Source organism: Ahaetulla prasina, chromosome 3, assembly GCF_028640845.1.
Source record: "Ahaetulla prasina isolate Xishuangbanna chromosome 3, ASM2864084v1, whole genome shotgun sequence".
Taxonomy (NCBI): Eukaryota; Metazoa; Chordata; class Lepidosauria; order Squamata; family Colubridae; genus Ahaetulla; species Ahaetulla prasina.
Window position 1 is genome coordinate 135,349,028 of NC_080541.1, and position 135,323 is coordinate 135,484,350.

General features: G+C 39.2%; 1 protein-coding gene across 3 annotated transcripts; it reads left to right on the plus strand.

Moving 5' to 3' along the window:
- The first annotated feature begins 46,610 nt into the window (after positions 1–46,610).
- On the plus strand, positions 46,611–81,116 carry LHX9 (LIM homeobox 9). 3 transcript variants are annotated; one of them, XM_058177061.1, is made up of 6 exons: positions 46,665–46,784; positions 50,063–50,265; positions 54,333–54,703; positions 61,141–61,146; positions 73,123–73,325; positions 74,642–74,899. In XM_058177061.1, exons 1-6 carry the CDS (start codon positions 46,668–46,670, stop codon positions 74,897–74,899), a joined length of 1,158 nt encoding a protein of 385 aa, XP_058033044.1. In that variant the 5' UTR covers positions 46,665–46,667. The 3 variants fall into 3 exon arrangements, with proteins under 3 accessions (XP_058033043.1, XP_058033042.1, XP_058033044.1); XM_058177060.1 differs by lacking the exons at positions 61,141–61,146; positions 74,642–74,899 and adding an exon at positions 81,060–81,116 and having other exon boundaries at positions 46,611–46,784; XM_058177059.1 differs by lacking the exon at positions 61,141–61,146 and having other exon boundaries at positions 46,611–46,784.
- The last annotated feature ends 54,207 nt before the right edge of the window (positions 81,117–135,323 follow it).

Genomic DNA, 135,323 nt, shown 5'->3' on the forward strand with positions numbered 1-135,323 from the left:
AAAAATATTGGATAAACAATGAGGGGGTGAAATTTGAAAGAGTTTAATTATGTACCTGACTGATATCTTGTTCAAAAGATTTGTATGTGGTTTTTTTTTAAAAAAACAACAACACTTTTTTTTTAAAAAAAAGCCAAAACTAAACAAAAAAAATAATGGTATTGTTTTGGGTGGTCCTGGAGAAAAAACAGGCTGAGTGGCTTCTGGGAATTTGAAATATCCATACTGTGGGATTTAGGCCATGGATGTACAGACTGTCCTCATTTAGCAACCACAACTGAGACTGGCAACTTAGTCATTAAGCAAAACTAAGCGAAACGATGACCATGCTTATGATCGTGCTTCAATTTTCCTTCACTTTATTGTACAGACCTCAGAAGGTTGTCAGTGGATGGGTAACAAAAATTGATTTTTCATCACTATTGTAACAGTGAACAGTCACTGAATGAGGCAGTCACTAAAAGAGGAATGCCTGTACAGGTTTCCTTGGATTAGGAACCACAATTCATTTCCCTATGTGCAGGACAGGCACATTTGATATTGGAAAGGTAATAATACCCTTGAAACAGAACAGGCCTCTAGGCAGCAATTACAGATAGTCCTGAGCAAAGCCAGTAGTGGAGGTTGCAAGTCACTCACTTTTTCTCCCCAGAAGCCCAGCTACAGAATACGTTGTCTCACATGTTGGGGTGGTAAAAGAGACATCTATGGAGTAAGTACCCATTAGATTTAATAAGTTTTGTGAGCAAGGTCCAGGTCTCCAATTCATAGGAGAAACTGAATCCCAATGATACCTTCAAAAATATTAATTTATACATATTAAGGAAGAGGGGCATTAAACATTAAATTACCAGCTTTCCCACTCTTCACAAGCACTTACAATTAAGCAGATGTGACTGCATTGAGATTCTGGTACACTAGAGTGGCTTTGTTCTTGCATTATATAATCTCTTCTTGAGTACAGTTGATCATGTTACAATGCCAGCAGGAATCCATCTGTTCTACCGTGATCCTTTTGCCCTGTGGGTAACAACACCAATCCTGGCTATAGATTTCATTTTCGTACCCTCTGTTCTGCCATCACTACATTTAGCCAGTACACAAATCGTATAATACTGTGATACTATTTGAACTTGCTTCATATTGCTTTCAGCTACTAAAAAAAGCTGCAGAAGTAATCAATACATTTGCTCTCCTCTAATTTAATTTATTATATGTATGGATAAAGAGTAAAGGAATGATAAGACCAGATATGGATTGCATAAAGCAAATAACAGTGCATTTTTATAAAAGAAAAAGAAAGAAAAGAAAGTAAAAGTGTAGGAGATTACCAGGCTGATCCTGAGGGAGGAATCAAATATGTCATAAGTCTCAAGTGATGTCCCTTCGCATCCACAAGAGATCTAAGTCTAGCCCAACTTGAATACCACTGACTCTTATCTACCACCAATTTGTTTTGACTGTTATTAGTTCAGATTCTGGTAAAGAGTTTAAACTTGCTATAAACCTTTATATTCATTGGATTTATATTTTATATTCTTTGATGTCTCATTTCTCGTATTTGACAAGAAGTCTATTAAGCTCTGTAAACCAGTATGGAACTACAGATAATTCTGGTCAGATCCAGCACCTATCCTAGCCAATGAATACTGTACACTTCCTCCTGGAAAACACACAGTGAACTGCAGATTGAGTCACAGTTGGACTCTCAACACACACTGTCTTTATGCTGGCTGAGTGTATTTGATGATAGAGCAAATATCACCAGTGACTCTCTTTAAGTGAGCCACCTCCCCCTGGGGAAGGAGGAGATTGAGGTCCACCTGAAGAGATGAGGAGTTTGCGGATTTTCTGGAAGACAAAATTGCTCGACTTCGTTCCCAGTTAGATGCCAGTGTGGTTGCGGTCCGATGGAAGCCCTGGAGGCACGTTCTTTCCCTGTTATCTGGGAATAGTTTGACCCTGTTGCTCCCGAGGAAGTGGACAGTATCCTAGGGAGTATGCGCACAAGCACCTGTGTATTAGACCCATGTCCCTCCTGGCTTGTGAAAGCTTCCCAGGAGGTGACAGGTAGGTGGACTCTGTCGGTGATTAATGTTTCCCTACAGGAGGGGGCAGTGCCCCAGCACTTTAAGGAGGCTGTGCTCCGCCCTGTTCTTAAGAAGCCATTGCTGGACTCCACCCAGCTGGATAATTTCCTACCTGTCTCTAATCTTCCCTTTTTGGGGAAGGTTGTGGAGAAGATGGTTGCGCAACAGTTCCAGAGTTTTTGGATGAAATGGATTATCTCGACCCCTACCAGTCAGGATTCAGGCCTGGATTTGGGACAGAAATGGCATTGGTTGCACTTTTGGATGATCTCTGGTGGGAGTGGGATGGGGGTAGTGCATCCATTCTTGCTCTACTTGACCTCTTGGCAGCTTTTGATACAATCAACCATGGTATTCTCCATGGGTGGCTTCAGGGGATGGGAGTGGGAGGCCTTGTGCTATCCTGGTTCACTTCCTTCCTCTGTGGCCGATCTCAGTCAGTGCAGATAGGAGGGAAGAGATCCAGCTCTCACTCACTGCTATGTGGGGTGCCACAGGGCTCGGTATTCTCTCCACTCCTGTTCAACATTTATATGAAGCCGCTGTGTGAGATCATCCATCACCACAGACTGAGGTATCATCAATATGCTGATGATACTCAGTTGTATGTGTCAGCCCATGTTGAGTTAAGTGATGCCGTGTCCTCCTTCTCGCAGTGCCTGGAGGCTGTTAGGGGTTGGATGGGGAGCAACGGGTTGAAACTAAACCCTGGCAAGACCGAGTAGCTCTGGGTTTGGGGTTCATTGGCTCAGGGAGAATTACCATCTTTGGTCTTGAATGGGGTGGCACTACCCCAAACAGACCCTGTGCGTAATCTGGGGGTTCTCCTGGGCTCACGACTCCTGCTCAAAGAGCAGGTGACAGTCGTGGCCAGGAGGGCCTTTGCACAACTGCAAGTTGTGCACCAGTTATGCCCTTTCCTGGACCGGCAATCCCTATTCACAGTCACTCATGCTTTAGTCACTTCCCGTCTTGACTATAGCAACACGTTTTACATGGGGCTGCCCTTGAAGAGCATCCAGAAGCTCCAGTTGGTGCAAAATGCAGCGGCTCACACAGTTTTGTGCAGACCCCAGTGTGCACATGTATCCCCTCTCCTGTGGGAGCTGCACTGGCTGTCGATTTGCTTCCAGGTGCAATTCAAGGTATTGGTTGTCATCTTTAAAGCCCTTCATGGCTTGGGACCAGGTTATCTGAGGCACCATCTCTTGCCTGTCATGTCTAACCGACCCATTAGAGCGGGGAGACAGGGAATGCTGCGGGTCCCATCCCCGAGGAAGATACACCTGGTGGGACCCAGAAGAAGGGCCTTCTCCATGGTGGCTCCCTCTTTCTGGACCATCATTTCCCCAGAGATTAGAACGGCCTCCACCCTAATTCTCTTCCGGAAGGCACTGAAGACCTGGTTCTGCCAGCGGGCCTGGGGAATCCAGAATGGGATGGAGCCCATTAAATGGCTCGTGTGATCGGCTGTCGCTGGGGCGGGAAGTGGGAGTCGGGTGAATTTATTACATTAATTTATTTGATTTTTATGAGATTTAGTTTTTTAATACAGTTTTTTATATTCTGTAAGCCATCTTGAGTTGCCATGGGCAAATAGGGGGCAATATAAATCAAATAAATATATATAAATATATATGTAGGTCTTTGTTTATTCGGGTTTTCTCCCCCGTAAAATTGGAAGTGTCTTGGCGACGTTTCAACGAAGTCTCATTCGTCATCTTCAGGCTTCAGCTTCGTGCTTTTGGGAGCAATGTGTGATTGCAGCTGTTTCTTCCTTTTTAACTGCTAGTGGGGGTTTGAACTGATTGGGTGGGAGCTTGGCTGTGCTCTGATTGGATGGGGGTTTTTTTGTGCTCTGATTGGATGGGGGTGTGTCCTGTTTGGGTGGGGTCTTGGTTGTGCTCAGATTAGTCTGAGCTGCAGGGGAATTTGAGCTGGTGAGCTGCATTGCTGTTGTTTGGCTTCGTGTTCGTGTTCGTGCTACATCTTCATAGTGGGTGTCAGTCTGCTGCATGTATGGATTGGAGGGGTTTGAAATAGCTAATGTTGCAGTTGCGGTCTGGCTTCAGACCAGGAAGAAACAGGAAGAAACAGCTGCAATCACACATTGCTCCCAGAAGCACGAAGCTGAAGCCTGAAGATGACGAATGAGACTTCGTCGAAACGTCGCCAAGACACTTCCAATTTTACGCAGGAGAAAACCTGAATAACCAAAGACCTACATACAAACACCCGCGAAAATCTCAGAAAACAAATATATACATACATACATACATACATACATACATACATACATACATACATACATACATATATATATATATATATATATATATATATATATATATTCATTCTATCAACGCTGTAGCATCCCCACCAGCACACCCTGCCTACATCGTGCCTAAATAACTTCAGACTATTTTCTCTGCCCCACATACAGCAGTCCTCATTTTAGCAAAGGTAAGGGGTAGGAAGGAGATATAACAACATAAAGTCATGCTACTTTAATGAACAGCAAAGAGGTACTGTGATAACGGAAGGTCTGAAGCAGGGGTGAAATGTAAAATTTGTTACTACCATTCTGTGGGCGTGGCTTGATGGGGGTGGTAATGTGACTGGGGGGCATGGCCAACTTTTTAAAAAAAACTTTTAAAAGCATTTTTTCTACAACCTCTTCAATCGAAGAGATTGTAAAAAAATGCTTTTAAAAGCCTCTGATGATCCCAGCTGAGCCGCGCAATCATCAGAGGCTTTTTTTTCCTTTTAACAATTTTTTCGGCTGAAGAAAAAATGCTTTTAAAAGTAAAAAAAAACCTCTGATGATCGCACGGCGCAGCTGGGCATGTGGGGGGGGGGCAGGGATTTTTGCTACCGGTTCTCCGAACCACCTGCTGCCATCATTACTGGATCGGGCGATCCAGTCCGAACTGGGAGCATTTCACCCCTGGTCTGAAGCATTTCTTCCAAACTTGCACAGCCTTAGAAAATTTCATATCTGCAGTAATTTATATTTACTGTCAAAAAAGCAATTTTAAAGTATGCCTATATTTCTTTCCCCATCTTGATATTCTTCTAATATAAACTCATACTGCTTTATGAATATGTCTTTAAAATACTACCACTTTTTGTAACAGGAAAACTAGGAAGATAAGAATCCTATCACGAATTTTTGTATTAGAAAGATAAACATCATAAGAAATTACAACATAACAGAAAGAAAAAATAGACTTATAAAATGCTCCACCATAATAAAAATCCTCTTTTTTAGATGGATAGAGAAACATGTATATATGTGCACACATTTATGCGCTGTCATTATTAACAATGTGTACCTGACAGCAGACAGCATCCTTTTCTTACAACTCCCTCTCCATGATTAGCACAATAGAGACGCTTTTTAATGAGGTTCTTACACCACAACAACAAATGCATAGGATCTCCCCAAGGACTCTCTGATTAGATTTTCAGACTGCTCCTATTTTTAAACTCTTTTTTGAGTATGTTTAGCATGGGGAGGGGAATTTAAATAGTTGCCAATATTTCCAGCTTTTCTGTGTTTATGATGGGAGATGCAGTATGTTCCCATCTGTTTCTGGAACATCAAAGAGATGTTTTAATTCTATACTTTTCACTGCTAAAGAGTCAGTGTACAAAAATAGAAAGCAAGCCATAGTTTATTTTAACCATGGGTTATTGAACAAGCCAAATGGAAGCTTTTGTAAAGAAAACAGCAATGGTTTGTTTGACTAAGTTCTGGCTTGTTTTCCTTTCCATTTTCTACAGCCCAACTTACCTCACAAGGTAGTTATTGTGGGGAAAATAGATAGAGGAAGGAGTATTAGGTATGTTCGCCTTGAGTTACTTATAAAGTAATAACAGCAGGAGTATATAATCTAAAAACAACATGAACCGCAAATTATTCACACATTACTCTAAATCAGTTATAATCAGTAAGCCAATAACAAACTATAATTTTTATCCCAAAACAGTAAATTGTGTGATCATAAACCCAGATAACAGAAACAAATTAAGAGTTCCAGGTTTCTATTTCCAGAGCTAATTGTATTCACAATGTACTGAACCCAAGATTTTTGCATTGCAATGCTGATACTTTTATCTCTTGTAACTCTCATCATGAAAGGCTACTTTTTGTCCTACAATTCTAAACCATTCTGGGTTCATCTGTTGCACTGAGCCCTAATATGATTTGTTGATTTTGCCTTAGCCTGCTGAAGTGAGCTGCAATGTATAAAAACATATGCCTCATAACATTTCTTGGCTGGAAAAGACTTGGCCTCAGGGGTGGGATCCTACTGGTTGAATAACCGGTTCGCTGAGAGTGTGCCAGACATGCGCTTGCAATTTACATAAAATTAAACTTCCGCATTGCAACAAGGAAAGGAGCAAGGAAAACAGCTGAGGAGGGCCAATTCAACCTGCCGCCCCGATCAGCTGGGCTTCAGAAGCAGAAATAAAGGTCAGTAAAAACCGGGGATGGGCAGGCGGGCCCACTTTCACAGCAACAGAGAACCGGTTCGCTCTCGGCAGGAAGTGGGAACTACCGGTTCAGCTGAACCGATCCGAACCGGTAGAATCCCACCACTACTTGGCCTGATTTTTTGCTACCTAAACTAATATGTTTTTCCTCCTACAATGGAATTTCCTAATTTTAGGGTGGCATCCTAACATACTATACCAATATATAAATCATTCAACAGGTTATACAGCTTCATTTCATCAAAGATATACTCCTATAAAATAAAATATGAGGAATGTTGGCTCTTTTCTCTTGCAAAAAAAAAATAAATAAATAAGAAGAATCAGGATCCACTAATGAAACTCCTTCCTTGGACAATTTATCGTCTCCAAAAGCTTTGAAAAATTCAAGAACTGTTATCTGACTTACATGGCCTTTTGGAACAAAGATGTTTCTACCACTTTGCTCCTGTTCTCATGGTTCCGCTATTCATGTTGTTTCTCTGTTTAGGTAAGAATTTTCTCTGAAATGATTACCCAATGGGACATGGATTGTCTAGTATTATTTAAAATTATAAAACATAAATAAATTAAAGATTAAAAAAAGATTGATAAAAAGCCTAAAATAGGAAAAGTGCCAGGACCAGATGGCTTATCAGCTTCCTATTACCGGTATATGGAGAATTGTTTTTGTACATGGTAAGACTAGCAAGGTTGTTATATGCAGAAAGATGGAAAAATTCTGAAACACCTACAATGGAGGAATGTTTAGTGAAGATGACAGAATTTGCAGATATAGCAAAACTGACATTTAATTAGATAAAAGGCAAAACTACAATTGTCAGTGACTGGAAACCTTCATGGACATTTTGCTGAAAATGGAAAAAATATACTTACAGGTTTGATGTTTAGAAAGAACAGATTGTGGAAAGAATTATAATTATTAGGGAAATACGATGAAAACAGCCAATGCTGATGCCCTGCTGGTGGAGGAGCTGAATAGCTTCTTCACCCACTTTGAGGTTAAAAGACTTGTCTCTGTGGCTCTAGCTCAAAGGCCCTCTAATCTCCAGCCACTCACCCTGCATGAACATCAAGTGAGAGCTGTGCTGAGGCCGTAAATTCCAACAAAGCTGCAGGTCCAGATGGAGTGATGGGGTAAAAACCTGTGCTGACCAATTAACAGGGGTCCTGACAAGGATTTTTAACATCTCCCTGCAATTGTCTACAGTTCCAGCTTGCTTAAAAGCAGCCACTATGATTCCAGTTCCGAAGAAAGCAGCCATAAACAGCCTGAATGACTATAGACTAGTGATGGCTAATCTTTTTGCCATCGCGTGCCAAAAGCGGGGGGAGCACAGGGGGTCACACACATGGGTGCCTACCCATAATTCATTGTGCCTGCCGCCCCCCCCCCCCGTGCATGCGTACATGATCCCCCTGCGCTCCCCCCACTTTTGGCAAGTGATGGCACAGTGGGCCTGGTAGACCCGTTTTTCGCCATCCCCAGGCTCCAGAGGCATTCTTGGAGCCTGTGGAGAGCAAAAATGGCCTTCCCCACCCCCCTGGAGGCCCTCCGGAGGCTGGAAACGGCCTGTTTGCTGACTTCCGGTGGGACTGGAAGGCCTGAAAATCAGCTGGCTGGTGCATGCATGCACACCAGGGCTGAGCTAAGGCAACACTTGCATGCCCACTGATATGGCTCCGCGTGCTACCTGTGGCACGCATGCCATAGGTTCACCATCACGGTAGACCCATTGCACTGATGTCTATAGTGATGAAGTGCTTTGAGAGACTGGTTCTACAACACATCAGGTCCTGTATTCCACTAAATTTTGGTCAACACTAGTTTGCTTATAGAAGCAACAGGTTGACAGAAGACGCCATCGCCACTGCTTTACATACTGCATTAAGACACCTTGAGAAATCTGGAAACTATGTTGGAATGCTTTTTATAGACTATAGCTCGGCCTTTAATACCATCTCACCAGGCATTCTCATTGAAAAGCTGACTGACCTGAATTTCCCTCCCCTCATTTGTGACTGGGTCAAAGACTTCCTGACGGATCCATCCACAAGCAGTAAGGGTTGGGTCTCTGACATCTTCCACCCTGAAGCTCATCACAGGCTCCCCTCAGGGCTGCATTCTCAGCCCCTTCCTGTACTCACTGTACATATATAACTGTATATTTTCGAATCCATCTAACACCGTAGTAAAGTTTGCAGACAACACAACAGTGTTGGGGCTTATAACTGGAGGGGACGAATCAGCATACAGGGAAGAAGTCCAGAAGGTATCTATAAGGTGTTCAAAAAAATAAGTTACATCTAAATACTAGCAAGACAAAGAAGATGGTGCTAGATTTCCAGAAACACAGAGGGGAACCTGCCCCACTGTATATCAAGGGAGGCTTTGTGGAGCGGGTTTCCTCTTTTAAATTCTTGGGAGTGCTCGTTAGTCAAGGTCTCACCTGGAAAAATAACATGTCCCTGGTGATTAGTACTGCTCAACAGAGACTTTATTTCCTTAGAGTCCTGCAGAAAAATCAGGTGGAACAACAGCTGATGATTTCTTTTTATCGGTCTACAATAAACAGTGTCCTCACATACTGTCTTAACAACTGGTCTAACAACTGCGGACAGGAAGGCACTACAGAGAGTGATCAATTTGGCACAAGAAACCATCGGTTGCCCTCTAACACCACTGACATCACCAGGTCTCGCTGTTTCAGCAGAGTAAGGAAGATACTTAGGGATGATTCACACCCTGGCTAGTGTCTCTTTTCACTTCTACCATCGGGCAGAAGACATCGAAGCATAGCTAGCTGGAAAAACAGGCTTAAAAACAGCTTCTACCCATGGGCTGTCAGACTCCTAAACACAATCACAATCACTCCATGCACATACGGAAATGTATGACTAGTCTGTTTTTCCCCCTATTACTTATATAGGGATTATTCCATGGGTGAAATGCTCCCGGTTCGGACCAGCTTGCCCGATCCGGTAGCGATGGCGGTGGAGAACTGGTAGCAAAAATCCCTGGCCCCGCCCCCTGCCTCTACTGAGCTGCACCATCAGCAGAGGTGGGTTTTTTTTTACTTTTAAAAGCAGTTTTTCTTCAGCCGAAAACATGCCTTTAAAAGTAAAAAAAAAAGCCTTTGAGGATCAGCTGAGATTGTCAGAACCCTTTAGAAGTTTTTTTTTTTTTTAACAACCTCTTTCAGCCGAAGAGGTTGTAAAAAAAAAAGATTTTAAAGGGCTCCCCTGGCGATCCCAGATGAGTTCCCCATCACCAGAACCTTAAAAAACATGTTTTCTACAAGCTCTTCAGCCAAAGAGCTTGTAGAAAACCTCCTTTTAAGAGGTTCTGGGCTGCGATAAGGCATTTACCTAATTAACTGCTCCTTTCCGGCTGGGAAAGCCATGCTTTACATCAGTTGCATCAGCTAGCAACTGAAGCTGCCTGCCTGAAATCCATCTGCTCAGACAGCAACTGCTTTGCTGACTGAGGAACTCTGGGAATTGAAGTCCACAAACCTTAAAGTTACTAAGAGACCCTGATCTAAAAAATATAAATAAAATAAAATAATAAAATAAAATATTTGTGCAGCTTTCTGAGATTTGGTGTGTTTCTGTAGTGTTTCACTCTAACTACACAAACATACAAAATCTCACAAAGCTGTATGTGGCATTTTGTGTGTGAGAGTCAGTTGTGTTGTGTTGTGTTGTGTTGTGTTGTGTTGTGTGTGTGTAAAGTGTGAAAGTTGGTTTTTGCGCTTTTTGTGGCTCGGTGAGGTTCCTGCTTGTTGCTGGGACCATTTTGGGTGAAGTGCAGCTGCTTTTACATTGTTTGTGAGTCAGTTGTGTTGTGTTGTATTGTGTTTGTGTAAAGTCTGAAAGTTGATTTTTGAGCTTTTTGTGGCTCTGTGAGGTTCCTGCTTGTTGCAGGAACCATTTTGGGTGAGGTACAGCTGCTTTTACATTGTGTGTGAGTCAGTTGTGTTGTGTTGTGTATGTGTAAAGTTTGAATAATAAATAAATAAATAAATAAATAAATAAATAAATAAATAAATAAAAGGCTATACTAAGAAGGGAGCTATGATGTAAACTTAGAGAGAGAAAAGATAAAATTTGAAAGTATTATAATCAGTGTAAAGATCAAATGTCATTTCTTTATATTGTGTCTTTTGACTTTTCTTTTTTCTATTTTGCTTTTAGCATCTTTTCTTCACTTTTCTTCTCTTTATTGTTTTTCTTTTAAATGTTTTTACTCTGTAAAATTTTTCAATAAAAATTAATTTAAAACAATTATGAGCTCAAATAAAAACATTAAAATCTCATGGCTTTTACTTCATAACATCTTAAGCATTTCTATTTTTTAAAAAAGCTTATTCAATTCTGTTGTCCCACTGATATAGGAAGGTACATCTCCAGTGACTTCCCTACATAATGAATTGTTAATTTTGATTTAAATATTGATTCTCATAAGTTTTTGATGATAGAAGTTATTATGTAAAATTATGTAAAATTATAAAATTGGAACAAATGCCGTAGGCCTTTTTATTTTCATTGATAAGGTATGAGAATTGGGATCGATAAGATGCAATTTTCTAGTACTAATTAGCTATCAGCTATCAAAAAAAATTAAGTTACATTAATCCATGTTCATATCCTCATAACACTAAATCTTAATGTGATGTGTTTATTTTGGGTTTAGTGAAATGCATAAAGCAATCTATTGTATGTAAGCAAGTCAATAAACCTGTTCAATAAATCCTTACTTATCTTCATCAATAAACCATGATTTTATGTGTGAACCAGGCCTATCAATCAATCAATAACTCTTATATTCATCATGCTGTTAAGTATAATTAAAAGATAAAAAAGTGAATCGGGCATGCAATCTTGTCACTGGATATACAAAAATAACATTATAAACCAGTATGATAAAGCTAATTTATAGTTTTTAAAACTTATCTTCCAGAGGCCTAAAAATATGTCAGTAAAATTCATGACTCACAAGCCTGCAGACAATTTCAGAAATAATCAGAAAACTATTACATATTATTTCTGGAGGGAAAGTGTAATCCGCTTCTCACCATAGGAACAGTGTATGAGGGAATGGTTGTGTGCCTAGGAAAAAGAAAAAGAAAAAAACTTCCCTCAAATCTGGACTAAAAATATTTCTCCCTCACCTTGGAATTCTGGAATATACTACACGAATGCTCTGCCACTCGAGAGGGAAAGAGGTCAACACCTGCCTATCTGGAGATTCTTTGAAGTTTCAACTACAGGCAGTCCTCGACTTACGACAATTGAGCCCAAAATTTCTGTTGCTAAGTGAGAAATGTGTTAAATGAGTTTTGCCCAATTTTACGACCTTTCTTGCTACATTTGTTAAGAGAATCATTCAGTTGTTAAATTAATAACATGGTTGTTAAGTGAATCTAGGTTCCCCGTTGGTTTTGCTCAAGAGGTCATAAAAGGGGATCACATGACTCTGGGAGACTGCAACCGTCATAAATATGAACTACTTGTCAAGCATTCTAGTCATGTGATCATGTGAGTGCAGCAATGGTTACAAGTGTGAAAAATGGTATTAAGAGCCATGGTGGCATGGTGGTTAGAATGCAGTATTGCAGACTAATTCTGCTGATTGCCAGGGATTCGATCCTGACTCAGCCTTCCAATTTTCCAAAGTCAGTAAAAGGAGGACCCAAATTGTTGAGGGCAATATGTAAAGTATTATGAAGCAATACATAAGTCTAAATGCTATTGCTAGTTCTATATGTATTCTTTTACAGTAATCAATGTCCAATGAGCATTATTGTCGAGATGGGTGGCTATATAAATTGATCAAATAAATAAGTTTAAATACCAGTATCAAGTGATCCTAAGAAAAAAATAATAGATTCTCAGCTTGAAGAAAAAAAAGGGAAACCATCTCAGCCATAGGTTGCAAAATGCTTTACAATACTTTAGCAAGGACTTAAAAGCTCCCAAAATCTGACATAACTGTACTTTAAAAATTCAATTTGTCCATGTATGAACTCTTAATTTTATTCACTATTCTTAAAGAACAAATCATTATTTATTCCACTTTTGAGAAAAATGTTTTAGGCATTTCCTGGTTTTATAGAATCGATGGAGCATCTGTAATCTAGCACAGCCATGGGAAAATCCAGCTATGGATGAAATCACCAATTCAATTCAATTCCAGTTTATTACAACCACAGACCATAGACCAGAACAAATAAAAACACTCAGTAAATACACAATTAAAAATTCTAGAATTTAATAATAAATAAAGGATCAAATCTATGATAAAATCAAGTCTATAGACACATAGTCTACAGATGAAATCACCAATAACATTTGAAAATCACCATAGGAGCCAAGGTTTGCAGTGCTGGTTAGGCAATAGATTGACTCCGTAAACTTTGCTGCTTTGCTGGCTGAGGAATTCTGGGAGTTGAAGTCCAAAAGTCTTAAAGTTGCCAAGGTTGGAGACCCCTGCTGTAAACCATTTAAGAGTCTTATAAAGGCTTATATAAGGGGCGTGCATAAGCGCACAAAGGTGCCTACTGTTCCTGTCCTATTGTTTTTCTTAATGCTTATACCTCCCAATATTTACTCATATATATGTTTATATACTATAAAATCTTTTTATATGATGTTGTGACAAAATAAATAAATAAAAATAAATAAAATCACTAGAATAGAATAGAATTTTTATTGGCCAAGTGTGATTGGACACATATGGAATTTATCTTGGTGCAAATGATCTCAGTGTACATAAAAGAAAAGATACCTTCATCAAGGTACAACATTTACAACACAAATGATGGTCATAGGGTACAATTTAACACTTAATGATACAACACAATGATAATCATAGGGTACAAATAAGCTATCAGGAACAATCCATATCAATATAAATCATAAGGATTACCAGCAATGAAGTTACAGTCATACAGTCATAAGTGGAAAGAGATTGGTGATGGGAACGAGAAGATTAATAGTAGTGCAGATTCAGTAAACAGTTTGACAGTGTTGAGGGAATTATTTGTTTAGCAGAGTGATGGCCTTCGGGAAAAAACTGTTCTTGTGTCTAGTTGTTCTGGTGTGCAGTGCTCTATAGCGTCGTTTTGAGGGAAAGAGTTGAAACAGTTTATGTGCGGGATGTGAGGCATCTGTAAATACTTTCACAGCCCTCTTTTTGACTACTGCAGTATACAGATCCTCAATGGAAGGCAGGTTGGTAGCACTTGTTTTTTCTGTTTTTTATACTATGAAGCTGTATATAAGTCTAAGTGCTATTGCTATTGCAAAGTCCCTTTTTTTCAGTACCATAGTAACTCTGAACGGTTACTAAACGAATTGTTGTTAAGTTTGAACCCTGCCTCTGAAAACAACCTCTAAGAACATGGAGGAGCGATGTAAATAATTAAACGCTGCAAACGTTTATTAAAAGACTTTAGCCAGCAACGGCCCCGAACCACCCTGCCTTTCCAACCGGCCCAGACACAAAGAAGCAGACGGCGAGCCCAGGCAGGCTTGGCTCGGAAGGGAGCGCGGGCAACGCTGCAGAGGTCAGGCGCTCGTGCCAATCACGTCCTCCACGCTCGGCTTCAAAGAGCTGCCAGGCCGAAGCGCTTTGCAACTGTCGCGACCCGGCAGTTTAGCCTCAAGCGAGAAAAGGCGGGCAGCCGTCGCCGCCGCTATCTCAAAACGGCACGGTAGAGCACTCAGTACCAGGTCAGACGGCGACTCGTAACCGCGGATTAACAAAGGGGCGGACAAGAAGCTCTTGAAAGTCCCAGGCGAAGTGCGCGATTGCGCAGTGGCGTCGTGTATTTTTTGCCCAGCCTGGGCGGGATGTTGCAGGTGGTAAGTACAGCGAAGGAGTCTCTTCCAACAGTAGGGGCTGAATTGCAAACGCTCTGTGATAGCGAAGTGCCCTCTTGGAATGAAGCACAGATTTCTTACAACTTATTACAACTTATTTGTCAGTGTAAACATTGCCCCTTTAGTTGGGATTCATATTTGAATGAGGTAAGGCTGTTTTAAGCCAGTTCCCTGTTTGGAACCCTCACCACATCTCTGACATCAATACAATTGAACGTGTCCAGAAATATTTTACAAGAAGAGTTCTCCATTCCTCTGAAAACAATAAAATACCCTATCCCACCAGACTTGAAATCCTAGGCTTAGAAAACTTGGAACTCCGTCGCCTTCGACAGGACCTAAGCTTAACTCACAGAATCATCTATTGTAATGTCCTTCCTGTTAAAGACTACTTCAGCTTTAATTGCAATAATACTAGAGCAACTAATAGATTTAAACTTAATGTCAACTGCTTTAATCTAGATTGCAGAAAATATGACTTCTGTAACAGAATCATCAGTGCTTGGAATACTTTACCTGACTCTGTGGTCTCTTCCCATAATCCTAAAAGTTTTATCCAAAAACTTTCTACTATTGACCTCACCCCATTCCTAAGAGGACCATAAGGGGCGTGCATAAGCGCACAAACGTGCCTACCGTTCCTGTCCTATTGTTTTTTTTCTTTTCTTCTTCCTATATATATATATGCTTATACCTCCTTATATTTACTCATATATGTGTTTATATACTATATAATCTTTTGTATGATACCTACATATATTGTGACAAAATAAAATAAATAAAATAAATAAATAATCTGAAACATTTATTCTAAACCCCATTTTATACTAGTAGAAACTTTCTGGGGTAAACAATATATGTCCTAATCACATCCTTTAATCCGTTTTGATTTTCATTACAGGAAGTCTCCGACTTACTACCACAATTGGGACCATAATTTCTGTTGCTAAGCAAGGCAGTTGTTAAGTGAGTTGGACCCAATTTTATGACCCTTTTTTTTTGTGTCATGGTTATTACGAAAATCACTGTACTTGTTAAATGAATCATGCCATCTTTGAAGGAATCCGGAAATTTGACTGTGCTTGTCAGAAGCCAGATGGGATGGTTGCAAATGGTAATCACATGAACCTGGGATATTGCAACCATCATAAATACATGCCGTTTGTCAAAACACCCAAATTTTGATCACATGACTGCGATAATGGTAATAAGCGCAAGAACTTGTAAGTCACTTTTTTCAATGCCATTGTAACAGTTGCTAAATAAATGGTTGAGGACTACCTGTATTTCCATTGAATGGAATTTCATAATATTAGACTAATCAATGGTATTATTTTGAGAACAATTTGAGAGCAAAAAAACAGCAACCAAGAAACAAAATTGAGGATCACTGTTTTCATCCCATATTGTAACTATTCAGAAGCATCTGGCTACCCACCCTTGGGACTCAATTGTTGGCTAAATAATTCTAGGATCCAACCAGCACAATACACACATTACTAACTCCTTATATTGTTTGACAGAAAATATTATTGCATATTTTTTTACCAGGGGTAGGGGGGTTGGGTTTAAAACTCTCAAAATTATAATAAAATGCAATAAAATAATATCATAAAAAGATTATATTCAGGAGTAGCATCCTCTCCAGTAGCAACAAGGAAAAAGATATGGTGCAGTGAATGGGTAATTGAAGAGATGCCATTTTTATCCACAACAGTTGTTTATGCAGAACCTTTACATACCAGCTGCTTTAAAAGTTCATGTGGACAGAGACCTCTAGGTGGAATTATTAGAAGTTAGCATATTTTTATTTATTTGTATCTCACCTTTATTTTATTTTTTTACATAGAATAGAATAGAATAGAATAGAATAGAATAGAATAGAATAGAATAGAATAGAATAGAATAGAATAGAATAGAATAGAATTTATTGGCCAAGTGTGATTGGACACACAAGGAATTTGTCTTGGTGCATATGCTCTCAGTGTACATAAAAGAAAAGATACTAGTGGTGAACATATCCAATATACCTTCCTCCTCTTATTTTTCTCATAACAACAACCCTGTGAGGTGGGTTGGGCTAAGAGAATTACCCATCTGGCTTTCTTCATGGCTAAGGTGGAACTTGAAGTCACAGATTCCCACTTTCTACAGTAACCTGGTACTTTAATCACTAAACTGGCTCTTTTTGAGCAATGGGGTTCCTTCAGAAAACTGCTGCTGATTTTGAGACAGACGACATATATATTTTCAAAGCACATCTGGTTTCCTTTCTACCATTTGAAAATGAACTGGACAGAATGTGTATATTGTTTTCGGACAGCAGTGTCTTCTTGTTGAAAAGACTTTCTTATTTAACTGACGGTACTTGCAAATCTGGACAAAACTGCACTATATTTTTCTTTTATTGACCCCAAATTCTTTGAGCAGCTAACAAGTTAATGTAGGCCTGATTTTGACAGATGTTATTATTTCATGTGAGGATTTTATCTCTTCGTTTTTGATAAAATGTTAAGAACAAACCAGAAGCAATAAATAATCTTTTTTGGACTAGGGAGGATACACTTTATTTTTGTTATTATTATTATTATTTGGGCCTCTGAGGGCATACTGGTTGTGTTCACTAATGCCTTCAGGGAGAAAAAGGCCAAAGATTTAACTCCTGTCCTCCCTTGCCTATTTGGGGGGATTTAAAGCTTGAAAATAAGTGTCTTAAGGTCAATCATCTATTTTTAAACTCTAAACAGACAAAAAGGGCAAAAAGCATCATATGCTGATGAAAATATGCGATTGGACTGCTGAATCTTAGCTGTATGCTGTAAGGACCACAGAAATTGAGTCTTGAGCTTGGGCTGAGTTGTCCAACCTAGTATAAATCATAATTAAATCATGAAATGCAATAAATACTGCTTTTCCTCTAAGACAGACTGAAAGCATCCTGGACATACCCTCATTTGTACATATTCTGCAGCATTTCTTCCATTCCACTGTCATCTGTGGTGCTCTGCTATTGTGAGTTTCCTAGGAGTTTCTATTGATATTGCTTGCTGTGCTTGTTATTGTCTCTTGGAATGTTGGGTTGACTCTGAATCCATCAGAAAAATAAAGGATTAAAAGCTGACATGCACAGTTGAGAGAAGAATTTTAGTATCTATCTGCATCATAGACAAAATCCCGTTTTTTCCCTTGTTTGACCCTATCCTCCCACACTGATCCATCTCTGTGAGTAATCATTTGTTTACCAAGAGACTCGGCTAAATGGATAGAAAATAGATAATACAATTTATGGATGCAGCAAACTGAGCCTGCAGGGATTTCTCTCTATGCGTTTCAAAGGCTGGGCAACATGACTATAAGCATCTAATCACAGAATACATAGTGCTCACTAAAGTTGTTTCTCCAGACCTGTGAATATGAAAGTCTCCTGTGATTAAGCATCCCAAACAACATATCACTTTGATTGCGGTTGGACTTTAAGCCCATTGAAGTACACAAACTTTACACAGGTAATAATAAGTCCCACTGAATTCTTTTTGCATCAGCTGGGGGATGTTAAGCAAATGATGCATGATTTGATTTGTAGATATCAGACAGATACTATACACACAGCCTGGAGAAACCTTGCTTGAATTCTAATCTGCTACCAACTAACCCTCAGGTTACTTTAAGCTAGGATACTGGTACAAAGCTGCCAACTCAGCCCACCCATTTCAAAGTAGATCCTAAAAAGCTGTGAGGGAAGGATGGACAACTTAGCCACTGAAAAACAGGCATGATTTCTCACTTTTTTCAGCAGTAGCTTCTGCAGAATCACAAACCTTCATTTAGGCCTAGCACAATAAAACATACCCAGAGATCACAATCCTCAAAATGGAAATTCTTGTCATGACATTCAGAAGTGGCTCTTGTTCCTCTGTATCCATAATAATGTATAGTCCTTGTCTGACAAAAAAGTTGTGTGGTTTATTATAAGCCATTTTTTAAATGAATACAAATACACAGAACAAAACAAAAAAGAGCGAGTCTGTACTTATTTGAAGTAAGTATATTGGGGTTTATTCACAAGTAAGTAAAATTACAGCTTCTTTAATTCTAAATACACCTTATAGTACTCTTTTTAATTATAAGGACCAATGACAATCATAGTCAAATCTTTGAGATGTTCTAATCATATACATAATTGCTAGAAAATAAAATTAGTCTTGAAATTGTTCCTTGGAAACAAAATCAATTTAGTTTAATAAAATGCACATATAATAAATAAATAAATAATAAAACATATATATGATATGTTTTGAAATATTTAAGTGGTAAATGAATGGCAGGTATGTTATTTATATCCTGAATTTTTCTGATCGCTATCTCCAATAAGCTTAGAAATGAACAGCATCCTTGTGTAATGTACCAAATTTTATTTCATTTGCTTTTGAATTGGTATTATTTTATTTTATTTATTTTGTCACATTATATATAAACACATATAATGAAAGAAAAACAATAGGACAGGAACGGTAGGCACTTTTGTGCACTTATGCACGCCCCTTAAAAAAGCCAAAATTGGGAGGAAAATATCCAGGATCTTTTGTATAGGCATATTATCCTAGCCTGATTACAGATTATATTACTCATTTAAAAGAAATGTATACAATAAACTTTTTCTGTCTAGAAAGCGGTTTACAATTCTTGTTAAGTGTCCATGAGACCCCCAAGACAAATCTAAATAATTTTATGGCCAAAATTTTCTGATATTACCACATAAAATGTTAATTTTCTTATATAAAATTCTGTCTTTTGGGGTAAGAATTTTAAATCATGTGAGATTTTAAATAAGAACGTCAACTTTCTATAAAATTTGCCCCATCTTTTTCTTGTTTTCTTTTTGATGCATTCCCTCATGCATTACCCTAGCATACCACACACTGTCCCCAAAGAATGACTGTTGTGTATAGGTGCAGCTTATCTTTTTAATCTCAAAGAAAATGAAAGCCTTCAAGTTTGATCCTACCTATGTTTAGTCAGAGGCCAGCATCAAGTGAATTTACTGGAATTTATTTTCAACGAGTGCTTATAATACTGGTTTTTAAAAAAAATTAAATGAACTTCAAGCATTAAAACTGCTAGTCAGATTTCTTTTGCAATCATAACTCGGAGAAGGGCGGGATATAAATGTAAATTAAAAAAAAAATAACATCAATGATTCAATTCCTTATTATACTAATAATTAAAAAAAAACTTTCCTAAGTTCTTCTATCAGAAACGGATAATAAATTTGTTTTGATTTACCCATTGTTCTGTAGCTTTGAACATACAGGTATATCTTGGGTGTGATTTTCATGAAAATGAACAGGTTTTCTAACTCATCACAGATAAAAGCTTGACTTTTCTAACTTGGTTATATTTTTAATACATTCAGTGACCACTTCAAATATTATTGCCTACACAAATATTTTTGTCTACAATAAAAACTGCTATTAAAAGCAAAAATAAAATTAATAAAATAATGAGTATTTAAGATAGAGCCTTTTTGTTGCCTTTGACCTTCTTTCTAACAGAGTCTTGGCTTAAAGGGGAAGATGCTAATCACTTATTTTTAAAATATCAACAAAATATCCCATCTGTTTCTGTTCTACAATGTTTTAGAATTATTCAGAGAATTCTGTTACATCCATAGCAAACAGTGACAGGCTGAGAAGTTGCCACTCTACCCACCTCAGCCTGGATGTTTGATACTGCTGTCACTACCTGTAATTCCATGTGTAGCTGTTGGGGGAGTGTCCTGGCTACAGGCCTTGGACTTATGCTATAATGTATAGTGACCAGACGTCCCGCTTTTGGCGGGACAGTTCCGCTTTTTAATAATTTGTCCCGCGTCCCGCTGCAATTCCAAAAAGTCCCGATTTTTTTTTGTTTCACTCCCATTCTGAAAATGATAGGTGGCAATGCAAGAGGAGGAGGTGGAGAAGGGGGAGTGGCGGAGCAGGGGGCGCGAGAGGGAGGAGAGACGCCGCTTGACTTCACCCGAGAGGAAGAGAAGAGCGGAGAGGAGAGCCGAGCCTGCCTGGAAGAGCGGAGAAGCAGCAGCTGCTCCTTATCCTTCAGGCAGGTGGCAAGACTCAGCGCGCATGCGCAGCCCTCCCCTGCCCCCCCCCCCGTCAATAGTGTCCCGCTTTGCCATCGCTGAAATCTGGTCACTTTACTATAATGTAAACACGTTGATATCCCTGACAGTTTAGATCCGTGATGGCGAACTATGGCATGCATAGTCCGGCGCACGCCAGCTGATTTTCAGGCCTTCTGGGCCCACCAGAAGTAGGGAAAGAAGGCTGTTTCCTGCCTCCAGAGGGCCTGGATGGTGATGGGGAAGGCCCATTTTTCTCTCTCACCTGGCTCCAGAGCCTCTATGAGTCTGGGGAGGGCAAAAACTGCCTTTCCCACCCACCCCACCCCCAGGGGCCCTCCGGAGGCCAGGAATGGCCCATTTACCAACTTCCAATTGGGCAGGAAGTGATTTTTTTGCTGTCCCCAGCCTCCAGAGCCTCTCTAGGAGTCACTAGAGGCTGGGGACAGCAAAAAATGTCACTTCCTGTCTAACCGGAAGTTGGTAAATGGGCCGTTTCTGGCCTCCGGGGGGGATGGGGAAGACTGTTTTTACCCTCCCCAGACACATAGAGAGGCTCTGGAGCCAGGTGTGAGAGAAAAACGGGCCTACCAGGCCATCACGTGCCAGGAGCGGGGGAGGGGTCACGTGCGTGGGGCAGGGCGCATAGAATTATGGGTGTGGGTACACGCGCACGCAATCCCCCCTGATCCCCTTTCTGGCATGCCATGGCAAAAAGGTTAGCCATCACTGGTTTAGATGATATACAGATGTAATAAATACATACATAAATGTCTAGTCTTCAGTGTACCATAGTTTGTGGAAGCAAATACAATGATACAATTTTTTTCACTTTGGACAGAGCTCAGAGTACAGAACTCTCTGGCAGCATCTAGAGTAAGGGTGCAAGATGTGTATTTGTGTTGGGGCCTATATAACTTAGGGTTCGGAAAGACTTTTTTCCTGTTTATTTGGGTACTGGAGGGAAATTAGGGGGGGCACCCTAAGTTTTATAGGTTACACTATAACTGAAATGGGATACACCCATTTCATCTCTTAAATCCTTCCTAGCTCCTTCCCCTCAAAAACTTTAACCTGTCTCAAGTCTGGAACTCATGTATTCATATTTTAGGGGACTCAATCGAAGAAGAAAAAAAGTTGCTGATTTAATCAGAGACATCATGTTAAACCAATGGAAAGGTTTATAATAAATGTATTACCTTACTAACTATAGCCCTTTCTATTATAGGAAAAGCCAAACATTTATATCTCTCTCTCTCTCAGTGTCAAAAATGCAGATGTGTAATTTTCTGATCATCCTGTTTGCTATCTATTGAAGGTTTTGTATGACATCTGAATAACATTTAAATGTGAATAATTTCACCTTATTTTCTTATCCAAAATAACACATAGTTGCTTATGCCCATAATTCATTTTTGAGACATATATAGTCTCTATGTCTGTTTTATTTGTCACTTAGCAGAGGTCATCCTTGTTTAGCTTGTATGTGTTATGACCAAAGTAATCTATATCCCCTCTTGCTGTGTAGATTTACAACAAAATAAGCTCTATTTTCTGTAACCAATATGCTTCCAAGGAAATATACTTTGAACTGCAAAGAGAATATAGAGAAGAAATTGCTTCATTTACTAGCAAATAGGACCAAACCTAGGTCCTGAATAATAATTAGGAGCAATGTGTCTGGGAAATGGACAGAGTATCATATATGGCTTAATTCCATTTTGCTTTTTTTAATTCCAAAGCCAAAAATAATTTGGAGAACATCATTAACCATTCTTTCCTTAACACCTGGCAATGTTGAAGCTTCATCAACAATGTATTTCATCTTTCTTGTTCTCTAGGGTCCATATGGTTGACTGAATATCAAAGATCCGTCCAAAAAGAAATAGTTCAATTCATTTTTCTGTTCTTGATTGAAGTATTTTGTGTCATGCTATGAAAAGAGGCAGGGTGGAAGGCGGTAGGGGCTGGGGGAAGCCATAATTCCCATCTCTTCCTTTTTATTTTCTGCCTCCTATACTTTCCCTGTTTTGTAACTTGGTGTTCCCCTATTTCTAATCTTGTTTATCCTGAATATTTTCTAGTTTCAATGTTAAAAATTCATATGTGTGCTAGAGATTCTGAACCATTAACAAGGTTTTTTTCTTGACAACAAATGAATTATTGCTTTTCAAAGTAACCAATACCAAGAAAAACAATTTTGGAACTGATTTTGTATTATTATTTTAGGAACACTGGAAGAGCTTAAGAGACTGAATTGTGTTTTGATAAATTAAAAATAACACTTCATGGAATCAAGAGTGATTTCATAGTACTACTGAATGTAAGAGTTGGAAGGGACCTTAGAAATATCTACGGTAGTCCTCAAATCAGAGCAACAATCCTATACTATAGCATTGCCAGATTATATATTTAACTGCCATTGTCTTTACAGGCTTTGTGATAGATTGAATTGCTAACGAAACAAAAAGCCAGCATTTAAAAAAAAGAATCAAAAGAAATTGTGGTCAATAAAAGATCCAGAATTTTAATCTGTAATTATACAATACCACGAATGCACTTAAAAGATGTGCCGTCTCTAACATTGTTTTAATGGAGTTATTAAAATATGCATTTAATGTTGCCTTGTCAGGCTACGATTTGCAATCAGGAGCTACTTAACCTGAGATCAAGCCCTGTTAAGCACAGTCAGGGCTGTTTCAAAACAAAGAAGTACAGGATTACATGACTTGTTTGTTTAACTCCAGAAATCAGGTCACTGTATCAGCTCTTGACACTGTAATTTGACTGAAGTCTTACCAGTGAAGCAGAAGTAGGTGGAATCCTAATTCTGGGTGGGCAGATATGCAATTTAGGCATACCTCTGCTGTGAACAACTGAAATATCTGCCAATTTCAGATTGCTAAATAATTCAGACAAAACCTAAGTTGCCAGGAAAATATTTTCCATCTCAGTTTATTTCTTGATAGGCTACCATGCTCCTTATACCCCAAAAGTATTTGACATTCAGAAATTAGATTCACCCTGTCTGACACATTGCCATCTCTTCTGCTATTTCAATCCTTTCCCATTCTGTTTGTATATTTTATTTATTTATTTATTTATTTATTAATCGTATTTATATACCGCCCTATCTCCCGAAGGACTCAGGGCGGTTCACAGGCATTTAAAAACATATAAATATAAATACAGAATAAAAACAATTAAGAAACTTATTTGAAAGCCCGTTAATTAAAATATACAAATAAAACCCAATTAAAACCCATGAATTTAAAACCTAGCTCAGTCCTGCACAATTAAATAAATATGTTTTAAGCCCGCGGCGGAAGGTCCGAAGGTCCGGAAGCTGGCGGAGTCCGGGGGGAAGTTCGTTCCAAAGGGTGGGAGCCCCCACAGAGAAGGCCCTTGCCCTGGGCGTCGCCAGACGACATTGCCTTACTGACGGCACCCTGAGGAGACCCTCTCTGTGAGAGCGCACGGGTCGGTGAGAGGTATTCGGTAGCAGTAGGCGGTCCCGTAAGTAACCCGGCCCAATGCCATGGAGCGCTTTAAAGGTGGTCACCAAGACCTTGAAGCGCACCCGGAAGGCCACAGGTAGCCAGTGCAGTCTGCGCAGGATGGGTGTTATACGGGAGCCACGAGGGGCTCCATCTATCACCCGCGCAGCCGCGTTCTGGACTAACTGCAGCCTCCGGATGCCCTTCAAGGGGAGCCCCATGTAGAGAGCATTGCAGTAATCCAGGCGAGACGTCACGAGTGCGTGAGTGACCGTGCATAGGGCATCCCGGTCCAGAAAGGGGCGCAACTGGCGTACCAGGCGAACCTGGTAGAACGCTCTCCTGGAGACGGCCGTCAAATGGTCTTCTAGAGATATATATGTTATCCTCATGCATCTGTTTCTAGACTTCATCAGTTTTAAATGTCTGAAGCTTGTAAATATATGCATGTTGATGGGGAGGGAAGAGAGAGAAGTGATAAGAAGAGAAACACATCATTTATGTATGCCTAAAGACCCCAAGAGATTGTATACTGGTCAGACAGGTAATCGAAAGACCTGTTGTTGCATCTGTTGTTTCTTTTATTAACAAATAAATCCAGCATTTTGTCTGTTACATTTTGTCTGTTACATTTTGTCTTATGTTTGGATCATATCAGGACTGGAAGCATCTTTCAGGGTTTTAATTAAACACGACCATCCTTTGCAATTGTTCATCAATCCTAAAATGGACAATAGGAAGACAGAAAGGACAATTTAAATCCCAGATGAGAAGAATCTTGCTGAACTATAAACTCCAGGCATCCTTCCTGATGGTCATGTCAATGGACAGTCATAAGTGTTCAGCAACATCAGAAGGCTATCCTTGATTTAAAGGCCTCTGGTGGCTCAGACTGGTAAGACAGTCTGTTATTAACAGCAGCTGCCTGCAATTGCTGCAGGTTCAAGCCCCACCAGGCCCAAGGTTGACTCAGCCTTCCATCCTTTATAAGGTAGGTAAAATGAGGAGCCAGATTGTTGGGGGCAATAAGTTGACTTTGTATATAATATACAAATGGATGAAGACTATTGCTTGACATAGTGTAAGCCGCCCTGAGTCTTCGGAGAAGGGCGGGATATAAATGCAAATAAAATAATGATAATAATGATAATGATAATGATAATGATAATAATAATAATAATAATAATAATAATAATAATAATAATAATAATAATAATAATAATAATAATAATAAACAATTCCTTCATCAAGCCAGATAAAGGTAGAATATCTTTAGTTTAAAGCCAATTGGCCTCTGCTTGATTCAAAGGCAGGAGAGAGCAGTAAGTTCCATGAGCATGGGAATTATTTCTTAGTTTATGATTGAGGTGCTAGTTCCTTTAAAGTAAGGGAGTGTGGAAGTTAGTTCAAGGGGTTCATACGAGTCTTTAAAAATTTGGGTGAGTTATCATTTCCCCTTCTTTAACAACTTAGTTTGATAAAGTGAATGGTTGTGAGAAAAGATAGAGAGGACTGCTGAGAAAGGACGCAATCATGTTGCCCTGGTCATATATGTAGGGATGAAGAAACTAAGGCAGATGCTACCAGATCTCCATCAAAATTTCCCACAAGGGATACTGGAGGAAAAATATTTGAGGAAGACTCTTGAGAAGATAGGATGGTAACTCTAATCACCCTTGGTTAGTTCTAATAAAAGGGACATTTCAGAAAGAGGACCTCTTTGCTTTTTTCCAGGCCACCAAGTGTAGATTTTTCTTCCCTCCTCCCCCATCACCTGTGACTAGAAAGCTCCCTATTAACAAATCAACAGCATGCCCCTATTTTGAAGCCAGCATCTGAAATGTTAGTGGCACGTATCCTGATATCAGAGTGAATTTATCCAGTCTCTATTTAACTCCATTGGGAGATTTGATAGACAACCAGGAAATTCTGGAAAAGCATACTAAAATGTAGAGGAAAATCTTGAAAGAAGTCAAATGACCAACCATATCTACATTATTGCCACAAAACAACTACATTGTCACCAGAGTTTGATCACATTCAATCTCATTATGAGCCATTCAGTTTTCTCTCTATACATTAAAAATACAATTTTAGGTGACAGTTCTTAGTCCACTTGCTAGACACGACTGAAGGTCCTTCATTTGCCATCAAGCTACTTATATGTCTATTCTTCATAGGGAGTTAACATGCTATTCACCCTCCCTCTTTGAGCCCATAGAAACCAAAGAAGCAATCCCTCTCCTGACACAGCCACTGTTCCAGCAAATGCTTCTGTCCTTATTTACACAGTTCAGTGCACATTAAGGACAGGAATTCCCCCCCCCCGCCAAAAAAATGCCATGAGCTGGTAGAGAAACATCTATCAATCATTTTTCGTACATCAGGGGGAAATGCAGCTGGAGAAGAAAGCAAGTTTTAACAGATGACTAGCTTAGTAGCTCTAGCCATTTATTAAAACTTGTCTTCATTTGGCAGAAATGTTTTGCCCAGGTGCATTCAAATAGCTGATGTATGGACTCCTTTTAGATTCCGGTTTAATGCTATTCCAAAATAGAAATATTCTGGAGTAGTGTTAAACTCATGTTCAAAAAAAACCTGTCCTTTGGTACCCTTGGAAAACACTTTCACCATATCACAGCTGATCATTAGGATTATTTTGGAAATGGGTTAGCGATATTCCAGAAGAGCAGTGACATCCATAGTTGAAAGGGAAAATAGGAGAGTAGCTGATGTCTGCACGCTGTTGCATTGTGTAGCCTCAGCCATTGCCACTCTAGCTAGATAGCAGCTGCCCAGACTGATCTAAAGTTCCCAGCAGGAAATTCATTCCATGACCTATCGGGTAAAAGTGAAGGGGAAAAAATGGACATTCTCACTGCCCAAAACAGAATGGTCCTGGATGGTATGTTCAGGAGCTGAAGGGAAGGATGTGTACCTTCATCAGGTTCATAGCCAATAGTTTGGCCCCTCCTATCCCAGGGGTCATCTGATGTGAGCAGAACTAGACTTTCTGTTTGGTTCTTCACCAGTAGGAGCCATTTACCACTTGTTCCCACACTCAGGACTGGATGTCCTCCTCTCCACTCCCACTTCATTGCAAATGCAGCTGTGTTGTGCTCATATTTTTCAGTTTCATTTCAAAATGGCTGTTTTCTGATCTGGGTTGGTCTACAGTGCTTTGCTCCATTTTAACAACAGCTTCGTTTCCAATAGGCTCCAGCTGATAACTAAACCTGCCACACCATTTCCCCTCCAGCAGTTGGTTACTACCCTCTGCAGTCATTTCACCCTGGACTGCCAGGTTGCTATCTTCTTTGTTGGATGGAAGCTATTGGTGATTTTTAAAAAAAATAATCTTGAGGATCATCCAACATTGGCCTATTAAAAAAAAAAGAACTATCCTCAGCCTAAAAGCTGAGGCTCCATTCAACTTATTCACCTTCCAGTGGGCATCCTTTTGATTTTCTGCCCAGAATGGGCAAAAAAACATGCTTCCTTTCACGGGTAGGTTCTACTTACCTTTACTACCGGTTCACAATGGGGCCGCACACGCTTGCTTTGCTGATTACGTCCGGGTCAGTGGGCGGAGCCTTCCGCTGGTTTTACTACCGGTTCTTGCGAACCAGTCCAAACCGGGGGCAACCCACCACTGCTTCCTTTACTTTCTCTGCCCACAGTATATTACAAAGCTTCTCTTCCGTTCTCTCCTGCTTTTTAAAATATCTTTACATAGCACATAGAAATATTGCTGTTGTGTTTTGTTGAAGTTTCCATTGACCTAGAGAGGAAAAAACAACAATATATCTTTGATTATTGTAGTCTTGATCCAGTGGTGAAATCCAATTTTTTTTACTACCAGTTCTGTGGGCGTGGTGTGGCTTGGCGGGCGTGGCTTGGCGGGCGTGGCAGGGGAAGGATACTGCAAAATCTCCATTCCCACCCCACTCCAGGGGAAGGATACTGCCAAAATCCCCATTCCCTCCCCACTCTGGGACCAGCCAGAGTTGATATTTACCAGTTCTCCAAACTGCTCAAAATTTCAGCTACCCGTTCTCCAGAACCTGCTGGATTTCACCCCTGCATTGTTCCCTTTTCCCTGGCCCCTGGTGCCATTGAGGAAAAAGAACAAAATAAAAAATACATGTTGGTAAAGGCATCCATGTGTTCAAACGTTTTTTTGAAAGCAAAATAAAGGCACAGGAGCCAGGGAAAAGAGAACAGTCCCTAAAGAGAAAAGTAGCTGGTACTGGACCTAGTTAGTGATGCCTTCCTTGCATGGATGGGAAAGCAACAAGCAAAACAACAAACCTCTCAGGTCTTGCAGTACTTAGTGCGCAGCTCCCTGCCAACCCGCAGAAGTCCAGATTGGAATTTCTGAAGTTTCTTTAGGAGCAGCTGGACATAGCATGACAGACAGATAATTTAGAATTGCCTTCAAACACTGACCAAATAGTAAACTAGGATAAGTGCTTGCTGCCTGCTTAAAGTGGCAAATCACGGCTTCCCATTAGGGCACCTAAGGTTGACTTGAAACCACAACAAGTATTGTTCGGGCCAAGGATGAGATGAAGGCAATATCAGGAGAACACAGGAGAAACCAAAAGGGTTTCCAGGGCATGCTCAGGCCATAATAAGGAGTAAGAGAGGAATGACTTTTCTAAGGCTATTCCTTGTGGCTGCATAAATTTGCATTCTTCCAATCTTTGAGTTAGCAGGAAAGGATGCTGACATGAAGTGCGTTGTCCCAACTACTCAGCTCTATTCCTCTTTAATAGCAAGGCTGGGAAATGATGCTGACCTTAGAGTTTTGATGAAAGACAAGTTAAGTGATTGGTGGATTATCTGGCTTCATTTTCCCACCTCCATCCCCTCCCCCTGTCACCTGACAGCAGATAAAACAGCCTCATAATAAACAAAGCAGAGCTAGGGCTGACCCACAAGGGTAGCCATCTGTCTGAATTTGCTATGCTTTTGCTCAGGCATTTGCAGATATTGAAAAGGAGCCCAGTTGAGTTCCTTTTTGACCCAGGTTTAACAGCATCCTGTGATAATTATATTCTGAACAAAGCTGGTATCTTAAAGTCCACTAGGAAGCTTTCCTACTTCACCTCACAACCACCATCTATCTCTTAAACCACTCTGGATTTGACACTGATCAGTGGGGTAAGGAAGAGCTGCCCTGTAAAATCTCTCCATATCATCATATACCTGGTAAGAAAAGAATCCACTAGCTGCCTCTTGCTACCTTCTGCACACACATACACACGCACACTTCTACCTCAAAAATGTTGGGAGTAGTATGTGGCTAGAAAAGCAGGACAAGTGAAAACTGGATGATTTAGCTTTGATCACGTTGGAGGAACTGTTATGAGATTGGTGAGTGGAGCAAGACAGCCCAGTTGGAAAGACGGCTGGATTTTCTTGTTGCAGAAAGCAGAATCGCCCTGGAAAATGTTGCCCAAAGTCTGTTTCCTAAAAATGGGGGAAGGAAGGAAGGAAGGAAGGAAGGAAGGAAGGAAGGAAGGAAGGAAGGAAGGAAGGAAGGAAGGAAGGTCTGTCCTGTACAAAGGAGTTATGGTGATGCAGTGGTTAGAATGCAATATTGCAGGCATTCTCAGCAGACTCAGCTCAAGGTTGACTCGGCCTCCCTTCCTTCCAATGTGGGTAAAATGAGGATCCAGATTATTGAAGGCAATATGCTGACTCTGTAAACCGCTTAGAGAGGGCTGTAAAGCACTCTGACGCGGTATATAAATTTAAGTGCTATTGCTAGCAAGATGCCGAATGAGCCTGCCATCGACTCAGTCATCAGTGAGACAATACAAAACTCTTGTATCCCACAACAAGGACTGCCAGCCAGTGCTTGCTTCCCTCCGCCTGCCATTGTCCCTTCACTACGGTCAAGAACTCGAAGACCTAGCCCCCCCTCCCTCCACAAAACACTGCCGCCACGCGATCCTAATTCAGTTTGACAGACACTAGGCTGCTGCTCTACAATGAGACTTCACCCTAGACCACAATGGGAGATTCCTTTCCCTGCCAGTATACATGAATTGGGCTACTGGGGAGATCCTTGGCATTAATTTGCAGCCTCAGTAGTTGAAATGCCTCTCTCCGCAACGCTTTGCCGCCAGACCTTCTCGCTTCCTTGAGAAGTAGCGGAATTGTTGGAAGGGAAGGTGGCGGAGAGTGGGTCGCTTTCGGGGCCCGATCCTGGGCACGACTAAGTTTGTTGGGATTTATTCTCTTGGGGGGGGGGACCATTTCTGGGGCTGATGCCTTGACCGGGGCAACTTTGCTTCTCGGGCCCGGTTCACGTGGGAAAAAATGCCGGACTTTTGTTAGAGGTGAGCGGTCAGCACTCTGCTCTCGGGAATGTCAACGCAGCCTCCACCCGCTTTCTTGGACCGGTGGAGTGCCTTTTTCTTTCTAGCCTCGTTCTGGTTGCCGGACGGGAGGGAAGGAGCGCAGCACCAAGCTCAGGCCATCAGTTAAGACAAATGCGGATAGGATCCCAATACGGTATACGAAAGCTCCCAGCCCCTTTCTTAAAGCCAAGATCGATCCCAAACCGTGGTTTACTGAACTAATCCAATTTTCCGGGAGTCCTCACGAGTAAGCCAACCAAAAAGATTGAGTACCGGCAGCCCACCGGGCTAAAATGCGATTGGTTGATTTGTACAACGTCCAATGCAAAGTGAGAGAGAGAGCAGAAATTAAGAGCATGCGGCAAAGGGGGATCCCGGAAATTAAACCAAATTTAGCTGGCCTCCCGAAAGGCAAATAGTTCGGTCTAACTGGTCCTCCGGTCACTTAGACATGGAAATTAGCTGAACCAAAGTCTGGAAGGAAGGCGGCGGCTTCCTCGGTTCCAGCCGTGCACGCGGAGCAAAGAGCTTCTGGGCAGTTAAGCACTTTCCACAGAGGCTGAAACGGATTGGAATAAATTGCTACTAAATTTTCCGGAGTACTTCGCAGTGAAATACCGTCTCAGTTCAGTCTTAAGACTTAAATACCGTCTCAGTTCAGTCTTAACACCCTAGATTCATACATTGCATTTAGCCTTGGTTTATTCTAGCTACGGGGTTGCTTAAATAAAGCAAATGGGCATATGCATTCACCCTATAGGGCTAAACTAAGCCAATCCTGAATAGGCTCACACAGAAAGACTAAGCCATAAACCCTTACTTAAAACCAAAATGGCTGGATTCATTCTTTACGCATTAAGTCACACACGAACCTTTAAGTACAAGGAGTGAACCTAGCCATTAATGAGTAAATCTACTAACTGTAAAGTCCTTCCCTTTGAAAAAGCTGTGAATGTATCGCTTTCATCCTATATGTGCCCCAGATCCTGTCATCATTATCAGCTTGATCATTCTGACTGAGAATGAAGGAATTCCAGTCAGATTCATTTGGCTAGCCCAAATGGTAAATTAATACTCATACTATTTATAGCACAGTCTTACATATGTCATCTCATGTTAATAAGACATTTCAGGCAAACGGTAGAAGATTGTGGTGTAGCTGAATTCATACAGCATAGTAAGTCAAATAATATAATACGTTGTGTGGATCTACCACATAAACTAACAATTGAATGGGTTGTGTGAATCCTTCCAAATGGGATCTGCTCTTTTTAAAGCATGGTTAAGTACTTATTGGATCAGGAGAATCTATTTACTATACCAACTGTCTTAGTATGCTGTTTTTTAACTAAGGAGTTTTGTTTTCAATAAGAAAGGCAAGTGTATAAAGTCCAATGAAAAACATCTTGAAATCAGTCTGCAAATATCTGTCAAATTAGTTTCTGTTCTAAAAGCTTGCCTGTGCCCTGGAACAATCCCCAAGATATCAAACTTACTATTAGTAGGGGAGGCTCACCCAGTAAGCCCTATAGGTGTTACTGTCCCATAGGTGTTCCTCAAATTTTGCTGCAAGGACTTTGAACCTGCAGTTAAGCTTTTGCATGTCGGTTATTACTCATTCAGTATTGATTTTTACTCATGTTTCAGCATATACTGAAATCTATGGGCATAGAGCAACCCACTTTCTCTAGATAAGACTCTATTGCATCATTTTCCATTCATAATTGCTATGTAATTGCATAATTACTTATCCTCTCCACATCTGCAAGGCTCTATGTTAATTGTATCATTTGATAAGTGTGGTTGAGAATCAACATTGCCCAGGGTAACTCAGAAAGCTTTGACAAAAGAAAGAAATGATACAGGCTTAGGAATTCTAGCACCACTTTACACACAGTTAAAAACAGTTTTCGATTAAAGCAATTCCCAAGGTTTAAGGTGGCTGAGATTCTCACAAACATACTTAGGAAAATGAAAATACCCACTGAGGTACTGTGGTTTCTGATGAGTAGCAGCATACAGTAGAAAATGTCACCACCAACTCCTTGGATGAGAAGTAAATTTTTCCTGTAGCTGCAAATAGAATTTAGAATTTAAATAAATAAATTACATGTGTCCATAGTATTCTGTAATGACATTCTGAAAGCTGCCATACTAAATCCAAAATGACAACAACTGAACATCGGAGAAAGATTAAAGTCTCCTTGAAGAAATACAAAATACAAAAAGTTAAATTGAAATTTATGTACATATTTTTCTCCTACCTTTATATTATTTTTATAAAGGTTTGTGGGCTCACTATTTCTTAAAAAGCAAATGGAGCTAGAACCATTGGTGGCTCCTAAGGTAAGCTGGCACATGCAGATCTTATGCCTTCCTGACTGTTGGTTTATTAAACATGCAACTTGTCTCTACAGGAAAAGACCAGGTTTTATTAGTTGAAATAATGGGGAAACTCTGGGATGGAGTTTTGGTTGGTATATATATTATTGGATATTGACGGCAGCAAAGACCTGGCCAGAATCATAACTAGATTTTGAAGTATAGGAGTGAAGTTACAAAGCAGGATGTTTCTATGGAGAGTGGACCAATATACTTGCAGTGCCTGTTTTCCTTTTGGAAAAGATGACCAAAATTCTTCATAGTCCAGGCTTTCATCTCAATGTACATGTCAGCAAACTGAATAACTAGCCAACCAACCAGATTTAAGGCTTGTCCATCTGGATCAATTCAGCAGCAAGCCCAAACCAAGTGATCAGTAAGCATGCCATAAAAGCACAGAGGATGTCTTATCCTTCCCATTGGACTGCATTCTTGCCACTTCTTAAAATGGTATTTCCTTGAGGGTATCTGTGATGTTAAAGTGCTTCACTTTGCATCAGTTGGAGGTTTACTGTGTCTCTTCTGCACAGCCCCATCTGGTTGGAGGTGATAGAATTATGGTATGTGTGACATATATTCCATTGCTTGAAATAAGTCATAGAGAAATACATGGAGAAGCACTGTGAGTGTGCTTTCCGTTATCAAATGTAGCATGTTAGAGAATATTTACTACCTTCCAATTAAGTGTGCAAATATTCCAGCCCATGAACCAAGTCCTAAGCATACTTGCAAATGAAGCCCAGAAGATCCAGATCCTAGCAAGTTGTATCCATTTCTCAAAGGAGCAATATCAAAGATCTGTTGGAACAAATTGGCAGATTGAGGTCTGACACATAGATTGCGGCACAAGCTACCCAGAATTGCAGTTTGTGCTACCAGTGGCATTTGGTTCCAGGCATGATCAATTGCATCTAAGCCACAGTTGTCTCTCATTGGAAAAGACCCTGATGTTGGGGGAAATTGAAAGCAAAAGGAGAAGGGGACCGCAGAGGATAAGATGGTCTTTGGTGCAATGAATATCAATGGGACCAAGTTCCAGGAGACAATCAAGGACATGGGGACTTGGCTGTGGTCCATGGAGTCTTAAAGAATCGGGTGTGATTTGGTGACATAACAAGAAACAGTTGCCTTACTCTTCAATTTATTCCAAGAATAAGATAAAGCATGCCTTCCTAATCTGATGCTTCGTAGCAACAACTACATAGCCCTATAAAGCCTCCACATGTGGAAATACTATTGTGGTAATCCACTGCCTTCTACACAAAGCTGCCACGGATTGCTCATAAAGCACCACCAGCAGTGATGGGTTTTCTGCTTCTTTGGCCTGGGCTGACAACTGCAGTGAATGTCCTCAGAAAGTGGAGAGACATGCACAAAGATTTCTCTGTCGGGAGAGTTCCAAGAAGAGATTCTTTCTGGAAGAAAGTTTAAGGTTCTTCTTGGAGCGTAAAAAGCCCAAATGCCCTTGTGATGTTTTTCTTAGCATATTCGAAAGCCCCAAGAGGCACATATCACCTAACCCTGTATGGTTTTCAGCAACTGCTCCACTTATATCTGACAGAGGGCATCTATACTTCCATTGTTCCATTTTCAACGCTTTCCCTATTGCCTTCTCTCTAAGCTCCATCTATTCAGGCTGAGGAAACATAAAATGAGTCCCTAGGGAGATAGGGGCGGTATAAAAATACGAAAAATAAATAAATAAATAAATAAAATCTTGCAGCATGGAATCTGTAACTTCACTCCCTCACTGTCCCAGGCTGCAGTCTCCTTAACAATACCTGCCAGGGAAGAAACAAGAAGAAATAGATTTCAGCTTCCCCTCTAATGCCAACTTTACCTTTAGACATTGATCTCAAGCTATTCGCTTGTTAAATGAAAGCTGGGGACGGACATTTAGTAACAGGAAGGTGGTTTATTATTTCTGTGTGCGCGCGCGCATGTGTGTGTAAAGTAAGACCTCCTTCCCAAAAGGTTTTTTTTATCTATTTAAAAAGCCTATAATAAAGCGTTGCAAATATGGGTATAACAGCATTATAATCTTCCCTTTATTTTTAAAAGCGCTGAGGAACACCTCAGAGAGGGGTGGGGAGCTAGTTCCCACAAAGAAGCGAGAACGGGAGGGGGTGGGTGGGAAGAGAACATAATCGAGGCGTAACCTCCCGTGGGGACTGCTCGGGGCTCCAACGGGAGTTTGAGGACACCATGTGACGGAGGAGCCGAACGAACAGTAGCGGGAAGCGCTAGGTTTGAGATGGTATAATCTGGGGCCGTACCACTTCAGACTGCAGGTGAGGGATTGTGTTTGAGAATGTCCTCTTCACCCCGACACCCCTCTTTTCTATTGGCCCCTCTGTTGTCTAAAACACTTCTGTGAAGAGTAAAGTAATGCACCCTGGAAAGGGGACGATGTTGGGTGGGGCTCTTTATTTTATTTTCTGGTTTTTAAATTTTAGGAACTATTTAAGAGATGGTATTCCCTTGCCCACCTGGGAGCGGGCTGAAGTAGTACAACCCGCCACTCGACTACCTTATTCTGGCTAGTGGGTCGAATTCATTAGGCGTGAGGTGATGGGTGCGCTGCGAGGAGGGGGAGAAAGAATCTAATCTTATTCTTTAGATATTCTGACTAAGGAGAGGAGCAGCAATCTTAAAGTGGCCTTATTTTCTTCGCTGGGTCTCTGGCGGTGTGTGTGTGCATACATTTCTCTGTGGAGCACAAACGCTGGGTGCTTAGAAATGGTACTAGCGTTTGCTCCTTCTTCTCGGTCTGTATAGATTTGCTCTCAGTGACCAAGAGTACAACTAATTTGGGGGCTCGTGGGGAGAAGATAAGAGACTTTGGAGGAATAGCGGGGGTGGGGGACTAAGGTCTTTTCTTGTTTTACTTGGTATACACCAATTCGTTGCCAAAATAATCGGATAGATGTTTTTTAGCATTTATTTGGGTTGAAGAAGCGGGCTTTTTTAGAATTACTACCGTTCCATTTCTTATGTTGCCCCTGGAGGTTCTACGTGTCATCAGATACACAAATGCCAGAAGATTCTGGCAAAGTTAAGACCCCTCAATTCTTTCCCTTTCAGATTTAATGAGACACCACAGTGCTAGGTCAAGGCTACACCTTGCCTTTTGTTTTTGACATTGATGAAGTAGGGTGGCTGCAAACAGCAAAAATATCTAAGATATAGATTTAGGAAGGTTGAAAATAAACAGGTCACTTAATTATATTGACAAGTTTCCCAAGAAATGTGCTTCATCTTTTCTTCTCCAACAAAACAAGAAGAGAGCCCTCTTTCCAACCCCCATGAATACATTCTCTACTTTTTATTTTTATTTTCTGAACAAGCTGCTTGAGGAAAAACCCAAATATAAATGGATTTTTAGAAAACGAAGCTGCAAACATAGAACTCTTTTGAGTGAAATCTCTCTCATATTCACTTGGGAGTTATCTCCCCTCAGTATTAATCATTTATCCACCACCACCCTCCTCCAATCATGTTCGAACAGAAAGCCTGTATTTTTCAAACCAATACCAAATGGGAAGCGTGTTACTTTGACATTTGTACTTATTTCAGGGTTAGTCCTATGCACCCGTGTAGGATCGAAGTTTCAAATTGGTGCCCATGCAGCGCGATCTTTTACAAGGCCTGAGCAGAAAGAAATCATTTGGACTGACTCCTGGGTAACTGTCCAGGATTGTTGCCTTGAAATTAGGATACAGTCGTTGCGAGATTGATAAGGAAGAACGAACTGGGGCTATGACAAACTAATGAATCCATTCACCGGGGTTTTGCGCAGCCGATCTTCTCCAAAGCCCGGCAGAAAGCCTTGGATTTCCACCTGTGTGGTCTTAGGGGTTTCTATCAAGAGGAAAATCCCTTCGCTTTTTTACGGCGTTTTCGCCAGCATTTCATCCCTGATGTTTTGCCACAATCAATTGTGTCTGTAGCCCTAAAGAAAAAGCCATCAGTCACTTCCTCCGCGGGTCTCGGTAGGGACTCGCTGTAAATAGGGAACGTTGTAGGTCTGCTGGGTGTGCATGTGTAGGCGAACGATGATCCATAAATAAGTTGCGCTTTAGTTGGCCTGCGAGGTCTTCTCCGCGCATCAATAGATCAGCTCGTGTTAGACTGACGGCAGCGAGCGAGAGGTGTGGCTCGCTTTAGACATCCCGTAACGCTTTCCCCTAGTTTTCTTATAACGCATGCACGCTTTCGGTCCAAAAAGGCAACAGCCAGGAATCGAAGCTGAGATACTTCCGTCAAGAACCTCAGTCAGATCTCAGTCCTGGCAAACTGAAGGATAGATTCCCCCCCTCCCCAGGAATCCCTCGATCCCACCCTTCGATCCCTCTACTGGAGGGGGAAGCGGGGTGAGGAAGAGCTCGAGCGAGCGAGAGATTTGTCATTTTCATTCATCAGTAGATTCCAATCATGGTCGTGGCTCTACTGTTCCCATTTACCGGCAGGGCTGTTTTAATACCCGATAGCTGACTGCGGACTGATACTTCCAGGTAGGACGCCGCCTTTCTACTGTGGGTTTTATTCCCTTTCTGACAGCTCGGAATATGGTATGATAAGATAATGATAGAACTGTAAACAAGAAAGAAGCTGGAAAGGGATGAAAAATTGGTATTAGTTTAATGTGGAGGAATAGTAACGAAGGGGAGGGAGGGGAAGAGAGGCGAGAAAGGCTCTCTCCTAGTTGCTCTTGCCCCCTATTTTGTACAGCTCCCCGCTTGTTTATTTTAATTAGCACAGGAATCCTTTGCTAGGAGCGAGGACCAACCTCCATCTCCCGGTTACATCACCGCTTCCTGCCCTCCCTTCCCCTCCGCGCCATCCCAAACCCGTCCCCTTTATTCCTCGTTAAGAAAGAACTGGCTTGGGGGTGGGGGGCGGGAGAGTTGGCAAAATCAACACCCCTCTCTAGAATCGCTTCAAGTAAATCTTGGCTGCCGTTCCTGAAACCTAGGTAGAAATCCTAACGAGCACCAACATAGTACAATAACCCAGGCAGGTATCTGTCCGAGAGGGTTAACACGTAGATAATGAAGCTGGGTTCATCTGAGTCTCTCCTTTAGCTGAACCCGACTACGGAACTTCAACAAGGTTACGATTAGGCACCGTCTGCCAGGGAAAAGCCCACCCTCCCTCGCTCCTCCTTAGGGTTTGAGGATTTTGTTCTCCCCCTCCAGTTGGCCAACCGGGCGCCTCTTCGGATTTGACATGGGGCAGCCAAGAGAGGACCATAGTCCATTCGCTTATTAGCCCGGCTGATCCATTTTTGCTCCTCGTGAAGACTCCCTTGAGAGCGCTGCTCATGCTTTCCCGCTCTTCCCTCCCCCACCTTTCTCCTCAAGCCCTTTTCTCTTCTTTCCTTCCCCACTTTTCTCCTCAAACCCCTTTCTCTTCTTTCCTTCCCCATCCTTCTCAAGCTCTTTTCTTTCCCACCTTTCTCCTCGAGCCCTTTTCTCTTCCTTCTCCACTCTTCTCAAACCCCTTTCTCTTCTTTCCTTCCCCACTCTTTTCCACAAGCTCTTTTCTCTTTTCTTTCCCCATCTTTCTCCTTGAACCCTTTTCTCTTCTTTCCTTCCCCACTCTTTTCCACAAGCTCTTTTCGCTTCTTTCCTTCTCCACTTTTCTCAAGCTTCTTTTCTCTTTTCTTTCCCCACCTTTCTCCTCCAGCCCTTTTCTCTTCATTCCTTCTCCGTTTTTCTCCTCAAGCCGTTTTATCTTCTTTCCTTCCCCACTCTTCTCCTCCAGCCCTTTTCTTTTGGCGGGCGGTGCTCTGGAGACGCTCTCCGGGGGCTGCGGGCTTTCGCCTCCGGTTGGCAACAGGCGCTCCTCAGCTCAGGCGCATCCTGCTGCCAAGCGACCGGGAGCGAGGGAGAAAGCGTGGGGGGGACGGGGACAGGGAGACACAGATCCAGACTTGGACGGAGACCACGTTCCTTTCTCTAACCGCGCTTCTGAAGTTGGCAACCACGGAGGGTTCCCTTTCGGCCACTTGGGGTTAGCGCTCCCGAGCGAGCTCCGTTCTACCTTGGGCGAGCTCGCCTCCGCCAAAAGGGCGTTTTTTTGTCAAAGCTGCCGAGGGGAAAGTAAGCGAAAAGTGGGGAGGGGGGGGAGATGGCGGGCTGAATCCCTTAGGATCCCTTCCTCAAGATTTCCTCAGAGGCGGGTGGCGAAAGGGAGACTTGGGCCGCCTCCTGCTCCGCATATAAGCGCACGAGTGTGAAAGGAACCGTGTGAGGTAAAATATTCTCGCCTTTCCTCCGGGGTGAGGTAAAATATTCTCAAACCAGTTCTCTCCTTCAGGACTTCTGGAGCAAAAAGGGTTTAAAAGGGACGGGGCTCTTAAAATAAGTTCTTGGTCAGCCAAACTAGGCCCGTTGGAAGGAAAGCCGTCCCATTCCAGGAAGGAAAACTCTGGGCTCGGGATTGCTTCTTCCTACCTGGGGTGGGTTTCCCGCTTTGGAGTTCAATTGGGCGAGCGCCAGTGGCCAAGGGAGAAGCGGGGACTTCTCAGGGCTGTCTCTCGAGGCCTTAAAGCGGCTTCTCTCTTTAGTCGAGAAGCCAGTAATGCTGAAGCGGGGGTGGGGGGGGGGAAAGAAAGCTTGAATTGGACCCTGCAAGAACAATTGGGAAAGAACCGCTCTGATCCAGCTGAGATGGCTGCGCACCCTTGCCTGCCCGGCTGGCCCGATTTTCTAATAGTCCCCATTTGGGCCCCTTTCAATAAAGATAGAAGGGCCGAAGCCAAGCCCTTCGCTTTCCGCGATTCCCTCAGATGCGGATAGCGAAAGGGAGGCTTGGGCCGGATCCTGCCCCGCGTGTAAAGAGCATGAAGAGAGGAACCGTGTGAGGTAAACCGTGTGAGGTAAAATATTATCTCGCCTTTCCTCTACTTCTGGTTTTGGGTGGTTGTTGTTGTTGTTGTTTTTTTGGCGGCTCTTAATCCGCTCGCGAATATTTTTTCCCCCCCTAGAGCAAAATCAAGCTGCTGGATCCGCCTGCGGCTCAGCCCTTTGTCTTCCCGATAATCTTCCAGATATGTGTGTGCGCGTGCGGGTCGGTCTGTCTTGTCTGTCTGTCCACCCGGAGCAAATTTCTTGCTTCTGCCAAAGCAGTTGCGGTTTCTTTTTTCCCCGGCTCGCTGCCAAGTGTTTTGTTCCGACGCTCGCTGTGAGGCTCACCGTCCGGTGCCCCCGAGCTGTCATCCGTCTAGGGATTTGCCCCTTGGCAAGCTGTTGCGACCTCCTCGTCCCGCCTGGAAAAACAATTTCTCTTTCCCCCCATCCCCCGCCTTTATGTAAAGTCTCTTTCCTGCCGAGCTCAACTCCAGCGACTCCGTGCCAAGTTCTTGGGCAAGGCTATTCTTTCAAGCTGTTCTCCAATCTCTACCGGTTCCTCCTACAACTCTGAGGTTTCGGAGTGGTCTCTGATCCCAAAACTGACCAGTCTGCTAACTTTGGAAGCCCAACAGGGGCAGCTAGGTGCCACCACCAGCTGAGATGCCTGCTGTGCTATAACTGCCCAACTGGGACATTTGAAAGACCCTTGGTCACCCTCTGCTATCTTTCGCCATTTTCATGTGGCCTCTTTGTGGAACCCTTGATCTGGACCTTCTAACGCTGTCCAAACAAAGTCTCCATCCCGCCCCATCGGAGAATAATTGCAACCATCGGCCCCAAGTATGTATGGAGACCAGGGGAAGCCAGGTTTTCTGTAAGAGACTCGTGCTTTTTGCATTCACCTGTCTTTTGCCTCTCTGCACTCCGCCGAAGGGGAGAGAAGGCCTTCTCATCGGTCTTTGGCTTCCCTTTCATGCAACCCTTTCCTGTTTCTTGTCTACACACACACACACACACACACGGGCCATTTGGGCCGCTTTTCTTCAGGGGCGGCTCCTTTGCCTCGTTCTTCTCCCCCTCCTCCTTCCCAAGGAGAGAAAAAGAGATATGGGGTGGGGAGGAGAGGAGAGGAAGAAAGGGTTTAGTTAGAGAAGAGGCAAGATGAGCAATGCAGAGTTGCCTTTAGCCTCCAACAAAGGCAGTTGGAAACTTCGAACCTGAGGCAGGAAAGTTTTGGAGCTGCAGGGGGGGCTAGAAACCAAGCAGCATGGTCCCAAAGGCGCTTTACCTGCCGACAAAGACGCACTAATGGTCCCTTCCCAATCAGCTCCGTGGGTTCAGGCAGCCCTTTGCTCTCTCCCGGGCAAGTTCTGTGCGGGGCAGGCTTCCCGGGGAACCGCTCGCACCCAATATGTCCAAAGTGGAAGTGACTATAAGCATTCCGTCTTATCCTGATGTTCACAACGGCCCTGCCAGGAAGGCTGAATATACCAGACGCCCCAGAAAAAAATTGTGTATTCGCAAAAAAACGGAGTCGTGATTATTCAATATAGCGAAATATGTATATTCAGTTGAATGTGAATAATACATTAAGGGAGAAGCCTGTTCTGTTCTGGGGAAAATAGGAGAGTTGAATGCTTTTGTTCCCCATTCCCGGGCAACGTTTACGGCATCATCCAAACAAAGGGATTCCATAATTCCCTTTAAAACAGACGGTATTTCTTGAAAAGTTTTCCTTCTGCTCTTGCCATTGTATTCCTTTTACATTAACGTGTTTCTTCTTTTTCACAGGAGGGGGGGAAAGAGAAGCAAAGAGGAAACAAGAAAGATATGTTCCCTGTTCCTATTGTGTTCTGGGTGGTGGTGGCGAACAAGGCATCTAGAGAAGGAGTGATGTAGCTTAGTCCATTAGACCGATTTAGAATCTGGGTATTCGCGAAGAACTTTGAAAGACCTATTTACAGGGATGTGGTCCACAGTCACACAAGATGCTTAGTCAGTCCAGTCAAAGACTGAGTTGCTACGCTTGCCTGAGTCATACTTTGTTAGGGCTTCGTGCTTTGGGTGAATTAAGCCCCCTTGCTCTGTGCATGGTTCAATATAGTCAGTACAGCTCATTGTATACAGCTGGGTAACCCTTTATCATTAAATCAGGTAAGCATGTTGTACCGCATATGTTCTTTGCTTGCACAACATGCTTAATCAAGTAAGCATGTTGTGCAAGCAAAGCTACAATGAATGCCCTTTATTTTCTCCCATTTCTCCCAGTCTGTTTCATTAGGGAGCCTCCTACAGCTTTCCCTGGAAAGGGGAGGGGGGCTCACAGTTTTGTCCTAAGGTTTTGCCCTGATGACACTGCCAAGTTTGGATAACTGACAACTGGTATTGATAGGGAACCATCTTCCATTACTGGCGTTTAATTGGCTATACCGAAGGCGAACAGGCTCTGACCACTAATGCTCTCAGTGTGGGGCCTTTTGGCCTTTGTATGAACAGCTAGTGAGGCCTTTCCTCTGATCCTGCACATTCCTTCTTGTGGGTTTTGAGGTCTTTCAGGCCATCCCCTTTCCTGATTATTTGCCTCGCAGGCAGAGACTGCAGGATTCCCTTATGAAGAGAGGTACCCATTGGGCTAAATCTTCCCAAGGGAAAGGAGAGAGAGAGTGGGGGGGGGGGGAAAGATACAAAAAGGATTAGCTGAGAATTGATTAACACAAAGGCAGACAATTAGTTTACTCCAGGTTTCTGGTTGCCCTTCATTCACATAGGCACATTTGCTAGTCGTCAGGACCTGATATTCAAATGGGGTGTTGATTTCAGTAGAAGTTCAGGAATGGGACTGCTTTCTTCTGACTTTTGTAAGCCAGTAAGGTTTAAGCATACAAATAAGTATAGGGTTTGTGTTTCTTGGGCTACTTTCTCTCCATGTTCAGATGGGTAGAGGAACATTACTAGGGGGGGGAAAAAACACTACGCAGCACAGATCCAGTTAAGAATCTGGTTTCCAACGGTGGTCAATCAGGACAGCCCTTGTATGCCCCATACAATTAATATTGATAGAAAAAAATCTTTTAGTGGACAAAAATAATGATAAAAATTAGAAAAAGTGACTGAGCCATTAATTCCACTTCAAAACAAAATTCCTTCAATGCTATATGTTCTTTCGATTTGACTTTTTATTTTGCAAGCAGCGGGGGGGGGGGTGTCTCTAAATAATAGAAATAAAAGATGTGCCTTGTCCAACTCTTTAATTTTGCCTGGCCTAGTTTTATATTTCAGCTAAAAAAAAAAGTCTTTAACTTCTCTTGCATAAGATCTTTATGTTCTGTTCAAACTCTAACCTGGCTTTCCCAACCTGGAGTCTTCCTGCTGGCTTGGTCTACTATTCCATCACCACTGGTCCAGTAGTCACTGACCAGTAGCTCAGAAAAACTGGAGGACAGGATATGACAGAAGGCTGCCAATTTCTCTTTCCCTGCCCCTGCTCTTTATTCTACGGAAGTTTTAGCTGCAAGATGTTGACCCAACTCTTCTCCAAGATCACTAAAAAATTAAGCTGATTTAACGCACTAACACTTACTTGCATGTACAGAATCAGGCATACATAATTGTAGATCACTTCACCCAATTATCTGGGAATGGAAGTCATAAAAATAAGTTGGGTTTACTCCTGAGCAGTTAAGAACAGAACTGCACTCTTAATAAGATAAGATTGCACCTAGCAGCACATTTGCTATATTTATATTGAACCCCATTAATTCTCATTGAGCACATTGGACTTAATAATTAGCATGCACTAAAATTAAACAACTCATTTCTGAGCAGGTATGCCCAAGTTGACAAGGTAAGGTCGCTTTAGTAAGCACATTTATTTGGACACAATTAGAGTCCATTACTGTGTAGACCTGCCAGGGTAGGACGTTGGGGCAGAAGTCCAGAATCCTGCTGAGCAAAATGAACAGGAAGGGGCCAAAATAGAGCAGCCCTGGGTTGTTGCACGTTGAAAACAATTAAGTAATTTCATGCAAGCCAAGCACATTTTTAGCCCAGCCTGTTTATGATTCAGAGTACACAGAGAAGCCTGAACATTGAATTAATTCAGTCACCCATGGTAAAGCTAACTAGGGGTAAGCAAGCCCTACAAACACAACCTCTGACATTTAATTGGGGGGTGGGAGTTAAGATAATTAAGCCCAGTTACCCAACTTTCCTGCAGTGGTGCTCTGCTGGATGACAATTTCTGCTTTATTCAAACCAATGGAAATTCTGTTTTGGAGTTCAAGAGGAGCAGAGTCATGCCCCTTTTACCATTTCATTCTTACAGCTGACTCCTTCTTGATCATTCATTTTTGGGGGCTATTGATGTAGATGGTGGACAAAGGATCAGATCTGTATTCTTAAGTTTCCCCACAGTACTTCCTAGAATATTTGTTTGGGATTCCTTTTTTTTTCTTCAACTCAACATTTATCTCTTGATTGCATAAAGTCAACTCAAGTTTTGTTTGAGATTTTTGGTGACTTCATGGACATGTCCATATAGTTTTTAAAGGAACAATAAGGAAGTTATTTGCTACTGTCTCCCTCTGGGATGCTTTTTCAACTTCTCAGACTAATCTGAGTTAACATCAGGAGACAGTCCTGCTGTCCTGGGCTTTGAGTTCCAATAAAAAGAAAGAAAAAAAGGAAGTGACACAAGTACCTGCACACATGCAGGCTTATTTCACTTGTTTGGATTTCTCTGCCCTGTAAAACTGCCCTGTAGTTCTTCCAGGTTCCCCTTAAATGAAGAAAGAGAGACTTACCCAGACTCAAAGAACACTTTCCCTGACTCTCTGTTGCTCTTGAATTTGGATGTGTGATGGACAGGTACATAAAGGAGTTTCTTTTCCTTCATCTCTAAATCAAAAGTAATGTGTTTTTTTGTTAAGCAATGAAACAAAAGTTCTACCTCCTGTCCCTGGGCAGAAGAAATAGCCATAAAAAATGCCGGTGGCCAATGGTGTGGTTTCCTGGGATGGTGATTTCCAAAAACTGGATTCCATCCAAGAGAATGGTGTGTTGGCCCAAGCTGTCAGGTTCCAGGGCTGGCTGGCACACCAGAGCTGACACAACAACAACAAAAAGAAAAACCCCACCAAAAAACCCAAAACAAAACAGAAGGGGCAGAGAATCTCTTATTTTTTCCCCCCTTTCTACCCCTGCCTGGAGATCAACACTTTGTGATTGTCAAGTTTAGTATAAGAATCATTCATTCAGCTCATCCAATAAGCAGGCCCATCTCAATCTCAAGAGATCATGAGCTGAAGCAAAGCACTTCCTACTAAATCCCGCCTATCTTTGTGGACACCCCAAACTTGATATTCTTCAATCTTTTTCCAAGAGATACAGCACTCTAGTCTCTATCTGTCTTAGCTCTCAGTTAACTTTCTTCAGTTGGTTCCCTCTCCCATCCTCCTAGCATCTTCAAATATTGCATCCGTTTCCTGGGCTCTTTTTGGAGCTGGGTAAAATCAATTAAATGGGGAGATTTTAGAGAATATTTCTCCCTAGAAGGCCATCCTAGTCCATCTGCAAAGGGTTCTGCCAAAATGATAGGAATTGGTGCAACGGCTATTTTCTCTGATTCTTGCGTCTTAGGTGGAATTCTTTGCCATAAAGTTCTTCATGAATATTTGAACTAGAAAAAGAGTTGACACTTTAAAATAAAATATTAATATAAAACAGCATTCACTTTTTCTGAAAAGTAAACTTAACTGAGTTCCTTCAGCAAGTCTAGAATTAAAAGCTTTGCCTATATTTAAGTCTTCTGCTGGAATTTAAGGTATTACATGTCTTACAGCCTCTGAGAAAGTCAGTCTAAAAGTAGTTTACATTTTTCCTGACCTCTTCATATCTGTCCATCTGTCTCCGTTCCACAAAACCTTCTCCTTTCGGCCAGGGACAGCTTTCCAACCAAGTTCCATTCAAAGATCCATCCGCCTTGTCTATTTCTCTCCCCCACCCTTTTTCATTGTTAAAAATTATTTGAACTTGAGGTCTGTATTCCAGGGGGCGGGGGGGGGAAGAAGCTGGAGAATGGGCGGATGGGGCACAGGAGTACAGTCTAGACCCCCCCCCGCCCCCGCATCCACTTCTCTGAAAGATCCCCGGGAGGTGCCTCTTATCCCCTCCCTATCGTTGATAGAAAGAAGGGGTCTAAACCCTCTCCCACCCACTCCTCCGGAATATTTGTCACTGCTTGCCCATCACAGTGGGGGCTGGCGAAGTTTGACAGCTCTTTGTTGTCTGTAGAGCAGGAGGAGGAGGAGGAGCAGGGGGCTGGTGGCAGCTCTTGGGTGAGGACTCCTCCTCCTGAATTATCCAAACTGGGTTGGCTTCTGTCTCCAACAAATTGGACAGAGCTCCAGCAAGCAGCAGTCCCACATCCAAGCAAGAGCAACAGGAACTTTCTAGCAAACGGAGATCTCTGCTTTAACCTGCCCCCACCACACTCATTTCCCTATCTTGTTTGGCTTTTGTCTTTTAACCTCTCCCCCCCCTCCTCCCTCCCTTTTTTTTTTGCGTGAACCATTTTTTTCGTTATTGTTGTCTCTGTTTGCTCAAGCCTCAAACTTCGTGTCTGCGTTCTCTTTCTTTCTCTCCCCCCTCCCCGTTTCCCCTTCTTTCCCTCCCCTTTGGATCCGTCCCGTTCCTTGCCTGCCCTTTCTTCAGGAAGGAACCCAGTCTTTTGCACCGGCCAGGCGGGGGAAAGACCCCCAAGATCATTCCCGCCAGCCGCCGCTCGGCAGCCTCCCCCACAGTTTTCGGCTGCTACCTGCCTTCTCTCCGGAGCCACGAAGCTTCTCCTGCGGGCTCGTCCCGTCGCCCGGCGAATCGGATGCTCTAAACCAAGACTCTGGGGCCTGTATATGGAAATAGTGGGGTGCCGAGCCGAAGGAAACGCGTGTCCCTTCCGTTCCCCAGCCATGCTTTTCCACGGCATCTCCGGAGGCCACATCCAGGGGATCATGGAGGAGATGGAGAGGCGGACCAAGACGGAATCCCGCCTGGCTAAAGCGGGACAGATGAATGGTCGGGAAGCGGTAAGAAGTGGCGGAAAAAGTCGGGGCTTTTCCCAGAAGAGATGAAGGAAGGGTGGATTTTGTGTGTGTGAGAGAGAGAAAGACCCCCCCCTCCCAAAAGTAGAAGTAAGGTAACTGGAACCTCCCAGGGACACTGGAATGTCTTGTGTGTATGTATGCGAGCGCGCGCGTATATGAGAACGCCCAGCAAGACGTTCTTCAAGTCTCACTTCCAGGTATATTTTTCAAAAGAGTAGTTTCCACTTGTCTTTTTAAAAAGATGTTTACCACTTTCCACCGTATTTTTAAAATCACAATTGTTTCTTTGCATCTGGGCTATTTATTTTTTTAAAAGACAATAAACGAGCTCAGAGATAGGCATTATAGCGTGATCATAAAGGTATTTTATTCAGGAGTAAATTCTATTGAGTTTTTAAGGTCAGGCTTTCAAGTTCCAATCTATTTTGCAAAAGTGGGTGTTTTGTGTGTGCGCGCGCAGGCGGGTGAGCAGGACCCAGCGCAATATCTCCAAAAACATTCTCCAGGGAAAGGGAGGCGTTGCTGCCGAATGAAACTGATTAAAGACGATTTGCCATCCTCCCCCCTGATCGCCCGTCTAGTTTTCCCTAGCTAACTTTCCTCTTGAAAAGCGTTTAAGGTGTTTGGATTCTACCCAATTGCTTGAATATCAAGTTTCGGTTCTTTCACAAGCCCTGCCCCTATCAAGATTAGGAAGCAAGTTCAGGAAAGTTTGCCTAGTCGAGGATGTAAGCTGCGGCTTGCCATTTTGAAAACGAGGCATTTGGAACTGTCTTTTTCAAGGCAGTTTCACGAAATGAGAAATGAACTTCGCGAGGCTCAATGTCATTTGCTTTCTGAGTAACTTTGGAAGGAAAGCTTTTAAGGAGCTTTCCTTCCAAAGCTATTGCTCTCAAGGGGCAATAGACTCTAAACCCAACAGGCTTCAGAACGAAATTGTTTAGAAGATTTGAGGGCTACCAAATTTATTCCCAAGTAAGTTCAATACCTTTGGAACGACTCCGATGTCTTTTATATTCCAAATCATTTGTAAAAAAAATAAGTGCAACAGAGGAGAAATATGCATTTTGGTGGCTTTCAAACAGATTAATCTCAGTTATATTATTCGGTTGCTACTGAAGATTCATTCTATCTTCTATATTGGGAAAAAAAACAAACGTTTACCATCGCTTCACTTCTCTAGCTCGCTCTAAAGGCTGCAACTTGTAAAAAGTAGCACTGAGGCTGAGCCAAATCGACAAAACGGAACAAACAATTAGGGCTCAGTCTCCCTCCCACCCTCAGATGTATTTTTCTCTTTTAAAATGCCTAATAATTGGAGTCGTTCTGAGCGTTAAAAGCAGAAAAGCAGAACAGTTTCTTACTAGATTCCAAAGCTCTAAGTCGAGGAACCACAGCGGCAAAAAAAGGGACTTGGTGTGTGTGTGTATTGTGATGGGTAAACAAGGACATTTATTTCCTTTGCTCTGAAATCCTAGGATCCCCAATGCATTCATGAAGAATACAAGTAAGAGTCTACCGAAAGTTATGATTCTTGTCCTCCAAGCACTGCAGAGACCAAATTCATTAAGGCAACAGCTTCGTTATCATTTCAGTTCCTTTATGTTTTATGGGGGGGAGAGAGGAGGAGAAAAATCCAAATAACGAAGAAGACAAGCAGGTGTGGGGGGGGGGGAACCAAAACCATTGGTTTCATTTGTGGTTCTGCCACTATTCCTTGTGCTTGATAGCTTCAACCCTTTATATTTTTAATCTGTGAGAAATTTTTACTTGTTTTCCAAATGGGTTAAGTCTTCCTCTTTCTTCCCTTAAATTCAAAGATAATCTGGAAAAGATTTTTTTTTAAAAAATAATGATTAGTTCCAGAGTCCATATGACAAACTTACAACCTGTTTTAACAGGCCACGAGCTTGAACTCTCTTTCTACCCGTTGACCTTTCTAGTGGACGTTCCCAAAATCCAGGTAGTAAGGACTTTATATGGCTTATATTCCTCCCCACCACCGTTTTTTCCTTAAGTAAACAACACCCTGACGGGAGAAAAAGATGAACCGGTGTTTCCTTCTTACTTCCCTTCAGTAGTCTTGACACTTTTTTCAAAATGTGTTCTGGAGTTGAGCCCAGGTCAGGAAAATGAAAGTGAATGGCTCGGGCAGTAGACCCCCCTGCCCGCTCCCCCGCCCCCAAGCACACTGCTTCAAGCTCACATCTCAATCTGTCCCGGGGTGGTTTTCTCGGATATAAATCCCCAAAGCGCGCTTTGAAGAGGAATCAACTAGAACTCGGCCTTTTGCGCTTCCAGGAAGCGAAGCGGCGGAGCTCGCCCTTGCTAAATTTTCTGCCTTGCTCTCTCCGCCGCATCCCTTGGCTGCACGAAGGCCGGAAAGGGGATTTTGGTCCGGGACGAAGGACCAGGGTTATATCTTCTCTGAGCAGAATGTAAACCCTACAATTGAAACTCCACCCCTAGGATTCAGACCACTATCACCCCTCCAGCAACCAGAATCTTCCGCTTCAAAAAGCCGCAAAAGCGGCTCTATATACAACGTGCGGGGGTGAAAGGCAAGCAAAGAAGCAAGCGGGGAGGTTGCCAGTTCCTGCTTGAGGCAGAGTCTGCTTTAGGCTTGGGAAAAATCCAACAGTTTCTTCCAGCAAAAGTTCTTTCTGGGAAGCCAACCTAAGCCAGAAATTTTGACTTCACCCACCGCATCTTCTAGGCGGTCCTCAGTTTCCTGAGGACTTAGCAGCCTTGTGTGAACCCCAGCCATCGCGCTCTGCCAACGGAGGGCGAAAAGATGAGTGAGCCCGAACAATTGTGGTGCATTCGGTAAGCCAGAGAGCTTAATGTTGGATAAATCCAGTCGATGGAGGGGATCCGAATTTATTGTGCAGTAAAAAAGCTTATACCTAACTATATCGAACTACATATAATAGACTTCAACAGGACTTAATAGCAGATATATGGAACGAAGATAATGCCCGTTAAAATCTAGGAGACAGAAGTAATTCCTAGCCTCCTTAGGTCTCCACAGAAACGAAGTGGCACTAAATACTACACAAACCACGGGAATCCAGTAGGTTTATATCGGAGTAGGTCGCGTTGTAAGCCTTCAGCTAAGGCCCGTTACACATGCCTTCTGATTTTGGTTAGAAATACCTCTGCTACTGTTTTTTTTTTTAAAAAGCTGAAATAGTACACATAATTAGATGTTGAGCTTGTAAGATTTTGCCCGACCCGCTGACGTTTGCTTCCCTCTGCAGAACATGCCTCCGCTGAGCCCCGAGAAGCCTGCCCTGTGCGCAGGATGCGGGGGTAAAATCTCCGATCGCTACTACTTGTTGGCTGTGGACAAGCAGTGGCACCTCCGCTGCCTGAAGTGCTGTGAATGTAAACTGGCTTTGGAGTCAGAACTCACCTGCTTTGCCAAGGACGGCAGCATTTACTGCAAGGAGGATTATTACAGGTAACAGCTCGCAGGTGGATGGGGTGGGTGAATGAGATGGGATGGCTGAGTTGCATGAGCATTTCTAGGCTTCGAACTTTCTTGAGAAAAATCATCTAGGGAGCATTCATTCATATTTGCAGGATATGTTACTTTTCCTCTCTTGGTTACTTAAGGTTAAGTTTATGCAGGTATGAATGTCCTTGGCACTCAACTAGATGCACTGCCCCTTTTTGGGGTGGTAAATTAAACACTTTAAGGGAATATCAGGATCTTATCTCCCACTGAAAACAGAGAAATGACACTCAGCATTGACTCAATTGCCTTGTTGAAAATTATGGTAAAGGCAATTCACAGAGGTGCTGCCCCCTGCCCCCCACCCCCATCTCCAGGACCAAATGTGTGAATTGCCTCTATCAGAAAAACAAATGTTTTGCCTCTATTGGTAGAAAGTGTCATCAAGTGATTTAAAATCGTGTCCCAGATATGTACTAAACCTGTTCCTCCCATCATTTCTCACCACTTCCTCCCAGAGAAGGGGTTAGTGCTTAGTTTATGGAAAACCATTTGAACATGTGTACATTTCCCCTTTGAGTTGGATGCCTTGTGAAAAGACTCTCAGAAGCACAGGTGGAAAAATCCAGAGCAGAGATTCCCTACTGGGAAGCAAGGATGCAAACATTTTACTTACTGCTGGGAAGTAACTGACAAGCAAGGCCTTCTCTGCTCCACCGAGCTTTACAAAATGCCTTCTTCCTATAGGAAGAGCCGGTTGTTTAGAACAGCGACAGGGCAAAAGTCAAGCCACCAGAAAAGCCGCTTGCCAAATACTTTCCCCAAGAATCAGTGCAACATCTCTGCAACACTAGTGACCTCTTACTTGCATTGCACCTGTGAACTCTTACAGATTGTGTGTTCATGCAGTTCGCTTAATCGGGTCAGGAATGCATGAGCAGAGGGATTCGCACAACCTGTTAAACTGGATTAGTGTTAATGTTAGTAAAGGCTGGGTGAATAGCGGACACAAGTGCAGGCCATTTTGAATAGGTTATGTTTCAATGTATTTTGCCTAGTCAGAAAGAAGGGTTAACCAAGTAACCAAGTTAAGAGACCATATCCTCTCTGCAGCTCCTTTCCGCAATGGGTCCCTGCTGTGTTCTTTCCTGAGTTATGGTTGGAGTGCTGTTGATCTACCCATTCCTTAACTAGGGCCTCGAAGGAAAGGCTTGGCACAGAAGCTCTCCCGCTGGGCAGTCTGCTCTACTTTGCTTGTTAATGAGAAACTGCCCTTTGACTAGCCTGGCTATAGGCTATCTGTTAAAGGGATATATTCAAATTTTTACCAGCCTCCCTTCCCAGTGTGCTGAGCGAGTATTTCCCATTTTTATTGTTATGTTCCAACAGAGCCTCAAGCACCCTTGGAACCATTTCCTATTGATTTCACAAAAACTTCTAAGATGTCCACAAAATGGGACATACTCCTTATTTACTCAGCACTAAATACCCTTGAACTCTTGTGAGATCTATTTCCAAGTAAGGGTGGGTTAGAGCTGCCAATTTTATCTTATATCTACTAAAAATAAGAAAGGAGCCAGGATATGCTTTACGTTTAGCTTTATTTCTGATATTTTCAAAAAGATACGTTCTTAAACTTAGAATTAACCTTAAACTTTATTTCCAGTGTTAGCTTTTTTTCAAATAACCAAAGAGCGACTTTGAATTACTTTTCAATTTCATAGGATCCTTAGTACTAAAGAAGGATCATATGCCAGTGTAAAGCATGCTATTTTTGGTTATTTATTTAGATAGATAGATAGATAGATAGATAGATAGATAGATAGATAGATAGATAGATAGATAGATAGATAGATCTAGATAGATAGATATAGATATATATACGCACACACATATATACATACACACACACACACACACACACACACACACACACACACACACACCTTTTTCAAAGATTACCCATTCATTTGAGTGGTGCTCCTCTGCGAATGGATAGAAGATTCCTAACGGTTTATCTGGGGCCAGAGTAGTAGAGCCTGCTTAGGATCCATATTTCATACCCGCAGGCCAAACGCCTTGTTGTGGTAATAAATCCCACACTCGGGGAAGAAGCAAACTCTGTATGCAGCCCCCTTTCGCCGGAGGGGACCAACACTAAGCTGGTGGGTAGAGAGGCCGTCTTTCTTTGCTGTTCTTTGATTTTAAGCTGCAGGAAAGGAGCTTTGCCTCTCTCTGGCTTCTGGGCTTGCCGGGTGAATGCTCTCTCCACCTGAGAAATCCCGAAGGAGCTTAGTTATATTGAGCCAGAAAGAGCATCCCCGAGCACACACAGAGAGCATATGCTGCAGACCTGGACTGCAGCTAATAGGGATATTTTGGGTGGTCAGTTTGGGAGTGGAGAGAAGAATGTGAGGCTGAGCTTCCTCATATGCTTGAATCTCTGGCCTCCTCCCTCATTTATTCTGGGATACTACTTTGGGGAACCCAGCTGACATTTCTGAGCACTGCCTTCCATTATAGAAAAAACCCAGCATCACTGCAAACTTGACTAGGCTGATTGAATAGCTCAGTGGGTTCAATTATTACATATGCTGATTTTTCCAGGGAAAGGTGACCAAAAGATGATTTTCCCCTATCATCACAGGGCACAACGTGTTTTTTTTTAATTTTGGTGGACAGAGGAAACTATGTCTGGCGGGCATAGCCTAAAAATATGAGATCATAACTCCATCCCACCACAGTAAAATGCTAATTTGTGTTCTATTTCTGGAGTGGTTCAGCCTTAAAAATTATGCAATTCATTGATTTCCTTAATAAAATGTCATTGCTTCACAAAATATACTATGCAAACTTAATTACACACAAAAAAAACAGTTTGTGTAGGGGTGGAAGTTGCCATCTTACATTTCTTTTTTGGTAGATGGAAAAGGCAAATACTTATAATATGAAAATATAGTAGGGAATTATCCTGAATTGTAATAGTACAATCCTAATCCTTGTAAATTCAAATGTAGCCCCACTGAGTTCAACAGGTAAGTGGGAATAACTCTGCAAGACCCACTATGGAGTACTCCATTAACCCAATTTTATGGGTTAGTGGAGTACAAACAGGCAGTATTTACAGGACAAACGGAACCATCAATTAACCACGCAGGATGGGTGTACACAATATGCTTGGCCGACTGGTAAATTGAGGCTATGTGATATCCCAAGAAAATAGAACTTCCCCCAGGGGAAATTAATGAGATTTATAGGGTTTATCCCAAGCATATTTCAAAAGTAAGTTTCATAAAATTCAATGGGATCAATTCACAAAGAAGGTGTAGTTGAGCCCAGTTTAATTTTCCTCATACAATGGTGTTTTTCTTCTGCCACCACTTATGTGAAAGTTCTCCTAGTCTTTTTTGTGTACCAGATTGTGAATATAAAAGAAAAGAATTTAACGTTTAAGAAACAGCCGCAGCACTTAAATCCAAGGATCATCTTGTTCTCATCCTCTTATAAATTTTTTTTTGTCCCTTTGAGTCAATTTTGACTGTTCTGGCAGTCTGAACAAGTCCTTGCAGCTTTCTTGGCAAAACATTTGGGAACTGTTTCCTAGGGCCAAGTGAGAGTGACTGGTCAAGGTTACCCAGCTGGCTTTGGGCATAAAGTAGAACTAGAACTCAGGGTTCTTGGTTTCTTGCCTGGGCCCTTAGCCACTACATCAAACTGGATGTCCATCCCCCTTTTAAACAATGCCTATATTCTCCCCTTGTCTGTCCAACTTTAAACAGCCTTCCTTGTTTGATCTGTATGAAACTGGAGTTCAGAGATAGAACTTATCCAGAAGGCCACTTTCTCCTCACTTTTTCTGGATTTAAAGAGTAGTGCAGGCTCAGATGCTTTTTGAGCCAATTATGCCACCCTTGCCCGATCTCTATGATGTTATTTTTCCTTGGCCCAAACTGGTTTGAGCGCAATCAGACTCAACTAAGCTTCACCCTTAGTCAATCAGGCCTGAGGGGCTGAAGTGCCGATGCCCCACTGCTCTTCACCTGTCTCCACTAACTCATGTGCTCTTTCCCCAGAAGGTTCTCCGTGCAGCGCTGTGCCCGCTGCCACCTGGGCATCTCTGCTTCAGAGATGGTGATGCGGGCCCGGGACTCGGTCTATCACCTCAGCTGCTTCACCTGTACCACATGCAACAAGACGTTGACAACAGGCGACCATTTTGGCATGAAGGACAACGTGGTCTATTGCCGGGCACATTTTGAGAGCCTGCTCCAGGGCACCGACCCAGCCTCCTACCCACCGGCATCACTCAGCTACACCGAGCTGGCAGCCAAGGGTGGCGGCCTGGCCCTGCCTTACTTCAATGGCACCGGTACAGTCCAGAAAGGGCGGCCTAGGAAAAGGAAGAGCCCAGCTCTGGGTGTTGATCTGGTCAGCTACAGTTCAGGTGGGTTGTAGGATAATCCTCTTTGGGAGAACCTCTCAAGGGCCCTTCACCAGAGATCTTAAACATATACTGGGAGTCATGCTTGCTTTTTCCCCCTAAAGGATACTGGACACCAGTTCCCCCCCCCCCACTTGCAACCCAGTTTGTGAACTGCAGAGCAGGATTTTTGTTAGATCATTTCAGAGTTTCTCAGCTCTTCCCCAGATAATCTTTTTACTTCAACATTTAACAAATATCTTGGCAGAAATTACTGTCGGCAAGAAGCTACTGAATTAAAGGAAGAAAAAGAACATATTGCCTGTAAAATTGGCCTTCAAGCCAGAAATGAAATATGCTTTTGGAAGAATAGGATCATACATTGCACAGAAGAAAGTTCCCTTGAGGTTAAGGGAAACATAGGTTATGGAGGGAGGGAGGGGGAGAGAGAGGGGGGAGGGGAGAGAGAGAGAGAGAGAGAGAGATTTTCTCAATCAATGAAATTTCCTTTGTTCAGGAACACATGGAAATATAAAATGAGTACAGGGCCAATCTCACTCTGTTTATTAGGTCAAAATGTGGTTGGTTTGTTTTGCCAATCCAATTTTTGCAATTTAGAGGATTATGTGAATCCATCCAGTATGTTTAGGATTGCAGCCTTCCACTGAATTCAAACTATATTTTCGATAAATATTGCCTATACCCGCTGCTTGTCTCAGGAAATTTGGACATGCAAATGTATTTCTTTTCTTTGCTTTCCTTAGCAACATCTTCTTACCTTGCATATAGCGTTTGGTCTATTTTACAATAAACGTATTTCCAGGCATGTAGAATGAAGGCAGAAAATATACTTTTAATATTTTACTTTTAAATATACAAAGTACATCAGTTTATGCCTCTTAAGTGAAGTTAAAACAAGTTAAAGTATGCTGGTAAAGTTAAAACAACTTTGCAAGGTAGGAGAGTCTGATCTGCCTTCTCTACTAATGACAAGTTGCTGAAAAATAAGGTGTTTCTTTAGACTTCAGTGTTTGTGATAGCATGGTATTGGATCTGGGCATTTCTTAGATCAGATTTTTTTTTTTGGCTTAGATTTGCTTAAAATGCAAATCTAACAATGGCTACTTTGAATCCGATTGTTCAATAGAGCAAAATAAAGTTCAATAGGAAAATAAAGCTACATTTGTTTATTTGCCAAAAAGTTTTGTTCAACCAAGTCAGCATATCTGTTTCTGAGAAGAAATATTTTTTAAAAACGTTTTCTGGGAGTGTTTAAAGTTTCTGCTATTGATTTTCCCTGTTAGAAAATACTTGATGTTTTTGAATTATACAATCGATTTATCATACTTACTAAGATACTAATTACTTTAGTACAATCTGAGAACCTTAGTACTACAATGCCATCACTGTGGTGGGATAAAACCATTTTTCATTTATAGTACAGCCCCAGAACGACCACGCTATAGTTTGCTAGTATGCACCCTACAAAAAAGTTGAAATGCTAATTGTGATGAGAATCGTGACCGCACGATTAAGCAGAGTTGTAATTCGTTCAAGTCAGAAACCACCAGCACAATCTGATCCTTAGGTACTCCGCAGTTAGCCCCAGTGAATTTCTTGGCGCTTATGCTCAGGAAAACGTGAGCGGGCTGTTTCCTCGCTATTGTTGCGAAATCACCTTTTTGAGAACTGACGTCCCTGGTTCCGAATCCGAGAGATCCCAAAGACAGCGGAGAACCGAAGGGACTCCGCGGGACCTTCCCTTCGTGAAGCGTCGAAGGCTTTTTCTCCCAAAAGGGCTCTGTTCGGTTCTCTTAACCCACGTGGAACTCGGCCTGCTCCAAAAGGATACAGTGGTTGCATTTACGCTCCGCGCGAATTTGAACTTCTGAAAAGGCGGGAAGGGAGCCCGGGGCGAGAAAGAAAACTGGTTGTTTTGGATCGGACCCTCGTGCAGGAAATAGCCAGAAGCGAGGTTCTTTTTCGAAAAACGGGAAAGTCCGACTACTTCTTCCTCTCTCCGGCGCATCGCTTTAGTACCGGGTTAGGCAGGTCCGAGATGCGCCTTAGAGGAGCTTTCGACCGTCTGGCTAAAAACAAGCTGTTAGCTTGATTCAGGTCGAAGGCCTGGCGGCTGTCTTCCCAGCTGCAAACACGCGAGGCTCGAAGGGGCTGGATTTTCGAGGGCTGCGCAAACCCGCTCTTTGCCCCCTTTTTAAAGCCGGAGGTCCTGCACCAACCCAGAAAAATGGGTTAATCCAGTAACCAGTTGAAGGCTTTGTCTGAAGGACCCCCTCTGTGCTGCGGGACACAGGGCTCTCAGGCTGGGGGGGTGGGAGAAGGGGGGCAGGGCAGAAGGAAGCCGAGCTGTTTTTAATTGTTCGCTGTTAATTGGAGCTGGCACCGGCACCTCTGGCAGCGGAGCCGCTTTGAGGCCAGGCGAACGGCCAAGGGAGCGCTGGGGCGCCTCTTCCCGCCGAGGCAGGCTGGGCCGCATCCAGCGGGGAGGGGCCGCCTCCGGGCGTGTTGTCCCTGGCGGCGGGGGAGGAAAGCTTGCGCCTGGGGCTACTCTTGCTTTGAAGCGGGCAGCAGCCCCCACTTTCTTCTCCGTTAGGAATGCGGATGGGGGAAGGGGGCTGCAAGTTTGAGCCCCCTTCTCTAGGAGGGGGCTAAGGCGGCGGTGACGGGTTGCTCTGGAGGAAAGCGGCCTTTCCTCGCCCCACCGCCCCAGCCTTATTTCAGAGCCAAGGAAAAGGATCCGAAGTCAACCAGCTGCTTCTGAACAGCCTCATCTTACCCCAGGTTTACTCAAAAGTAAGTCACTTAACTCTAACCTTCCCAAAGTGGCCCTTCCCGGTGCAAATGGATTGGTTTGCACTGTTTTCTGCCCTGTTTTAATAAACAGTTTGCACTGTTTTAATAAAGAGTAGAAATGTAAGGAAAATTCGGGAGATATTTCCGAGTACGTTGATTTCACTGGGCTTCAGGGTTGAGTTGCTTAAATTTCAGGGCACAGATATTTTAATTGACTTTAACGACGGACTTGGTTCCTTCGATTTTGTTGCAGATCTTTAATTTCTGCCTCGGAGCGACTCAGTTTTAGGAACCAAATACTCCTCTCGAGTGAAGGCGTTAATACTGCCCTTTCCGAGAAGAGGAAAGCAAAAGGGAGTGCAAGGTAATTTAGAAAACAGGGCGGGGACGCCCCAGACTGGAGAAAAAGTGACGCCTCGCGGCTCCCAACTTTCTTCGAATTGCGTCATAAATCCGCTCCGATTTATTTCTGGGGTGGGGGCGGGGGATTGTGCAGGAGGATTTCCAAGTCGATCGCTCCCAGGATCTGTTCAAGAAGAGCAGTTCGATAGCTGCATGTGTGAACTCTGACTGGAATCGTTCATTCGTTTATAATCGTACTGAAAAATAAAGACAAAACCAAACCGGCTACTTTCCCCAGCTACAAAGCTTTAATCAGGACGACTGAACGAATGCTGTACTGCTGAGAGCAAAAGAATGTGACAATGCAGATAAATGTATTTTAATAAGATGGTGCTAAATAAATTTTAGAAAATTAAATGCTAATCATATAATGATTCCCCACCCAATTTAGCATAGCCTGAGGTCAGTGAGTTTAGAACCAGTAAACGCACTAAATTAGAAAACAGAAGACCATGCATTTTAGTCTCACTTTAGCTATGAAAGCCAACTGGGAGACCTTGGGCCAGTCACTGTCTCTCAGCTCAATCCACCTCAAAGGGTTGTTGTGGGGAAAATAGGAGGAGGAAGGTGTGTTGGATATGTTCACTGCCTTGAATGATTGGTAAAAATAATAAAGGTAGGACATACATACATACATACATACATACATACATACATGGTTCCATTATTCAATTCCTATCGTTTTCTACAAGAGAGTTAAATACTTCTTTAAATCTTTCCTAGTTTCCTAGAACACGATGTAAATAATTCTGAGACTGGCTGGGTTGTGTCCCAAATTGGTTTGGCCCATCTCATTATTTGTGGTTGTAAAAGTAGGCAGATTTTATAATCATCACAAAGAAATGATCAGGCCAATCAGATTATCTACATATGGCCATTTTCTATTCTGTTTCTGATCAAAGTTACTATGGTAGGACCTGGACCTTAGTTGTGATCCAAGAAAGACTGGTACTCAAAGACATAGTGTTATTTTCCTGCTTATTGGAACTCTACACCTTAAGGAAAACAAATGTTTTAATTCATATTCATCCAGTGGTAGTGTAATGCTACACATTTACAGGAAGGGTAAAAAACCCATCTTTTTGTCTGTCCGTCCATCCATCCATCCATCCATCATCATATGTGTATGTAATTTGCTTTCTGTCACCCAAATTTCTAAGAGGTGATTGTCATGATTTGATGTTGAAGAAAGACTGCTTCTTTATTTCTTCTTATCCCAATATACATTAAAGTTTTGGGGGGTAATATTTCTGATAAACAAAAATTTTAATCTGGAATCCTATTGATGCTTGAATAAAGTAGGATTTATTTCTGGGCTATAGATCAGACATACATAGTTCTCATATCACCAAATTTAATGACATATTTCAGACAACTGGATTTATTTTCCCAAATGAAGGTCTTCCACAAACAAAATTAGATAAAAAGAATTTCCAGACAGAAAATCCAGGCATTATATTCAAGTATTCCCTTGGATTAGGGAATACTTGAATATAATGCATCTATTTTGTATTTATCATCATGTTTACACACACATATCCCTACAGCTGCATCCACAGCTACCTTGAGAAGGATATATCTCTGATTTGAAGCTGGCTTTTATTTGATTTTTCCTCTGCATTTGTAGTGCAGACTGTATGGGAAATTGGGTGGCTGGGGGAAGCGTAGCAAATAACTTCCATAATCAAGAAAACTATATAGTTAAGTCCATGAAATAACCAAGAATTAAGCTTGGCTCAAGGGAGAAATGACCATTACTTTGTATGGTAAACAAATTAAAAAATAGTTTTAATTAGTGATAAAACAAGTTAAATCTGACAATCATATAGAAATATAATCTTTCAGGCTATGCAATCTGATTTTACTCTGAAACAAACTTGTCAGTTTCCAGAGAATTTTAGTCTTTCACATGGCCCCAATAGAATCTAATTCTTGCATACAATTCCATAGTACTCCCCACCCCCAATTCCAAGTGTTTAATGGGGGGGGGAATTGAAAGTCCAAAAAGACCAAACATAAGTATGTATAACTATTGTTAATGTATTAACTTCAATAGTTAAATAGTTAAAATACTTTAATAGTTCTGAAAGTATCACTACCTTTTTATGTCCACATTCTGCAGATCTTTGGGGATCTTTCTCAATAGAACATACATGAGTTTTAGAAATGCAAGAGTTAATTCAGATCTACAAAATACTTTCATTTGGCAAAGTGGCTTAAAACATCTTTTTTTCCATGATACATGCTTTGTGCAAGAAAGACAAAGTTTTGGGTATGATGAATTAGAGTGTTTAAGGGAGGGTAGAAAATCAGATACTGGTACATCACAGTAGAAAACAGATTGCAACTGAGAATGGAAATGGATTGTGTTTTCTTCTTTTATAAAGCTGGCCGAATAGAATTTATGTGGCACTTGACTGGCCCCGCCTCTTTGCCCCACTTCCATTTGAGTTCTGCAGCTAAAATAAGAGGCTTCATATTATCCACCAGTAAAAAAACAAAGAAATAATAAAATGTTAGCTCTAATAAAACTGCCAAACAAATGTAGCAGTGACCTCTGGTGGCTTTTGAATGGAGAAGGCCTGCTCATGGAGTGGGGGAGGAGAGTTTTTGTGTACTGTTTAATTTGGATGTGCTCCTGGCTATTGTGTTAGCCTTAAAATGTGACTTAAATTGGGAGAAAAATAAATTTGACATATTTTAGTAGGATTACTTCTCACTTGCCAAGTTTTCTTCTATTTAGATTAAAAGCAGAAGTAAATTGAAACTTATTTTATTTCTCCCACTTCAGGAAATCTTCAAGATTAATACATAACTTGTAGTTATTAACAATACTGACTGAAGGTGGTGGGAAATTGTACTTTGGGAACGCTTTTGCTCTATCGGTTGGGAAGGCTCCAGGATTGGATGTGAATCCTGACAATCTAGAGTCTAGATTAGAAAGAAAGATTTAGCATATGTGTCCTGTTTCATATGTTGCAATAGTAAAGCAAAGTGCTTTTTCTAACTCCTCTTATCCTTTGTTGGATGTAAGGCGTTCTTCCTTTTCCAGCAAATTGAAGCTTGGTTTAGATCTGGTTTCAATATGCATGTTTACAAAGATCTGATGAGGAACTGGCCTGCCAGTGGAAGGTCTGCCAATGGAAAACTCAAGGAGTAGACAGCATATGGCAACTGTGCTAGGATATATAAAGTATACAATTATGTTTCTATGTGACTCTCATTAAAAATCAGTTAATTATCAGCTATCAGTTAAAAATCAGAGGCAGAAATAGGTATAGGGCTTGGGGAAAATATATGTTCCTTCTGACAACATGCCCAATACATTATGTTAAACTACCAGTTATAGATACCAGTTAATCAGGTTTTTTATGAATATGGAATTTGTCTTGCTTTGAGGGTGATTTTTATATCTTCTCTGGATTTTGGGGGGTATTTTCACACTGGATGGTTATGTCTGTCTAGTACCTTGCCTAGGTTTTGTTTTTATCAGAAATGTGGTCTTCAGGAAACAGAAGCTTTCCACGATATGGAAATAAATATTGCCAGGTAGCTGCTATAGATGAAATCTCTTTATGAAGGAAAATCTAAGTGATAGGGTAGTCTAATTCAAACACTGGCAAACCTGCTTAATTCTCATAGAAATTTACTTTGCTTTTACTAATATGTGCATAAACCCACATTACAGTAGCTTTAATGTTCATTTGGATTTTACAAATGATTTTCTTTTGTTTTTTGATTTTTTAACAGGCATATATTTATAATATATTTACACACATTATTACCTAATTCATTCATAAGACTCTGGGTGGCTATTATCTATGAAAGGAAATCATGGGTGCTTTCATAAATGAAAGTGTCATGCCTATGAATAAACCCTCTAATTGCGCTATCCTATCCATCTCTACTCAGAAACAGACCTCACTGTATTGATTGTGACTTTCTTCCAAACGAGTAAGTTTAGGAACTCACTGCCTGCTTGTTAGCAGTAGTTCATGAAAAGTTCATAAATTTCTTGCCACAAAAGGCAAGGGGCAAAAAAGCAGTTCCACTGATACTTTTATAACAAGTAAGCTGACTAGAGTCACCTTATACGGGAGATGGATAGCATAAAAGTAATAAGTTGATAAATGCTGACTCAAGGTACTGACTGAAGATACGATTCTTAAAGATCCTACTTCCCTTTCCATTTTGAAAGATGATGCTGGGGATATCACTGGGAAAATACTGTTTTGCAATAAGCCAGCAGTTTCGGAAGCAGCAATTCTCCATGCTCTATTGCAGCTCTATCACTAGAAGAAAAAACAAATGTTTTCTCTCAGTGTTCATTTGTGTGGGGATAGCAGAAGACCAGACAACAACTTGGGTGGCTGCATGCCAACAATAAGTATCTGCTCTAAGATGTAGCCTTTGGTCTTACTTGCTTAAGATCCATATGGCCCAAGGGATGAAAAAATGATCCTCATTCTTGGTACATAAAATCGTATTTTTGGTTTTTCTTAAAGCAACGAGAACAACTGGGATGAGGGTGGGAAAAGGAATCCTAGATTGTTATAAACCATCTCTAAGAAAACTGTTTATGTAATGGACATGCCAATAAGCAAAATGTGAGCAGCAATGTTGATAACTGATAGAAGGTCTTCTGTGCCTGAATATGTTTTTATCTGATGGCAGAAATTGAGTAAAACAAGTGTCCTTTTACATGGAGTTCACCAAGGATTACCAGTATGGAAAAATTGTACTCTAATTAATCTCAAAACTGAAACAAAAAGAAATTAGGGGCAACATTCTCTTTCTGAAACCAAAGGAATTTGAATGATATTCTCAGCAAGTGAATGCACTCATATGCATTACAGAAAAGAATTAATGAGGCTGAATGCCCCAAAACAGCATGATCATCCTTAGCAAGTATAAGTGTGTTAACTGTTTGGAAGGAAGCAAAATAATATAGTAAAAGAGGAATAGCTGGGTGTTGGAATCTGGTACCCCGAAGAAGAGCATTCAGCACTGTTCATTTTGTTATAGACACACCATGTGGAACTCAATCCCAAGTATATTTTGTTGTGTAGGTGGAAAATGATTAATACAAGTCTAGTTTGTTCTGAATTGTTTTTTTGAATCAACTTATCTTCTAGTGATGGAAAAAATAATTATCTGCTCTATTTGATTATCAACTTGTAACTAAGGAAATATGAAAGGATTTGCATGACCTAGTTCCGGATAAATGTAAACCATGTGTTTTCTTAGATTTCAATCCAATTAAGCCAGTTAGTACTAAAAAAAACATATATGGTTTACGTTAATGATAGTGGGCAGGAAAAGTGTTGAGCACAAAAATCTAGTAATCATGTGAGATTTTTTAAAAAAGAAATTGGTATTTGTGCAATGATGGCAAATATCTAGGATTAAATAAAGGGATATAATATGTGAATTCAGTGGAGAAAGCAGGTAGAATGAAAGAGAAGGCAAGACTATATATAGCCTAAGAACATTTTGAACCCAAACACCTTCCCCAAGAGAAACTTTCATTGATTTTTCTAGTGAATATAAAAGGATTGCAGCAGTAGCTTATAGCATACTGTGTTTTAGAATAAGAACTGAAACAAATGAAAAAGGGATTAAATAACTGATTTTGTGTGGCTTTCTCTAGTAACATACCAGCTTTTTCTGATTTGTTGGTAATCTAGTTGCAGGTGGAAATATACAAAAGCATGAAGAAAATTCAGTCTCCACACAAAATCAATGTGCTTAGTTATAACTGTCCTTGGTTTGTTGTCCACTTCTGTAATCGCAGAGTTCATTTTTATGGTCAGTGCTAATGTTTGATAGAGTAAGGAGAGGTATAGGAGGATGGACTAATATATTTACATATAATCCTGTAGCAGATATTCTGTGTACTATGACTTCAGAAATGATTCAGAAGAAGCTCTTCAGAATACACATGAGCCCAGTTCCTTTCTGGTGTTTGTTAAAGCAGCTCCTTTATTTCAGGTTTGTGTGAAAACCCAAAAAATGACAGGCTGCTTTAGTGAATAGAAGAGAAGTGCTGTGCTCATGTGAGGGCCAAAGTGCTGCTTCTGAATCATTTTTGAAGCATACACAGTCCTACTGTGCACTATATGTAGTATTTACTTTCAAATTATTACTGACAAGTAATTGCCAAGGGCTGAGAAACATCACAAAGACAAATATATGTAAGGATTGCTCCTAAGTCCATGCCAGTTCTTTTCCTGTGAATTTGTTACATTAGAATTACTTTAGAAGTTTATTTTGAACTATACATAGAATAATTCAGTAGCTTAAAACTGAGAAGAAAATGAAATTATTAAAAGAATACATAATGCAGAAATGCTGTAAAATAATTTGGGGGAAGAGAATTCTAACCATCTGGGATAGCAGATATTAAAGATTGTGGGCACTTGGTCCCAAGCTATCTGAGATATTTTCAGGAGAAGTTGGAGAAAAAAATCTTTTGTTAAGGATAGACATCATGGAGGTCAATGGGTCAAGAGCCTGAAGTCTGAGCTGTTAATAGGCAAATTTGTCAACATATTGTCTACATACTGTTTTTAAAATTTGGTTAGTCAGCCATTTTTATCAGAAAAGGTGGTAAAAATCAAATCAGTGATTAAATAAACAAGATAGCAGAATATGGCAATGCCTTGTGAAAAATACTTCCTTTAAAAGCTTATAGAAATTATCTTTCCTTTGGTTGCCTTCAGGGAGCACTGAGGTCATTTCCTATTCTGTAAGCCCTGACAAGTCCTGTGAAATTGTTGTCCGTGATCAATGGACTGTCAGCTGTTTGAGGATTTCAGATAAGCAAAGCATAGTCCTGGGTCATTGAACAGGAATTATATGAGTTAAGCTGTTATTGTTATGTTTTATAGATGGCCAAATCAATGGGGCTGAGAGTCTATTACTACTTGCTTACCTATTCTCTAGAGAAATGTGAGGTATTTTGCCCAGGCAGTTAGATGGTTGGCGGTTACTGGTGGTTACCATGTATAGACAGCACTCCTATTTGTGAGACATGACATTTGTACACCAGGACTGAACATTGTTGGACTGGATTTAGGCAAATCCAAAGAATATTTCGCTTTCTAATGTGGTAGAAGTTAAAATATCTGCAACTTCTTTTGCTTGTTCTGTACGTTAAGCTGATGTGAATGTTCAAGGCCCAAGGGCTCCCACATAAAAAGAAGGGAGGTAACTCTGGGATTAAAGATGAAATGTGCAGTTGATTTCTTACCCATTTGGAAAATTGAAGGATATTCAAACTTTCTTCCATTTTAAAATCCTAATTCTTATACCAAATATTTTTTTCCCATTGCGCTGAAACAATTACAATAGTGCATTGCTGGGGGATGTTGTTCAAGGCCAGTCTCATCATTTGGTAGATTGAGAGAACCATCTCAGAAAGCAGATGGCAGGATCCAAGGTCATGAGCTGTATCATCTGCCATAGGTCTTACACTAGCTTGCCATCCTTAGATAGAGTGAAGAATGGTGTTCCATTGCCACAGGTACAGTAGGACAGAAGGTGCCATCTTGTTATTGTATTCAGGCTGATATCTAATGTCTGTAATAATTATGGCAAATGACTGAAAATATATAGTGTTCTTGTTCTGTTAGATTTTCTCTGCTTTGGAGGCACAGGCAGTCCTCATTTATTCACTTGTCTCATAGAGTGACCTTTCACAGTTATGTGGTGATGAAAAGGTAATTTTGTGACCTTGCATTTATAACCTTTGCAGATCTGTAAAGCAAAGAAAAGCTGAAGTAAGACCATAAGTACAGTCATGGTTTCACTTAGTAAAGTGACCGTTTCATTTAAAGACTGAGGGGCCGATCCCAATTGTGGTTGCTAAATGAGGATTACTTGTACAATGGAGGTGATTTAGAATAAAAGCAAAGGCTTCATTTTTTTCCTTGTTCATCTGCTGCTAATGGAAATATAACCAGCTATTTCTCATTCTCTTGATATGAGTAGCATTGGTATTATAGCAGCTGCTGATCCTCTTGAGAGGCAAAAGGCAATCTTATCTCAGCCTAACTAGCATTTTTGCAAGCCATTGCTGTTATAAAAACAGGGCCTGTCCATTCCTTCCTCTTTTCAAACAACTATATCACTGATGTTCCTTCTCTGGAGAAATACTGTAAAATGATTTGTGTTCTTCCGACTGTATCTTAAAAGTGAAGCTGTAAGGTTTTCTTCCCTTAGCCTTTGCAGTGGATTGTTCTACCGTTTCAAAACAAAACAAGAGCATCATTGGCATCAATGTACTGTATTTGCCAGTAAACCTCCATCAAATTATTGCGCTATGAAATGCATCTGATCAGGCTACAAGTCAGCTAGACAGTTGAGCAGTCCTTTTGATATACTATTCCATTTTCCCTTCCACCTAATTTCCCCCATTTTATTTTCCATATGTCAGTATTCTTTGAACAATCAAGTTTCGTTAGCCTGTTCTGAGACTTGTTGCTTTATATTTGCCCTTTTAGGAAGAGATGTTTTATTCTATAAACCAGCTTGCAAAAATATCCCCACCCACCCCCAGTATCAAAATTTAAAACTTTTCAACAGCAGCAGCAAAAGTGATGCACAAATTAATGATAGGGGGTCAGTAAGATAATATATAGATGATCGGTTTGGAATCACTAAATGAAGAAGTTGCTACAGGTAGTCCTTGATTTACAACAGTTCATTTAGTGAGTATTCAAAGTTACAGTGGTACTGAAAGTGACTTGACTATTTTTCACACTTGCGTCCTTTATAGAATCCCCATGACCATGTGATCAAAATTCAGTTGCTTGGCAACTGACTCATGTCAGTTGCCAAGCTCATATGATGTTTGCTGTGTCCCAAGGTTACATGATAACCTTTTGCAACCTTCTGACAAGCAAAATCAGTGGGGATGCCAGATTCACTTAATAACCATGTAACTAACCTACCAACTGCAGTGATTCATGTAACAACTGTGGCAAAAAAGGTCATAAAATGGGGCCAAACTCACAGAACAGCAGAAATGTTGGCCTCAATTGAGGACTACCTGTACATATTTTTCTGATTGACCTTCATTAGTAATTCTTCCTCATGTAATTAGGAACATCACACCACAACACAATACACATTACGTAAAAGAGAACTTGGGAAGTTTGGTCTAGGTTAAGGTACTGAACTGGGAGTTGGGAAATCTGGTTTCTGGTCCTGCCTTAACCACCGAAATGTCTTTGGGCTAATAACCTCTTCCTAGCCTTGGGAAAAAGGCAATGGCAAGATTTCCAAGAATACTGCATGGATTTCTCCATATACTTGCCAGAAGTCAAGAATGATTTGAAGACCACAAATGCTACCTGAGAACAGATGTTCTGTACAGAGTATAGAAGAACCACATTTGATTCAGGTTCAGAACGAATTGATGCCTAAACCATGGGCATCTTCCAAAAATTAATGAACTAAAACAGGTTTTTTTCATCTTGCACCTTCTTAAATGTAATTGGTATTACAATGTCAATAATTCCCAATAAGCATGAAATTAATGAGCTGCTAGAAATACTAGGAACTGTAGAGTTGTAATCCAAATATATTTGGTGGGTATAACTATTTTTATATTTAGTTTTCTCTTTGAGGACCATGCTTTTGGCCTTCAGATGAGAAAAATATGTCAAATACTAAAAACCCCTCTGCCACTTGGATAGAATTATCTTCTTTTAAAAAATCATTCTCGGTGTGTCTTTAAATATTTCTTTCTGCTGCTGAAAAAAAGGCTACCTTATACAAAAAACATCTTGTTATCTCTGGCTTCCTAGTATTTTTCCAAATTATTTTTATTATGTTCACTAAAAATAAGTTAGGTGGGAGTGGTGAAATAAGTTTAGAAAACCATTAAACTAGCATTTGTTGGATATTCTTTTACAAACTAGTTGAGAAAACATTATTTCAGTTCTGTTTTTTCCTTTTAATAGAAGGCAAATGCAATCATAAATGTGCTGTCTTCTCCTCCCCTCCCCCCACACCCCAATCTATCTCCATGGACCGATGTAATGTGTATAATATAATCTATGTTTTCCATCAATGGGAATAGCTATACTTTATGAAAGAATTCCAGCCACCTGTTGGGAAGTTTATTTTGTTCCTGCATGATGGGTAGTTTTGTTAAATCATTCCTGAAAAGTGATATAATATTTCATGCTTAATAGTTAAAACAAATTCACTTGTATTCTGGTATGGAATGTATTGATAGTTCTGAGTCCTATTGATCTCCACAGGGATTCTTTCCACATAATAGAATCAGGATTTTAGAAAGCTTCTTATTTTTTTAGGTAACTGGCTCATTTTAGTTGTGCAACTAGAGCTGCAATGTTAGTGACGGCTAAAAAGCTAAGAGTCAATGGTCTACAATTTACACTTTTCTCAATGATCTAATCCTGCTGAGGATTCGTGGCAATGATACAGCTAACAGTAGAACATAAATCTATATGAAAGCGAGTTTACACAGAGCTATGTCATATAACGTCTATACTAACTGAAGCATGAAAAAAAAAGAAACCACCACTTGCTGCTAAAGGTGGCTCCTAATATGTAATTATTGGATTTATACATTGTTCTGCCCTTTCTTCCAGCAGGAGCTGCATATGTATATATGTGTTTTCATCATATATTACCTCTTAATTTGCTTGTTCTTAACGCTCTAACAGTTAGAATTTATCACTTTAGCCCCAAGGCCCAGGCTTGGGTCAGAAGGCAGAAAGTATATCTTCTACTTGAGAAAACAAAATCCTAGTGCTCTGTCCAATATGGAGCTGCTGTTCATTATAAACACCTGGGGATTGGTGATAATCCTGGATCAGATCATGCTTTTCCTGAAGGAGGTCTGTGATGCAAAGGTCTTCCTGGACTTGTGGCTATTGCTCAAGCAGCAAATAGAAGTCATGACTAGGGTTCACCTGGTAGGTTCATCCAGGTTCATCTGGTAGGCCAGTTATGATCTATAACTGTTGGTTATGGTCCAGATAATTATGATTCAGGATGTTCTGGCAATGTTAATTTCTGTTTGCCTAGAGACTGGATTACAGGAATGTGGTCTCTGTGGGTTGCTTTTGGAGATGACCCAGAAGCTGTAGCTAGAACAAAATGCTGTAGTTAGACTACTGATGGGACAGCCAGTATGAATTTACACCTAATTTGAAATCACTGCACTGGTTACTTATAGTTTCCATACTCAATTTAAAGTACTAGTCATAACCTCTAGAGTTCTCTTCAGAGAAGCTCTGACAGATATCAGGCTCCTTGCCCAAGTCAAATCTTCACGCCAAGTCTGGCTATTGAGAAGAGCTCTGTTGAATACCCCACCTCCTTGTGTGGTAGATACAGCATGGAACAAAAGGCATGCAATTCCCACTCGATAGAACTTTCTGAGGTGGATCTTCCTCCTTGCTTTATGGAAACAAATTAAGATGATACCATACTATTGTGCCTTTGGTCCAAACTGATTAAAGATGTAGTCTAAATATCTAATAAGAACATGTTTTATTACTTTATTCAGGATGGCATGGGCAACTCTGGATTTGATTTTTCTTCATACATGTAGGTGAAAAGAAAGTGTTAGCACTATCCAGTAATGCACAATTGTGGGTCTAGTATCCTTTCTATGGAGAAATTAGATTGATGACAATTACAGAAGAAAAGTGATGATGAAAAAAAAATATAGAAGTTGATTCCTTTTTTTGGCAAGTTTTTCTTTGCAGCACAGCATCCACACCTATTAATTTGGATAAAGGAAGCAGCTAATAGCCAGTAGCTTTAATAATCTCAGAGTTGGCTGAGCGAAGTGTCAGAAATACAATAAATAAAATTTGAAAGGCTTCCTTATCGTCCTGGAGAAACTTGTCTTAAAAACAAAGTGAAAGGAGTAAAAGTTGGCAGGCACCCTTAGCAGATGGTGCATTAATGTATGTTTTAAGGAAACAGCCATGTGGCTACTTTTGCATTTTTACTGAATCATCACTCATCCCATTATTTGATTTATCATTTAGAGCTAATGCTGAATGAAGCAGTAGATTTCCAGACCATATCACTTCCAATTCAGCATTGTGCTGGTGAAGAATATTTATCCATACCAACTTTAATGCTTCTGCATGTCAAAAAATATTCTATGCTAAATAAATGCATCAGAGCAAAGTTATTATTATTATTATTATTTCTTATTTTTATTAAACATGAAACTCAGTCAACTGATGTGTCACAAATAAGATTGACTGGTACTAATGGTTGATACAGGTTGTTGCCAGTGTCTTAGATATCAACCGAGTGTCTTCTTAAAATATAGAATGTTCCAAGTAGCGCAGTTTTTTGCAGTTCCACTGATGTTATTGCAGGAAGCTGCATCATCATCATCATCATCATCATCATCATCATCATCATCATTATTATTATTATTATTATTATTATTATTATTATTATTATTATTATTATTATTATTCTGATGGCCACCAGTAAGAGGTCAATGGAATTTTAGTCAAAAAGATTTGGAGGGTGCTAGATGGCCTTCTCTTGTATTAATTCAATTTAGAAAGAGATGCTGTGGATTGATGGCTCATGTGTCTGGAATTAGGTAAGTATCATCTTTGGGTGGACTTATGTTCTTCCTGGAGGAGCAGAAGTGTAAATAGTTTTTATATTTTCCTTAATTTGTTTCCATTACTTAAAGATCCAAGTGGCCTTGGCACAAAATTTTCAGGAGCCAATATTATTGGAAACTTGGGAAAAAAATTGGGTTAGAAATGTTAAATTCACGCAGGCACAGAATTTGAGGGAAAATTTTTATAAAATGTTTTATAGATGGCATTTAGATCCTAAGAAATTATCGTGTATGTATCCAGATATGCAAGCAAAATGTTGGAGATGTAATTGTGATGACGCTACATATTTTCATATTTGGTGGACTTGTAAGGATATAAAGGCCTTTTGGATAAAAATTTGGTGGATTTTACAAAATGTTTTGAAAAAGAAGATAAAGTTCCTGCCGCAATTTTTTCTGTTGGGAATTATTACGGACTGTACAGTAATTGAGACTAAATTGATTTTAAATCTAATAACAGCAGCAAGATTACTAATAGGACAGTACTGGAAGAAAAAAGAAGTACCTACAATAGAAGAATGGATATTGAAAGTTGCCAATTTGGCTGAGATGGCGAAGATATCAGCCTTTTTGAAAGACAATACGCAAGAAAGATACTTAAAGGAATGGAAAAAATGGATTGACTATATTCAAAGTAGATATCAGACTAAGATTTATCAGACTGCCTTTGAATGATTATGATGTATTATTTTTTATTGTTTTTGGGGGAAGTTAGGAATTGCTGAGAATTGTAGGGGTATAATTAAGTTGGGACGAAATTTTTTTAGCATATGTTTGTTTTATTTTTAACTATACCTTGTGCTCATTCCAGGAAGTCGGGGGGGGAGGGGGAGGGGGGTTGTGAAGGGAGGGGGGAGGGGAGCGGGGGGAAAGGGGGAAAAAATTTTCTGTAAAACCTTTTGAATTTAAAAAAAAAAAAAAAGATCCAAGTGGCCTTAATGGACCATAATATATTTGGCTGGTTGCAGCTGAATCATTAGCTGACACTTTTCTTTAGTAGAGATGGCGTTGTACCTCTATTGGTAATCCTTGCTTAAGGACAGTCATTGGGATTGGCAATTCTGTTGCTAAATGATACAGTTGTAAAGCACAGTGTCCTGTGGCCTTGTGATTGCTATTTGTGACTTCCTGCTGGTTTCCACATTGGCTTTATTTGTTGGAAGCTGGTAGAGAGGGATACAAATAGTGATCACATGACCACAGGATGCTGTGACCATTGTCATTACAAGCTAGTTGTCAAGCACCCAAATCATGACCATGTGCCTATGGGGACACTGCAACAATGACAAGGAATAGCCATAAATCCCTTTGTTCAGCATTGTCATAACTTTGAATGGTTGCTGAATGAGTAGTTAGTTGCTGGATAAGGACTGCCTGTAATTCATTTTCTGGTAATTTTCTGGCTAGGTGACTGCAGTGTAGGTTTGACCTTGAACTACTTGAACGCTTCAGCGAATACTGAGTAGAGTAGCCAGACTGCTTTAGGAAGCTCTAGTAGCTGCCTGGGCTTCTAAAATGAAGTTTAATAATGACATTCGAAGTATGAAGCCCTGATCCTTGGGCACTGGAATGCCTCTCCTAGTATGTACTTGCCTAACCATGTTTTGTCATAAGAGCTTTACATGGGGACCTGGGCAGGACTTTCTCTGTCACTGCACCTCAGCTCTGAAGACCCTTTTTCTGAGAATCTAGGAAGAAATCAGTTTTGTTTGCTTTACAGTGCCATGTTTAATGGAGAAAATAAATCTAACATACAAAATTGAGATTTCACCCCTTTCTTCACAGTACAAAGGGAAAGCCCATATGAGGAAATTGCAACATAGAGAACCCCCAACATTCCATCCTCCATCCACGATCTCAACAATCCGTCTCCTTCACAAAGGGTTTCCAAACTCTGCTACCTACCTCTAGATCTCATTCCAGATACACTGATCAGGACCTGCCTACTTTCCCCAAACTGGCCAGTAAATCAGATCCTTAGGATTTTCCACCTTGTAACTCTCAATTTTGTATAAAATATTTCCTTTCTTGTATTTGGGGGTCTCTCTGGTAAGGCATGCACCAAAATAAAGTGTGGTTCTTCTCCTCCATGTTGTGCCCCTTCTTCAAACTGTTTCTATGACACATGTAAAGGTTTGCTTTTTATTCTTGCATTTGGGACACAGCAAGTGACTCAGGGTTACTATTATTTTAAAAATCCTATACTTTTCTCTTACTGTATTATGTTCATTTTTGTTTTTTAATTATACTTTATTATTTTATACTAGGATAATTTATAGATTATATTCTATTTTCACATTTTTAGAAATAAATAGCTAGCAGGGATCAACTTAAAAATGGAAGAAGATGAAAATATCCAGTCCTTCCACTTGTCTGGAATATGTCCAGGACTGTACCACCTCATTTCCTTCATATTATGCATATAGAACATTACATGATATTAATGTTGTAATCTTGCAGTGGAAGGAAATAAGTTAATATTATATCTTGGGAGTTTTTTTGTCCATGTACACAGAGGTAGAACGCATTGCTTATTTTCAGCTTTCCAATTTTTTTTGTTGTTGTTTTTTGTTTTCTCAAACAGGTTGTAATGAAAACGAGGCAGACCATCTGGACAGAGACCAGCAGCCTTATCCCCCATCTCAGAAGACTAAGCGCATGCGCACTTCTTTTAAACATCACCAGCTCCGTACCATGAAGTCCTACTTTGCCATTAATCACAATCCAGATGCTAAGGACCTCAAGCAGTTAGCCCAGAAGACTGGACTAACTAAGAGAGTTCTGCAGGTAAGAAGCCGCTGCTATAAATGTCTTCCTTCCATTCCTTTCTATTTAAAAATTGCATTTCCCTTACATTTCCCTTCTGCTATCTTAAATTGGCTGACTCCTCCAATAGATAAATAGGTATTCATTTCCATATTCAGATCTTATCCTCCAAGGGTATTGAAGGTATATTTAAGTGGGCAATTATGCTTCCCTCCAGAGCTACTGCTCTCAGGACTGAAGGGGAATCAATTTTGTTTGCTCTGATTGGGATGGGAAATATGTAAAATATACTGGTATCTTTTGTAATTAAAACAGTAATTGGATATTGAATTTAAGGCATATAATCTATTTTACGGCATTTCTCCATTTTTATTAGCCAGAAGTAACCTCAAGAGTCCTCTGTGTCAACCTGAACTGAGTTTTATTATATACAGTCAACAATCCTATGGGAGTATTTGTTGCTATACTGCATTATATTAGAATACTAAGATGATATGAAGGAAAACATTTTGGCCTAATAGTGTCACGAGCAAGCTGATTTAACACTATACATGGAAGATTTTCTGGAAGACTGCATAGAGAACATTCATAGATTTAATTCTCATTACTGAATTCTGAAGCAGTGCAGTGCAGCAATTAATACATCACATGGGATTTTGTTGAATGTAAAAGTGCTTTAATCTGTTATCTTTGTATTGTTCTGTAAGATGTGATGCTGTCAAATCTGACTTTTTCATAACATAGTTGAAAAAACCCCCAATAATTTTGGAAGAAGTTATAATATTTTTAACAGATATAGGATTCTGGCCATAATATATCATGCTTATAAATGATTTAGATCATTACTTGTGGGCCAATTCCATAGAAGCCAACAAAAATGAGTGGAAGGAATTTAAGTGCGACTCTGTATATGAGAGACCAGTGTTCTAACTAGTTCAGCTTTGAAATAGGACACACAGAAGCCACATAAGAAAAGTGGTGCATGAATTCTTTCATCCTGCAATTAATACTCTCCATGTTTTTAAATGATCATCAGAGTTTTTAGTGGAATATTTATTTTACTAAGATATTACGGCACAAGTGAAAAACAAAAACAACCATAAGTTGTTAAAAGGATTATTTGATAGTCTTGGTGAATTATCATCAACAAGGTCCCCAGATAATATAGTAGCCAGTGTGATCAGTGTATGTGGGGAAGGAGGAGAAATGTAAAATAAGAAGCCCACCATCCTTAAAAATGAAAACAGAAATAGGAAGAAGGAAAAAAGACAGGAAAAAAAGATAGTCAAAAACAAAAGATAACATTGGTAAAGAAATCAATTGGGATTGGTTTGCAGGTTTGGTTCCAAAACGCAAGAGCCAAATTCAGAAGGAATCTTTTGCGACAGGAGAATGGGGGTGTTGATAAAGCTGATGGCACGTCACTTCCGGCACCGCCCTCAGCAGACAGCGGCGCTCTCACTCCACCCGGCACTGCGACCACTTTAACAGACCTGACCAATCCCACTATCACTGTAGTATCATCAGTGACCTCTAACATGGACAGCCACGATTCCGCGAGCCCCTCACAAACTACCTTAACAAACATTTTCTAACATTTGATTTCAAAATTCTTCTTATTCGTTGCTTCTGCTTCCTCTTCTTTCTCCATTATATGATTATAATTACTATTAATATTATTTGCAACATTTTAAAAAAATAAAACACCACCACAATATATTTGGGAAAAACAACTTGGTGTGTAGCACCCACAACCACTTGGCAAATGAGTTTGCAGTAATAGAATTCTATTATAATGCAACGTGAACTTGTCTATAAATTGTTGTTGGATTTTCTTTTAATCATTGCCTAATTAAAGGGAAGGTTTAAGTGCCTCTTAAAATTGTATGTTCCTTATTTCCAGAATTTACTGGGGGCAAAATGGATGATATATTAATCATAAAACTGTATTTCCAAATAAATAGATCAGTGTTTGTTTTCTTCAAATGATTGGCATCTGAATCATAAAAAACATACAGTTGTAAGGAAATCCCGCTGAGCAAGGCTGACCAAACTCTTTTAGTATCTGATGCGGAAAGTCTAAAAATATTTAACACCATAAAATCTGCCACCTGAGGTAACTGAGTTCCTTTTCCATATCACATTACTCTACCCTTGAGTTCAGTGGACTATATTTCTAAATCAAGCTAGACTTATAACTTTAAAAGCAGGTTTTGGCCAATTGCCAAATTTGGATCAGTAAGGGTATTTGTTCTAAGTCAGGTGATCTATGTGACTTGCTTTCTTTATTCTATGGTGGTTCCCTGCAATTTGGAAGCTGTCTTTATGATATGTTTGGCATGTACAAAACCTACTCAATTTGCATTCTACCGTGTCATGATGTGACTTGGGTTGGCATGCCAAGCTAGTGGTAGTTGCTTTTGGCATCAAATTATATGACTGACCTGCCACTTACAAGGAACCAGCATAGCCTGAAGAAAAAAGTTGTAAAGAACACAAAATTCAATTCACATAATATACACATTGGGATATATAGAAGAAACCACTGAGTAGGAAGAGCCTAAAGAATCAAACTATCATGCTCTGAGGTCAGTTCTTATAACGTTATTTCACATCAGTTACAGATGTGTGCTAAGACATATGTTTGTATTCATCCTGAGACATGGCATACTACATGTCCTGTAGAGGAGTCTCGCTCATATACAGGTCACCTAATTAAATCACATATGGGTTGAGTATTAACATAATTATGTCAGAGATATTTGTGGTCTGCCTAGCCCAGCTGTCTGTGACAGTTTCCTCAGTTAATTTTTAGATGCCAACATGCTCTGACCATGTTTAATCAATGTCAGTATTTCATACTGAATGGCTGCCCAGGAATAATTTGCATTTCAGATTTTTAATCCTCAATTTGCATTCAGATACTTACATTTTGTACTTTCTTTTCTATGCATACAAAAAAGTTGTAAAAGTTTTGTTTTGGGATAAGGTTTGCACAGTTTTTATTAGGCTTAATATGGGTGGGGGGAAAAAAGAGAGGGAGTAGTGTGCCCTGGAAATAATAGGTTTCAGCTCCAGAAACATGTGAATTCTTCATTTATCAACTGGCTTCTGTATGATTCTTTATGCTATAAGGTTTAGAAGCCTTTTCAGATATATAAAAACTGATAGCCTAAATGTGAAATTCTATTTTCTTTCTAGGCCATCAATATCCTCGAAAAAGAAAAGGCAATTTAGTTCTGAAAATGTGTTATATACAGGTAGTCCTCGGCTTATGACCACAATTGAGCCCAACATATCTGTTGTTAAGTGAGACATTTGTTAAGTGAGTTTTTTGCCCCACTTTATGACTCTTCTTGCCACTGTTGTTAAGTGAATCACTGCAGTTGATAAGTTAGTAACCTGGTGGCTAAGTGAATCTGGCTTCCTCATTGACTACTTGACAGAGGTAGCAAAATATGATCGCATGACCCTGGAACACAGCAAAAGTCATAAATATGAACCTGCTGCCATAGATCTGAATTTTGATCACATGATCATGGGGATGCTATAAAGGTTGTAACTTTGAAAAATGGTCATAAGTCGCTTTTTTCAGTGCCATTGTAACTTTGAACGATCACTAAACAAACTGTTGTAAGTCAAGGACTACCTGTATAAGAGCTTTAGTGAGCCAGGAATTAACAGGTTTCATGTATCATGCTAAACGTTGCTAAGTGCAGGGGTGTCAAACTCAAGGCCCGCAGGCCAGATCCGGCCTGTGGGACCACCCTGGAAACAGTGAAGGACCGGCCTGCCGTACCTCTGCCAGTGAAAATGAGCTCCCAAGCTCTGTTTTCAGCTGTGACGGCCTCCTTCAACCCTTTGGCAGTGAAAATGGAGCTCAGGAAGGCCGCCCTCCTGAGCACCATTTTTACTGGCATAGGGTTGCAGGAATCCATTGTGGCTGAAAATGGAGCTCGAGAGCCTGTTTTTGCTGGCAGAGTGCTCGGGCCACCATAGGCGCCGACACAAGTGATGTTGAGCTGGCCACACCCACACTGGCCATGCCTACCACAGCCCCCCAGAGGTCAAACAAAGCCCTGATGCCGCCCTCAATGAAATTGAGTTTTGACACCCCTGGTTTAGTGAATAAATTGTTACTTATTGGGTTTAAGTTAGTTAAGTGACAACCTCTTCATTTACAAACTATTGCAAGAAACCTCACATGTCACATTAAGTCCAAATTAAACAGTATAGCTTAATGTAGTATAGGAACCCTATCATCTATTCCATGTTTGAGCTATATTATTTTTCAGGCTGTGTAATATCTGTGTCTACATACATATGATGAATAACATTTAGACTACATTAATTTTTCAGCTAACTTAGGCCATTTATGAATGTCAATCGTTAACTTTCTGTCCTGCAGGCTAGTAAATTGTGCTGGAAAATAGAACAGCCTCAGACAGTATGAATGTTGGTTATATGTATCTAACACAAACTTTTTTCTAAAACACATTGATCCTAGAAACATTTGCTTGGGGCTAATCCCTATTCAACTGAACAAACAAATATAGTTTCCAGCTTCATCTGGTTTACAGTGGGACTGACAACAAAACATTAACATACCCAAGATTAAATTAGATAACAATCCAGTTGATTTAAAGGGAATAATTAAATGTCTATTCAATGTTGTCCCATGAAAATAAAAAGCATTTCAAAGTACATAATTTTTGCTAGATATTATCAGTAGTTTGAGGCTAAATTTTTTGTCCTATTAAAATGGTAATGCTTTCTGCTCTATATTAATTATATCCAAACAAGAGGGTTTACTCTGAGCCGAGCGGCTTGGGGATTGCAGCCGTTACAGTATCTTTCTTGGATATTGTTTTTTCCCTTAATAATTGTAAAATCCAGCATGTGAATATTAAACAATTTTACATTTCAATAGGACAAGGTGAAGTACTATAAGTCTGGAAACATAATCAATCTTTACAAAATTACTAAACTTTGTCTTTAAAACATGAATTTCTATTATTAAAGTAACTGTTCAGATTTTCAATCATTTTCAGAAGAAGATGGAAATAGGCAAAATATAATTTCTTAAAACGTTTGAACAATTACTTAAATATATTTATTCTTGGATGTTTTGAACATACTTGCATTTTTTCTAACATGGGTAAATGCTGGCCATTTTAATGTATTAACTTCAAAAGACAAGTTCAGCAAATATGTGAATAATACTGTGCTTCTGTCATATTGTAAGTCTGCCTGTTTTAACTCACTGGGAGCTTATTTCCAAGTAAATATATATATTGTACTGCGCTAGCTACATGGAACTTCACCTAGGGTTAATTTGTGTGTATGAATTTATAATTAATACACAAAATAACACATACAGAGGTAGACATACTGCCCAGCAGATTCACAGCCTCATTTGGTCATTCTAGCATAATTCAGTGGGGTTTAAAAAATATAGTCTTAATGTGATTAAAAAATCAGCCCCATTGAACCCAATGGAATTAATTTTTGTTTAGACATTATTTGTATTGCCCTGTATACAAGTTGGATGGTGACCGCTCCCCCTGCCCCCATTTTTTTCATTAAAAAGGCAAGCAAAAACTCTCTTCTCTTCCAATATGAGAAAACACTACATTAAAAACAAAATCCTTTTGAAAAATGAAATTCTCGGAAGCTGCCAAACTCAGAAGCCTTGTGGATGTATTGCTGATTGGAAACACCTTTCCTAGTTTACATTTACAAGTGGTTCATTTTTTTTTTTAAATTTAAGCTAAAGTCTGAATGGTCTGGGCAGTGGTGAATGTTCATTTGTATCCTATCTTCTGATAAAACGCTAATTAAACAGGGGAGACTTTCCAAAAACTGTCAAAATCATGTTTTGGATAGATTGTTAAAAATAACTTTTGCACAATGTTTTATATTTTATCCATCTTCTCTTTGTTCTCTTCCCTTTTTCTTTCAATCATACTTCTCTCATTTTATTTTAAATATTTTTTTAATTGATTATTTGAAAGTGGGGGAGCTTGATCTCCAATAATGAGTGGATACATTCTGACAGTTCACTGCCCATATTAAAGTGCATTATTCTAACTTTTGCTCAGGGTTTTTAGAAAATTAGCACAGAAAAGTAGCTTATTTTTTGAAGAAAAACAATGGAAGAGATGTTAACACTGTAATGGAGAAAATGTGTCTTTGTTGTTATATATTTAGCCAGTGTGGTCATGATCTTCTAGAAGGCTTAAGGCTGCTGACCTAAAGCACATTTAGAAGGAAGGAAGTTCAATTGACATGAGTGGAATTTACTTCCAAGTTGATATAGTTAGGATTGAGGTGCCAATCTTGGACTTTTCCTGTTACTATTACCTTATGGGCATTTACCACTAACCAGACCAAACAACCTTGGAAAGGCTGAGATCTTTATTAATACACTTTTACAGGTACAAAAATTGATACATATAAATTTTGTTCTTTGACAGAACAACTATATGGTACTATAGATCTACTTTATTAAGTAGACTTCTTATAACTCAGTTCTACAATGTGCCTTATGCTATAACTTGGGAGTAAGCTTGTGGAAAAAAAATCAGGATATATATGTGTTGTTTGTTAAATTAACTGTTTTAAACCCTTTTGACACCTCACTAGTTTTGTACTGTTTTACCTCTTATTTCTGAAACTCTTTTTATGGTGTAACCTGGTAGAGGGGACAAACATGTCATAGAAAGCAGTTGTGCACTCTTTCGGATATAGTTGATAAATTCAATAATCTTATATATTGAGCTTCGTGTTTATAGTACAGTTAAGTGGTCTAGCAAAGTTGTCCATGTTTTCTTTGTTTTATTGAAAAATGCATTGTATAGAAACTATTTCCCCTAAATATTTATGGACCAAACAATTGTGATATATCCTATTAAATTTGTGTGAATAAACCATTTTGAATCAAAGGAGTTTTATTTACCATCAGCTTTCTTTTTTAAAAATTGGAGTCTCTCCTGACTGTGGCAGTGTGTTGTGTTGCTTTACAGTATGTGTGAATTTGTGTGAAGTACTTAACACATTAATGGGAATCTTACAGCAATTACAAAATAAGATTACTTCTAGTTTTTGTTTAATAACAATATACCTGATGTAATTTAAGCTTTCTATTTTTAAAAATTGAAAATAATGCTCCACTGATTGATATTACAACCCAATCTTAGGTTGCAGTGTTTAACAATATAGCTCTGATCCAATGAGCTCTAGTTGTACTTAAGGCCAATGAAAAGTTGGACAAGTTAATTGTAATTAATTTGAGTCCCATTGAACGCAAATTCAACTAGTTTGAGGTGGCTTGGAATGGGAATTCCCTTCAAGTCATAGCACAATTTAAAAATTTAAACCAAATTAAGTCTCATTAAATGGAATGGGACTTAAATTAATATTGATTCACTGCATTTCATTGCATTTAATGAGACTTAATCACAAACAACAGTTACTGGGTTGCACCTGTTTGTGTTTTAAGAACAGGTTGGCATATTTCTTTTAAAATCATTAAAAAAATAAAACCAATTCCAACCCCAATCAAATAAATCTAAAACCCAAAGCCCAGAGAATATAGGAATGGAAGTAGTAATTGCATGAAAAAAATAATAAATAAGTATGGTGAAATGCATCACAATTTAGTTGTTAGGTTTATTGAACACAATCTAAAAGTACAGACCCCTAAAAGCCAGGTTGCTCTGTAGTTTAATAAATTGTCACTATGATTTCTTTCAGGGAGAACAAATCTTGGGGCATTACAGCCAAACATCCCGACGTTTGAAAATTCCCTAAAGTATTAAAAGAAGGGGAAAGTTTGATCGGAAATCCACTGCAGTGAAGACAAAGACAATATTAGGTTATGATAAACCATACATTTAAAATTTATTGAGCCAAAAATAATTCTTTAAAGACAGACTCAATGTCATTTCCTGAATGTTAACACGACATATGTGATTTGATGGTGTCTAATTAAACACTTGGAGGCTGTGTGTGACATCAGAGCAACCTGGCAGAATTACCCAGTCCAATTTGAGAAGATTTTTCCTTTTTTATGAATCTATTTAAACTCACATTTGTCAAGCAAAAATACCTGTAAAATAAGATCTAAAACCTGAATTCATTCATACTGCTTGCCAATGTGTATTAGTCATATATGTTCGATGGCATTTTTGGTAAATTTAGAGAAGTTTCTCATTTAAGATATTAGGGATCAACATTAGTATTATTTGTTTCTGACTTAAAATTTAAAGCAACCTGCATGCACTTTTCCATCTGTCACCTAGAGTGTACTTTTTCTGTATGATGCATTTCGCTTTGATGTTTCCTGTACAGTAGTTTCATTAATAAATATTTTACTCAACGCAAACTTAGTAAACCCAGACATAACTGCTGAAATAATTATTATTATTATTATTATTATTATTATTATTATTATTATTATTATTATTATTATTATTATTATTACAAAATCCATGCAGTAGATACATTCTGCACTTTCACAAAAGTTTTTGGAGCATATGAAACAAAAGAGGCTGTTCAGCAACATAAAATTACTTCCTTGATATCCTTCTGATTTCTTTTTCCTTTTCTCCCCTGCACAATTAACATAATTCATCTCAGTCACAAGAGCACGATCCAGCAAATTTTCAATTGACATTTCTGTTCCTGACATCAAGTAAACTTTAGAATGTTGAAATTTGATTACAATATATTTCGATTGCTTAAATATTGAAAAAAGGCATTCCTGATCAACAGCTACTAGCTACCTGCACTCCTGTTAAAATATTTGATCCATTATTTGAATAAAACTTGAGCAAATCAATATGTAATACTATGAATCATGTTAATTCTTAATAAGTTTACAAATTCACTATGCAATGAAGAAAATCACTTAAGACTTTTTAAAAAATTAGTCTCCGCAACATTCACCTATGCACCATTCAAATCATTGGTGAATTTCAGCTATCACAGTTGTTATTTCTTTATGAATAAAAGCCTTGTAATCATTAAAAGGCATAATTTCCTGTGAAATAGTAAAAGAACTCTTTCCTGTCAAGCTGTACATCCAAAGCACATGTTAATTTGTTTAATAGGATTGCCAGCATAAGAAAAATAATTCTTTTCATTCAAAGCATTTTTTCATAAGTACAAATGAACCCTATGTAAACAATGTAACTTTTATGAATATGATCTGACATTAAAATATTTCATTTATGTGTGCATGCTGAGCATTTTGAATGTTTTCTTAAACTCCTTCATTTTTATAAATAATGGGAAACAAAACAACACATTACTAAACAAGCCAGAACATAAATTGCACCCATAACACAATGTTATATTTCTGATGGTCATAACATGCAAATTGTTTGCAAACATGTTGTCTATAAAAAACCTCTGGGAATTTAAAACAGACTTTGAAAATAATCGTATGAATACATATACACATTATACTATTTATATTTTTTCTTCTTAGCATCATTAAAAACTTCTGTTGCATAGAATTTGTGTAAACTGTTAGGGTAGGGGGTTTCATATTGTTTATAATATTTTCTAAAATCCTAAGTGTTGCTTTTACAATACTAATTAATTTATTCCCATTGTCATATAACAGAGAGAAAAGGGCTGGTCTTGCTTTCTATTTGATGGGCACTTCAGATGCATATTGCTATAAAGGAAGCATTTTCTGTTTTTAAAAAAATGATATCATGGTGCCACTGTTTCCTCTAAATCAATTAAGTATATAAATAAGGCTCTCTGGATTTTTTTAAAAAAAATCAGTGGTGGGATTCAAATAATTTAACAACTGGTTCTCTGCCCTAATGATTTCTTCCAACAACCAGTTCACCAAACTGCTCAGAAAGTTAACAACCGGTTCTCCTGAAGTGGTGCGAACTGGCTGAATCCCACCACTGAAAAAAATCTAGTATTGGTTATTATATTAGTAAAGTTGAACCTTTTGCTGGTTTAAAGGGTAAACTCTTAAGTTATTTTGTGTAATGGTGAGGTATTCCAGTAATGAACTCCAAAGTAAAGTGGGTTTAGTAGCTACAGTTTTGAAGAGATGCCAATAAAGTGAATTCAGGTGGTTGCTTTTTTCTGCTTCAGGTTTGTCAAATAGCAGCAATAGAATTTTGGATAGCAGTGTGAAAAATGGCAGCAATTATGAATAGCCACCACTGTCAATGCAGTGCTATGTCAATGACATTGTGAAAAGTTAATGTGTTAGCTACACTCGACCATCCAATAATCTGCGGGTCTGGAGTTTTTTTAAAGAGAGGCAGGGCAGATGAGATACTACGTGCGCCTTTTTAAGATTGAAGTGTCCTCATTTTGGTAATCCAAGGATTCTAGATGTGGATAATTTTTCTAGACTGACCACTTACCCCTGGGAGATTGAGCAGAAATTTTAGGCTGTGCTCTATTCCATTACACAGAAGATCTGAGGTAAGTGTTCCTTTGATATGGAGACATGCAAAGCATCACTCTGAAGAACTGAAGTAAAGTCACAATATAATTTTATATTTGGCACAGCAGACTTTCCTATTACCTTAACTGTATTCTTGACTTACTCATATGCTACATAACGCTTCCCGAGTTGATGGTAGATGGCAAAATATTAATTTTCTAAAACATACAACACTGCCCCTTGAGGGCTGAGAAAATATGGTATCTCTGCAACATACATAGTTTAGATAAAACTGCCCCAGATCATCTAAATGTCAATTATGCACAATTTTTTAAATATGGAATAACAAGAATGTATGAGAAATGGAGGTGATATCAATGTGTTTATCATACATTACACAAAGTGATAATTTATCCCTCAGTTGAATAGTACCCAAGGAGAGCAGATCCTCCTACATCAGGGGTGTTAAAACTGGTGGCCCACGGGCCAGATGTGTCACACACAAACCATGCCCACCCCATCTCCGTGAATGGGAAAAACATGAAACATCACATGATGGCAACATGACGCCGTGAATTTGACACCCATGTCCTAGATGGTATCATTATTTAGTGTTGCGTGGTGCAGACATCATAGGTCTTGATTTTATTAGCTTGCACACTCCAAGGACTACTGATCATTTTTCAGACACTACTTTGGAGACTACACGTATTTAACATATTAAAGTCACATAGTGACTTCTTTTAATTAAAAACTGCCCCTTAAGTGTTTTCTTTGTTTTAAAGCAACAACAAAAAGAAAAGGTAAACTAAAAATGACATTGAGTCAAGCACTACTAGATAAATTAGTAGTAGCATTTGGAATTAAATATTTTAAACAATAAATTTATTTATTTAGAGATTTTTATTATATTTACTTTAAATATCAGTCTTCCTTAACCAGACACTTTATTTATTAATGTCTTACTCCCTGTACACATTGCAAAGAAGGAATTTATTTAAATTGGTAAGAATTTAGGTTTGTGTTAGACTGAACAGTAGCCTAAGGATTTTTGTTCTAAACCTCATGACATGGAAACTACTGTAGGTACTTCTGTAGCACTCTCAGAAATTGGGATGATCTAGGAACATAGTGCCTTTGTACAAGAACATCACTCCTCCCAAAATCTGAAGAGTGGTAACTTCTATACATAAGAATGTATAGAAGAATATAAGAACCTATTGGATAAAACAAATACTAGTTAGCCAGATTTGTTTTCTATACTGGTTGAGGGGATATTTCTGGGAATATTATCAGAGAGTGGGAGCAATTATTCTCTCAGATTCTTTGCTTCCATGCAAATACATCCAGTGGAAAGTCAATTTATCAATCACAATAAAAAAAACAAGTATATACTGCAATATTTTTTCTGTCACAATTTATTCATTTATGTTGCTTAATGTTAGTGTTCACTGACATTATAAGACCATAAAAGATAGTGGACATGAAAGATAGCACTATTACAAATCTTTCTTTTAATTGTAGATTAAATAAATAAGGTGCCAACTATTTTCTGGAGACCTAATTTTGATAAGTGATACTCATCACTTATTGCATTCACACATTTTGCTGATCCACAATATATTCTACAGGTATATTTATGAATGCAGCCATTTGATTTAGAAACAGTTTATGACTTAGAGCAATGCCTTGCCAGCCAGTTCTTTACCCTACAATCCTAAATGTATGCATCTGAGAGAAAGTTCTATGAATTCTCTGGGACTCATATTTAAATATCATACGATCATAATGTTAACCTCTTATTTAAGTATTCAAAAGTTACAATATATTAAAAAGTGGAAGTCTCAGTTTTAATTTTAAAGTAAAATTATAAGTCAGAAAATTTTGCCAAGTGCCCTGAAGGTATATTTCTTTCTTTTCTCTGGGAGCTCAATGGAGTATACAAATGTCTTGTTAATTTTTTACCTACAGCAATCCATTAAATGAAGTTGGCTAAGAGATAAATGAGCAGTCCAAACACATCAGGTGGGCTTTGTGTTGACAAATGATTTGTGGGTTTCTTCAATTCTAGTCCAACACTTTTAGCACTACAGTTTACTCACTTTCAGGTCAAGGCAAGCTTTAAAAATCTGTTCTTAAAAAAAATGGCAAAACAATATTTTTAAGAAAACATATTACATGAAAATTATTTTGTCAACTTCAAGTAGGAAACTGGGTGAAAGAACAGGTTGAATGTATCATAAGAATTGTTATTGTTATATTCTCTTCTATCTAAATTTAAATTTACTTGGGTACAGGGAAATAATTGATTCAGAAGCAAACAAGGATAAAATATATGATACAGTGGCTAGAAGCATATTCAAATTTTAGCTCATGGTAGAATCATGAGAAAACAGCCTCATGTTTTAAGGAATTTTACTCCTTGAAATGAAATCATTACTGTGTGTTGCCTTAAAACCATTATTATTGACACTGAATCCAAAATTTCAAGCAAGGGCTTTTTCAGCCTAATTGTAAATGACAAGAATTGAATTTGAAGCTTTTGGTATGCAAAGCACATGTTGTATAATGGAAGCATAACTTTCTGTTTTGGACTGGAACTTCTGGTAATTATGAGGAGTTTTATGAGAGCCAGCCTGATGGCTGATTGAGCTGATTTGGAAACTAGGAGACTGCAAGTTCTCCACTTTAGAAATGAATGCCAGCTGGTTTGGGCCAGTTCTACTCAGCCCAACCTACCTCACAGGGTTCTTGTTGTGTGGAAAATAGGAGGTGCAAGGAGTATTTAGATAAGTTTGCTGCCTTGAGTTACTTATAAAGTGATAAAGGTGGGATAAAAATCTAATAAATTAAGTCCAACATATCTGAAGAAGTATCATGTTGAGAAAAGCTGCCACAACTGACTGTGAAATTATATGCATGCTACCTCTCTCCATTCTTTCATACTATAATCTGATGTGATTGCAATATTCTATTTTTCTACTAGCAGCAAGTCCTAATTATCTATTTTCCAAATCCAGCAAGAGTCACATTACTGAATGATCATAAGATCAATCGGGGTCAACGAATGTTCTTATAATCAAATGTATACTAAAAAATAATGCACCGATTAATTTTCATGTTGCAAAAACAGCATGAATATGCAGAATATTTTCACATTATAGGAATTTTGGGAATGCATTGTCAAAAAGGAGATGTATCACTGGAGAAATATAAGAACAACTGAGGACAGATACTTATTCACAAAAAGTGCATGTAATAATTATTCATACAATTGAAGAAATAAATATTGTAATTCAGATATCATACATTTCACTATAATGAGGAAGTGATCAGGTTCTCTTCCCATTGAAAATAAACTGGGACTGGATCAGTGGTGGGTTTCAAAATTTGTTACTACTGGTTCTGTGGGCGTGGCTTGGTGGGCGTAGCAGGGGAAGAATACTGTAAAATCTCCATTCCTACCCCACTCCAGGGGAAGGTTACTACAAAATCCCCATTTCCTCCTGATCAGCTGGGACCTGGGAGGCAGAGAATAGATGTGGGTGGGGCCAGTCAGAATTTTACTACCGGTTCTCCGAACTACTCAAAATTTCCGCTACCAGTTCTCCAGAACTGGTCAGAACCTGCTGAAACCCACCTCTGGACTGGATTGTTGTTCAATCTGAGGATGCCATTAAGTACATCAAATTTACATTGTAGTAACTAATACTTCAAATGAGCCAAGTAAAAGCCACTGTTTTAATCTACTTCAGTTACTGCAACCTGCTCTCATATAATCTAAAGACTTGGAAAACATTGGTTTGTTTTATTTGTTTGGAAGCTACGGAAACCCTGATTTGGCAATATTTCCTTTTCTTGCTGAGATTGTGCCTTTTTATTTATGAACTGCATCTGAAATTTGGGCTTCTATTTCCTTTTTCTAATGCACTTTCTACTCTTATCTCCAGTTTTCTCAGTCTGTTTATTTCCTTTAACATTTCTAAATATTCAATACTTGGCTGATTGTACATTTCTCTTCCTTTATCAACTCTGTAAAAAAGCCTCTTCTTTCAATATTTTTCAACAGTAACAGTCTCATATGTTTCTCACTGATTCCCTCAAACAGCATGGGCCTCACATTGTTTTCTTAAGGCAGCTTTGTTTGCTTTGCTCTGGAATTTGGCAGTAATTTCTGTTTATAGTATTGTTTTGTCTTCTTTTTTTCTTTGTTAATTATCTTTTATTTATTTCCTTTGTTGTTTTTAAATTTCTTTAGCCCTTTTTAAAGCACTTTCTTCCTCAGATTTTCTTGGTTGCTCTGATTCCTGTCCCATCTTTTTTTCTTCAATTTTTTTTCTGTCAGGGATATTCCTTCTTCTGAAATTCATATTCCATCAGCTAAATTGTGATATTTCTTTTTAGGAATTCCTATCAGCAACAGCAATGTTGAATGTTTAATAAGCAGAAGAAACAAGAAGGAAAGACAAGTATTTTCTATTTTAAATGCCAAGTAAAACCTCAAGTAAAGGAGAATGAAAAAAACATGGATAGGCTCTAAAATGAAGGCTGGATTCACACGTTCCACTAGACCACTGTTCAACACTGCCTTTTTGACTGTGCCACAACTGGAAGGGTGTATACTTCAAGCCAAGCCATAAGCCATGGTTTAAGAACAAAAAAGGTTAACAATAGTATGGCTTAGTATGGATGCATTTGAGTTGGAGCCCTGTGAAATTGGGATTTGGGGTTTTGGGTGAGAGAAAATGTCTATTAGTTCAGACTTCTACTACCACATTTAAAAAAGGGTGGGGTGGGAGCAAATTGGCTAGGATCTTGGCCTTTGTCCATAGCTGTAATCAAGAACATATCATAAAGGAGGATAGGTAATTCTCCTTTCTGGCTGTTCTTGGGGTTATTTTTAGGGTTGGGTCTCACATACAGATGCTTCACTGGATATCTCAGAAAATGATGATTTAACTGAACTGAATTTTGGACTTTGCTTGGTTGAAAAGTACTACATTAGACAATTTATGACCGATTCATCTTACTTAAATCCACAGTGGCCTGTTTCAGGTTTTTTTATCTAGCCACATCATCGAGAACTGCATTACTTCTTTCCAAAGATATGTGTATTAGGGTGAGACGCTGGGAACTGAGGTGATTTACTTTGTTAAAAAACGGAAGTGAGGCAATTGCCCTCAATAACTTTCTTCATATAACATCTGATCTCCACTATAAGAAACCTGTTGGAAATGAAGACAGATTAGGAAATCTCTTTTGTGGGGAAGAGATTACTTTGGCAAACGAATGCAAGAACCATTAGCAGATAAAAAAATTACTTATTTGCTTACAGTAATGTGGCAGTACTGCTTTCAAGGCTTATTGTTTTCAACGAAACAAAACATCCCTGCTCTGAAAATATTTTCTGTTGTGCACTTTTCTTGCTTGTATACTTCCAATGTGGCATAGACTTGTACAGCCATGGAATATTCAGGCCTTTGCCCACAGAGAGCATTCTTCAGCATTTTTGTGTCTCTAACCCTGTGTAGTTTCCATTAAACAGCTAAAGTAAATCAGGGATGGTTCAAGAGGAACTGCAACGGAGTGGAAAGTGCCATGTTTATCATCTCTCTCAAAGAGTCAGAAATGAAACAGGAGCCACAGGTCAGGGGAGATAATAATTATTTTATAGCACCACCACACACCTGCTTATATGAGGCTCTTGACTTTTATTTATTTATTTATTTATTTATTAAATTTTTATACCGCCCTTCTCCCGAAGGACTCAGGGCAGTGTACAGCCAGAGATAAGACACAGAATATATACAATTAAAACCAACAATTAAAACGTAACAAATTGCAAAAGGCTGATAATTTAAGAATTTGAATTTAAAAATTTAAAAATATCAATAAAACCCCAAATTAAAATCAAAACTATTATGCCAGTCCCGCTTGAATAAATAAGTGTGTTTTTAGCTCACGACGGAAGGTCCGAAGATCAGGCACTTGACGTAGGCCAGGGGGAAGTTCATTCCAGAACGTCGATGCTCCCACAGAGAAGGCCCTACTCCTGGGGGCCACCAGCCGACACTGTTTGGCGGACGGCACCCTGAGGAGACCCTCTCTGTGAGAGCGTACGGGTCGGTAGGAGGCATAGGGTAACAGCAGGCGGTCTCGTAAGTACCCCGGTCCACTGGCTGGTGGAATGGCTTCTATCTGGCTGCCCAACAGGTCCTCTGTATTGATGGTGCTTTAGGATGGTCAGAGAGATTGTTTTCAAATTGCTCTGGGTTAAATTATTTTGGAGAGTTAGCAAGATAGTTTGTGTCACACTGAGGATGACCTCAAGGTCTGTGGTGTGACAGGTTGAATGTATTTTGTAATCGAAATAACAATACACCTCAATAGAACTTCTATGCTGTTTTCATATCTTTCTAAGGTTAACAATAAGGAGAACACTTTCAAGTTGATTTTAAACTGTTTCGGTCTCCTTGATTGAATGATGGTAGTATGGAAATGCCTTTCATTAGCAATATCTGACACCATGCTCAATTTTTTGAAAAGTTGATGTGCCCTCAGGATTAGAGTCTGAGGCAGCTGTTCAGGCTGCCAATCAAAAGAATGAACAGGAGAACTCCCAAAAGCAACAAGACCCATTTACTAAATGTTGAAATAAATTAAGTAATACACATTACTATCGTTTAAATCAGCGGTCTCCAACAAAGCTGGCTGAGGAACTCTGGGAGTTGAAGTCCACAAGTCTTAAAGGGACCAAGGTTGGAGACCCCTGGTTTAAATCATCTTTCTTAATCTTTATTGCAGCAACATGAGAAATAAGATATTGATGAGCACCAAGTTGGGGATAGTTGATTTATAGGAAGGGGACCGTTTAAGGTGCATCACTGAAAAATAGTGGTAATGCCCATTCAGAAGACAGTCTTTTTTGTGTCACGTATTTTCTCTTTATTGCCAGGGCTGACTTAAGACATTTTGTTGGCCAAGATGAAAGAAGTAAATAAAAGATGCATCACATTATCATGTATATAGAAAGAAAATAACCAGTAACTGAAATATTTCTTTTTCCACCACTTAAGAAAATAGTACTATAGAGTGTATTATATGTAATGAAGAGGTCTGTCCTCAATTTCCTTACTATGTCCAAATATCTATCTCCAGAAACAAATTCTTTACTCTTTTAATAGTAGGGTTACCCCATTATCTTTTAGTGACTATTTTTTAGTCCTGTTGCAGGAAAAAGAAGGAAGTGGAAGTGAAATGTTGAAATGTAGAGCAATAAAGGCTTTTGTAGGGAAGTAGAATCAAATACTAAATGAAAGCAGCAACAAGAGGCAGAAAATTCATTTAGAAAAGTTATAATTTCACTGAATTATAATTTGAAAGGAGAATTGAAAAACTGGACTTTCTTTCTTGCCCCATATTATAACTGATGGATAGTAATCTTTTGAAAAATTGTTGCTGTTTCAGTTTTAGTTCCTCTTTTAGAATAGCATGAAGGTGACTTTACGGTTTTATTATGTGAAAAGCATAATCTCCTGTTACAGGTAGTCCACACTTGACATTAATTGTGACTGGAATTTCTGTTGCTAAGCAATGTGGTTGTAAAGTGCAATGTCGCATGATCACATCATTTTGTGCTGACAATCTTGACAATTCTCTTGCTGTAATTAAGTGAGAATCATGGATCATTAAGCAAGGAGTTCCTCACAACTTCCTGCCAACTTCCAATAACCAAAGTCAGTGCGGAAACTGGCAGGAAGTTGCAAATCCTAGATCCATGATGGCGAACCTACGGCACGCGTGCCAGAGGTGGCACACAGAGCCCTCTCTGCTGACACACATCACCCCAGTTCAGATCCCCATGGCGTTTCTTTTGTGAGTGTCTGTTTCCCTGCAAATGACGAAAACTCACAAAAGAAAAAGATCTTACCTCTTGCTGCACTGCCTGTGTTGGGATGCTCTATCTCCCGCCGGCCAGCTGGTCTTTGGGTCTCTGCTGCGTATGTCTGCGCATGAGCATGCATGTCTGCACACATCTGTTTCATGCGCATGTCCATGCCCGTTCATGCATGTCCACACATGTGCATGCACGCTCATGTCTGCACATGTCTGTGTATGCACTCGCATGTCCACATTTGCATACGTTCGTGTTCACGCACACTTTGGGCATGCGCACACATGCAGTTTAGGCACTCGGTGTCTAAAAGGTTCACTATCATTGTCCTAGATGGTTCACAAGCAGCCGGAAGGCAGATTAGTGGCTGCTGCTAGGAGGGGGAGAGTGCACAGGTGACTGCAGCAGCATGCACAGGTGATTTGGGGCTTAGGAGTGGCTACTACCTATTGGCTTTGCTTGTGAGAAGCTGTCAGGGAAGGTTGCAAATGGTGATCACATGACTGCAGAGTGTTACAATTGTCATAATTGCAAACTGGTTGTCAAACACCCAGATCCGCAATCAAATGACTGTGGAGATGGTGCAAGGATCAGAAATTTGAGAACCAGTCCATAGTACCAGTAATTCAGTACTGTTGAAACTTTGAACATTCGCCGAATGAGTAGTAGGTAAGCGATGACTACTTATAGTGTATATTATTTTGCACTGGGACCAGTTGTTTAATATGAGGTATAGCTGATGATAAGCAAGTGTTTTAGAAGATATATATTGGAATTGGATGCCAGGCCCTGCCAAATACACCTAGTAGTTAAACCTATGGAAATGTAATAGAAATTCCTATAGCTAAATGCAACATCAGGAAACATGCAGTTCCTTTAAGGTACTGCTAACAGCTATAGCATGCATTCCAATACCAGATCTGAAACACCTTTCCCATTTCAGATGCAAATACCGCACACCTCTAGTTATGTTCAGTGTATCAAACACAGAGCTTAAGGTCATCTTCCTTAAAGCTAGTAAGGAAATTTTCCAGCCATCATGCTGAAGGGGTACATCATGTACAGGCAATGCTCCATTTAGGATTAGCTTTAATTCTATCTTAAAAGTTGCTTATGCTCTTCCCAGAATAATAATTTACTCCTGCTCCTTGCACCATTCAGAAAATACTTTGATGTGTTTTGTTGCTGATAGCATTCTGTGCCGTGCTAACATTTTCTTTGTTGCTTCCTCAAAGCATGTTTTCTCCCAGAGACGAATGACATGTTTTCTAAATGTCATGCCAGCCAAAAGATAGCTGAGCCTCAGAATATGTTAGAAGCGTTTAAAAGAAACAGTACTGTTTGTAGTGGATAAAAGGAATAAGGTGAGGGCCAACTTTCTCCTTGATGAAATTTTATTTAAGGGAACATCCTCAGAATTGACAGAAATATGAGAAATCACATTATGAATAGCCAGAAGCCACACTGTGGATAGTTACAAGTCAGCTTTATATCTCCTCTATGAATCAGAAATAACATCAATATAACTATTTCTGAGACGTGGAGGCATTCATATGTGGCATTTTGTTATATTCTGAGAACAGAATATCAATTATTTTCCATAGGTCAGATCTGAAATGGAAGCACAAAGGTTGCACTTATTTGATAACACATAATCTAACATACGTTTCTTAGCAGACAATGGATAACAATGGAAAACTTGCTAGTGAATACCCAAAGATATGACTAGAAGAATGTATTTCATCAGCTTCCCAAAATCTGATGTTCTCCAGATGAGAATTAAAAATCTGTTAATCGTGAAGAACATGGCACAAATTGACAGTCCCAATTCAGATCAGGCCACAGCTGGAGGAAAAAGCACATACGTGTCAGTATCCCGTCCTGTTTCAGTTTCAGTGTTAGGTCAGTTGGTCTGAGTATTCCTGTCATTTTCTTTCTTTGGGATTTGATGTTATATGATATTAGTAAGGAGTAGAAATTGATTATTAAGTTAGGAGGGTCAGAGAGAGAGAGGAAAAGAAACAGTCTGTTTGATCAAGAACTAGATATAGTAGAAACAGAAACTTTTTCCCATTAATTTTAAAATTTCTTTATTTTCAAAATACCTAGTCAGAATGGAGTTTCACTGCTCAAAGTAGTACCAATGTAGCTACTCCACAAGCTTATGTCAATATTTCCTATGTGCCATTGAATCATGACTGAAAAAAAGGAACTCAGTGTTAAATATTTAAACTGAGATCTATTTTTCCATGCGGCAGGTAGCTGAGTTGTACAAATTTCATAATATTTCTTTAGTTGAAATCACAACTGGACAATCTGTGGCTATAGCACACAGCATGTGGCCGTCATCTTAATTTCAATCCTTCTACACAAGATATAAATTTTAACATCTGATTAGAATTATTTCTACTATCTCTGTAGCCTACTACTTAAATCATAACAATGCTGGAAAGTCAAAAAGTTGAGTTAGAGATAGTATAGGTGAGAGGAAACTATAGGTAGTCCATGCTTAGTGATGATTCAAAGTTACAACAGGTGTTTCCAGAGTTACTTATAATCTGTTTTCAAAGTTCTGACAACCGGATCAGACTTGTGATACATTTTGAGCTCTTGGCAACTAGCTCACATTTTCATCCTGCAGTCATGTGACCATGGTTTTTGGAAATGTTTTTTTGCTGGTTTCCAATGTTTACTTCTGGGTTCCAGCAAAAAATGCCCATTGGTGAAAATAGGTTCACTTAACAACTGACACATTCATTTAGTGACTACTACGTTTGCTTAACAACCATGGCATTTGCTTAACGGCTGCTGCAAGAAAGATTGTAAATTTGGGCATGGACCATGATGACTAGCTTAATGACTGCCATGACTTACAACTTTAATTTGGGCTCAATAATAGTTGTAAGACAAGAACTACTTGTATACTAATTTTGGCATCGATTGATCTAACTCCCTTCTGTGCACCCTCCAAGCAACTATCTCTGAAGTTGCTACCCAGAATAAGAAGAAAAAAATAATGTTTATTTAGAAAAATAGCATGCCATCTTCAAGGGCCTCTGTGGCTCAGACTGGTAAGACAGTCTGTTATTAACACAGCTGCCTGCAATTACTGTAGGTTCTAGTCCCACCAGGCCCAAGGTTGACTCAGCTTTCCATCCTTTATAAGGTAGGTAAAATGAGGATCCAGATTGTTGGGGGCAATAAGTTGACTTTGTAGATAAATATACAAATAGGATGAAGACTATTGCTAACATAGTGTAAGCTGCCCTTAGTCTTAGGAGAAGGGCGGGATATAAATGCAAATTAAAAAAAAAAAGCAAGGAATGAAGATTATTTTTATTGAATCATTTTGTTTTTTAACTTGCTAGAATGTAAATTATCTATTGGATAAAGGTAAAGGTAAAGGTTCCCCTCGCACATACGTGCTAGTCATTGCCGACTCTAGGGGGCGATGCTCATCACTGTTTCAAAGCCGAAGAGCCAGCGCTATCCGAAGACGTCTCCGTGGTCATGTGGCCGGCATGACTCTACGCCAAAGGCACACGGAACGCTGTTACCTTCCCACCCACCAAGGTGGTCCCTATTTTTTCTATTTGCATTTTTACGTGCTTTCAAAACTGCTAGGTTGGCAGAAGCTGGGATAAGTAACGGGAGCTCACCCCGTTACATGGCAGCACTAGGGATTCGAACCGCTGAGCTGCTGACCTTTCAATCGACAAGCTCAACATCCTGGCCCCTGAGCCATCGTGTCCCTGTATCTATTGCATAGTAATTCTCAATTCAAGTAAAACATGGCTAGACAATGTTTCTATTTGTATACCTGTCAGTAACGGCATGGCTGCTTTCTTGTTTGATCTCAGTCCTGATATATGGTAAAAGAATTATTATTGTTTAATCTCAGGGAAATTGGAGTGTAACTCCCAGAGAGCAGTTTAAAAAGCAAAGCAAATCTTGTAGTAACTTTATTCCTACTGTCCTTATCTTTTTCCACATGATCAAGCCATATGGCTATCTCCTGACCTTGCTGAGCAAGTGCTTATTGTCTGCAGTCTAAGCCACTGTTCCTGAAAAAGCTTTTCCAGGAGATTCTTTTTCCAAACCACAAATGCAGAGCTGTGATTCACGAAGTAAAAGCATGGGAAGTGACATTGCATATACAAGTCTTCTAGTTACAGGACATGTTGGAGGAAGCTGTTGGAGACAAAGCACCCTTCTGAGATGAATACTACCACTGTGACATGATGCACTTTGTTGAAGCAAACCAAGGGCTTTGCATAGTCCCTAATAGTGAGTATTCTAAATTTGACACTGAAAGCAACTAACAATCAGTATAGATATTCAGCATGGGGTTGATAGGTACCTCCAACCACTTGCTACTTACTCTGGAACAGTCTTCTTCTTGTGCCATATCCCTCATCGGACGCTGGCAATAATGTTGGTGGTCCTATTTTTATCAACAGCTATACCAGTAGCTTGCTGAAATACAAGTCTATGCTTGTTTGAAAACATAAAATATCCAAGGAGTGCTTCAGGGTAATGAATTGTGGCCTCTGCAGTCCATATTTCATTTCTCACCCTGTGACTGATTAAGGTGACACTCAGTGCAAGCCAAACTCACTTCTAGTCACATTATTTTCAATTGTTAGGTGATGTTAAAACTTCACTAGTAAACTCTATATTCTGCTTGTCTTTGGTCCAGAGGAATTGTTACAGATGGTGCAATTCCTAGGCTGAGAATATAATGCAGGGGTCACCAATCTTTCGGCCCTCAGGGACCACTAAATTCATAATTTTAAATCTCGCGGACCACTAATATGATTTTTTTAAAAAGATAAATAGTATTTAGTGCAATATAAAAAACGGAAATAGTTTTTCTGCGGACCACCAAAATTTTCTTGTGGACCACCAGTGGTCCACGGACCACCAGTTGGTGACCACTGATATAATGTATATTGTTAATTAACTAAAGCTATGTTTTGTTCAGACTAGAGAACAACATACATTGTTCAGACTAGAGAACATACATATGCATAGATTTTACCAGGGAAGTCTCACAATGACAGAGGAAAAGGGTTTTATAAAATGCTCTTATGTTGTGTGAGTCAGTAAAATCAGGTCATAACCAGAATCAACAAAACTGTTCAAAATTAATGTAGGCAGCCAGCATCCTGCCTCTGTTCTGTATTGCCCAATGCTTCATAAAATTGCACCACCAAAATTTAGTGGCAAACTGTTAAATAACAGCAATGCAATTTGCAGCCGATTTTTTTATTTGGAAATAGAATAGGGAGTGTTACGTTGAATTAACGAGTCTATAAAAACATTATTCTGAAAAAACTGGAAAAAAGATGAAAATCCTGACTCTTCTGATGAGGTCACATCATCATCACCATTAACTATTGTAGACCTTAGCAGACAAAATAATAAATTTTAAATTATTAAAAATTTGACTTAAAAAAGGTTACCAATTCTATCCTAAAGGAATGCATTTTAAGGTTAACATTTTTTATTTCTTTCTGTGATGTTTATTTTGCAGTTTTTTTCAGCACCTACCTAAGCAGATGCAGTGTGATACAAATTCCTATGGTTTGCAGCATTCTCTATCCATTTTAGACACAACAGTCTACAAAGCGACAAGCTAAATAAAACTTCAGGTGAAGAGGACTGCTTTGGATAAACAACAATGGCACACATAATATTAACATAAAAGCAACATCAAGATTATCAAAGAATTCTACCCATTTGCAAGAGTACATACTTTGTATCATAAAATTCATATTGTTATGGCACAATGAAAAATAAAATCTGACCATGAAATAAAAAGCATAAACTGTATTATGCTGGACTTTTCTGGGAAGGGTTATGCATGGAAGAACAAAAATAGATGATCTTGTGTGATTGGACACACAAGGAATTTGTCTTGGTGCATATGCTCTCAGTGTACATAAAAGAAAAGATACCTTCATCAAGGTACAACATTTACAACACTTAATGACAGTCATAGGCTACAAATAAGCAATCAGGAAACAATATCAATATAAATCTTAAGGATACAAGCAACAAAGTTACAGTCATAAATGGAAGGAGATGGGTGATGGGAATGATGAGAAGATTGATAGTAGTACAGATTATAGAATATAGCATTGCAGTGTTCAACCCTGCAATCCTTCCCAACTGGTCCAAGATCATTTGAGATAAACTGTTGCCTGGACCCCTTTCTATCACTTGGGCAACTCCAAGTTGTGAAATACTACTGAATTTTCTTATTAAATGATTTTAGACATATGCAAAATGTTCTGCTCTGAGATTGGAACATTTGTCAATCCCAGTTTTTGAGACCGTTTTGAGGATGGTTCAATAATGGAAGTAAATTCTCCCAACCAGGAGTACGTCACATGCTATAGATAACAGTGATAGATTTGGCATACATTAAACAAGCTGCAGTTTAGGGCCTCCCATTACATGGATTCTGACTGAACTTTGTTTTACATAATTGGTTTGAAAAAAATAAAGAAAAGAAAGCAATGTTTTTTCCAGGAACTGTTGAGACACAGTATTATTAATTAATTACTGATTTGAAATAATTTTATAAGAGTTTTTAGATATTAAGAGAATCATGAAAGTGGATATCAGAAGAAAAAGAAAGAAATGGCAGACTGAAGGCAAGTGAAAACAACAATCAAGAGTTGTCAGTGATTTCATTACAACTCTGGATACACAGAAAAATCAGTCAAGCTTATAGCAGCCGCATCTACAATACTTACCTCTCCTTATAGTATAGATTACACAAATACAATTATGTCATAGGAGTGAAATTTCCTTAACAGCATACGTGCATTCCAGTAAGTCTCAAAATGATCTTCACATACCAGCTGAATGAATGTGTAAAATTTATGATAAAAAATATTCTAATGATAATGTTAATTTTGTTGGGAAAATAAAGTGCTTCCCTGTTTACATCAAGCACAATTATTGAAATAAAGTACATCGATTCCACCAGAATCTGCATCAAGTTATTACCAAAGACAAAATTCAATGTATAAATGAAGAAGCCATATTTCAAGCTGTTTTTGAGTCTGATAGCGACATGCTCAGAAGAAAAGGGTCATTTTCATAGCTCAAACTGATCAAGAATAAACTGCAAGCAATTCTAAAAAGAAAGGAAAAGGTTTTCTGCAACAGGCATTATGGGATGTAGAAAGTCATTTTTGCAAAGTACCATAACTGTTTCTGTAACAGCTCCTGGAATGGCATTGTCTGGAAAATGGTTCTGTACAGTCCAAAGAGAAATGGAAGGTTGCCAGTTATCTGGAAGGCTAGATAGATGGGTTTTGTATGGTTCTAAATTTCTGCCTGCAGACAATCAGCAAGGTAGGTAAATAAGCCCCCCCCCAATGGAGTACGTTTCTTGCATTCTAGATCAGGGGTCTCAACCTTGGCAACTTTAAGACTTGTGGACTTCAACTCCCAGAACTTGTGGACTTGTGGACTTCAACTCTGGAAGTTGAAGTCCACAAGTCTTAAAGTTGCCAAGGTTGGAGACCCCTGTTCTAGATGATTCAACCTCTCACTATAAAAAGAGCATTGATCCTACTACCTACTCTTACATGGGTTTACTTTGTGTTTGGCTTGTCTTCCTAATACCTTGTTGCCAACCTTGTTGGCAGATCTTCTTGATTCTGTTTCTCTCTGAAGTCACTGACCTGTAACTTTTTCCATGACTGCTGGCTTTAATTAACCTAGGTTCCTCCTGGTTGGAACAGCCACTCCCTCTGTCCTCTCTCAATAAGGTTTTCCTCATTTAGCAACTGCCTCATACAGCAATTGTTTGCAGTTAGACTATGATGAAAAGGGAATTTAATAATGAATTCTTGCATTTATGACCTTTGCAGATCTGTAGAGGAGAAGGAAGTTGAAGAAGATCATAAGCACAATCATTGCTTCACTCACCAACCACTTCATTTAATGACTAAGTTGCCAATTCCCATTGTGGTCACTAAATGAAGACTACCTGTATTTTTACTGGGTTCCTAGATTCCTTCCCTCCAAAGTACCAAAGTCTCTCATTGGCTGACACACATTCTCACTGCATTCTGGGTAAATAAAGGCTGTTGGAAATTTTTAGTTCAGGTACAGTATAAAGCACATCTGGAGATAGAACTGCATTTAATGTTAGATTAAACTAAGAAGCTATATAATAGTTAAAACAGTAGCATTTTGCATATAATTACAGTATAGCTACATATGTTTAAATCGATATGTAATATATAATTAAAGAATACTTGGTTGATTTTAGTTTGCTTTTAATGTTGCACTTTTTAAACATTTTAAAATTAGGCATGTGAGGTGATGGTGAAAAGGGGATTATATAAACTTTTAATGATAACAACACAATCAGTAATGCCATTAGAACCATAAATCAGCTACTGGTAACTCTTGGATTATATTTGAAAGGCATGTATGACCCAGCCATTCCCTATTCTGGTAAATTACATAATTTCTCTGTGCTAGCAACTCACAATTTCAGATGATTCATTTGACACTATAGGTATAGTTCTCTCAGCTACCAAAAAGAAGGGTTGGAAGCCATCACTTTATTTTTCATTTCTAGTTTATTTAATTTCCCCCCTCTTTGGGATGATTGCTCTGTCCCCTATTTTCTTTCCTTCCACTTTTCACAACAATACGGACTTTTCAAGAGAGATAGATCTTTGCATAATATGTCTAAATTATGATAATTTGAGCCTGAGCTTCAAGTGAAAACTCTGGGTTGATTTGTATGATGATTCATTAGTTTGTTTCCTTTGTTATCTGTGATATCCTCAGGAGTCTTCCCCAACACTAACATTCAAAAGCATTAATCCTTTTTATATCACCTTCTTCAAAGTCTGCTAAAGAAAACCATTGCTTATATGATTCCAGTATTTTGTAAGTATAAGCATATATTTATTTATTTATTTTTCACATTTTTATACCGCCCTTCTCCAAGGACTCAGGGCTCGGAGCATCAGGATACAGCATCTGAATGTATTTTCCAAGGCCTTTGTTGCTACTCTGCCAAGTACTAGTCTATGGCATATTTCTTGACTGCTGGTTCTTTTACTGTATTATTGATAGTCCCAAAAAGTAGAAGTCCTTCTATTTTAATATCTTCATTGTCAGTTGTAAGGCTGGTTGCTGAACCCATTGTCGTTATTGTGGACTTCTTTATATTTAAACTTAGTTCAATTTTTTTTTTCATTCTGCTACTTGACTTTAATTATTAGTGCTTGCAGATAATTTGCATTTTCAGCTGTCAGACTAGTGTCATCAGCATAGCACAAGTTGTTGATATTTCTTGTTCCAATTTTAAAACAACGCTCATTTTCTTCCAGTCCAATTTACCTCAATGTATATTCCTCATGTAGGTTGAATAAATAATCTCTCATTTCTTTGCCAATCTGAAGCCATGCTGCATCGGAACTATGACTTCCAAACCTGTGTATAGGTTATGCATTAAGATAATGACATGTTCTGGCATTCCCATTTTTCTAAGCTCATTTCTCAGCGTGGCATGGTGCAAACAATAAAGCCTTTTTATAATCAATGAAACACATGTATGACTTCTTTTTGATATTCTTTGGCTTTCTCTATTATCCAACATGAATCAGAAAGAACGTGTCTTTCCTAAAACTATCTTCAACGTCTGGTATCTCCATTTCCCAATTTTTGTAGTGCCTCTTTAATACTATTGATCACAGTTATCAGAAGGGGGGGGGATGAACCCCCTGAATAGTGTGTATGTTGTGAGGGAATTTAGTTAAGAATTATAAATAAATTTAGTTAAGAAGAGTTATTTTAGTTTCAGACAAGAGTAGGTCTAAATCTACAATATCTCCCTCTAGGTTAATTGTCTGGGTCAGTTAATTCACTTTTGGAGTATGTTTTACAGGGCTACCCTTTGTGACCCACTTTAACACATTTTATGAAAAGAAACAGAAAAAAAAGCAAAAGGAGCTGTATCTAAATGATGCTTCCAGGCAGTGTCATTTATTATTTACTTTAGAAGGGATCCTCCCTGGTATCTTGGTATATAAAAAGGATGGGGTGCGGGGCGGGAAATACTTTCAGACTTGTAATAATCAGTTAATGTAACTTTACAATGAAGTAGAATTAGCTCCTCTGGTCATGCTTCCTGTCTGGTCTACCTAGTAAGGCTGACAATTTTAAAACGTTACCTTATTTCATTTCACTACTTCCTGTCTGATTCTTCCCAAATCAGTCTTCAGGGCACATCACATTGTAATGCTAGATTCACTTAAGTTACTTCCATGAATAGTTCTGTTTCCTTTCCTTTCATTTATGTCATCGTTAGCTTTATGTCCTGTCTTTCATTCATGAGCAGAAGGGAGCTTACATAACACTCCCTTCTCCTATTTTCATCACAATTACCATTTCTTCACAATAACCACCTTGTGGTATATTGGGCTGAATGGAGCCTGCTGAAAGTCATCTAATTAGCTTACATGGCTGAAAGTGGACTAGAATTCAAATGTCCTTAAGTTCCTTAAATTTTAACTACTATACCATACTGGCTTCCCTAAACAAGCCCAGACATATACATAACATTTATTTTATGTGCCATGTTCTGATACAACTTTAGGCAAGTGATGCTGACAACAGGGCAACCAGTAATATTAGGTGCTGGGTTTATCTATATTCTTCAATAGTCAAATATATAATTTCAATTGTGCAACACACAACAAGTAGTACTTTTTCCTTCTCTTGCTTCCCTTATTCTACAGAACTAACACTTCAGACTCAGAGCAAAACAAAGAAAAGAAAATCAGTGTGGCCATGTGCAACATTGTATCTGCAGTGAAATCCTAGCACAATCATGTCATCAGATGCTAAAATTAAGCAAATGGAAGAAGGCAAAAATAAAGAAATGAGAACTGGTAATCAGTCAGCCATCTTGGCTCTACAGAAAAAGAAAAGTTTAACTGGCAAGCAGTCTTATTCCTCGTGGGCCCTGATGTATTTTATATTGGACCATGTCCTGTGCGAGCCTGGAGCTAGATGGCCTTCAGTTCCATAGGGCAATTTTGCACACATCATAGACTACCCAAAGTGGCATCTATGTGGCAAGCTAAAACATTTAGAATGGCTTATGACCTGCAGATCCACCGATTTGTAGAGAATTACGACTTTCTTGTGTTTTTGACTGTCAAGAAATACAGATCTTGGATACCACTTGTAGGCCAAGTGCAAAATTATAATGAGTTGGCATTTCTTTTGTTAAGAACATGAAAAAGAATTGTCTTGGATGAAAACCAAAGCCAATCTGTCCAATATTGTGTTCTCACAACAGATAACCTGCTGCCACGAAGCTCACAAATAAGGCATGGATATAATTTTCTCTCTTTTCTGATGCTGTATAACAATTAAATTTTGAGACGATAAGAAGTCCAACATTGGAAGTAATCTTTAGGCATTCCGATTACAGTAGTAGCTACTGTAGCGTTACTGAATTTACTTAGTCTTTTTTGAAAGCTGTCCAACCTGGCAACCAATACATGTTGTGAAAGCTGCAGTGTTTCCGCCATCTGGTGGTCTAAAGGGACAATGTTCCACAAGGAAGGTTGGAACCGAGCATGCTCCGTCCTTCAGCTTTCTGATGGGATTTTTTTTTTTTAATTTTGTCACAACAGTATACACAAGCATCAACATAAAATAACTACATATCTTATAAGCATATATATGAGCAAAAGTATGCAATAACTATATTAATTTGATATAATGAATATTCCAAATATTCCAAAATAATAAATATTTATATAATATAAATATATTTTTATATATAATTTATATTTATATAATAAAAATATAATAAATATTCCAAAATGGATGCAAATCTATCAAAAAGGAGTAGAAATCTTACCAGTAATGAATGTGAACGAAGCTCATTTTTTGCTCAGAGACACAGAATCATAATGATAACTTGCCCTTATTTTGTATTTTGTGGTATGGAAAACAAATTAAAGGTATATAAATGAGGAAGTACCCATTTTCCCTTTACAGCAACTAGACAGAAAAAGACATAAATGTAACATTGCTTTAATTTTGTAAGGTTTTTAAAAGAATGCAATAAATGAGCAGTTGAAAAAGTGAGTCTTGGGGTTTAAATTGTAAATAGCAATGTTGTTGTTGTTGTTGTTGTATACTTAGGGTAATTTGCTTCTTGGAGAAAGGACAAAGCCAGCATCATGGGTCAAGGGATAAATTAGGAGTGCCAACTTGTTCTGGTGGTGCTATGATAAGAAGTGATGGACCAAATTCAGTATACCCAGTGATACTTCCTTTTGTCTGTCCTAAAGGTTATATTGTTATGATTCCTTAATCTTTGTTCCTTTCATTAGTTTAGGCTTTCAAAGGGAGAAAACAGCATTCATACAGGTGCAAAATTGCAGTGTTTTTTTTTTTCAAATTGCTGGCAACTGAATTTCTGAACCGAGATCAGAGAAATAATTTATACACTTCCAAAGGTTTATTTTTAGATTGAACCAGATAAAGAACTATCAGTGACTGCATGAATACTGAATACATTTCTTCTTTAATTTTTTTCTTCTTTTTTTAACTCTACATTGAGAACAGTAGACAAGTGATGAAACAGACTGAATGACTTTGCACTTTGATGGGATGGAAATGAGCCCAAACAATAATCTGGTCTAATGATGTATCTATTTAAAAGTTCATATGTGGTTTTCTGACAATGCACTGTTTGGGAATTCCTGCTTTATAAAATGGGCTGCTTTTGTAATCCACTTTTTTTTGACATTGTTCAAATGGTTTCAGACAGCTATGCTATACATCTGAAATTAGCTCATGGTTGGACTTATTATCAGCATAATAATAATTTCGAGATGTTTTTCATTCTTAGATTCAATGCAAAAGCAATATTTTAGAGGAGGTTAATTAAATGGAAGAGAAACGAATAATTCAATATTGCAGACCAGCAACCAGAAGTTTGAGAAGATGTGTTCTTAAATAGAAGGAGAATTGGGAGACTCCTTGTTTGACAGGGACTTCATGAATCACTTTTTGAACAGGTATATGAAGACACCATGAAAGTCTCTTAACTACGTGGAAGAACATGGACAGAATAATATAATCACCATTTTTAACTGCTGGAAGTTGTGCCCTGAATCTGTCAGTAAAAGTTTAATCTGTATATTTCTGATAAACAGTATAGCAAAACAGTTAAACTTATTCTTGTCTAGTTCCCAGCTATTCTCTAGAAGAAATGGCAGATTATTTTATTTTTTAAAAAATCCCATCTCTATTGGGATTAAATGGCAATGGTATAATTTAATAATGGCAATTTTAAAAAACCTTTCAAAACAATGTTGAAAGTGTTCTTTTAAATTGTTAAATTTATTGTTAAATAGAATTGTTAAATTCATTGTTAAATAGAATGATCACTTTTTCATTCATATATTCTCAGTTACATGTAAAGATTGCTGCCACTTGATATCCGCCTTTCCATTCACTCCTATTGCAAACTTGTTCAGAAGAGAAAGAACTACAGTTTCTTATATCAAGCTTATGTATTAACCTATTCCAAATAGAAACAGAGTTTTTGTTTTGTTTTTCCACATTTTGGGACCCTTTACAACAGCTGTATGACAATCCTAATTTAGGAGCCATTGTTGTGGTTTATTCCTTCAACAGTGAGATGGGCAGCATATAAATTTAATAAATAAAATAAAATAATGCAGAAATAAATAAAGCTTTAGTCAATATTATACATTAATAAATACACAACAAGAATTGTACAATTGATGAAATAAACATTGGGTTTGATGAAGGAACATTTAGAGATTTTAATAATTTAATTTAATAATTGCCATTTTTCACATTGGTGGCATTGGACAGAAAATTTGAATATGGAAAAAATTATACAACCTTTAATGTATTACAGTGTGATAGAGTTTTGGAAATATTTCTGTTAACTATATTAAGAATTCTACTTTATGTTCTATTCCAGATCTAATATACCCTTTTTATATACCTTATTTATTTGAGTACCTGAAGGAAGACAATTAATGTGATATCAGACCTGTCATTTAAATTCATGTACACAATTATAATGAAAAACCCTCCAAAATGGAAAGCATACCCCTGTTATGCCCACGTTTTATCATACGATATGAGCAATTCATATTTTTCTTTAGTTCTTGGACTGATGTCCTATACGCCCATCCAATCCCCTCTCTGAAGGAATAATTATTCCGCTCTGAATACAAGTCACCAACCTTCAGTATCTTGATTGGATCAGCATTCATGCTTCTTATGTAAGCAAGACAGAAATCTATTGAGCACCTTTGGAAACTCAGCACCTACTTCAGAATACATCATTGCTATTGACAATAATAGAATATATTATTGTATACAATAATATTAATATTAATAATAATACAATATATTATATACAACAATAATAAAAATATTTGGATAATCTAAAACAGTAGAGGGCATCAATGCAATCTGATTGGAAATGGTTAAATATAACAAATAATTTGCATAACTGTAATTGAGCCTTAATAACGAAACCATCTTCATGGAAGCTGACACAAATAATCTATTTATCCTCTCATCTTGACTTCCGTAATGCACTCTACGTGGGACTGCCTTTGAAAAATATTTGGAAGTTCAAAATGTTGTGGCCACATGGTTTTGTGCAAGTCTATATTTGCATATGTGTCACCTTTCTTGCAAGAGCTGCATTGGCTGCCAGTTTGCTACTGGATCCAATTCAAGGTGCTGGTTGTCACCTTTATAGTCTTACATAGCCTGGGGACAAGTTATTTGAAGGATTGGCTTTTCCCAGTTATATCTATCCAACCCACCAGAGAGGGGACCAGTGGTGGGTTGCCCCCAGTTCGGACCGGTTCTGTAGAACTGGTAGTAAAACTGGCGGGAGGCTCCGCCCACTGACCCAAACATCATTAAAATTGGTTTGCACATGTGGGCACGACGCAAACCGGTAGTAAAGGTAAGTAGAATAGAATAGAATAGAATTTTATTGGCCAAGTGTGATTGGACACACAAGGAATTTGTCTTGGTGCATATGCTCTCAGTGTACATAAAAGAAAAGATATGTTCATCAAGATACAACATTTACAACACAATTGATGATCAATATATCAATATAAATCATAAGGATTGCCAGCAACAAGTTATAGTCATACAGTCATAAGTGGAAAGAGATTGGTGATGGGAACTATGAAACGATTAATAGTAGTGCAGATTCAGTAAATAGTCTGACAGTGTTGAGGGAATTATTTGTTTAGCAGAATGATGGCCTTTGGGAAAAAACTGTTCTTGTGTCTAGTTGTTCTGGTGTGCAGTGCTCTATAGCGTCGTTTTGAGGGTAGGAGTTGAAACAGTTTATGTCCAGGATGCGAGGGATCTGCAAATATTTTCACGGCCCTCTTCTTGATTCGTGCAGTATACAGGTCCTCAATGGAAGGCAGGTTGGTAGCAATTATTTTTTCTGCAGTTCTAATTATCCTCTGAAGTTTGTGTTTTTCTTGTTGGGTTGCAGAACTAACCAGACAGTTATAGAGGTGCAAATGACAGGCTCAATAATTCTTCTGTAGAATTGGATCAGAACCCGACCCTGGAGGGGATGTCCATCTGGTGGAATCCCCCCAAAAAGGTTTTCTCTGGGATGGCTCTCTCCCTGTGGAACATCATTCCTATGGATATAAGAATGACCCCCACTTTGATATTCTTTAGAAAGGCCCTGATTTTGTCATCGGGCCTAGAAATCCTATGGTGATATGGGTCCCATCAAGTTGCTGATTTGATTGGTTGTTGCAGGGATGTAAGGTTTATTGGGTTTTGTATTGGGGTTTTATTTCTATAAGCTGCCCAGAGTCAAAGTGAGTGAGTTCGACAGCTATATGCATTTTTCAAAATAAATAAATATGAGTTTGATATTCAGCCAAGGTGCAGATCTCATCAAACAGCACATGTGAAGCCACGTAGGAAGCATCAGTAGTCACAGCCAAGCAGCGTTTGGGCAGGTTTTGGGTACTATGGTACATAATTTGCATGCCATCTGGAGTCTCCTGCAAATGTCAGGATTTGGCTACAAATAACTGGCAGTGCAGTCTTGCCATATCCTTGCATTGGCATTTCAGTATTTGGAAACGGAGGTGGGTTGAAAAAAACCCCTGCCTTAGGTATACGGTAGCTCTGCTAAGGTTGTGATGAGACACATAGAACCCTTTTCTCAACTTTTTCTTTCTGGGTTGGACTATGACTTTCCTTTAAGTGCTCTTTGGCTTTTGTGAAGGTTTATCCCCTCTGCTGGATTGAAAATTGATGACATGTCCCCTGCAGCTGTTTGTTTTAATGTGTGGATCACACAAATATTTACCTTTTCGGCAGCCCATGTATTGGGGGAACTTGTTCAGTTCCATGCTTTGTGACAAGCTGCCACATGCATTTGTATCTATTTAGGTGCTGTCACACTCTATCTAGAGTGTTAATGGCAAACATTTACCTGCTGCTCTGTAGTGGGACTACTTTAGCTTTGACAAGACTACCACCTGGGTCACTGTTACTCATGGTCATCTACCTTGCTGATATTTTCAGCAGAATACAAACCTGCTTTGACTTCTAAAGCTGTCGTGTCCCACTCCTCCGCTGACAGCCGGGTCAGGGAAATCTGAATCAGGTGTGCCTCTGCAGCTCTGCCAAAGTCCTAGCAAAGTCCTCAAGGCAGGCAGGAGACCAGAAAGTGACTTCAGCAAGATATGTTTAGACTTTGCCTGACTCAGAGACTGCCAGAAAGCAGATCCTTTATATAGGCCATGGGGTGTGGCTCCATGACTCAGCACTTATCCAGGCCTGCCCCTCCCTTCCTTCTGCCGCCGCCGCCTATCAATTCTTCTGAAGCGAGGGTCACTCCAATTGGCAGCTGTTGGTAATAAACCTTCCTCAGGCTCACATGCTGTGGAGGAGGGGGAGGGGTCTAGTTGCTCCATTTGCCTGGGCATGGAGCCAGAGCTGGGGGCTGGAGATACTTGCTCTTCTTCAGCCTGTCTGGGCATGGAGCCAGGGCTGGGGCCGGGAGATGCCCCCTCCTCAGCCTGTCTGGGCATGGAGCCAGGGCTGGGGCCGGGAGGCATGCTAGGACATTCTTCAGCGTTCGGAAGCAGATAAGCAGACCCCGGCTGTGGTGGTGAGATCGGACGAGACACAACAAAAGCAACACCGCATGGTTTACCTGTTATTGACTCTGTGCTGATGGAGCTCAGGGTTGTATGATTTTAATACCCTACTTTGGCATTTGTATTATACAGCTTCACTGCACAGTTCACCTCACTGAAAGATCTGTTTCAGAAAAGCCATGGCCATGAAGCAAGCAAATTTCTGAATTGTTCATGACATATTGAAATTGGCACACTATCCTTTGAGCTCATTACGTTGGTTATACCATATGTATCAAACTCGATCGTGTCATGTGATGGATTGTGATCTCTTTTGCCTTTCAGGAGCCAGGGTGGGTGTGGCCTGCACGTGATGCCTCAGGGCCATGGGCCGCCAGTTTGATACCCCTGGTTTATACATTTGAAAAGGTTCCCCAAGGCATACATAATAAATGGCCCACAGTGCAAAGTTGGTTGGAAAAATTAGGAGTACTTCCACAGGAGGTAGAAGTTTGAAATTTCCAAAGACAATACCCTAGCGAGCATTATTTTAAAATATGTCTTGGAGATATCTATTGGTGTTATTGAAGTTCTGTGACCTTGATAAACAGTGCCTGTGTTTTCATTAGCATGACTACCAGTACACAGGACACATCTGCAGGCAGGTCTGTTATTTTGGATGAAGTCCAGTTGATAGTAAGGGCAAAGGCTGAATGCAAGGTCAAGCTCTCTGTGTTGTTTATTGCTTTCTTTGTTGTGGCACAAAGAAAGATCTTTCTGTCCCGGAGGTCTCATCCCTGATTCCTGTTGTGGTGACAGAAGAGGCTTTGGACAGCCTTTATTAATCGTATTTTGTGTCCCAGCAGGACCACTAATAAAACGCTTGAAGAGACCAGATACTTATTGTACCAGGGACATTATGTATTCTCACTGCATTGTGCTCAGGTTCACAAAAGGTTTTCATAAGTCTGCTGCTCCATTTGGCAGATGATGATAATGATGAAGTCTTTAGTTGTGTGTTTTTGCCCCACCCCTGAGAGGATGTTATCTTGTATTTTCTCTGTTACGACCAATAGAGGAGGATATAGGTAACCTAGTGAAAGGTGCATGTTTATGTAATTCCTTTGCAGGGACTAAACAGGATATGCAGGGTATAGTTCTTGCTTTTTTGAGTATTATATGTGAGGGTCTAATTAGCATGGTGCATAACTTCCATCTGAAATAAGTTACTCTCTTGTCCTGAGACCAGCAGTCCTACCAACTAGAAGCATTTGTAAATTCTCTGGATGAATATTCAAGCCATTAATTGCTACAAATCCCAGTTCAGAAGTTCGACTAACTATCCCTGGAATCTATTAGTTTAGAAAATGGAATTGTACGTTATATGTGAATATAAGTGACAGTCTTCCCTGAGACTATCCTTGTCCCTTGGCTATGCTGACTAGGGCAATGAGAGTTAGAAGACAGTCACGTCTTTAGGGCCACAGTTTCCCATCTTCATCCTAAGGTGATAGCTAAGATTATCAGTCAGGAGTTTTCCAAATCCACATTCTGAAATTTCAGAGGAGCATTTTCTTGCTTAGAATTGATAGGTACTGCAGTGAAGGACTGAATCAAACCTCCTATGACACTAAAGATAAAGGTTTCGCCTGTCCAGTCATGCCTGACTCTAAGAGGCTGTATTCACCTCTCTTTCTTAGCCGAGGGAGCCAGCGTTGTCCGAAGACACTTCTGTGGTCATGTGGCCAGCATGGCTATATGCCAAGGTGTGCAGAATGCTATTACCTTCCCATCGAAATGATACCTATATATCTACTCACATTTGCATGCTTTCAAACTGCTAGGTTTGCAGGAGCTGGGGCAAGAAATGGGAGCTTACTTGGCACTTGGGTCTCGAATCTGGGCTGTTAGCTTTCCAGCTGACAAGTTCAGCATCTTTAAGCTGAACTATTGAGTCATCGTGCCCCTCCTAGGATGATAATCAGGATTTTTTTCTGATTTTGGAAGTTGTCTGTAAGCATGACAGGCACCCTGTCCTTTAATTGAAATATGCCAATTGGTTTCAATTGCTAGTGTGGCTGTATCCTTTAGCAATGCTTGCTGATTCAATGGAGTGGCATGGAAAGACAGAATATTTCATGCTGCTTTAAAATCAAGTTGATGGGGCAATTTTTTAAAGCTTTAATTAAAGCACTGTACAGAGAAGAAAAGGCTCAAATACCTGGTCAAGGCTCTTCAGTTTTTATGTCTGTCATTTGATTGCACTGCAGGCCAAGGGACATACAGTAACCCAAACCTCTGCAATGAAAAATGGAAGGCTAAATTGCCTTGTCTAATCAAGGCACCAATGCTTGCATGTATATTTAATGACAAAACAATCCCACTGAAGCAAAGGTGGGTGATTTCTACAGAAATATTCTTGCTGATGGGCAGCGCTGAATTGTGTTATCCTTAGCTGCCTTGGGCATCAGCAGCTCTGATCTCTCCAGATACCTTGACAGAGAAAACTGAATAATAATTACCAAAACCTTTAATAACACAGCAGTTCCCTGTGAAATCTTGGTTTGGGTTTTCAAGGATTGTCATGCAGCATCTTTTTCAGCAACCCAACAAGAAGACTCTGAGAACTACAACACTGCATGCATCTGAGCAACTGATTGGCTGAACAACTTTTGATTTAGATCTTGTGCTAAGCAAAAGGCCACACCTGTGTTGTTACCCTGGTGTTCATTATAGTTGCACCCGTTAAAAAACCAATCCACTTTCTCGTCATTTTTGTGTTTTCAATGGACATACTTGTCCTATAAATTTAATATAACTCAGTCACATATAGAGTATAGTTAAAGATATTGACAAAAAAAAATTGAGAGCCAGTTTGATGCAGTTAAAATACCAGGCTTGAAACCTGAAGACTATGGGATTCATTCATTCATTCATTCATTCAGCCACCCATCTCACAAACATTGGAGGAGTTCTAGTCCCACCAGAAGTATGAAGCCAGTTGGGTGACTTTAGTAGTCATTCTCAATCAGCTCCAGGAAGAAGGCAATGACAAACCTGGATAAGGGTAGTACCTATCACCGCTTTGTGTTAGGCCAGGCCAGGAACCAATCAATACTAGAACTCAATTGATACAGGCTATAATAATTGACAGTGTTTCCTCTTCTCTCCTCTCTTATTCCAAAAAGACTCAAGGTAGAGCAACTTCAGTTTCTTTCTGATACTGTCTTGTGTTCTCAGACTGAGCTCATGTTTTGGTAACAGCCTCTTCTCTCAGGTCAGCTTGACGGTAAATATACTATATGAATAGTCTGCTTGCAACAGAATACCTTATGTCACCAGGCTTGAAATTTTGGGTTTAGACAACTTAGAACTACGCCGCCTTCGATCTGACCTAAGCATAGTTTACAAAATTATCTGTTATAACATCCTACCTGTCAATGACTACTTCAGCTTCAACCACAACAATACTTTTGCACACAATAGATACAAACTTAAGGTAAACCACTCCAAACTCGAGTGCAGAAAATACGACTTCAGCAAGAGAGTGGTCAATGCCTGCAATGCACTACCTGACTCTGTGGTTTCATCCCCAAACCCCTATAACTTTAACCTTAGACTGTCTATTTTTGACATCACCCCATTCCTAAGAGGTCTGTAAGGGGCATGCATAAGCGCACCAATGTGCCTGCCGTCCCTGTCCTACTGTCTATTTATTTGTATCCATTTCCTGTATTCATAATCATGTTTATACTTATATCTCTTATCTTATACATGCTTGACAAATAAATAAAAATAAAATAAAATAAAATAAATACTGGGTTTGGTGAAAGGTTCTGACTACGTGAAGAAAGTACACAAGAAACAATGGCCTATGTTATTTTATGCTGCCTGGTTCATAGATATTTGCAGAACCATCATACCACTCAGATAAAAGAAAATCCCAAGTCAAAATGTGGACAACTTTTACGGAAACTGATTGTAGATGGAAACTCAAAATGAGTGTCAAATAGCAACATTGTCATCGTGCTAGATAAGGCACTGCTTCAAGGAGGAATTTTAAGTACAAGAAGATGGAAGTGAGTTTCTTTCTTTTATTGGATTAATAAAAGATTTTATATTGATCTCATTAAATTTTAAATCTTCAATATTTGTTAGTGATTGCAACAAAGTTGAGAAATTGATTGAGAAACAGTGTAGCATCATAGAATGTTAATATTTCACTAGTTTATTATTTTAAAAGTTTAGTATTTTATTCAATTAATAATTAATTTAGCAATTTTGTCTCTAAGTATTTTAGATTCCTTTTAGTATTTGCACCAATACTTTATTCTATTTATTTTAATTCGTAGCTTAGTAATATTTATTTTACTTATTTTTGTGCCTTATAATTATTGTCATGAAACCATACAACATTCTGACAAGTTACTGTAATAAAGGAGATTTATTAATTTATTGAATTAGGATAATATATACAATGAATTTTATATATTTATTAAATAACAAAACGATTATATAAACTATTTAAACCCTTAATATGCTTTTCCTAGTCAAATTCTCATTCTCTAGGTGGCTTCAGTATATAAGATATGGATTCACCCATCTCCTATCTTCTGGATGGATTATATTTCATTACAAGTACTTCCACACATTTCTGCTATTTTTCCTCTCCAAACCCTCAGGGGCACTTTGAAGCTGATCTGTGATCTGAAATGCTGAAATTGAGGAGAGAAAAAAATATATAACCCTGCCTTGCCTGAAGCAGTTGCAAATCCTATAGCAACGAAAAGAACCTCCTCACCTTCACTGCACATACAACAGACAGAAAACTAGGAAGGAAGGTAGGTAGGTAGGTAGGAAGGAAGGAAGGAAGGAAGGAAGGAAGAATACATTGGAAGTTTGCAGACTTTCATCACCTACTGAAGACAAGGGAAAACTCTAGTTGATATCATTCCTATTCTTTTGTCTGGACTATGGATAATTGTAAAGTTCTCAACCTACCCTTGTGGCCACAAGACTTTAAACTGAGGAACTGGGAGGAAATGTGAAGCAATAGTTTGTGGGTAAAAATGGCCGCAATACCAGCATGTCAAAACCAAAGGAAGCAAACAGACAAACAAAACCTATTTTTGCAATGATTCTGGATCTACCTTAGCTAAGCTGGGAACACATTAGCTTAGTGGTGAAATCTGAACTGGTTTACTACCGGTTTGCTGGCTGCACATGCGCACTGAGCGCATGCATGTGCAGTGCACCCCGTTCACCAAATGCGAGGTGCGCGCATGCAGTGCAAGCCAAAAGGAGGGATGGGGTAAGTAGAACAGCATGCAAGGTGTGTGTGTGTGATCAGCTGTGGCACGCGATATTTTTTTACTTTTAAAAGCATTTTTTTACAAGATATTCGGATGAATAGGTTGTAAAAAAAAAAGCTCTGACAATTGCGCAACTCAGCTGTGATTGTCAGAGCCTTTTTAAAAATCTTTTTAAAAGCATTTTTTAAAAGAAATGGCAAGCGGGCAACCAGGCGATTGGGTGGGCATGGGCCCGGGGGGGGGGCAGGGATTTTTGCTCCGAACCACCCATTGCCATTGCTACTGGATCAGCTGATCTGGTCCGAACCGGGAGCATTTCACCCCTGCATTAGCTCTTTCCTTTAACATTGCTGATGTAGTGTTGTCTCAAGTCCACCCAAAGCACTTTGACGCTGAATGTGCAATTATCTTCACTTTCTGTCATTTGCACCTCTATAACTGTCTGGTTTGGTTCTGCAACTCAACAAGAAAAACACAGACTTCAGAGGATAATTAGAACTGCAGAAAAAATAATTGCTACCAACCTGCCTTCCATTGAGGACCTGTATACTGCACGAATCAAGAAGAGGGCCATGAAAATATTTACAGACTCCTCGCATCCAGGACATAAACTGTTTCAACTCCTACCCTCAAAACGAAGCTATAGAGCATTGCACACCAGAATAACTAGATACAAAAACAGTTTTTTCCCGAAGGCCATCACTCTGCTAAACAATTAATTCCCTCAACACCATCAAACTGTTTACTAAATCTGCACTACTATTAATCTTCTCATCGTTCCCATCACCAATCTCTTTCCATTTATGACTGTATGACTGTAACTTGTTGCTGGCAATCCTTATGATTTATATTGATATATTGACCATCAATTGTGTTGTAAATGTTGTACCTTGATGAACGTATCTTTTCTTTTATGTACACTGAGAGCATATGCACCAAGACAAATTCCTTGTGTGTCCAATCACACTTGGCCAATAAAAAATTCTATTCTATTCTATTCTATTCTATTCTATTCTATTCTATTCTATTCTATTCTATTCTATTCTATTCTATGCCCTCTCAGACTGCAAGGAGCAGGGAAGAATCAGGGTTCTAAATCCAAGGGACAGAAGACTGCAAATCATAACAGCTGTATCTATGACATTCTCTGTCTTTCTCTTTCTCTTGAACCACAGCCTGGAAAATGGAGCAAAGCAAGGTTTGGTGATAGGAAAAATAAAGGTTTTGTTTCAAGTTTGTTGATAAGGTATCTGTTATATTTACAAGAGAGCTCTGTGTTCAGATAGTGGGAGGTGAAGTAAAGCAAAGTTCCTGGAAATGGGAAAATGGTCCACCCCAGGCCAGCAGAACGCCAGCTTTACAAAAGATAGAATAAAAAATGGGATTGACTGCTGAAAGAGTAATATGGTTATTGGCACATAATGGCATATAGCCAAAGTAGTCCGAAGCATAGGCTGCATGGAGGTTCCTGCCATGGAAACCCAGAGGTCCAAAGTTCTTTCATATGAACTTTGATTGTGAAACTTCATGTGGAGATGCTTTTACTGTGCTGCAGTATCTGTACTGTACTGAAAATGGGGATAACTATAGTTCTTGCTTAATGACCACAATTGGTACTGGAATATTGGGCATTAAGTGAGATGCCTTGCACATGAGCACTTCACCCAATGACCATGGTTCTATGCACTCCTGGTTGTAGTCATTGAGTGATCTCATTGGTTTCTAAGCAAATGTAGGCCCAGGTAATGAGTGTGTGGTTGCAAGCTTGGAGAGGCAGGGAGGGGAGAATTTTAGCTCTGTTTTCTGCTTGGATTTCATCAGGCATGTTGCTAAAACCTTTTCTCCCTGCAGCTCCATGCCTGCAGAGCAGCTCCAGGGAGGAAAGCAGAGAGAAAAGGATAGACCCAAGCAGGCATGGAGCTAAAATACTTTTTTCTCTGCAGCTTTTTGCCTGTGCAGCAGTTCCAGGGAGGGGAGCAAGGAGAAAAAGGTTTTAGGTCTGTGTCTGCTTCTATAAATTCAAGCAAACATGGAGCTAAAATCCTTTTCAGCTTGGATAGTAGGCAATCCTTTTTTCTCTGCAACTTTGTGCCTGCAGCTGCCAAAATCCAAGCAGGAATGAAGCTGAATCCTTCAGCAGGAAGCTCTTTTAGCCAGCCTCCAGAGATGACAGGGAATGCTCTTGGCAGGAGGCAGTAGCTTGCAACCTTTCTTGTCAGCTTCCCCACTGACTTTCTAGGGGAGCGGGTACAAAAAAATTGCAAATGGTGATCCACATGATTGCAGGATACTTGCCACTGGTCACAAGTGTGCCAAGGTTGCCAAGCATCCAGATAATGATCACACGGCTGTGTTCTGTGTGTGTGTGTGCCATTTTGTGATGTAGGAAGTTGCTTTACAGCTTGTAAAGCACACCCTTTTCGAGGCCATCATTAATTTGAACCATCATTAAATGTATGATTATTATGTGAGGGCTACCTGTACTGCTGCTACCAGTTACGGTAGAACATAGAAACTTCCTCATTGTATTCTAAAGGAGACCTAATGGCATGGACAGTTTACCAATGTTCCAGGCAACAGTTTACCAATTTTCTAGTCAGATTAAGATGCTAGGGATTGAACATGATATTTTCAGTATGCAGAGCCTACGTTCTCTCTGATTTATAAGTCCTTTACTAATGAAATCAGTCATATTATACTTATATTTATGTCTTGCCTTTTACTATGTCACTCTAGCAGGTAAAGTCAAATTTCTTTCAATTGGGTTTAACTCCCAAGTGGTTACACGGACATGTCTGGGTAATTTTCTTGACAACAACACATAAATTGTTTGCTACTGGCTTTTGGAATACTTTGTGGCTTCTTCCCCTTGCCTACAGTCCCGGTGTTACTCTCCCATGCAAATACTAACCATAATGAACGAATTATGAATCACTCATTTTTGTTTCCTTCCAGGCTGGAAGTTCTGAAAATAGTATGTAATAATATAACACTTTCCTATCCCAAGAGAAGCCCTGACCTGTTCCTCTGCTATTCCTGTTGTAGTCCTGGACATAGTAAGTTTCATAAAGGGATATAAAGATGGAAATTATTATTATATTTATATGGGACATTGTGCTAAGGTAAAATACAGTATAAGTTTGTTTATGGCTGTTGTAATCATAACTAGCAGACCATATTTTATACTTTCTGTATCTTGCATATTCAGGCAACTTACTGTCCTATCACTATTACTTATTATTCTATCCTACAATACTTGATTATATTGTTTGGGAGACCTGAAGGGCTAGTTGGGGCAGATCATAGTGGAGATTTATGTGATCATTAACAGTTGACACCAATTTGATAAAAAGTAACTTACCAATAATCTTTTTTCTCAGCTTCAGCTTCTGGCAATTTTTAAACTGACTTTATACCTGACCAAGGGGACGAGCTCTTCCAAATCTCATTAAACATTTGTAATATATCTATTGTCATCTCTAGCACTATATAAAGAGGTGCTGGAAATCTGAAAGCAGTCATACATCTTATTTTGGTTCGTTTGCTATAAAATTTTAGTTGTTTTGTTCCCAAATGATAGAATAGTTAGATTATATGAGGTTTTTTTTCATGTAATCATGTACTCATTTTTCCTGTACTCATTAGGTGAGTGCATAAGCTGACCTCCTACAATAAACTAAGACTCAAAATTATAACTCCACATTGGAGATAGAAAAATAAATGAAGTGTCCTTTCTGCATTACGTTTAAAGGAGATAAGCTCCTTACTGTTCTATTTGCTTCATTAGAAGAGATTGTTGGATATGAAATGTGCAATCCTATTTTAGCTACTGGAAGAGCTTTGCCTACCAACAGCTAGCAGCTAAATGAGCAACTAGGAGGAAAGGAACAATGGTTTAAACCCCCACCCCTTGAAAGTAGCCACAATGGAGTTTGAAAAGAGATTACAGGTAGTCCTCAATATATGACCAGAATCGGGACCAAAATTTCCATTACTGAACAAAGCGGCTGCTAAGTGAGTCACATAGATATTAAATGAATCTGGCTTCCCCCATGAACTTTGCTTGTCAGAAGGTTGCAAATGACAATCACATGACTTGTAAAAAGTCATGTGATTGTCATTTGCAAAAAAGAAGAAGAAGCACAAATACAAGTTTAAAAGAATATAAAAAATAGAGGTTACAAGTAATAAAACTCAATGTAGACAGTACAGGTTGATTGCCAAGAAATCTAAAATATTACATGGCTAATATATTTCAATGTATCATTTATGCTTAAAATATTCTAGATGTTTCATATCTAATTTCTAGTCAAAATATGTCTCTGTTAAACTTTTAACATACTTATCCAATACAACTGGAACAAACAGGCGGAAAAGGAGAAATTCCTCATTTAACAGGTAAGACTACAGGTAAGACTTTATTATGCCCATTTTTTCATTGTTCAAGATATATCAGGGTCAATATCTTGGTATATTTATTTCAAATGGTATGTCATGCCACAACACTAAATCACACAGACATTTTGTTGTGACCTAGGCTCAGTTAGGCATAAAAGACACATTTAGTCTTAAAACAACCCTATTTTATTATAATAGCTGGGAATTATTTCATTCCCAGTTTAATCCAAATTAAGTCCAAAACAAATCCTTCAGAAAAAGTCCTTCGGCCTTATCACAAATCTTTGTCTTTTTTGGCACCCTGCCAAAGGCTTTTTTTGGCAAAGCCCCACAAAGTTCAGAACAAGAGACGCTGACTGGAAACCAATGTAGCAATGTTGCTTTCCTACAAAGAGCCCAAGAGCCGGTGCTGCTCTTTTAAGCCTTGTGGGAGGGGCTAATCATCTCCTGGCCTTACTCCCAAGTTGTTCTTTTTGCTTTAGCTGCTCTTGCCTTCTGGTAGCTCTTCGCATGCGTGCACTAAGAACAGGCTCCTCCTGTTCCTCTGCCTCTCTGGTGTCCGCCTTTGGAGGCTCTGGAATCCATGCATCGCTCCCAGATGGCCCTGTCCTCCTCTCTGCCTCCGACGCAGAGCCCTCGTTCAGGCCTTCCCCAATGTCCAGGATTGGCCCATGGTCCTCCACAGCCTCCTCACTGTCCGACTCTGCTGCTAGCTCCGTGGGCAGCTGGTGAACTACAACACATTTAATGTAATAGATGTTTCTGGTGATTCCATTTTTCCTGTGCTATGGTTTCCCCACAAATAGCTTCTATTAAAGCATTAGTCTCCATAATGGCAGTATGATACCATCTATCTTCCCAATTTGTTGTTTGCTATAGTTTATCACTCCTCTCAACTGTTTCATTGTGAGGTACTAGCTTCAGAGCCAGATGGAACGTTTTCAGATATTGCTTCAAAAATTTGCCATTACTGACTTTGTGTAGAGAAAAATGCATAGATCCTCTGAATGATATTTTTTTAAAAAACCTCATCAGCCTCACTAGAAGCTAATGCAATATAACCCATCACCAAATTCAGTGAATGAAAGCTCCATGGGATAAAAGTGCTTGAGGGTTTAACTCTCTGATCTGGGCCTGCACTTCTTTGTTTCTTTTCATGTTGGCATCATTAGTGTAACCTCATCTCTCAGGTCAGTGATTGCAATTCCCAAACCTTTTAACTTTTTAAGAAGTACAATTTTTATACCAGTTCCTGTTGTATCAGCAGTTCTAATAAATTCTAGATTAATGCAGGAACTTTCTTTTACTGCGGTAGTTTCTGTTGTTAAAAATCGATTCTGAAGAAAGGAGGTGATCCAGCACGACACATTGCAGAATATAAAAATTAGTTGTTCCATATGGCTAATAATAGTCCAGAATCATAAATAAATAAATTAACATCTTGTTGACTTCAGATTTGTCACAATCTCGACTTTAAATTTTGCTGCCAGTTAACAATATGATCATATTTTGAATTGCTATTGAAAAGTAATGGAGTGTGATTCTTGAGTAGTGAGTCCTCTGAGAAACTTCTAGAGTACAGCTCAGACTCAGCCATTCAAAGTCAAGTACATTTGTGTTATTTCCCACCAACACCACTGACGTGTCATGCAATGTCAGATTTGGGTAACAAGCATTACAGAAGAACTGGGTACAGTCAGTACGTTTTGCCAGTAAAGGAACTGATGTTATTGTGTCTTGATATTGTTAATCTAGGATGGCTTTCTTCCATTTACAGCTCTTTGCTGCCTCCTCATGGCAGCCCATATAATACAGCTAGATTTTTTCCAGTTCGTTTCTTCAAAATACCATGTGACTATAACCTTAGACTGGAAGCGCGTGCAGTAGAACTGATATTCGTCTGAGATATTGAGTACATAATTAACAGTCTCTCCACTTTGTCACCGTTGGGGATTTCAGATCAATAATGTGGTCTGGATGAATACGTTTAATTGCTGAGGGGGAACAAAACCTTTTTCACTTGCTATGGCCCAGGCAATAGAAAGAAGTCCCTTGGGCTATTATTTAAACCTACCCATAGTTTGGGATCATTGGAGTCAAGGAACTATAGTTAATAGAAGCTATTTCTTATGCCTTTACCCCATTCTTTCTTTCCTGAGAGACTTTCCTCTGGGAACATTGTAGAAATATCCCCTTGAGAGGGAGATATGGACACTGCAGGTGCTGCTAAGGTATCTGCTCTCTGATTAATGGGAAGACCACATATCTTTTTACCACTTGAATTCTTAGTGGAATCAGATTTCTTACTGCAAACATACAGTATATGCTTACATATCTCAGGAAAATCTTTCCTTTCCTTTCCTTTCCTTTCCTTTCCTTTCCTTTCCTTTCCTTTCCTTTCCTTTCCTTTCTTTGTCCTATCCCTTCCCTTCCCTTCTCTTCCCTTCCCTTCCCTTCTCTTCCCCTGCTCTCCTCCCCTCCCCGCCCCTCCTCCTGCCTCAGAGGGGCATTTCCTTCTTTTGATCATGCTTGCTTTGCTGTTGCCAGCTGTTCTCAGAATCAGTGGGTCAAATAAGCAATGGGCCCTGAAAGAGAGAGGACACCATCTTAACTGTCTAACAAGCTGTCACTTCTAGCTCTCACTCCCTTTTTAACTCAGGAAAGGAAGCAGGAAACTAGAAACAGCCCAAGAGGCTGATGTTAAATGAATTGAGGCTTCTGGGCATACTAGAAAGGTACATTAGAGGCTCTTTCTTTGCTTTAATCACTAGAGATCTTACTCCTTTTTTCACCTTGCCTCCTGCCTTCCTGCTATGTCTTGTTTCCAGAGTCTACCACCATTCTCTCATAGAGAGCAGCGAAAGCATATGCACCAGCAGCAATTTCCTACATTCTGGCACCTAGTTTAAATTTGTGTTGGTTGTTTCAATTTTCTTCATAGGTATAATAATACAGTACAGGACCTCTAAGATAGACCAGGGTTGTTGTTGTTTTAAAAAATTGGGGGCTGGGGAAACTGTCAAAGAAAAATCCTAGAAACTAATCTGCAAAATGGAGGCCATTGACAGAGAACATCCCCAATTATTGCTTTTGTATCTTAGAAATATTGCTCCGGATCCCCTCACTTCATTTAAGTGAGATTTTCTTCCCTTAGTCTGTCATGGAACTCTGTTAAATTTTCACAAAAAAAACTAGAGTTCTCTGGAATACAGTTTGAAAAACCCTGTGATAGACTAGTGGGCAGACCTGAGGTAAATAGGGGTATAAAGCTTGTAGAAAGAAGGTTGAATTCTTCAGCTCTGTTGCACAGGGAATGTGGAAGGAAAATGTAAAATATAAGCCATTGCCTCAGGGTCGGTCTTAGAAGCAATACATTGCCAGAGTCACTTGGAATCAACATAAATGGGAAAACAACAATAAATATGGAGCAATAAAAAAGTTAGGAACGTTTCAGGCAAGGCTAAATTCTATAAACATGTAGCTACTTTTTCCTGTCCAGGCACTTTTACTTACCTGAACAGCAGCCTGAGTGTCACATGAGGAGACAACATTTTTGAGAGACTTCCAATAGCTAAATTGTAATAGAAACCAACTGGGTGACTTTGGGCCAGTGGTGAAATCTGAATTTTTTTACTAGAATTTTTTTATGGGCATGGCTTGGTGGATGTGGCAGGGGAAGGATACTGCAAAATCCCCATTCCCTCCCCACTCCTGGGGGAAGGATATTGCAAAATCTCCATTCCCACTCCACTCTGGGGCCAGCCAGAGGTGGTATTTGCCGGTTCTCCAAACTATTCAAAATTTCCTCTATTGACTCTCCAGAACCTGTTAGAACCTGCTGTATTTCACCCTGCTTCAGGCCAATCACTTCCTCTCAGTCCTAAGAAGGAGAAAATGGCAAACCGCTTCTGAAAAATCTTGCCAAGAAAACTGCAGGGACTAGCAGAATATACCCGCCCTCCCAAATATGACTTAAAAATTCCTAGGGAAATGTCTAAATCCTTGGATATATAATATATGTATGATATGATATGATTTCCTTAAAATTCTTAAGTTTATAATGTAAATCTTGACAGAATACTGTATCTAGGAATATGCCAAAAAGAAAATAGATGCATAGACAATGACAGAAAAGACTCCAAAATCCATAGAGGCAATTTACAAAATACTTGCCAGCTTCTAAATTTTCAGGAAGGCTTTTTCAGGCAAAATGGTTTGAAGCCAGAAAAAATAGGTGGGAGGGAAGAATGTATCTGATCATTAAGCCATATTTGCATTCAGTTATTTTATTTTTTTGTAGCAGAGCATATCCAGATGAACTTCTATCTGTTATAGATAGATAGATAGATAGATAGATAGATAGATAGATAGATAGATAGATAGATAGATAGATGAATGTTTGCTTGCACTACAGATTCTTAAAATCTGCTAGGGAGAAGAAATAAACAGGTGTTATAATATTGTTACTGTATATGGATTCCATCTCATGAGAATTATTCAGATCCCTTCTCAAAAGAAATCAGGCAGACCCCCAACAAAATTGGAGATTATTTAATGTAACAAAACAAAGTTAATCTTGTAAAATTGGATGTTTAAGTTAACACGTTAAATCAAAGACAATTCTAGAACATTGGATATTTAAGTTAACATAATCAAAGCCAATTCTAGTGATCTTAGGGAATGTCCCCTCAATCAACAGAGTCTCACAATGTGATTTAAAGTGTTCCTCCTCCTCCCATGTATGATCTTGGTTCTCAGTACCTTCATCTGTAATTTCTGAAGTTGTGTAACAACAATTCAAATTGTGCTGCCCATGAGAAAATAAATTCCAAATCTACAGAGGCTGACTGAAATGTTATAAAATAGCCATCAATCATTTGAGGTTCTACAGATTCTTCATTAGGCATGATGGTTAAAGAAGATACTGAGAACTGCTTATCAGAGATAGCAAGATTAGGGCAGTCTGAAAAGAATGTAGATAATTTGCTGCCCTTTCATGACATGTAGAATCAAGTCCCTAGGTCTAATTTATGTTAAGAATAGCTATCTTTGTGAGGAAAAAAGAGAGTCACACAAAAGTTCTTGAGCTCCTTGTAAATGAATGAATGAATGAATGATGCAGTGATGTTTAAACAAAAACCCAGCTGTAAATGAAGCAATTTGGATTTATATTTTCTAGGCGGAATATAAATATAAGCAACTCTATAAAGGAAGATCTTTTGAGAGCTTTGAAGTTGTAGACAGAGGTTGGTTTCAGCAGGTTCTGACCAGTTCTGGAGAAACGTAGTGGAAATTTTGAGTAGTTCGGAGAACCGGTAGTAAAAATTCTGACTGGCCCCACCCCCATCTATTCTCTACTTCCCAATTTCCAGCTGATTGGGAGGAAATGGGGATTTTGCAGTAACCTTCACCTGGAGTGGGGTGGGAATGGAGATTTTATGGTATCCTTCCCCTGCCATGCCCACCAAGCCATGCCACACTCACCAAGCCACACCCACAGAACTGGTAGTAAAATTTTTTTGAAACCCACCACTTGTTGTAGGTCTCATTTTCCCTCAGGCCATATAAGTGTAATTAGGCAAAGAAATCTCTGAACTTTACCCCATACTTGTGGCAGTTACTCTTACAATCAAATTATTCAAGAAATTCAAGGTTTGCTTTCCAGAAGCTGTTAGAATACAGCACATACACTTAATAAACTTTAGATGAATGTCTATGGAGATTCTCAGTCATCCAGGTTATGGTTGTCCCAAAGGTGCTTTTTCAAGAGGCAACTGGACTTCCTTGTTTTTCTTTGAAGACGTTTTGCTTTTCATCCAAGAAACTTTTTCAGTCTGACTGGATGGTGGTGAACAGATCTCACCATATAGTATCTTTAATACTGTAGTTGGATAAAAACAAGAGGTTAAAAATGGCTGATCTGATTGAGATTTAAATATTTTTTTTGATTTGGCTGGATGCTGATATCAATAAAATCAATAACCACCTAACATTATTTCAGATGTGAAATTTTGGATGCTTAACCCTACCTTTATCCTCCTGCCTATATAAATGTTCTACCTGGACAGTTATAAATCAATAATGATGATGACGACAGAGGCAGGTGACCTGATAGCTTTCTTACATTTGGGACTCCAATCGCTATCAGCATTCAACATGATCAATAGCCAGGGATTATGCAACATATGGTCCAAAACATCTGGTGGGTGCCAGATTGCCTCCCCCTAGATATTTTAAAGATTTTAAAAACCAAACCATTTTTTAATTGTCTGCTATAAATTGCATATGGAAATAGGCTTTGGTACTATACTGATGTTCAGCTGCTTGAGTGAAGGCAAACAATGAGGAAGAGATGTGTGGTAATGTTATGGATACCCCCAGTTGCCTACAGAGTTTTATTTCCATTTCAGGGACTGCAAGTAGAAATGTCTTCAGGACTGTCAGTCAATTCAACAAGATTGGGAATAGAGTCAGCAGAAGCAGTCTATTCTCCTGTATCTGCATCTTTTCCCTCTGTTAGTGAGCAAGTATTGTGCCAGCATAGAACAGTTTTCTGTTTTGCTTTTCCATTTGAAACTGTCCTAGGCAGTTTGCAAAGATAAAATAGAGCTTAATTGTTTGCATTAAGTTTTACCCAGCAATTGCAGCATAGCAGTGTGCAGGAGTTATAACCATACTGTTAACTGGTACAGTTATAAAGAAATGAGAATTTAAAAAATAAAAGAGAGAGAAAATGCCATTTTTTTGCATTGTTGCCATCTACAGAAGTTTCTCTAACAACTAGAATCCTTTTCACGGCCACATTGTTATACACTTTAAATAGGAATTTCATTTTCTAAAAAGAATGAAAATAAATGAAAAGTGTTTTGAACTATGAGAGGGTATCCTTTTAAGTGGTGTCATTAATAAGGACACTATATAACAGTGTCAAACTAATACTATATTCTTCTGAACCTCTTACATTTTTTAAATGGAAAATATTGCTGGTAAATTAGCATATGTAATTTAATATAGCAATAATACTTCTAATTGAGTCATTTTATGCAGTTAGGGAATGCACTTCAGGAAGCAAGGGCAATAGGTTGAGTGGAGGTGAAATAGAAGCAATAAGGTAGACAGAGGAGAGTAAAAGATGCTGCAGAAAAGCACAAAACTACCATGAACAAGAACCATATTGATGCTTGAACCTGAAATGGAAGGACTGAATCAACCCAATTATAATCAATTATCTATCCATCCAGTGGTGGGATTCAATTTTTTTTTTACTACCGATTCTGTAGACGTGGCTTGGTGGGCATGGCATGGCTTGGTGGGCGTGGCAGGGGAAGGATACTGTAAAATCTCCATTCCCTCCCCACTCCAGGGGCAGGTTACTGCAAAATCTCCATTTCCTTCTGATCAGCTGGGACTCGAGCGAACTGGTTGTTAAAATTCTGCCCAGTTTGGCAAACTGGCTAATCCCACCACTGGCTGGCTCCACCCCCACCCTTTTTGGCCTGTTTTTTGGCCATTTTCCAGCCTGTTTTGGGGGCATTTTCAGGCCATTTTTCCAAAATGCCCAAAAAAGCAGCCAAAAATGCCCCCCAAACTGGCCCAAAAACCAGCCCAAACCGGCCCAAAATTGACCTGAATGAAAACGGCTGAAAAATAGGCCCGAAGAACAAGCCAAACTAGGATTAGCCCAAACCGGTCCGAACCAGCGGGAATCCCACCTCTGACTTTGAGGCGAGTGGCCAGGAGGTGAGGCTGGGTGTGATGAGTGACACTGAGTTGGCCACGTTCACCCAGTCACATGACCACCCGGCCACACCTACCCAGTCAGTCATTAGGGCAGAGAACTGGTTGTTAAATTATTTGAATCCCACCACTGTTAAGTCTCCTTATCACATGATGTGTCAAGTTCCCCAGATCTGTGAGGCTCAGTTTGGTGGGCTGTTCCTGAGGTTGACGTTTATCTGAGGCCTCTGGAAAGTCTCCCATCAGCAATTCCTAGTGTTGTTCTGGTGCCTCAAAAGATATCATCCTCTAGCTCAGACCCTTCTGAACCCAAGCTGGCAGTGACATTTGGTTCTATCATTGAACTTCTCTTATCATTAAGAGGCATCCCATAATTTTAACTGAAAGCAAATCTCCTTTATACAATTGAGTCTAGCCCATTGCTTTATTGGAACAATAAAATTAGAAAAACTGAAGTGTCTATGTCAGTTCAGTAGATGTGCTGACATCTCTGTATTTCTGTACTCTATGATGATGACTATCAGCCTCAGGATGGCCTCAGTTACAGTGTCAATGAATCCACCATTGGGAGACATTAAAGAACAAGTTAGGTACAAATGGAGAAAATCTATCTATGTGGTCGCTAAGAGCTGAAAAAGATTTGATGGCACATAATCAATTATTCAATCAACCAGCCAACCACAATGAGGCATTACAAATAATTAAAGAAATCTCAAATGTTACAACCCCAAAATATTGACATTAGGTTGGTTTCTTGCTTGCTTGCATGTAATTCACAATCACTGTAAAACTTGACAATCCTAATTAAATCTGAAAATATATTTGTAAGCTAGCAAATAAATTACTAAATTACTAGGATAAACCATAACCATATTTTGCATCATGGAAAGACTTATGGTTAAAATAGTCCAATAAAAACAGAGGGTAGGGCAAAATAGGTATCGTTTAAGAATAAATTAAAATCAGAAACTTGAATGTTCAACATAATAAAATGAAAAATATAACAGTCTAAAGATGAATTGAATGATGAAACAGTCACTGTTTAAAGGATAAAGAAATACTTAATCTGAACTCTGTAAAAAATAAGAATTCTATAAATGTAGTGTTGAACAGAAACATCCTGATTTAAATGCTTAGTAACAAAAGTCTTCAGAACCTCTTTAATGATCGCAGATGGGAAGATTCACATGGAAAGAAGTGTAGCCTACTTTTAAGCAGCACATTGAACAGGATTCAGAAAATCAATATAATGTCTGTGAAAAGATTCCCTGCAATTTGCTTTACATTATTATTAGTTTCCAAATAACATTCAAGGGGAACCATGTTCAAAATCTATTACAGTAACCTAAGTCAGATTAAGATGATTAAGCCTCAGAGCACAGGAGCCCAATTCTCCTTTCAGGAAAGAGCACAGGTATCACACCAACCAAAGCTAGATGTCCCTAGCCAATATTACTCTTGGGTTTCTAGGAGCATCACTGTATCTTCTAAATCACTAAATCCAAAACCAACCACAGCTATGGATCTGACTTTTAAGAAAAAGTGTCAGCTCCTAGAACAGGTTAAATTCCTAACAGTGGTTGGACACCACTGTATCTTTGACACTTGCTGTAACATAAGTTAATAAAGACTACAACCCACTGTCAACTTCACCAGGAGTAAATGATGTCATTTTTCTCCTGGCAGCAAATTTACTGTAGCCTAAGTACTTATTTGTATCATTGACTAGATTAGTTGCCCTAAATTAATCAGAGAGGATAATGGTTCAAACTGGAGATAGAGGGTAACTGGGAGAGCCACTAGTTGCAAATGAAGAGCAGGCTTTACATAAGTATGTATGATTATTTGATTATGTTCTTCCCGTCCTGGTAATCAATAAAATTTGAGAAGCATAAAGCTATATTTATGGTCTGGGAAGTTTGACAGAAAGAAATTTAATTACAAAATGTTAGAGTCATTAATATTCGTTATTAACTATTGTAAAAAGAAGAAAAGCTTTTGAGGGAATGCTAATGCTTATTTATGCATATGTACATAGCATATTTGATTTATGCTGACTTCTGTTCTCCCTCTCCCTCCCTCTCTCTCTCTCTCTCCCTCTCTCTCTCTCTCTCTCTTTTGCAAGTTGTGTGACTCAGATGTAGAAATAAGCTCAAATCTGTAGCGGGAAAGGTTAATTTGTTGCGCATGTAGAATAGCCTCACAGTATTTAGGGCAAATCTGCCTCAGTTCAGTTAACAATGCAAGGTTTTCCATATATTAATTTGAAAGTCCTAAAGCAGGTTTATCTACATCAGGACTGCTCATTCAATTCCTTAAAATAGCATAGAGGAAAGGCAAGGAGAGGTTGTCCCTGTCAGGCAAAAATTATGAACCTATAGTTGCAATTGGAACATTCTGCTGAGAAAAGGTACATTGGATTGCATTATTAGACTGAAACCTACATTCGGTTTATAGTGATTTGTGTGTGTATTCCTTTGAGTCAGTCTTGACTCCTGATGACTGTTTGGATAAATCCATGCGGTTTTGTTAGCAAGATTCTCAGAAGTGGTTTGCTTCCTAAGGTTGGGAGAGAGTGACTGGCCCAGGGATATTCAGCTGACTTTGTGTTTAAGGTGGAACTGAAACTGGTAGCCTGATGCCACTACATCAAACTGACTCTCTTCTACTGAGTCAGCTCTGGGGCTGCAAACTTTGCCTTGTGGTCATGGTTATATGAGAAGTGTTCGTACAAATTGGATTAATATAGTCTTTTCAATTTGAGAAATATTACTGTTACAAAACTGACAACAGGAACAAGTGGCATAGATTTGATTGGAGGTTTATTCTGTTATTGTTGTTGCAAGGGAAATAATAAATATTGATTGACTATTTCCCAAACCTAATCAATCTTAAAAACAAAAATTCAAGAATACTTTTCCTTTAAGGCTGTCATTTGATGTCCCTTTTTTGGTTATTGTTCTACTAAATGCAATAAGATTTACTTATATCATTTTTCACTCCAGATCAATTAAGGCCATTGTATATAGCAAGCTCCCTCTTCCTAATAAAGCAGATCCATCCTGTTCCATTGTCTGTGCTTGACATAAACAGTTTTACCTAAAGTATTAATTAATGGGTATTTTCAAGGAATCCCAGTCAACTAAAAACATTCTGCATTCGACTGGACAATACAATTAACTCTAACATTTCCTACAACAATAAAATAAATCTTTTATGTCCTCTATGGAAAGTATGTCAGTTTTCCTAGTAGAAAGTAGGAGGGGCTGAGGATTACTCTCTGCAGTTCTGTGTGCAGTGATTATTGGCTGTGTTGCTTGTTCCTAAAGAAATGTGGATTGGAATACATAGCATAGAGAGAATGTACACACAAACAGCAATTCCTGTGAGGATTGGCTACCCTTTTACTGTTTCTAGAAAAAGCTCTAATGGTTGAAAAGGATGGATGGTTTTAAATTTGTTTCATACACTTTTGCATGCATTGCAAACTCCATTTACTCTCATATCTGCATGAATACACAGTTGTTTCCGACAAAACTTCACAAAGTGCTGAATTAAAATGAGTTCACAAAACTGATTAGGAGGAAAACACAAAATGTTTGGTTTGCTAGGTTGTTTGATGGCACCACGTAGATAAATTTCCTCTCTAAACCAGGCCAGACATTATGTATGGATATAATGCCTCACTCATCTGTTCCTCAAGTCTACTAGGAGAATGATTATTTGCCTCCACCAGTCACCATATGTTTTTGGAACCCTGAAGCCCAGTCATCAGAATGTTATCCTGATCAGCTGCCTCTGTCACATTCTGTCAACCCTGCAAGAAAATAGACCAGACCAAGAAATAAATACCACATAGGCCTGAAGCTACTTTTATTAAGATTGGCTGTAGGAACAGAATCTTGCAGAATCTAAAAGGGTCTTCCCCTCCCTCTTTTACATTTATGTGAATTGGGGGGAACCATTTCTGGGGTGTTTTCATAACCTTTCCTACTCATCTGGGCTTAGACAATGTTCATCAACTTGTTGCCTTGGTAACAGACCTTCTGTCTCTTCCCTCAAGGTCATCTTCTTTACTCTCTACACATCCTACTAGAGCAAAAAGTGGCTTGTTTGACTTCAGTTTAGTGTTATGGTTGACCTCATCCATTACAGTTGTAGGGCTGTATGAATGATCCTTATAAATAAATGCTTATACCCAATAATTTCAATGAAGGGAATTATTATTCCATGATAATTTAGCTAAGGCTTTGAGTGTGCTGTTCTTAAAAAAATGTACCCAGCTACATACTGATACCAAGCAGTGAGTCATCATTCTCTAGTGGTGTTGAGAAAGACCATTTTCTTCCCTGCAACTTAATTTTATACAAATTGCTATAGGCAGTGAACTGTACACAAGTTTACCAAAGCCCAGGAGGTGAGTTGCCTTCTGGCATGCAATTATAAACTATTTTTCAGACCCATATTCCATTTTTTAAAATAATAATGACTATTGTTGATACAATTTTCAGTTGGAAATATGCTGTATTAAGCCCCTACGAAAATTGCCTTTGGGCTGGTTAAATGCAAAGTAAGTTCACTGTGGTGAATCATCTAGTGAATGTTAGTCAGGCACTATGGATAAGAAGTACTTTCAAAGAACCAGTTTTATCTTAGAAACAACAGAGGCTGAAGTTGTAAGTTCTGACTTATAGCAGCAAATATGAACAATGGGCTTCTCTGTGAACATCCATCACATTTTTATTCATTTACTATGAAATAACTCCAGTAGCATACAAGCAAAATTCTTTGGTCCTTTAAATCTTCTATTCCCCAATTAAGCAAAAGGGGGAGTCCCAAGCCTATGGCTTTTTCAGGTTTAATATCGGTGTTTGCCACTTTACATTTATCTTCCTTCCATGAATTCAAAGATAGAAATAGATGAAGAAGCAATGGAATTATCTTAGGTTTGTGTTTCATCTCTGTATATTTTGGCTGAATTTATTCTCAGCAGCAAATCTCTGATAAACTGCTTATTATTCTTTCTCTAAAATATTGTAACAGCTGGAGTAGTTTCAGTTTTGAGTAGGAAGTATTTAAATATCCCATTTCTAGGTTTTCTAAGTACATGATGTCTCTTGGAACATACTTATCACATTTCAGATTTTTATGTTCAGTTCTATAATTATTGTACAAGATATCAGTGTTTCTCAGCAGTGTTAGTGTCTAGACGACTGAGATTCTGATCTCACTAGATTTTTATTTAATTTAAATATTATTGAAATATTCTCAATTTTAAATTTGCATCTCTCTCTCTCTCTCTCTCTCTCTCTCATCATTTGTCTATTTGAAAATTACACAAGACTAAAATTAGTCTATTTTTTGTTAAAAACCAGTTTGTGGGTTGTACATCATCCTTTTCCTAAAAAAGCATTCATGAAGAACCAACCAAAGAGGTGGAACAATATAATTCTGGGAATATAGCATAGTTATCATTCTCTCCCTGGAATATTACTTCATTTTTCTTCCTTTGAAACAACAGTCGTATACCCACCATTAATTTCATATGGTATATTCTGATAAATATATGCCACCCAGAATCACCTTATAGGGGAGATGGATGGCATAAAAATTTAAATAAATAAATAAATCTATAAATAAATAAAACCAGAAAATTTATTTTTTTAAAAAAAATCTGAACCATACAACATATAGAAAAAAATGGTTTGTGAAAATGTATGTTCTATTTTGTGCAATGTGGAATTTTAAGTGTTTAACAAGTATTCCATCTTTAAAGATCATGGAAAACACTACCTTTAAATGTAAGTCTGTTAACATCTTTTCTAGATTGAATTTAGTATGCCACCCAATTTTTCAGTTAGTTGTAAATAAAAATTATTATATTTCCTGCCACACATTATTTTATTTATGGGCTCTGAACCTTAATTTTGTTCGTAGATCTTCTTTATGGCTTGTCAGATTATACAATCACTTTCTTTCTGTCTTGACTGCTTACTTTTAACAGCTACATTATGATATCCTCATTGTTCTTTAGGGGAAATAAGGAGCTCATAATTTAACTCATGATCTGAATTAGCTAGTTGTGCACCCTAAAGAAAATAAAATTTGGAATGGCTATGTAAAAAGGGGGCCACAATCCGTTTGAAATTGTAGGACATTTTTGCCTGATTTTTAAGGAAATTATTTTTTAAATTATTAATTAAAGGCCAGTTCATATACAACATATCTATCCGACCCATCAAGAATCTAATAGTATATATTTTATGATTACTTCATAGGACTCTTGATTATTTTATTTATTTATTTTATGTATACATGGCCAAAATTAGAAAATCTCTATGTTCTCACCTACTAAGATACCCTTCCTTGTTATCTTCTTTGAATAGAACTGCATGAGAGGGACCTCCAATTAGAGAATCTGTAATGGGCAGAAGGAATAACATTGAAGAATATGAGGAAGACCTGCAACCACGAAAATGGTCAGATAAAAGAAATCTGAATCTAGACCACAACTGTAGCCAGAGTAAGCAACTCATACCTGACTAAGTGGCTCAGTGGCTAAGACACTGAGCTTATCAATCAGTGGTTCGAATCCCTAGTACAGGTCTCCTGTGTGAGGAGGGGGTTGGACTAGATGACCTCCAATGTACCTTCCAACTCTGTTAATTAAACTCTTTTAATTAACCTGGCCAGCCAGGAGTGGGATTTGGGGGTTCTCCAAACTGCACAGAATTTTAGCTAGAGGTTTTCCTAAACCCCTGCGAACCCCCAGCAGCCCACCCCTGGTTCCGACCTCTAGACCTAAAGGTAAATGCCCCTCCATTTTCCATTCAGAAGACCTCCCTCCTCTACTGCTTTAAATATACTTTAGCTGCCAAGAGTTGACTGTTTCTTTATGCTACCGTATACTGAAAGCTGACTTTCTCCAGCCTAGCTATAGTTAGTACCCCTTTTTAATTTTTTTAAAAGCCACAAAATGTATACTAAATACAATCAGGTGTGCTTGGGAGAATGGGGCAAGGAAGGAGGGTATAGGGGAGCATACCAGAGCCCTATATGTGTGTGGCTCCCAAGATCACGGTGAATAGCGCAGGCTGGTAATGCCTGTTATTAAGAACACAAAGCCTGTTATTAAGAACACAAAGCCTGCAATTACTGCAGGTTCGAGCCCGGCCCAAGGTTGACTCAGCCTTCCATCCTTTATAAGGTAGGTAAAATGAGGACCCAGATTGTTGGGGGGGCAATAAGTTGACTTTGTAAAAAAAATATACAAATAGAATGAGACTATTGCCTTATACACTGTAAGCCGCCCTGAGTCTTCAGAGAAGGGTGGGGTATAAATGTAAACAAAAAAAAAAAAAGATGGCTTCTTTGTCTTTTACTGCTATATTTAAACCACTGTTTGCTACTAAATTAAGGATCTGTATCTCATTGTTAATTCTTCTTCATTTAAGTGGATAAGATTAATAACTGAATAAACATGAATAAAACTCCATTTCTAACCTCGCTATTCTGTGCCAAAGTGTGAGATATCTGGCCACTGAGACCTTGGGGTGATTCTGATGTATGTCCTTCTTACAAATAACCAAGTAACCTCTTCAGAGTTTTTGCTGAGGCCAGGGCATTCTAATTTCTTGCTGTATACCTCGATGGTTTCCTTTCCATGTATATGTAAACACCCCTTTGCAGGTCAAATATTACAAATTAGATTTGCTTCTGCCTCATTTCAAAAGAATACACAGGAAACTGAGCATCAATCGAGTTATTAAATGAGGAATAACCAAACCCTAGAAAATTAGGTGACATAGGGATATGTATAATTTAAGACTATAATTTAAGACTATTTACTGAATCTGCACTACTATTAATCGTTTCATAGTTCCCATCACCAATCTCTTTCCACTTATGACTGTATGACTATAACTTGTTGCTGGCAATCCTTATGATTTATATTGATATATTGACCATCAATTGTGTTGTAAATGTCATACCTTGATGAACGTATCTTTTCTTTTATGTACACTGAGAGCATATGCACCAAGACAAATTCCTTGTGTGTCCAATCACACTTGGCCAATAAAATTCTATTCTATTCTATAAAAGAGCCCTGATAGTTTAGAGAAAAAGAATGTTGTCTTCAATTTGAGACAATAAGCCAATATTTAACAAAAGAATTAGAATTTAAAAGTTAAGTTATGGCTCAAATCAGATTGCTGATTCCCACTGTACTTGAATTGAACTAAGCCTACTGAATTTTTTAAAAAATGCATTCGTATATATTTTACAAGTGCTTTGTGGGGTTGTATGCAAGTCCTGGAAAAGGAGTTTATGTCTCTTGCAAATATGTTGTGCGTTCACTGGAAGGGTCATTTCTGAATATCAATTCTACAAAAATATTTTTCCTTATATCCCAATTTAGATAAGTGATATCATTCATCTACATCCATCTTGAAAGTCGTATAAAAGAAGACATACTGACTTAATCCTTTCTTCAAAGCTTGAATACTTCAAATCATCTAAAAAAATTCAAAGCTTATATGTCATGCGCACTGCACAAACATTGCAAAATAAAACACTATCGTTGGACATAGGCAATACTGGTATGCAGTTTGTGTTTGGAGTACATCAAAGTTGTGAGAAAAATGTATCAGGTGCTAAAAAATGTGTATTTACTTTAGATACCACCCTTATTCAGACCTTCTAATCAAGCAATCAGGCCCAGTAAACTCAATATTCAAATAAAGGTTTTACTTATTTTGTTCATAGTTTAGGTGCCTGCTGTTCTTCAACTTTGCTGTTTTTAGGACAATTCCAGTAAGGTGGGGGGGGGGCGGTAGAGGAAGCAGAGATGATTTGTCAAAAGGGAACACATTCATATTTTAACGCAACATTAACATTTTTGGTAATTAACATGGCAGTTAATGCTTTTAGCAGATGTAACAACATTAGACTTGTAAATTTTAATTAAAGTTAATGGTTCACGATAGCTGTAGGGATCAGGCATCCTCTCTGGATTCTAAAAACATGTCTAATGTGATTAGAAATACTAAT

Bases quoted from the DNA above. Each gene is read 5' to 3' on its own strand.
- LHX9 (XM_058177059.1), top strand. From the start codon at position 46,611: ATGGAAATAGTGGGGTGCCGAGCCGAAGGAAACGCGTGTCCCTTCCGT. The intron at 50,266-54,332 runs GTAACAGCTCGC...CTCTTTCCCCAG, and splicing joins TGCAAGGAGGATTATTACAG to AAGGTTCTCCGTGCAGCGCT. The intron at 73,326-74,641 runs GTAAGAAGCCGC...ATTGGTTTGCAG, and splicing joins TAACTAAGAGAGTTCTGCAG to GTTTGGTTCCAAAACGCAAG.